General features: G+C 46.7%; 6 protein-coding genes, 2 long non-coding RNA genes and 1 pseudogene across 14 annotated transcripts; 6 read left to right on the top strand and 3 right to left on the bottom strand.

Annotated features, from left to right (window-relative positions):
- The first annotated feature begins 8898 nt into the window (after positions 1-8898).
- TAS2R40 (taste 2 receptor member 40) lies at positions 8899-9879 on the top strand. The gene is given in 3 exon segments (XM_058723997.1): positions 8899-8960; positions 8962-9586; positions 9589-9879. Coding segments are annotated over 3 exon segments (978 nt in total).
- Positions 9880-31798: 21919 nt separating this feature from the next.
- Positions 31799-36237, top strand: GSTK1 (glutathione S-transferase kappa 1). The gene is made up of 8 exons (XM_058724001.1): positions 31799-31958; positions 32444-32525; positions 32702-32830; positions 33136-33236; positions 33409-33444; positions 35102-35218; positions 35571-35664; positions 35925-36237. The coding sequence occupies exons 1-8, from the start codon at positions 31887-31889 to the stop codon at positions 35972-35974; spliced, it is 681 nt and encodes a 226-aa protein (XP_058579984.1). The 5' UTR covers positions 31799-31886; the 3' UTR covers positions 35975-36237.
- An 11345-nt stretch (positions 36238-47582) lies between these two features.
- On the top strand, positions 47583-50053 carry TMEM139 (transmembrane protein 139). Of its 2 annotated transcripts, none has more exons than XM_058724002.1 (3): positions 47583-47750; positions 48725-48974; positions 49195-50053. In XM_058724002.1, the coding sequence occupies exons 2-3, from the start codon at positions 48742-48744 to the stop codon at positions 49583-49585; spliced, it is 624 nt and encodes a 207-aa protein (XP_058579985.1). In that variant the 5' UTR covers positions 47583-47750; positions 48725-48741; the 3' UTR covers positions 49586-50053. The 2 variants fall into 2 exon arrangements, with proteins under 2 accessions (XP_058579985.1, XP_058579986.1); XM_058724003.1 differs by lacking the exon at positions 47583-47750 and adding an exon at positions 48348-48472.
- Positions 50054-51074: 1021 nt separating this feature from the next.
- Positions 51075-69393, top strand: CASP2 (caspase 2). Of its 3 annotated transcripts, XM_058723992.1 has the most exons (11): positions 51075-51242; positions 54588-54738; positions 55020-55187; positions 55338-55419; positions 55975-56069; positions 56352-56528; positions 63045-63173; positions 63327-63417; positions 66635-66781; positions 66958-67067; positions 67212-69393. In XM_058723992.1, exons 1-11 carry the CDS (start codon positions 51169-51171, stop codon positions 67341-67343), a joined length of 1356 nt encoding a protein of 451 aa, XP_058579975.1. In that variant the 5' UTR covers positions 51075-51168; the 3' UTR covers positions 67344-69393. The 3 variants fall into 3 exon arrangements, with proteins under 3 accessions (XP_058579975.1, XP_058579976.1, XP_058579977.1); XM_058723993.1 differs by lacking the exon at positions 56352-56528; XM_058723994.1 differs by lacking the exons at positions 66635-66781; positions 66958-67067; positions 67212-69393 and adding an exon at positions 63503-63582.
- A 2870-nt stretch (positions 69394-72263) lies between these two features.
- On the bottom strand, positions 72264-73383 carry LOC131508829 (uncharacterized). Its single transcript, XR_009260165.1, has 2 exons — positions 73310-73383; positions 72264-72533 (listed from the first exon to the last, which is right to left on the bottom strand). It is a non-coding gene; the product is annotated as an uncharacterized LOC131508829 (long non-coding RNA).
- A 26-nt stretch (positions 73384-73409) lies between these two features.
- Positions 73410-107498, top strand: CLCN1 (chloride voltage-gated channel 1). Of its 3 annotated transcripts, XM_058723988.1 has the most exons (23): positions 73686-74322; positions 76918-77038; positions 77398-77529; positions 78102-78230; positions 78482-78615; positions 79759-79836; positions 80904-80982; positions 86267-86392; positions 86680-86764; positions 86971-87072; positions 87806-87890; positions 88336-88485; positions 95245-95314; positions 95504-95614; positions 97281-97494; positions 97712-97845; positions 100241-100485; positions 100774-100885; positions 101209-101288; positions 101531-101569; positions 105237-105341; positions 105439-105525; positions 106012-107498. In XM_058723988.1, the coding sequence occupies exons 1-23, from the start codon at positions 74143-74145 to the stop codon at positions 106381-106383; spliced, it is 2970 nt and encodes a 989-aa protein (XP_058579971.1). In that variant the 5' UTR covers positions 73686-74142; the 3' UTR covers positions 106384-107498. The 3 variants fall into 3 exon arrangements, with proteins under 3 accessions (XP_058579970.1, XP_058579969.1, XP_058579971.1); XM_058723987.1 differs by lacking the exon at positions 73686-74322 and adding an exon at positions 73410-73657 and having other exon boundaries at positions 105237-105525; positions 106012-106266; XM_058723986.1 differs by lacking the exon at positions 80904-80982 and adding an exon at positions 80252-80330 and having other exon boundaries at positions 73685-74322; positions 105237-105525; positions 106012-106266.
- LOC131508825 (large ribosomal subunit protein eL33-like) lies at positions 91159-91568 on the bottom strand (annotated as a pseudogene).
- Positions 107499-107636: 138 nt separating the features above from the next.
- FAM131B (family with sequence similarity 131 member B) lies at positions 107637-118247 on the bottom strand. 2 transcript variants are annotated; one of them, XM_058723996.1, is made up of 7 exons: positions 117917-118247; positions 115105-115214; positions 114711-114746; positions 114361-114454; positions 113880-114077; positions 111364-111507; positions 107637-111165 (listed from the first exon to the last, which is right to left on the bottom strand). In XM_058723996.1, the coding sequence occupies exons 2-7, from the start codon at positions 115156-115158 to the stop codon at positions 110693-110695; spliced, it is 999 nt and encodes a 332-aa protein (XP_058579979.1). In that variant the 5' UTR covers positions 115159-115214; positions 117917-118247; the 3' UTR covers positions 107637-110692. The 2 variants fall into 2 exon arrangements, with proteins under 2 accessions (XP_058579979.1, XP_058579978.1); XM_058723995.1 differs by lacking the exon at positions 117917-118247 and adding an exon at positions 117579-117841.
- Positions 118248-118338: 91 nt separating this feature from the next.
- LOC131508826 (uncharacterized) lies at positions 118339-126279 on the top strand. Its single transcript, XR_009260162.1, has 3 exons — positions 118339-118563; positions 119147-123327; positions 124512-126279. It is a non-coding gene; the product is annotated as an uncharacterized LOC131508826 (long non-coding RNA).
- The last annotated feature ends 7327 nt before the right edge of the window (positions 126280-133606 follow it).

The following is a 133606-nucleotide window of genomic DNA, read 5'->3' as shown; positions in this document are numbered from 1 at the left end:
AGACAGGAAAGCTGCATGATCTCCTCTTATACAAATTCCCTTTGAAGGATCCTCTCTTATGTAAATTGAAGGCAGAAGATGAATTAAGGATTCTGTCTCTAGATTATGTGGTCACATATCACTGACTGTATCCCACCTAGACGGCTTAGCCAAAACTTTAAAACCCTCATTTAACGTCCTGTTACACACCTTCCATAAGATGTTCAAGGCATTGTTAGGACTTAGAGATTTCCCTGTTAATTCTTCAGGGGAGGAAGCACTGTAGGCAAGCATTTTCATCAAATAATGACTTTCATTTTCTTAATGTGTCTTTCACACAAATTTATGGCACAGGAGTGGAGACATGCTCTAATAATGTAAGTAACAGAGAAAGGACATATACAAACAAAAGAAGAGAGAACAGAGAGCACAGTGGGGTTTGTGGGCTTCATCCATTCATTCATTAATTCAAACGGTCTGCTGAAATGTTGCCTTCCTGTTGAAAGCCTCCCTCATCACAGTGTTTAAATAATCTACCACTGCCTTTTACCCACTTTCTCTGTCCGATCATTGTACTTTATTATGATGTAATCTTATGCCACAAAAATTCACTCTTTTAAGTATACGATTCAGTGGGTTTTAGCATATTTACAAGATGTATGCAACAATCACCACTATATGATTGTAGAACAGTTTCATCACCCCAAAAAGAAATGCTATTTATTTCAGTTACTCCCGATTTCTCCCCTCCCTAGTTCATATCAACCACAAATCTACTTATCTTCTATCTGTATCATTTGGCCTGTCCTGGACATTTCATATGAGTGAAATCATGTGATATGTGGCCTTTTATGTCTGGCTTCTGTCACTTAGCATTTCCCTAATGACTAATGGTGCTCAGTGTTTTTTCATGGGCTTATTAGTTATTTGTATATCTTATTTGGAAAAATGTCTATTCAAATCCTTTGCCCACTTTTTAAATTGGACTGTTTTTTTTATTGTTGAGTTGTAAAGGTTCTTTATATATTCTGGATACTAAATTCTTATCAGATATAGAATATGCAAATATTTTCTCCCAGTTATGTGAGTTGTCTTTTTGTTTTCTTAATAGTAACCATTGAGGGGCGCCTGGGTGGCGCAGTCGGTTAAGCGTCCGACTTCGGCCGGGTCACGATCTCGCAGTCCGTGAGTTCGAGCCCCGCGTCAGGCTCTGGGCTGATGGCTCGGAGCCTGGAGCCTGTTTCCGATTCTGTGTCTCCCTCTCTCTCTGCCCCTCCCCCGTTCATGCTCTGTCTCTCTCTGTCCCAAAAATAAAAATAAAAATAAAAATAAATGTTAAAAATAAAAAAAAAATAGTAACCATTGAAGCACAAAAGTTTTTTAATTTAGATAACATCTAATTTCTCTATTTTTTCATTGCTTATGCTTTAAGCGTCATATCTAGGGAGCCAGTGCATAATCCAAGGGCATAAAGATTTACACCTGTTTTTTTTTATTTTTTTTTTAACGTTTATTCATTTTTGAGAGACAGAGTGCAAGTGGGGAAGGGGCAGAGAGAGGGAGACACAGAATCCAAAGCAGGCTCCAGGCTCTGAGCTTTCAGCCCAAAGCCCGACATGGGGCTTGAACCCACGAACTATGAGATCATGACCTGAGCCAAAGTTGGATGCTTAACTGACTGAGCCACTCAGGTACCCCTACACCTGTTTTCTTCTAAGAATTTAATAATTTCAGTTCTTACATTTCAGTCTTTGATCCATTTTGAGTTAATTTTTGTATATGGTGTGAGGTAGAAGTCTAACTTCATTCTTTTGCACGGAGTTAGTCAATTGTAGGTATTAGTTTTTTAAAAGACTATTCTCCCCCCATTAAATAGTCTAGGCATCCTTGTTGAAAATCAATTCTTTACTTTTTTATGGAAGCTATCATCTAAAATTATATCATCTGTTAACTTGTTAATATCTACCCTTCCCAAATTCCCAAACTCTCTCACTCCCCTCTGTCTCCCCCACCCCCCAAACTAAACTGTAAGACGAAGACAGGAAGTTGTTTGTTTACTATTTATCTCTACTGCCTGGGACATAGTAGGCACTTATGTATTTGTTGACTGAATAAATGAGATTCCAGTTTCCTTTAGAAACAAAGGTCATTGTGTGTATCTATACCATTTAAGTGCAGGAACTCATTTAATTTAAGGCAAAATATAAAATTAAATTAAATTAAATTAAATTAAGTTAAGTTAAAAAGTTGTTGAGCCCTGTGTTGAAGTGAGCTTTCATGAACATTTCCTGGATTGGATACGAAGAGCCTAATAAGGCAAGTAACTACCCATTAGTAAAGAGAGAGCCTGCAGAGAAGTTAATAGAAATCCAAAGGCAAGTTTAAAGGGACCACCAAGACCATTACCTGATACTCCAGTAATGACCTCAACAGGTGAGTGGCCCCAAGCAATTCTCTTGCCTGCTTAAGGCCTCAGTTCTCATCCCCAACACCAGCTCTCAGGTCACCTGCAGTACTAGCATTCTGATAATCTGGAGTCTTTAGAAACAGGCTCTGTAGTCAACTCAAGCTAATCTTTTTAAGGGACATAGTTTTTATTTGCAAGTTGTCTTTAAAAATAATTATTATTAAAAAAATAAAAAATAAAAATAATTATTAACAAAAAAGATGCTTTATTAAGAGACAATATGAGTTTCCTCATGAAAGCTGTCTGACCATGACCATAACTCTAACCATGAATATAAAGATTCAGAGCTCTCCCTAAAAGTGGGTAGGTAAAACTCTTAGCCAAATGCCTAAAGGAGAAAAAGGTTTCCAGAAGCTCCTGTTGAGAAAGAAAGAGCATGCCCGCCCACTAGTGGACAAATTAAGTAATTGCCAGATTTTCCAAGAAGGATTCCCAGGCTCCACCTTACCGTGAGTGAACAAATACTGTCAGCTAAGCTCTAAACTATCACATAACTGCCCGCACAAAACACTCGTTGAAGAGGTCACTGAAAACTCCAGGGTTATAAAGGTCTATGGGTGAACACGGAAGAGGTAAGAAAAATTAACCAAGTGCCAGGAGCATAATCAAACTTTATTTTTCTGAACGAGGATTACAACCATACCACATAATGCATACACATGATATTGACAATGGTAACTTAAATTCAAAATTGGAAAAAAACACATAAAATAGAAATATTTTACTTTTAACATTTTCTTTCACAATTTGTTAACTCTTGTTTTGGAACCAGAAATCTGCGACTTTTTCTTTAGCAGATCATTGTTTAAATCTTGTACCAAGTTCCACGCGAGCACGGAATTCAGCCTTGACTGGTAGCCTTGACTTCAATAATTGAGAAGAACTGTTCACAAACGTAGGCATTTTCAAAGAGTTTTGACAATCTTTGCACAACTGTTCAGATATTTGCAGGAGGTTGGGGCTCTGGTGTCACTGTGCTAGATGTCCAGTCCTGTGTTGCACCGCAGATCACCTTTCACACTGCAAGTATGTATGAAGAGATAAAGGAGCACTGAGCAGGAGAAGGTTACCTTCACAGTGCTGAAGTCAACGACAAAGTCAGCTTTCAGCATCACAGAATTTCCATCACAGGGCTCTGACCATCAGCTACAGTTCTAGAGCTAATTCTAGCACAGAAAAGAGGACCAAATAACGCTCTGCCAGATCACTGTCTCCATAATGTTTCATAACTCTAATGGATGACTTTGCAGGGTGTTCAAAGTGTTTGCCAACCCAAAAGGCCAATTCTGTGATAACAATCTTTGCTGCTTAGCATAAACAAAGATTTCTTTTCCTCCGTGATGAGGAACGAGTTCATTTCAACAGTTCAACACATCTCCTTAGCTTCAGTGGTGACTGAGCCTCCCAACCTACGTGCAGTGAGCAGACCTCTGTGTTATGTGTCCAATTCATTCAACGGCGCCTGAGATGCTCTGTGGCCCAAACCCCAGGGGGAGACCCAGCTTACAGGTGGTGAGCTCTGGGTCTGTGATGCGTTCCATTTTTAACTTCCAGCAGAAAGCAATTCCTGCTGAGTAATGCAAATGAGTAGAGGTAAAGCCTGTGTCCTTGGATAACTTGCTACATGGAACTTAAGTGTTACCGCAAGTCCAATATTAGCACCATCCATCCCAGGATCATCATCTATATTAAATTGTTTGAAAGTTTCCTCTTGTTACAGAAATGAATTTCTTAATTACTTCCTAGTGTTGTGCCTGTCATGGGTACACTGTCTAAAATATTTTCAGTCGTATAAAAATTCTCAAACCCACGGTGAATAAATAGAGCTAATTATTACATCTAAGTATTACTAAATATGTCCCCTCATCAGCTGCAGAAGCAAATGTCACAATGTTTAAAACTTTTTTCACACAATTTTTCTTTTAGTTTCCTAGCCATATTTCTAGTACATTGAGCAACAGTGTTTCTGGTTACACTTCTATTTTCACACGTCTGTATCTTCTCAGGACATACAATTTCTACCCCATTCAATAGACACTCCTTTACAACTTGCTATCTGTGAAGAATTTGATGGCCCAGGCAGATTTTTCACTAAAATATATAACTGCTGATTGTATTAAAAATCAAAACAAACCTTGCTGGCTTTTCAGTTCTCTTTGCAGCTCTTAGGATTTGATCAGACATCTTTTCCACATCCTTGGTCTTTTTTCTTACAGTGGTTTGTTTCATCACGCCACCTAGGCTGTTGTCTTAAATTACATCCTTTGCCACATAAGCACACAGAAGTGGCCTTCAGTTTACAAAGTGGAACATAGGACTCTCTACGTCTATGTTCTACTTCCTCCTTTTCACAGAGACGTAAGAAATATTCGCTTTTCTAACACGATACAGAAGTGACCTTCACAAAGCACAACTCAGTTTTGCAAAATACATCTCTTCTCTGTAATTCAACCTCTGGATCTGATCTCCCTCCACCTGATGGAAGAACATGTCCTCAGTCTTGTCCAGGAAGGCATTCAGTCTCTTCCATAAGAATGCCCACACCATAAACCATGCCAGTAAGTACCCCTTGCCTGTAGTGGTTCTCAACCCTCTCTTGCTCCTACTGGAGCCACAACGGGGAGCTTTGGAAATGCCAATGCTTAGCTTTTCTCGAGCACGGTTACTCAGAATCTTTGAGGATGGGACATGGGTATGATGTCTTTTAAAGACCCACAGTGTTAATTCAGGCAATTCTGGCATATAGACAAGGTTGAGAAGGACAGATGTGGAGCAAGCAGACCTCACATGGGCTCCTCAGAAGACAGCCGGTACATGATGCCTGACCCCCAGAGGCACAGATGGCCAGATGATGTCAGGGCAGTAGCAGCAAGCATAAGGGGATGAATTTACCATAGCAGCCAATGAAATACAGCTACCACCCGTCCCCTCTCCCACAGCAGCACCCTGGAAGAAGAGAGAGAGACAGGTGTCCCAGACCCACCCGGTCCCCCTCCAATCCAAGCAGATGTGGTCTCAGCTCAAACTGTGCTGGGGGTGGGAGGAGGGGAGATGGTAAGGTTTAAACCAAGCATGAAACTAAACTGGATCGAATATTAATAACCAAAAAAGACTAGGAAAGATGAAATCTGCCCAACATGTCACCATGGGATGGGAAAGGGAGAGTCAGAAGCATGGAGTTGGGCACTACGATCGAAGGAAAGAATCTTGGTCACGTTTATCCTGCTTAATGACGTGACACCACTTTATCAATGAATCATACTTCAGTGTTTTCTCAGTCACACAGGTTTAAACACTATGATTATAAGATTTTCTCAGGATTTCTTCTTCCTGTCTTCTGGGAAGTGACACCCATGTTCTGTGGGCATCAAACAGACTTGGAGGGAGGTGGGGAGTGGGGAGCCTCTTCCATGGCCATTCCTTTGTCTTTGCATTGGCTTCATCTGAACCCAAGCTTGCAAAGCCTCCTTGATAAGACCACCGGACCCCTTTGGAATCCACTAACTCCCGCAGCAAATTTTTAAGCCTTTTGTGTGAACACAAGGTTTAGTGGCTCTCTCAAGTGTGCCTGGGGAGACTCTGGAGCAGTCCTGCAGCCCCACTTTGCCTTTGCCACCCCCTGCAGCCATGAGCGGTGGGCAGGATCCTAGGTCTCTTTCATGGAGATGCTTACCTCCTCTGACTCTTCCCTGCACTTCTCATTCCTCCCCAACTGGGAAAGCATCTTCTAGTCTGCATGGTGGTGTTTGAGAGAGAAGTGGAGGAAATGGTTCCCCCAAACACATAGTCTTCCAAATCTGATTTATCTGACACCTGCACCAAAGCTTTTGAACCCAATAGCCAGGAATATGAAACCTTTGGTCTTTGCTTCCCCCATGGACCTCCTCCATAGTCTCCTCCAAAGCAGACTCCATTCTAGCTTCCTGAATGAGAAAGGATCACAGAATAAAAACCGAATTGGCCCCACATCCTTATTGACATGGCACCAGTCATATCATCAGCCCCCACTGCTCTTCCTATTAAGATCAGAGAAAAAGGTGAATAAATGCCAACAGAAGATAGTACTAGAACAGTAGAAAACAACTGTGTGCAAAAAATTTAGGGGGATATTATTTATCACAAACTGATATAAGTTGGAACAAAATGCACAAAAAGATGAGTTTGGTGCATTGGAATTCACGAAAGCTGATGATAATTACTACTCTCTATTAGCAGAAGTAACAGAAGTTAATGACTCTCGACAGATATGCAGAACTTGTCAAGGAATCTTTTTTTTTTTTTTTTAGAGAGAGCACACAAGCAGCGGGGAGGGGCAGAGGGAGAAAGAGAGAATCTTAAGAAGGCTCCATTCTCAGCCTGGAGCCCAGTGAGGGGCTTGATCCCCTGACCCTGGGATCACGACCTGAGCCGAAATCAAGAGTCAGAGACTCAACCAACTGAGCCACCCAGGTGCCTGTCAAGAAATCTTGTTGTTTCCTGTTTCTGGCTATTATGAGTAAAGCTTCTATGAACACTCTTGTCCAAGTCTTTGTGTTGACATCAATTTCAATTTCTCTAAACAATGCTTTCCTAATTTTGCAATATGTTGCTTTTTCTGGTGCTATGTGTATGCAACCATGATTTAATAATAAGAGGCAATTTTATAATAAAAATAAATCTCTGAGTTTAATTTGAGATAAAATTAATTTGGAGATGGAGAAATCCATTTTCATCATCTCTCCATTTCTATTAGAAAAATTACAACAGGGCCATCACACTGGCATGAAGCCTCAGAATCAAGAAGATGCTAGGAGTTGGTGAATACTGTGACAAACTGAAAAGTACATACATAACCTTGTTTTAAATGTGCAGCCACATTGAGGAGGGCACTCATTGGGTTGAGCACTGGGTGTTGTATGTAAGCAATGAACCATGGGAATCTACCCCAAAAACCAAGAGCACACTTTACACACTGTATGTTAGCCAATTTGACAATAAATTATACTAATAAATAAATTATAAACATTTTTTAAAAGTTTAAAAAATAAAATAAAAAATAAATGTGCAGCTACTATTCTTCCTCAACCAATTCACCATGCGGTCCCAATGTTCCCCAATCTTCTAATTTTTCAAGGGCAGACAGACTTTTTGTGCATATATGCAACCTCCTAAATTTGAACGTTGACCAGCAGAAAGTAGCAAGCACTGGCAGTGGGCCTAATGCCGTCCAGTCTCAGGCTGTGCAGGATAAAACACAATGGCAGGCCAGATTTGGCCCCAAGACTCATTAATCTGTAGCTAAGATTTTGGTTCTCAGTCTGGCTTTGAGCAATATGAACTTTTAACTTTTTAAAAATACATGTCTATGGGACGCTTGGGTGGCTCAGTCGGCTGAGCATCTCACTTCGGCTCAGGTCATGATCTCACAGCTCGTGAGTTCAAGCCCTGCGTCAGGCTCTGTGCTGACAGCTCAGAGCCTGGAGCCTGCTTCAGATTCTGTGTCTCCCTCTCTCTCTGCCCCTAACCCACTCGCATTCTGTCTCTGTCTCTCTCAAAAATAAACATTAAAAAAAATTTTTTTTTAAATACAACATGTCTGGGCCCTAGCTCAGATTCTGACTTAACTAGATCAGGAATGAGGCCCGGGCATCTGCATATGACTTTAAATTTCAAGTTAACAGTGTCTGGTCACATTTCTCAACTTCAGCACTGTGTTCAGAACACCCCACCACTTGCCCAAGCTAATTCTAACCTGATTCTGAGTTGAAATACTGATGTGCATCGTGGTGTAAATTATAATCAGTGATAAACACACAAACAATGAAACTGTCACAAGGCAGTTTTTCTAGTCTCTAATTAACCCAAATGGCATCAAATTTTGGCTCTTCTGTGTCTGAGGACATTATAACAGCTGACCTTTCTGGAGGAAACTTGGGTCTAAGTAAAAATGTTTGCATACAAACTGATGGGAACTTCTTATTCATGAACATGCTAACCACAGGATAAAAATGTCTCTGCAAATAAGGGAGACAAAAAGAAGCAGGAGAAGGCAGATCAAAGGAGCTGTTGTGTTTTTACAATTTGGCAGGTAACAGGCCTTATGAAATGAGCACAAATGCGTGAGCACAAAGACTCCTAACGTGGGACTCTTGCCTGTCAGGTGTATATGGGCTTAAAGTAACTGAGGGAGAAAGATGCCATGATAGGAACCTATCTCAAATTTTTTCCAGTGAGCTTCTGCAAGCCCGAGGCAAACGGGTCTTTATGAAAAACAGAGACATCCAGTAACAAGATCCTCCCATCATTTGCCTTTCAAGCCTCTGACCTGTAGTCATGGGGCAAACAAATGAAGAAAAATTGGAAATAACCATTAACTGGGGAAAAAAATTGTAACAACATTGAGCGAGGATCAGAAGACTGCATAGCAGGTACCAGGCCTTGGCATGGAAACCTGGAGGTCAGGGCCAAAGAGAATGGCGACAGTGAACACAGATGCCATGGATAGAGACACGTCCAGGTTTAAAATCGTCCTCACCGGTGCTCTCTGGAGTAGAGTGCATGACTGGCATGATTGGGAATGGCTTCATCACTGCCATCCATGGGGCCGAGTGGGCCAGAGGCAAAAGGCTCCCTGTGAGTGACTGTATCCTGTTGAAGCTGAGCTTCTCCAGGCTTTTGCTGCAGATCTGGATGATGCTGGAGAATATTTACAGCCTATTCTTCCTGGTCACTTATAACCAAAACACAGTGTTTATAACCTTCAAAGTCATCACCATGTTTCTGAACTATTCCAACCTCTGGCTTGCTGCCTGGCTCAACATCGTCTCTTGCTTTCGAATTGCAAACTTTGCTCACTGTTTGTTCTCCATGATGAAAAGGAAAATCAGAGAGCTGATGCCTCAGCTTCTGGGGCTGTCACTGTTCATCTCCTTATGCTTCAGCTTTCGCTTCTTTAAAGATATCTTCAATGTGTACGTAAATAGTTCCGTTCCTATCCCCTCCTACAACACCACTGAGAAGAAGTACTTCTCTGAGACTAACATGGTCAACCTGGTTCTTCTCTATAACCTGGGGATCTTCATTCCTCTGATCATGTTCATCTTTGCAGCCACTCTGCTGATCATCTCTCTCAAGAGATACACCCTACACAAGAAGAAATACACCCTACACATGCCACTGGCTTCAGGGACCCCAGCATGGAGGCTCACATGGGGGCGATCAAAGCTATCAGCTACTTTCTCATTTTCTATATTTTCAATGCAGTTGCTCTATTCATTTCCATGTCCAACATCTTTGACATCAACAGTTCCTGGAATATTTTGTGCAAAATCGTCATGGCTGCTTACCCAGCTGGCCACTCAGTGCTACTGATCTTGGGCAACCCTGGGCTGAGAAGAGCCTGGAAGAGGTTTCAGCACTGTGTTCATCTTCATCTATAAGAGCAGACCCTGTGATAGAATCCAGAGTGCCACAGGACCGGTTCAACCAGCTCTGCCTTTCCCCCACCTAAACCTCTCTCCTCACCCCTCTTTTCTGCTTAATCTTATTTCTCAGGTAACTGAGTTGTTCCATGAATGGGACACTGAGTTTTTAACTTGAGATTCTAAGCTGAAGTAGCTAAGCAACTCTAAGATGGATTGTGGAAGCTCCTTGATCTATGTTCATTCATCTCCTGCCCGGAGCCTTAAGTAAGGAGAGGATGGCTGGACCTCTCCATTTGCCGGGGATGATCTCAGTGTGTGCCTGTGGTCACTGGGCACCCTTTAATTCTCAAAGATATCTTGGTCTGGATGAAAACTTACATGGTCACCCTACTGAAGGCACCCTACTAACCCACAGTTAAGAAAAAGGAGGGCTAGTGACAAGCATTGTATGCAGTCCAACAGGCAGAAGGGAGGCTAGCATACCTACAGGGAAAAGGGACTAAGGAGAGAAAGCCCAGCCAGAATTACCAGGTGCTGCAGAGGTTTCAAGGAAAATGGAGGCTGTGTATACTATTAGTGCAGTGACAGGTAGCATTCATATTACAGAAGTTTCCAGAGTAGGTGATGAAAACAGTGAGGGAGTTTGTAAAGACCAATAATTTCAGGAGGTTGTCTGGAGAAAAACATGAACTACAGGGCGGCAGATGGATAAGTGGATGGTCAATTGAATGCTTTATTTTTCCAAATGGCAGGGGGGTGTGGGGGGAAGAGTGGCATGTGCAGCCCCAGGAAGAAAACAGGAAGAGTCCAGAGCAAAGGAACATCTATTTTGCTGTGCTCCTGTGTTGGGGGCAATGCAAATGGCATCTGCCTCTGGCGATAGCAGTTCTAGGTTCCCTTGATGTGACCATGGTGCCAACGCAGGTTACCTGGCAGGGGCTGTTTGACAAGAAAGAAAATGTCACAGTTCACTGCCACTCTTCACAATGATGGCATCAGCACCGCCTCAAACAGCCTTGTACAAAATAAAACACCACTCCTAGACATCTTGGAACTAGAAAGTTAGGAACTTGGGGTTTTCTTGTATTTGGTGTTTTCAAAATCAGAATTACTGAGGAAAGTATGAAAAGAACGCCACTCACCACACCAAAGCTTCCAAATGAAAATATAAGGTTGGTAGCAAAGACTAAATGCTAAGCTTCTGGGCTCTCGAGCACATTTTTCAGAAAGAGCCCTTTATATCCGTGAACAGAAAAAAATCACACACACACACACACACACACACACACACACACACACACACAGAGGCATGTACACACTCTCACATACACCCCTTTACAGTTCCAACAGCATGGGATGTATTCAATTAGAAGGAAAACTATATTCATGGAAACACACATTTTTCATTGTTTTCCTAATTGATATGACTATGACTATTTGAGGTTGGTATAGTTGTTATGGTGGGGCAAATTAGATTTTGAAGTTTCATTCCAGTTCCTAAAGAATAGAGAAATATACATTTTCCCAATAATACGTGCACACCCATCCAATGAAAAACAGAAAATTGATTTAGAGCCAGCATGTGATTAATATGAACCACACCAAGATAACAAACTATGTAATCCCTCTCTGTGCTTATTATGAAGAAATAACATGTCATTGTTTGTAAAAGCCAAAAACAGCAGAGAGCTAACCAGAGCTTCAAGGATGATGACATTAATAGTGTGTGTTGCCTTACCTTCAACTAGGTAAAGTTCCCTCCAGTTCTCTCTCCCTCCCCTCCTTCTTTCCTTCCTTCCTTCCTTCCTTCCTTCCTTCCTTCCTTCCTTCCTTCCTTCCTTCTTTCCCTCCTTCCTTCTTTCTTTCCTTCCCTGCTTCCTCCTTCCTTCCCCCCTTCTTTCCTTCCTTCTTTTCTTTCTTTCTGTACAACCCACCTAGATTTCTATAATGGGCACCCTACCTTCCAATTGGTTGGCTTTAGACAGAAATCAGAAGTCCTAAAGGATCTGCTTTGCAAACTCTACATGACACCCCTGTACCCTGAGAGAGGTCTGAAAGTTGGTGTGAAGGGTTCTTTTACTCACAAAGTCACTCTGGACATTCACCCACCACGTGGAGCAGCTAGGGGGATTTGGGTTGCCACGGGGACTCCAATGTGGAAGGCCCAGTACAAGGCGGGATGTCTCAAACCCAGCTGAGTCCTAGTGAAGGAAGAGTAGAGTAGAAGCCAGGGTCAATCTAAGGGCTGGGATTTGTGGGCACCAGAGTGCCCCACAATCCAACACAATCTTCACCTTTTAGTCTGCTAAATGCCACCATGGTTCCTGCTTTTCTGGGAGTGGACTCTGCAGGAATTCTCCTTTACTATTCTCTCAGACATCCTTTCCTTTGGGCTGCTAGGACAGAAACATCTATTGAATAAAGGGAAAGGAACTGTAAATTCAACCAACCAATGAGTCTTGAGTTGGAGGGGGAGAACAGAAACCAAGGGCAGAAATCTGAAGCAATCATGGCAGGATGGACAGAAATGGACTCCTTAGAGGAGAGGTGAGAGGTATGGAAATTCCTTACATGCTCGGGAAGGTTGGTTTTCAGGAGAGAAAGGAGGAGTAAGCAAGCCGGGGCACCAGCCCTTAGTGTTAGAAGGCTGGGGGAGCTCCCTGGACCCCTTCGCTGCACTGGAGACAGGTTGCCTCAGAGAGCAGAGGTGACAGTCAGAAGGAAATGCTCATTTCCATGTCCTTTTGGGGAAGGTAACATGCTACATGGCTAGAAAGTTGTTGATGGAAGCAGGACAGAAGCCTCTTAGAGCCTGGCATGTGGCCCAGGAGGTGAGGCCAGAGCAGAGAAGAGCAGCAAGCACAAGAGGTGTGGGGTGGGAGGCCAGGGCAGAAGGATTGGGAAAGGGAAGGTGTGAAGGTGCTGAGTGCTTGGCCAGGCTCATCTGGGGAAGCAATCTGCTTACCGCTCCTGCCTGGCCTTTGGGGGCAACAAAAGATCTTCTAAGAGCTTTCCAGAGGAATATTTCTGGCTGGGACTCTATACTGCACAGGTGCCCTGTGTCTGCAAAGCTAGCCTATCAACCAGCCTCACTGGGGAGGAAATGGATTTGGGGGGTGGGGGTAAAGTTTCTTGTTTCTCTCATTTGGTTTCCCTTAGTTTTTTAGCAAAGTGTCTTAAAAATGTTCTGTCCTCCCTCAGTTGTGTCAGGATAAAATCAAAGAAAAGCCGCTCTGAAAACAGTTCAAAAAGAAAAGGAATCAACAATCCCCTGGGTTGGGTTGGGTTCGGATGTGGCAGCAGCGAAGGGAATCCGAGGAGAGAATTCCAAGGTAGAAGATTAACGGGAAAATGTCACGTCGGGTAGCTGCCTTACCCCTCGGGCCACGCAGTTCCTGGAGTCCAAACGACTTCAGTTTGGGTCCTGGCTCTGCTACTTACTGGTTTTTGACGCAGGCATGTTATTGGAACTCTCTGAACCTTAGTTTCTGTACCTGTAAAATGGGAATAATGATAATAATACCTCCCTCCTGGGATTACCTATCTCATCCTAAGAAATAAGTGAGATAAAACTTATTTTTGGTTATCTCAACTTATTATTGGTTGAGAGTAAGCTCTCAACCAATGTTAGCTGTTAATATTCTTAAGAGAGGGGATGTGAGGCTGAGGGGCCAGGAGTCTAGAATGAGGATATACAGGGGCGCCTGGGTGGCTCAGTTCCTTAGGCATCTGACTCTTGATTTTGGCTCAGGTCATGATCTCATGGTCATTAGTTCCAGCCCCGACTCAGGCTGGGCTCCTCGCTGAGCATGGAGCCTCTTAAGATTCTGTGATTCTCTTTCTCTCTCTCTCTCTCCCTCCCTCTCTCCCCCTCTGCCCCTCCCCCACTCTCTCTCCCAAAAAATTAAAAAAAAATTTTTTTTAATTGAAAAAAATTTAGAATGAGGATATTTAGAGCAGGCCAGATGTGAAAAGGCCGAGATTGGGCTGGACACACACAGAGGGGTGAGCCTGATCCACAGAACCAGGCTCGATCCATAACAGCTCATCATCTGAAGTGGTAGGTGGATGTGTGGGGCAGGGGTGCGGGGGTTGGGGAAGCATCCTGAAGTATTTGGCTCCCACACACCCTCTGACAACATCAGAAAGACATCTACTATTCCAGGGTTTAAACCCTTGGCAATTTTGAAGGAAGGGGGGCACTATGTCACGGGTCAGCAAACTCTGTCAGGGGCCACACACAATAAATATTTTAAGCTTTGTGGGCCACATGCAGCCCCTGTCACATGAGCCATCTGAAACAACATGTAAATGAATAGGAGTGGCTGTGCTAATAAAGTTTTCTTTACAGACACTGAAATGTCAATTTCATATAATTTTCACATGTCATAAAATATCTTTTGATTTTTTTTCAACCATTTAAGCATGCAAAAAGCATTCTTAGCTTGTGGGCTCTACAAGACCAGGAGGTGGGTCACATTTGACCCCCAAGCCACAGTTTCTCCAACTCAAGGAGGCACCAAAACCCACCACAAACCCCAGTTACCTTTACTGTAAACCAGAGACGCATATCATGATAATTTTGCCATGTCGTGAACACAGCAACTTTCTGAATATTTCTGCCACTTTCAGTTTGTCCAGCTTGGGTCTACCCCTTGGTGATCCCTAAATCACAACTCTTTAGTTCTTTGTGAAAAACAATGAGGACCCTAGTCCCTCTCCTACCACTGCCACGCTGTTAAGGACAGACACGGGGCCCCAAATAAGTTTGCATCTAAAATTTTTAAAGATACCACCTTCAGGGGTGCCTGGGTGGCTCAGTTGGTTTTGGTTTCAGCTTGGATCATGATCTCATGGTTCATGGGTTTGAGCCCCCAGTCGGGCTCTGTGCTGACAGTCAGGTGCCTGCCTGGGATACTCTGTCTCCCTTTCTCTCTGCCCCTCTACTCATGCTCACTCTCTCTCTCTCTGTCTCTCTCTCTCCCTCAATAAACATTTTTTTTAAAAAAAGACTCAAGACTTCACTAATATAGTAAGTGGATGGAATTTGAAGATAAAATATTATAAATAAATAAATAAATAAATAAATAAATAAATAAAACCACCCTGAATCTATTCAGTCAGTAACAAGGAGTAAAAATCATTAAACAGGTTCCTACAGGGTCCTCGGGAATGTTTTGAAAGCTATGTCTCTAGCTCTGAAATGATCATGCTCCTACAAACTCCCGCTGTGAGACTGGACTGGATGGTAGGCTGCAGTTCCCTGTGTGGTTCTGACCCATCAGGGCAATGTTTATATCTTTGTGTCTTTTTCAGCTGGTTTACTAAGACAATGATGGGAAACATCTAGAGTCAGTGTGGCACACGGGAAGAACCTAGACTTTGGTGTCAAAAAGTCTAGATTCGAGGGGCGCCTAGATGTGGGCATCCAACTCTTGAATTTGGCTCAGGTCATGATCCCAGGGTAGTGGGATCAAGCCCTGCATCAGGCTCTGTGCTGAGTGTGGAGCCTACTTGGGATTCTCTCTCTCTCCCTCTCTGCCCCTCCCCCTGGCTCACTCGTGCTCACATTCTCTCTCTCTCCAGAATAAAGGGAAAAAAAAATTTTTTTTAAGTTAGATTTGAGTGCCCATTCTAGGTGATCTTTAGAAAGTCACCAAACCTGTTTTGCCTTCAGTTTCCCCATCTGGAAAAACAGAGATGATCAGAATATCCATTTCACAGAGTTGTTTTGAGGTTCAAAGGAAATAATATATATGTGCATAATAAACTAGAAATCACCATAAAAAAGTGAGTGCATTTATTCATTCAACACACATGTACTGAGAGGACTGCTCATTAAATGAGACACAGAATTCAAAGGTTAACACAGCTAAACTTTCAGCCTCCAAGGGCTCAGAGGCTGGTAAAGAACAAGAGGTATAATTACAAGGTGGGAAACACTTCAGTGTAGGTCTTTGTACTATGGGGTCAGGGATGTACCTCACACCTCAAATGTTCACAATTAAAATTCCTCTCCAAAAAATAAAAAAATTAAATCCTGAAATTTCCTGCTTTATTTCCTTCTGTGACAGAGAAAGGAGAACTCAGGACAGCAGAGAAGCATGTTCCACTGACTATCCTTCGAAATCCTCATCACAGCCTGAAGATGCAAAAAAGAAAGGGGTCCCATCACACCCAGACTTCCCTACGGAAAGCTGCTGTTTGCATCTCCTGCCAAGAGCTCTTGGAGACTGAAAACAGATTTGTGATTTATTCAAACCAGATGCTGGTGGCCCTGAGTGCAGCTGGGACCAAGAATGACAGAAATGCTTAGCCAGGACAGGGTGGCAGTCTGACTCTCTGAAGACAGGAGACCTCAGAGGATCCTAATCTGGTTTCTTGTTCATCTTACTTCTCAGTGGAATAGGACCTAATATTCACATTCTATTCATGAATGCACAGAGCAAAATTTGCTTACCTTTGGACTCAAAGGCCAAGAAAAATACCTTGAACAAGTCAGTCTAGTCACTTGGAGGTTGTGGTTGTGTCTGTACAGGGCCTGCACCCACCCTCCATTTCCTCCTGGCCACGACCTGCTCTCCAAGGAACAATGGCAGATGTGCCTGGAGGACTCTATGGGGACAGAATGAGAGAAGCTAGGGTTTGTATCCTATGCTGAGGTTGGAAATAGGAGGAAACATGGCCTAACTCCTATCTCCACCCCCTCTCTCCCCACCAGCCACCCCCAATTGCCTACCCTTACACTGGACGGATACCAGATTCCCCACCCCACCTGAGCAGGTCCTGATAGGCAGTGGCATCAGGAGTTAGGACTGGGGTAAGCATACATTTTCTCTGCACTCATGGAGTGTGTTCAGATAACAAAGGGAGTAGATTAAGCCAGAGGTAAGCTCTGGACATAAAATGATTGAAGTATAAGGAAGGAAAGGTCATGACACAAGAACAGACACTCAGATCAATGGAACAGAATAGAGAACCCAGAAATGGACCCACAAACGTATGGTCAACTAATCTTTGACAAAGCAGGAAAGAATATCCAATGGAATAAAGACAGTCTCTTCAGCAAGTGGTGCTGGGAAAACTGGACAATGACATGCAGAAGAATGAACCTGGACCACTTTCTTATACCATACACAAAAATAAACTCAAAATGGATGAAAGACCTAAATATAAGACAGGAAATCAAAATCCTCGAGGAGAAACTAGGCAAAAACCTCTTTGATCTTGGCCACAGCAACTTCTTACTCAACACATCTCCAGAGGCAAGGGAAGCAAAAGCAAAAATGAACTACTTGGACCTCATCAAAATAAAAATCTTCTGCACAGCGAAGGAAACAATCAGCAAAATAAAAGGCAACCGACAGAATGGGAGAAGATATTTGCAAATGACATCAGATAAACGGTTACTATCCAAAATCTATAAAGAACTTATCAAACTCAACACCCAAAAAACAAATAATCCAGTGAAGAAATGGGCAAAAGACACTTCTCCAAAGAAGACATCCAGATGGGCAACCGACACATGAAAAATGCTCAACATCACTCATCATCAGGGAAATACAAACCAAAACCACAATGAGATACCACCTGACACCTGTCAGAATGGCTAACATTAACAACTCAGGCAACAACAGATGTTGGCCAGGATGCAGAGAAAGAGGATCTCTTTTGCATTGCTGGTGGGAATGCAAGCTGGTGCAGCCACTCGGGAAAACAGTATGGAGGTTCCTTAAAAAGTAAAAATAGAACTACCCTACAACCTAGCAATTGCACTACTAGGTATTTATCCAAGGGATACAGGTGTGCTGTTTCGAAGGGAGACATGCACCCCCATGTTTACAGCAGCACTATCAACGATAGCCAAAGTATGGAAAAAGCCCAAATGTCCATCAATGGATGAATGGATAAAGATGTGGTATATATATACAATGGAGTATTACTCGGCAATCAAAATAATGAAATCTTGCCATTTGCAACTATGTGGATGGAACTGGAGGGTGTTATACTAAGTGAAATTAGTCAGTCAGAGAAAGACAAAAATCATATGACTCACTCATCTGAGGACTTTAAGACACAGACCAGATGAACATAAAAGAAGGGAAGAAAAATAATATAAAAACAGGGAGGGGGACAAAACAGAAGAGACTCATAAATATGGAGAACAAGCTGAGAGTTACTGGAGGGGTTGTCGGAGGGGGGATGGGCTAAATGGGTAAGGGACACTAAGGAATCTACTCCTGAAATCATTGTTGCACCAGATGCTAACTAATTTGGATGTAAATTTTTAAAAATGAAAAATAAAATTAAAACAATAAATAAATATATCCAATATAAAAAATAAAAGAGAAGAAATAGAAAAAAAAAAAAAAAGGAAAGGTCATATGACTTTTCAGATCTCTAGCTGAGGTGTGTCTGAGAAGACATGTCAATTCTCCAGTGAATCAGTGCCTACACAACTTTGGTGAATAAACCCTAAAGTTCAAACTGCAAACCCCACAGACTATACAGCCTGGGGGATCTCTCTACACTGCCAGATACAGCCTCCTGACAAAAAAAAAAAAAAAAAAAAAAAAAACCGTCCACAATCATATTGAAAGACCCTAACTCATCTTTCTATTCCCCAAAACCCTTAGTGCCTGGGTGGCTTAGTCACTTAAGCATCCGACTCTTGGTTTTCACTCAGGTCATAATCTCACGGTTCATGAGATTGAGCCCCATGTCATGCTTTGCACTTACAGAGTAGAGCCTGTTTGGGATTCTCTCTCTTCTCTCTCTCTCTTCTCTCTCTCTCTCTCTCTCTCTCTCTCTCTCTATCTCTCTCTCTCCCTCCCTGCCCCTCCCCTGCTCATGCTCTCTCTTGCTCTCTCTCTGTGTCTATTCCCCAAAACCCTTGGCCAAGGACCTCATTCATAGTGCAGCATAGCCAATGTCAAGTGGACTCAATCAGTCAATTAACTAAGATTAGCAAGTAGGGTTAAAATTACTTGCTCTGGAGTATGTAAGTTTGCCACATGTTTATGTTTTATATTTATATTTTTAACAAATATTTGTTCAGCTTTCTGTGAAATTTATTTTAATATAGTAAAATATATATTACAAAAATTAAATACTGTGAGATTGCCATAATCTTTTTATGAAAGAATCAGAGTATTAAATGATAAAATGCGTCTGCCTTTGCAGTTTACCTTTTCATGAGTTACTTAGCTAATCAATTTCTGAATCTGTATTCTAACATCTAAAAGTACTAGTGAGACTACATCTTTGGCACTGATTAGTTGTATGTGCTGTGAAGTGAGGTTTTGGTTTTGGTTTTTGGTTTTCAAAGGCTGGGTAACTGAAGAATATGTCTGGCAAATCCTGATCTAAAGAGGTCATCCTAGAACATCCGATTCTGTGGTCTGAGTCTCCTTCCTCTCGGCTCCTCCATGGCCTGGTGCAAGGCTGACTACCCCCTTTTTATAAACCCTCCATTCCGGCTTCTGTTATCTGTTCAGCTGCCTGTCTTTATCCTATTTCCTTATCCATCAAGCACCCTTTAAACAAAGAAGTCACACTCTGCCACCACCTTTGGGGTTTAAAACCCCAAATCCCAAATCTCAGAAAAACCTCAGTCCTGGGCAAACCAAGACAGTTTGTCACCTGAGCACCACCCAAATGACTGAGACTATATTCAGATTTTATTCATTATTGTCGTTCAACTACAGCTATGATATTCGTTCCAGTCCCAATCCTTTATGAACAGACATACACAGACTTGAACTTCGAACACATACACACCCATGCCCAGGCACACATACCCCTGCTTAAAATCCTCCAGTGGCTTCCATTACCTTCAGATTTTCAGATGGGCTTGCAAAGCCCTCCGTTCTGCGTGCATCTCAGACCTACCTCTTCTGACAGATTTTGATCCTTTATTTTATTCACTGTACTGAATACAATCATTTGAAAAGTCTGATGGCTTGGGTTTGGGTTTTTCTTCTTTAATTATGGAAAATTTCAAACATACAGAAAAATAGAGAAATAGAACAGTGATCCCTTATGTATTTTGGCCTCAACAAATAACATTCTGCCAGGACTGTCTACGGAAGGCTTTTGAGTAGGGTTATTGTATGATTCAAATACTTCTAGGAGCTTCAGCCTAAAAGGTTTTGTTCTAAAGTGGGTTCTAAAGTGGGAAGTTATGGCAACTTTGTGTCATTTCTCCTAAATACCATGGCCATTCTGTCTGTGATTTGATTCCCTTCAAATCGGCATACATGTGTTTGTTCTCTGAACTTTCTAATTCTACTTTGCCCATTTGACAGTCCTTAAGTTAGTCTGACTGTATTTAGCTTAAGTTCCTCTAAAAATGGTTCTGCTGGTTCTTCCTGACTCATCTGTTTCTTTGGTCATTTTTTAAAGTAATTCCTATGACCAACATGGGGCTCAAACTCAGGACCCCCATATTAAGAGTCATGTGCTCTACCAACAGAGCCAGCCAGGTGCTCCTCTTTGGCCATTTTTAATGTGTGATTTGCAACAGAGACCCTGCCTTCCTCCCTCATAAAGTGGTTGAGCAACTCAACATTACTCTCCAATAGACCTTCACTTTAAAGAGTTCTATACTAGTCATAAACTACCTGTTTCTATTTTAATACCAAGAAAATCAAGAAGAAAGGTCTTAAAACCTCTTTCTCTTTTTTCCCCCCAAAATTGGGTTTTAATTACTCTTCAAATCTCTTGCCCAATTTCCCTAAAGAAAGCCTAGGGCTATGTCTCTGAATTTTCAGTCCTCCTCACCTAGGGTATGTTGGCAAACCAGTTCTCTGGGAAAAAGAGAGACAGAAAGAGAAGGAGGGAGACAGAGAGAGAAAGAGAGTAAAGCTTTGATATGTGGAGTATTCTCATTGTGAATTTTCATTGTGTAAATACTCCCACCATGATGTCACTAAATGGGAAGCTGGGAAGAAATGCACACCATCCATGCTTTCTATCTGGTGGCAGCCAACTCCAGCACACCACTCCCTCTTCCCCTTAAGCAAAAGAACAAAAAGACTGAGCATACCAATTCTGTAGCCACACAGTCTAGATTTCAACAGAGTACTAGCTCTGTGACCTTGGGCAAGTTGCTTAATTCCTCTGAGACTCAGTTTCCTCATCTTTACGACAGGGGCAATAAATACCTCTGTCTTGTGGGTTTTTCTGTGATGTGCAAAATTCTTACAACAGTGCCTAGCTTCCTGTAGGCATCATAATATTATTTCCTGCTATTACCCAGGACGTTAGATCAAATGGTGCTGTGTGGATTTATTGCCACTAGATGGCATCCTCCTCATTTCTGTAGCACAAACCCTTTCTACAAAGGTATTTGCAACTCCACATTCAACACTAACTGGATCAAATGAATTAACTGACACAACTTTTCCTCTCTCTCATATCCTGGCTTAAGCTTCATTTTTTCCTTTGAAAATCCATTAGGGATCCAGCTATTGACCCTTGTGTGCAGCCACCTCGAAAGCTTGACGCAGAAGTTATTTTCAACCAAGAGGGTCTAATCTTATTTAGTAATTATAGGAATCAAAACAAAAGCTATAACTGTCCCTGTTACAGAAGGGGTCAGTTCCCTAATCTTTGCTTTCCTCATCTCTCTTCTCTCACTCAAAGGAAGGCAATATGGTTTTAAATGTGCCCTCCATTATCACATCATCTGTTTACTGCCCAGTCACTTTGAAAGGGGACACAAATCAGCAGAAAAATAGATCAGTTCTATAAATATTTATTCAGCCACTGTATATGTAAGCTGCTGTGCCAGGTTGTAAGGATATAATGGTAAATAAGAATCACATAGAAGAACTCTGGAAAACAGTATGGAGGTTCCTCAAAAACCTAAAAATAGAACTACCCTACGACCCAGAAATTGCAATACTAGGCATTTATCCAAGGGATACAGGTGTGCTGTTTTGAAGGGACACATGCACCCCAATGTTTATAGCAGCACTATCAACAATAGCCAAAGTATGGAAAGAGCCCAAATGGCCATCAATGGATGAATGGATAAAGAAGATGTGATATATATATACAGTGGAGTATTACTCAGCAATCAAAAAGAATGAAATCTTGCCATTAGCAACTACGTGGATGGAACTGGAGGGTATTATGCTAAGTGAAATTAGTCAGAGAAAGACAAAAATCATATGACTTCACTCATATGAGGACTTTAAGAGACAAAACAGATGAACATAAGCGATGGGAAACAAAAATAATATAAAAACAGGGAGGGGGACAGAACAGAAGAGACTCATAAATATGGAGAACAAACAGAGGGTTACTGGAGGAGGTGTGGGAGGGGGGATGGGCTAAATGGGTAAGGGACACTAAGGAATCTACTCCTAAAATCATTGTTGCGCTATATGCTAACTAATTTGGCTGTAAATTTAAAAATATAAAATTAAAAATCATGCTCTAAAAAAAAAAAAGAATCCTATAGAAGGAATTTGCCTATCAGTAAATCTAGATCTTTCCAGAAATAAAATATTAATTTTTTTATCAACTCAAACAACTTATTTTAAAACTTATACAGATGAATAAAGGTCCTTGAATAACTAATCTCTTCCAGATATTAAGGCATGCTACTAAGTTATTGTTAAACTAATATAACAGGAAAATGAAGGGGCGCCTGGGTGGTTCAGTTAAGCATCTGACTTGGGCTCAGATCATGATCTCATGGTTCATCAGTTCAAGCCCCGCACCAGACTTTCTGCTATCAGCACAGAGCCTGCTTTCAGATCCTCTGTCTCCCTCTCTCTCTGCCACTCCCCGCCCCTCAAGAATAAATAAACATTAAGAAAATAGGAAAATGAACATAAAAATAGACTCATTTATACATAGGAACTTGAGATATGATAAAAAGCGAACCATATATGAGTGAACAAAGGATAGATTATTTATTAAAAAATACTGGGTGGGGGCGGGGGGGCACCTGGGTGGCTCAGTCAGTGGAGCATGAGACTCTTGATCTTAGGGTTGTGGGTTCAAGCCCCACATTGAGTGTAGAGATTACTTAACAAAATAAGATCTTTAAAAAAGTAAAAATAATAAAAAGTACTGGGAATGATGCTCACTATTTGGAGAAAAATAAAGTTGAATCCTTTCCTCTTACTTTACACAAAGGTAAATCTAAACGGATAAAAGACCCAAATGTGAAAGGTTGTATTATAAAGTTAATAGAAGAAAATTTACAATTTTGTGACTAAAGAATAGAAAATGGCTTATTAAACAAGATCCCAAAAGCTCAAAATTGATTGCATTTCCATTCAGTGAAAGGTAGTGATGACAGTCAGGGAGAAGGCATTTACAACATCCAAAAGCGACAGGAGACCACTTACAAGACCGTACAGGAAAACTAACACACACACACACACACACACATACACGCACACACACGCACACACATAAAATACAAATAGGTAGAGGAAACTCAAATGTCCAACAAAAGGTGCTCATTCTCACTTGTAACCAGGAATATGCAAATTAAAACAACAATAAGGGGGGTGCCTGGGTGGCTCAGTCGGTTGAGCGGCCGACTTCGGCTCAGGTCATGATCTCACACTCCGTGAGTTCGAGCCCCGCGTCGGGCTCTGTGCTGACAGCTCAGAGCCTGGAGCCTGTTTCAGATTCTGTGCCTCCTTCTCTCTCTGACCCTCCCCTGTTCATGCTCTGTCTGTCTCTGTCTCAAAAATAAATAAACATTAAAAAAATTTAAAAAAACATAAAAAAATAAAACAACAATAAGGTATTATTTCACATTAGTCAGAATAACCCAAAATTACCAAGTGTTGGCAAGGATGTGAAGAAAGGGAAACCTTGGTGCTGCTGGCAGGCATGTGAAATTGTACCGCCATTTCAGAGACCAATCTGTCAGCATTGGTGAAATAAAATACTCACATGCACTTTGACTTAGAGATCCACTCCTGGGTACATCCCCAAGAGAAACTCTAGCACAGGTTCTTTAGGGGACTAGACAGGGTGTTCCTTAAAGCATTGCTTGTGGAGGTAGTGAGCTGAAGGCACCCAAACAAGAATGGGTCATAAGGTGGGGTGGGTGCCCAGTGCAAACTAGCACACAGCAGTCAGAAGCTGTGCACTAGAAGTACAAACAGCACACTGGATATTTTCAAGAGGAAATACAAGAAGCAGAGAAAACAAAACAAAACAAAAGAAATCGAAGCAGAATAAGACCCATAGCTGAGCCCCACTTATGTATATGAAAAGCACACATCAAACAGCACTGCACATCTGAGGAGTGATATTCACGTTCAGGCACATCATCCATCACAGCAGCACATGTACCTGGGAGAGCACATCGCACAGTAGTTAAGAGCATGGCTTCTAGCACCAGACCACTTGGGTTCAAATCCTGGCTCTGCTGCTTACTGGCTCTGTCACCTTGGGCAAGTCTCTTAACCTCTGTGTTTAGTTTCTTCACTTGAAAAATGGTAGATAATAATAGCAAGGACTCTACAGTGTGGTGAGGATTAGCAGAGTTAATAAAAGTACTTAAACAGTGCCTGTCAGTAAATGCTCCCTAACTGTTGTTGTTTGCTATTATTACCCATAATAATATGAGAGGGGGATTAAGAGTAGAAGAGAAAAATAAAATGAAAAAAAACAAGGGTAGAAACTTGTGTGTATGATAATAGTGAGCTATGGATTGAAGGGAATATTTAATTCAACTCTCTCTGCACCTGAGATTAACACAAACACACACACACACACACACACACACACACACACACATTTCCTCCCTGTACAAGCTTACAGAACAGTAGGAGATACTGAAAATTTCAATCTACTATGATAGGGGCCATGGTAAGAGAATGCACAGGGCAGCACAAGAACCCAGAAGAGAGACGGGTTAGCCTCCATGTTCACAAAAGGATTCTGGAGGATAGGCATGTTGGGGGACAGGATGACTTAGAGTTTAAGATTTGGGATCTGAGTTAGGATCACAATTTGCCTTTCACTATTCTTTATGATTACTGGCAAGGTACATTCCCAGAGTAATCACAATTAGAAAACACTCAGGTTCTAAGAATATACTACTAGAATTCAAAGACCCCAGCAGGACCTGGCATAATCTTAGCTATGATTAAGACTCTCACAAGTAGTTCCTATCTCTTTAAGAACAATCTTGGAAAGTGCATATTGCCAATCATGTATAAATTAATCTAAAGGCCTAAAGATGGCATCTCCTCAGTGGTTGTAGAGCAACTGTTGCCTTTTTTGTAATTCTCAGCAAAGGAAGGGTGCTAAAGGGGGTGATCACATCGAATCTTGGAAGCAGAAGGCGGGTGCTGACTTGGCTGGCCTTTAAAATCAGGAGGTAATTACCAGTCAGAGCCAGAGGGTCTTTTGAGCAACTGACCCATGCATGGCTACCAGCCCACAAGCTATTATTGGCATGTGCACTGCAGGGCACTGCTGCTGTGTTTAAAGGAAATCAACCAGGCACACACACTGAATCAGTAGCTATAACAGTATTTTGTCCTAAGAAGGTGGTTCTTGGCCCAAGAAAGGGGATTTGCTCACTGGAGAGTTTATAAATCCCAATTGCAAAACACTCACTAGGTTTGTTCATTTTTCTCACAGAAGAAACACAAAAATAAAAATACTTGAGTGCTTGATATTTGCTTAGGGAATGACCTTGGAAGGAAAGAAGAAAAAGGACATCACAGACATGCCTTCAGGCAAAATTCCCATGGATAGAGCTGAAAACAACATGTTCTCCAGCAGTTCTTAAGCCAAAATCAGGTGAGGGGAAGCAGACAAACCTCATTCTTTGAAACGGAGAACAATTTCCAACCCAGAAAGTGGCCAACGAAGTTTAGTGCCAGGGTCACAGAGGCAACTCCAAACCACACAAGTTCAATTATCATTCCCACCACTTACAGGCTTTATTATTTTGTGCAAGTTTCTGAATCTCTCCATGCCTCAGTCTTCCCATCAGCAGAACGAGGACCAACGTGATAATAGTACCTACTGAACAGACACTTGGGAGTATAGTTTGTCAGTTTCTTAAAAAGTTAAACTTACCATTAGACGGAGAAATTCCACCCAAGAGAAATGAAAACATATGTCCACACCAAGACTTGTCTGCAAGTATTCACAGCAGAATTGTTCCTAATGGCCCACAACTAGAAATAACCCAAATGCCCATCAACTGGTGAATAGATAAACAAAATGTGGTACATCCATACACAAAATACTATCCAGCAATAGGAAGTAAAAAACCACGATCCAGCAAATACTATCCAGCAATACAAAATACTATCCAGCAATAGGAAGTAAAAAAGCCACCTGGGTGGCTCAGTTGGTTAAGCATCCAACTCTTGATTTTGGCTCAGGTCATGATCTTGAGATCCACGAGTTCAAGCCCCATGTCAGGCTCTGCGCTGACGGTGCAGAACCTGCTTGGGATTCTCTTCCCCTCTCTGCCCTCTCAAAAATAAACAAATAAACTTTAAAAAATGAAAAAAAAAGAAAAATTACTGATATATGGTACTACATGGATGAATGTCAAAAATATACAAAGTGAAAGAAGCCAGAAAAAACTATATATTATGTGATTCCATTTATATAAAATTTCCAGAAAAAGCAAATCTATGAAGACAGAAAGTAGGCCAGTGGATTCCTGAGATGAGGGCTGGGAGTGGCATTAATATTCCAAGACAGGATCATGGTGATGGTTGTGCAATTCTACACATTTAATAAAAATCACTGAATGGTATGCTTGTAACAGGTGAATTTTATATATGTAAACTATACCTCAACAAAGCTGCTAAAAAAAATAGCAACTACCTGGTAGGGTTGTCATGATGAGTTAATTTTCATAAAGCACTTTATAACGGCATCTAACATGCAGTAAGTAATGTGAGTTCGATGTGTACTTCCTAAATAATAAAAATAATTATTTGTGGCTATGTGATTCATCACCTGAGTAAATTCCTGACAGTTCTTATATGTTTCCCCATACCTCAAGAGGCACAACATCTGAGTACTTAAGCAATGGAATTCCCGCTCTTCTATAAAGTATGTTTTAAAAACTATACTAAGCTTGAGGTCATTCAAGTAGAGACTTTGAAACTTGTCACATGACCTGGCCTCTACCTGCCACCTTCCCAGGCCACACTGCCTTCTTTGCCCAAAAGAACTTTGCTCAGTTCCTCAAGACTCTGGACCACACTGCCTTTTTTTGTACCTGTTGCTGGCTCTGGGTGCAAATCTACCTGTGCTCCCTCTCAAGGGTCTAACTCCTACTTAACCCCTACCCACCTTTCAAGTCTTCATGCAAGGTCACTTTTTCTAGGCAGTTTTTTTGATTCTTCCTCGTTGCCCCCAATGCACCCCACCCTAACACACACACACACACACACACACACACACACACACTTTATTTTTTATATCATTTTTTGAAATATATTTATTTTTGAGAGAGAGAGACAGAAGCGGAGGGGCAAGGAGAGAAGGGGACAGAGGTTTTGAAGCAGGCTCTGTGCTGACAGCACAGAACCAGACACAGGGCTCAAACCCAGGAACTGCAAGATCATGACCTGAGCCAAAGTCGGATACTCAACCCACTGAGCCACCCAGGCACCCACACATACACTTTACGTTAGACCAATTTTATGCCTTTTGATTCCCACATCAACGGATGAATAATGCTTGTATCCATCCCCACAGTATGGATGGGCACTCCCAACAGTATGTGGGATGTAAGGGGCCTTCAATAAACACTAGTGGAATGATTCTCAGCTGGAGGGGATTCTGATCCCGCAGAAGACATCTAGAAATTCCATCACCTCAAATAGTCCTCTTGTACCAATTTTCAGTCACTCCTCCTCCCAGCCTCAGGAGAAACCACTGATCCACTTTCTGTTTTCTCTGAAAATTTCATACAAATGGAATCGTACAATGTGGAATTCTTGGCACCTTATTGATTTCATAGCTCTTTTTACACACGGATAATTAGCTTTTTGACTATGAAATGAACCCAGATATTTTTCCCAGTTATTTTTTGACATAATGGAGTTTGCCAAACGGATTTTTTTTTTTTTAATTTTTTTTTCAACGTTTTTTATTTATTTTTGGGACAGAGAGAGACATAGCATGAACGGGGGAGGGGCAGAGAGAGAGGGAGACACAGAACCGGAAACAGGCTCCAGGCTCCGAGCCATCAGCCCAGAGCCTGACGCGGGGCTGGAACTCACGGACCGCGAGATCGTGACCTGGCTGAAGTCGGACGCTTAACCGACTGCGCCACCCAGGCGCCCCTACCAAACGGATTTTTAAAGTTATGTATTGAATGTTAAAATCTTTTAAGGTTTCTGCATTTAGTATCACAGCTAGCAAAGCGGTCTCTACTCCCAGATTTTTTTTAAAGGTTTTTCCATAAATTCCTCAGGTACTTTAGTGGTTTCTTTCTTTAACCTAAAATATTCTAGGGGTTCCTGGGTGGCTCAGTCAGTTAAACCTTCGACTTCAGTTCAGGTCATGCTGTCGGGGTCCAGGGGTTCGAGCCCCGTGTGGGGCTCTGTGCTGACATCTCCAAGCATGGAGCCTGCTTTGGATTCTGGGTCTCCCTCTCTCTCTCTCTGCCCCTCCCTGGCTCACACTCTGTCTCTCAAAAGTGAATAAATGTTAAAAAAAAAAAAAAATTAAGAAATAGCCCTTAAAAAAAATAAAAACAACAAAAAAATACTCCATCAAGCTAGAGATGTTCCTTGTGTAAGGTGTGACGTATAGGTCAAACTACGTTTTGCTTAAACCTCCCAGTTGTCCCAATACCACTCATTAAACAATCCATCTTTTACTTACTTGGAAAGGCAATTTGTCTAAAACATCTGTGGTTTCAAATACTTAACTCCAAATTACATGATTAAAGCTCTCGTGATGTTTTGAATGCAGACAATATTACTGATGAGGATTTGGTTTACATATACCAGCCCTTCTTCACCCCTCCAAAGTTTGATAATTACATCATATTTAGTTCCTTTACTAGTTATTTTTGCTACTTTAAATAATTGGCTTACATCACAATTTCTTGTTCCAATAACTCTAGTCAGTGCCTAGACACTCCCCTCAACAATATGAAATAATGGTGTAAAGAAGTGTAAATATTTTTGTTGTTCCCACTCTGTATTATCCACAGGGCCCAATATAATAATAATATTAATAATAACAGTGTATGGAGGCAGGATATAGAGACTCAGATTATGTTTTACCATGCTATGATTTTTAAAATAAATATCCATCAGTCCATATGATATAAACGAATGATTGAATAAATACATACACAAATACATAAATGGAACAATTCTCTTTTCAGAATTTCAATTAATAATTGTAGAAGAAACAAGAGAAATAGAAAATCACCATTAGAACACCACAGTAATAACTGCTGCAGGCAGAATCTACTGATGAATGATAAAACTGGTAGGTGAAAGTTTAAGGAGGAATAGGACATTTCATACCTTCAAAGTATCTCTCCCAAAACATGTCTTAAATACTATGGTGGTTTTAACATACATCCACAAGTTCTTTGATGTCCTTCACAACCAACCCCACCTCCAGACTGGGCTGCACTTGGTGACTCCCTTCTAAAGAATAGAGTAGGGAAAGGAAGAAACAATGATTTTTACAGTAGAGAAACTTGACAAGTTTTCTCCACCTTACCCAAATGGTCAAGGTTAACATGGGTAATAATAAGTCATGTTGGTATCAGGAACCCCCTGACACAATTCAAGGAAAAGGGCACTTCACCTCTGTGGTATACTTCCAAAAAATGCAGAATTCCAGCCTAGTCATGAAAAATCATCAAACCGGAAATTGAGGGACATTGTACAAAATATGTGACTAATGGTCTCCAAAAGTGTCAAGGTCAAGAAACACAAGAAAAAAATCAAGAAACTTTCATAGATACGAGAGGAGACTAAAGACACATGACAACTAAATGCTAGGTGGTACCCTGGAACGGACCCTGGAACAGAAAAAGGACATTAGTGGAAAACATGGTGAAATCCAAATGAAGCCCATTATCTAGTTAATAGTACTGTACCAATGTTAATTTCTTAGCTTTGATCATTATACCAAGGTTATGTAAGTTGTCCACGTCAGGGAAAGCTGGGTGAGGGGTATGCAGAAACTCTCCATACTACTATCTTTACAATTCTTCTGTAAGCCTAAAATTATTCCTAAAAATTAAGGTTTTTTAAAATATGGGATATTATTTAAAATAAGATATTATCATGGAGCTAAATTTACTCTTGGATACTTTTAAATTAATATTAACTGAAGAAATGTGTAATTTTTCAGTTTCAGTGATTGCAAAGCAATTAGTTCAATTTTCAAGTAGGTGAAAATAACATTCTATCTCATTTCATTTCATACTTTCTACTCTAGGTAAATGTTTACACTGCCCTTGTATTCTGATGGCTTAGGGTTGCTTTTTCTCCTGAATATGCATGAGAAGTAGAATCTTTATTGTTATGTGTTTTCCCATTCATAAAATCAGAAACATTAAGAATAATTTTAATAAAATTAAATGGAACTTTAAAAATTTGTTTCTTTGGGGGGCCTGGGTGGCTCAATCTGTTGAGCATCCCACTTTGGCTCAGGTCATGATCTCACCGCTGGGCTGGTGAGTCTGAGCCTCAGCTGGGCTCTGTGCTGTGACAGCTCAGAGTCTGGAGCCTGCTTCTGATTCCCTGTCTCCCTCTCTCTCTGCTCTTTTCCCACTTGCACTCTGTCTCTCTCTCAAAACTAAACATTAGAAGGAAAAAAAAAAATATTTTAACTGTTTCTTTGCAGTCAATGTAATCCCAATATAAGACAATATGACATATTCAGGAATACAGATAGGACACACCATTCCCCATTATTCCTCTTATTATTGTTGCAGGGAGGCCTCCTTCTCTCCTGCACTCACTCTCAGAACATGCACTGATTGTCAAATATGTTCCAGGCTAAGCTCTGAGAAATGCAAAAGAAATGTATAATTTGGGCACTTCTTACTCGGCCCTGGTCCCAGGAACTTCCTGCACTTCCAGGTAACACAAATAACTAACACGTATCAGCCCTTTTCTTCTCACAAGGCTGTGTGAGGTAGGGGTTATCATTATGCATCCCCATTTTTTAAAAAAAATTTTCATTTTATTTATTTGAGAGAGGACATGCGCAAGCTGGGGAGGGGCACAGAGAGAGAGAGAGAGAGAGAGAGAGAGAGAGAGAGAGGGAGGGAGGGAGAGAGAGAGAGAGGAGGGAGAGAGAATCTCAAGCAGGCTCTGTGCGGTCAGCGTGGAGCCCAAAGCGGGGCTTTATCTCACAAATTGTGAGATCATTACCTGAGCCGAAATCAAGTCTTGACTGACGGAGCCACCCAGATGCCTCAAGCATCCCCATTTTGGGGAGGGATGAGGAGGGGGTCCTCTGTGTGGCTCCCACAGTTAGGCTGACGGGTAAACGTGGAACTCTTGATTTCCGCTGGCGTCATAATCTCAGGATGGTGTAATCCAGCCCTGGCTTCTGGCTCTGTGCTGAGCCTATAATTTACTTGAGATTTTCCCTTTCCCTCTGCCCCTCCCCCACGCTCGCAGGAGCTCTCTCTCAAAAAAAAAAAAAAAAGAAAGAAAGAAAAAAAAAGGGATGAAGAAGAAAGTGAGGTTCAGAGACGTCAAGTGGCCTGCCAAAGGAGCACAGCTAAACGAGAAACACAGTCCACATCTCAAACACCCGCCTGGGCCATAGACTCAGGACCAGGCCAGAGACAGCCCCGCCCTCACGCGCCAAGCGCTCCCCAGGGGGCGGTGCCCACCCACTCCCGCCAGACGGCCCCGCCCACACGACCTTCGGCCAGACTTGGCCCAGGGCTGTCTTCCTCGCGCGGCTGCGCGGCGGCGGGCGGAGGGCGGAGGGCGGAGGGCGGAGGGCGGGTCTTCCATACCACGCCTGGAATCCCTACGCGGGCTCGGAGTGCCAGAGAGGACCTCGGCTGCTGCAGCATGACGCCTGCGCCGCGCACTCTGGAGCTCTTCTACGATGTGCTGTCCCCCTACTCCTGGTTGGGCTTCGAGGTGACTCTGGGAGCCCCCTCGGCCGGGGCTTGGAGGGCAAGGGCGGAGGCAAGGGCGGGAGCGGGGCGCGGGGACCGAAGTCTCGTGAAAGGCCTGGCGCTGCCGGACGGGGTTTAGGACACGCGATAGAGAGGTGAAGCGCTGAAGGTCACTTTGTGTTTTTAAACGGGATACGGTCGCTGGGTCCAGGTCGAGCCTTTATATTCTAAGGCAGTGGTTTCCCACGGCGGTTTGGAAGAAGACGGGTAACTCCAAAGTATCAAAGAGAATTCCATGGCACTGCCACCACTTTTGGGGGGCTGAGAGTGAAAAGTATGGAAGCCGTCCACAGGAAGATCCTGCGATCGATTTCTTGGGACGGAGCAAAGTTCATGGGATCGATTTCTAGCAATGAAATTTAGGGTATCCACAGAACCCCTACTCTGCGCTTAGCCATCTTCACTCTCTCCATCTGACACAGTGGCTCCCCATCTCTGCCTCTGCAGGTCCTGTGCCGATATAAGAAGCTCTGGAACATCAACCTGCAGTTGCGCCCGAGCCTCATTGCAGCGATCATGAAAGACAGCGGTGTGAAGGCGGTCGCCTTTGGGACCGCGATTTGAGGGAGGGATGGCTTCAATTGGGTCTTTACATTGGCACCTGTAGCTCGTAATCTGCCCTCTGGTCAAAACCCAGGTAGCCGGCCCCCAAGCCTGGGACCCTCACGTGGTCTCTCACCAATGTCCCCAAATTGCCATTTGCAGGAAACCAGCCGCCAGCTCTGCTTCCCCGCAAAGCCCAATACCTGCAAAATGACATCAGGCTCCTGGGACAGCATATCCAGGTTCCCATCCAGTTCCCCAAGGATTTCTTCTCTGTGATCCTTGAAAAAGGTGAAGACAGTGGGATACAGAAGGGGTATCTAGTGAAAGGCAGCGCATTTGGAAACTAGTGGCAGGAAGTAAGGGCTGGCAACCACATGAAACTGAAACAAACCTGGGGGAAACGCAGGTCAGAGTAGAGTCAGCAGAAGCTTATGGGGACAGAAGGGGAGAAAGAACAGGTCAAATTGGCTATGAGAAATTTGGGTGGGAGGCTGAGGGCAACTGAGCTCTGGGGATGTCAGAAGCATGAAAGAGCTGGTCCTTCATCAGAAACAAGCCAGGAGAGCCCACCTCTGAGTACCTCTGTCCTGCAGGAAGTTTATCAGCCATGCGATTCCTCACCGCTGTGAACCTGGAGCACCCAAAGATGCTGGAGAAAGTGTCCAGAGAACTATGGATGCGCGTCTGGTCACGAGTGAGGACAGAACTCTGGGAACCTGCTTGGGAGACCCTGGATGGTGTTCTGACCCTCCCCCAGAACCATTTCCAGCATCCTGGTCCTGCCTTTCCCTCTTGTTCACTGGCCTACTTGTCCCCCATCTCCACCCTCTCCACCTCCTTCCTGCTGAGTGTTCTCTTCTTCTCAGGATGAAGACATCTCGGAGCCCAAGAGCATCCTGGCTGTGAGTATCCTGGCTTGTCCCCACTCCTCTCATAGCAAAGCTGAGAACAATTGGTGTTTAGGGGCAGAGAGGGCACAGATTTCATATTCAGTGCAAGAGGTCATAGTTATTAGGGGAGAAAGCAGGTCTGTGTTTGGGAAGCCAAATTACTGAAAGGTTGGAACTAGGAGGACACTCAGAAGATTATTATCTCATGGTTGAAAGGGGAAGTGCAAACTTCTGCATGGGTAGAATTTATCTCATGAAGGAGTCAGTGGGAGAGAGCTGTTAAATGGTGGCATCCCCAGATGGGGAGGGATGAAGCATTGGCAATCTTGGCCCCAGAGACTCCAACACAGACCACACCAACATAGCCAGAGTAGAAAGCAAGAGACTTTGCAGACAGACTTTAAAGAGACTAAAAGAGATAACCGGCTCAAGCCAGAATTATACAAAAGCCTGAGTGAAAACAAATAGAAATAGCTCAAAACATTGGAATGTGTGCCAGCCATCGATGAGGTATATAAAAACTTAAGTTTTTCATTGGAATTAAATCGGGAAATTCAAAATAATATTTTCCCTGCAGTTTACAAAATGATAGTCGAAGCATATTCAGATTTAATACATAAGATGGCAAATCACCAAAAGTACACATACAAAGAATGGCCAATATATTCCTCCACTGTTTTTATTCCTGCAGAGTATATGCCCAGGCTTGCCTTTCCACTTATGAACAATCCTTTCCCATCATAAACTGTATGAGTTTATGAGTTTCCATCATAAACTCTTTGAAAGTACCATTCTTAGTTTCTACATAGCATTGCATTTAGTGGGCAATTTTGTTTTTTTGTTTTTTAAGCATTTTGTTTACTTAACCATTCCCCTGTTGTTGAACATTTGGTCTGGGACACAATTCTCTCATGTAGACAAGTACGAGAAAGATAGTGTCACATTAGAATACACTGCATAACTTTGTGTTTCCTCCTCCAGGTTGAGGAGGTCAAGCAGCAGTGGTTCTCATCCTCAGCTGTATATTTAAGTCCCCTAGAGCACCTGGACACTGCCTACCAAAAGTTCTGATGTAATTGTTCCAGGGGGTGATTTGTGAATGGGATTTTTTAAAAGCTCCCTCGGGAGATTCTAACGTGCAGCCAAAGTTAAGAACCCCTAATCCCAAACGATACCAACAAACCCCATACTGAAGCCTTTGTTATTGTTAGCCATGCAGGAAGCTGTATCCCTGTGCTCTGGTCAGAAGTCCTCCAGAAATTCCATGAGAATTTGTAGCCTAGCCCTTGAGTCAGAAGAGCACAAGATATTCAAGAATTCTGAGAAATAAGAAGGCAAGAGCCCAGACTTACTGTCAGGGGACCTGGATTCTAGCATTGGCTCTGCCACTAACAAGCTCTTTAATGCCAACCAAGTCATGGACTACCTCTGGATAACAGTCCCTTCACTGGTTTCTAAGATGCCCCCTGGATTTAAATTTCTACAGCTATGACTCTGCCACCTGTTCTTTCCACCAGTCTCAAGATTTTGCCCCTCTTAGTAAAGCTAGACCTCCACTTGTGGGTGGACAAAGGCCTTACCATGAAGATGGGGGCAGAAAATAAAAAGACCAGAATTTTCTGGTCCCACTAATTCAGACACAGTTGTGTTCCCTACCACATGCCCTCAGGCTGCAGAGAAAGCTGGCATGTCTACAGAACAAGCCCAGGGACTTCTGGAAAAGATCTCAACACCAAAGGTGAAGAACGAGCTCAGGGATACCACCAACGCAGCCTGCAAATACGGGGTGAGCAACTCCTGATGTGGGTCCCCAGCCCCAGTGCTGGAGACAGGATGAGAATCTGCTGGGTCCCCATGCACCTGTCCCAGAAGTTGCTCCCAGCATGAGTCCTCCCAGCTCCCAGTCAACCCTCATCCTCTCCCTTCCCAACCCATAGTCCATGGAGAAAAAGGGAGGGAGCTGGATGGCAAGAAGAAAGACAACATCTGAGAGTTAAAACCAGAAAACTCCTTAGAGCCAAGGAACTTCTTAGCAATCACATCTTTGGCTACTTTGCTTCTATGACCTCAGACAAGTATTGACTCTTAGCCTTTGACCCCAGCCTAATAAACACCTGCTCCATCACTGCTTTCTCCAGGCCTTTGGGCTGCCTGTCACCGTGGCCCATCTGGATGGCCAAACTCACATGCTGTTTGGCTCTGACCGGATGGAGTTGCTGGCACACCTGCTGGGTAAGTTACAGGTTCGTGGTGAGCTGCCCTTGACCCCAGCCCCACCCCATTATATCAGTGGACCAGAATGACAGATGCAGAGCAAAACATATTCTATGCATTTCCAACAATGAAGCCTCATACACAGGGGTCCTCAAAGTTGAATGGGGAGAGGCCACCTTCACCCCCACAGAAAAGAAGGAAGCCAAGCAGAGGTCTCCTTAGAAAACCCCTGAGGCTTGTGGGGCCAGCCTCTAACATATGTGATTTTCTCCATCTAGGAGAGAAGTGGATGGGCCCTGTGCCTCCAGCCATAAATGCCAAAATTTAAGGATGGCCAAGGGAAGCAAAACTACTGGAGTAAAAAAGTAGATAATCTGCTTACGCTTCTTCTACTGTGTGACACTAGCATTCTGGTTTTCCTGTCTGACAGCGGTTCCTCTGTGGCCCTGGGGATGCCGGGGAGGGGGACTGCGTGTTACATCATCTACCTTAGTCTCATGACTGCTTTTACTTGCGTGCCTCACAAGTGCCTTTCAAGAGCCCCAAACTCTACTTTCTCTCAGAATAAACCTAACATCATCAGGCAGAATATTTCTGTGTCCTGTCTGGTGTTTGTGTGTTCTTCCTACTGTCATATTCTGTCCACTCTGAGTGTTTCTAAACAGCTTTTTCCATACTGCCAGCCCCGCTGCTGCCCTCAGGGCAGCTTGTGTGGAAGGAGCAGGAAACCATCCCTCTTCAGGGACCGAAAACTAACCAGTTTGGTACCTACTGCCTTCTAACCAGTCATGGTGCCTGAGAGGGAGCCAGAGCATGGCTGAGCTTCTACCCAGATATTTGAACAGCTCCAGCTACACTGACCAGCAGAACAAGGGCAAGGCAGCACAAGGAGACAGGCTGGAGTTGCCATGGCCTGGGCAAGGTGCTTATCCCACAGAGTTCCCTCACCCACAAAGCAGATTTCGAGAAAATCCCAGGGCCTCTCTCCCTGGAACCCCTGTTCCTTCCCATACAAACCTATAGTTTTCCCACTCCCTCAATTATTTATCCAAAGGCCCGGCTCTGTTTGTGCCAGCTATGCAGTAATCAGAATACCCTGTGTTTCAACAATCTTTGGACTTCTTTGAGAATACTCTTTATTCAAAGCTGAAACCACACTTAGGCATCTGTTGGAAACCAGGTGTGGAGTTTTTGATGGCTCAAAGGTTGAGAGGCTTTAAGAGGGGATGCCTTGTTCCCTCCCTCTGGCTCTTTCTAATCTCCAAGCTCATTTGCCCCTTTTATTCCCCATCATTTTCTGTTTTCCTCCTCTCCCCTTTTCCATTATTCCAGCATACTCTTGGATTTCAAGTTATCCTTACTAGGCTTAGCTGCTAACTAACCAGAAGTACATCTCCAAGTACACACTCCGTCTTTCAAAAGAGATATCATGACATGTACATCTAATGTTAATTTAAAATACGGGGAAATGTCCAATAGTAAGAAACCTAAGAGCAAATTAAAATGTTACGTCTCATGTATTTATGTTATATATTCAAGTATATAGAAGTTCTCATCTATGCTGAGAGGACAGTAGTGGAGACAAAGTTTTATGAATAAAAGTGCTGATCTCAGCATTGTTTGTGATATCAAGTACCTTAAATATCTAACAATAGGCAGATGCTTGAATAAGTTATGGGACATCCAGGATGTAATGTTTCATAACTATCAAAAATTACACTTGTAAAGAATTTTAATGCTGGAAATTCTTGGGATATATTATTAATTGGAAAAAAAGATTAAACTACATGCTATGATCTCAATTACATGTTGACTTATAAAAAAATATTACAGAGGAAATCAATTTATTAATCCTGGAATAAAATATGCCAAGATGTTTCCATTTCATTTGTAGACTTTTTGAAATGATCATCTTTTCTGGCAAACAAAAATGTATATATTTAATGAAAAAATACAAGAACTTCTGGATTCACATTTGGCTACAATTGTGCATCCTTCCCATTGTTTTTGAAACATTATCAGTTGCTTAACTTAATCCCAAATTTTATCCCAGGCTAATGTGAACTAATCTCTTACTGTAGATGGGCAGGCATTTCCCAGATCTGCCCAGTCTTCCTTCAAAGAGTCTAACATCCTATTTTCCTAATCCAATAGTAAATGTAATCTTCTCTGGAGGAATGAGACAATTTCTAGACTAAACCTTACAAACACGCTCTGGATTATAATGTCTGAACTTCTGCCAAATAGAATCCAAAACAAGTGTATTAGGGTTCTCCAAAGAAACAGAAACAGTACTACCCTTGAAATCACTGTTGCATTATATGCTAACTAACTTGGATGTAAATTTAAAAAAATAATAACATTTTTAAAAACATTAAAAAAAAAAAAAACCCACAGAAACAAGAGTGTATTTACCCATGTATGTAAAAGAGATCTATTATCAGGGGTTGGCTTACATGACTATGGAGGCTAAGAAGTTCCACGATCTGCCATCTGCAAGCTGGAGGCTGGGAAAGCGGGCTGGTGGTGCAGTTCCAATCCAGAATCCAAAGCCTGAGAACCAGCAGCACCTGTGTCTGAGGGCAACAGAACATGCATGTCTCAGTTCAAACAGAAAGAACAAGTTTGCCCTTTGCTTTTTTGTGCCATTCAGGCCCTCAATAAACTGGATGATGCCCACCCACACTGGTGAGGGCCACCTTTACTCTTACTCAGTCTACCGATTCAAATGCTAATCTCTTCTAGAAGCACCCTCACAGGCACACCCAGAAGTATTGTTTTATCAGCTCTCTGAGCATCCCTTAGCTCAGTCAAGTTGACACATGAAATTAACCATCACAGTGAGAAAGGGGAAAGCCCCCAAATGCAGCTGTATTTTTAAAATAAAGGAACACTCTTCTAATCCAAAAAGCTTCATACTTAGTTCCTTCCTCTCCTCCCCTTCTGATCAATAGTTGTAGTGTAATATAAAATTCATAGTTATGTCAATACTTAGAATACTGAACCACTATCTTGCACTGGAGTTCAAATTCCAGGCTTACCAAAATAACATTATACTTCTAAAACAAACTTAGGTAGAACTTCTAGAAAGGTATTTTTTGACAGACTCGAAACACAAGTGTTAACAAACAACAAAAAGTATCACATTCATGTGGTAAAACAAAACAAAAAACCAGCAAGCTATCAAGTGAAGAGTCTCCCCTTTTTCATTTCCATTTGTACTCTCTGGTTTTTTTGCATGTACCCAGAAATGTTTGTATTTTTTAACACATGAATGTCAGCCATAAGTCAGTGATTCAATATACCCTTCATCCAGTTTCCCCAATGGTAACATCTTGCACAGCTATAGTATAGTGACACAAACAGAACATTGACATTGACGCGATCCATCAACCCTATTCAGATTTCATCGGTTTTTCGTGCACTCATTTGTGTATATTTAGTTCTGTATTATTTTATTGTGTACGTGACCACCATCACAAGATATGAAATATTTTGAGCATAAGGGATCCTCATGCTTCCCCTTTTATAGCTAGGGCCACCTGCCCTCCCCACTTCTCTAAGCCCTACCAATGACCAATCTGTTCTTCGTATAGTTTTGTCACTTCAAGACTGCTATATAAATGGAATCAGATTGGCTTATTTTCACTCAGCATATTCCCTTCAGATCCACACAAGGTGTTGCATGTCTCTGGTTCTTTTTATTGCTGAGTAGTAGTTCGGGTATGGATGTGCCAATTTGTTTAACCTGTTGAAGGACACTTAGGTTGTTTCCAGTTTGGGGCTATTACAAATAGACCTGGTATGAATATTCTTGTACAGGTTTTTGTGTGCACACAAATTTTTGTTTTTCTGGGGTAAATGCCCAGGAGTACAGTTGCTGAGTCATATAATAAGTGCATGTTTAGTTTTATAAGAAACTGCTATACTTTTCCTAAGTGGTCATGCCACTAGAAATGCACGAGTGATCCAGTTTCTCCGCATCCTCACCAGCATTTAGTGTTACTGCTATTTTTTATTTTAGCCATTCTGATAGATGTGTAGTGATAGCTCACTGTAATTTTAATCTGCATTTCCCTAAGGGCTCATGAACATCTTTTTGTGTATGCTTTGCCATCTGTACATCCTCTCCAGTGAAATATCTGTTTGTGCCTTTTGCCCATTTTCTAACTGGATTGACTGTTTTTGAAATGTCAATATTGTTCTTAATAGTATATTTTAAAAGAATGTACATTTTAAGACAACTGAGGGAAAGTAACAGAGACTGGATATTAGGTGATACTAAGGAATTAAGTGTGATAATGGCAGGGTGGCAGGCACGAGTAAGTTCTCATCAATTGGAATTGCATTCTGAAACATTTAGGGTAGAGGTGACATGCTGCCTTTTAAAAAGTTGGGGAGGTGGGGCGCCTGGGTGGTTCAGCTGGTTGAGCATCCAGCTCTTGATTTCTGCTCAGGTCATGATCCCAGGGTTGTGGGATCAAGCCCCAGTGTTAGACTCAGTGCAAGTGTGGAGCCTGCTTAAGATTCTCCCTCTCTCCCTCCCTCCCTCCCTCCCTCCCTCTCTCTCTCTCTCTCTGTCCTTTTGCCCCTCCCCCCCAAATGAAAAAAGTGGGGGAGGTGGAAAAAATAGATGAGACGATTATTGGAGCTGAGTGATGGGTACATGAAGAGTTCATTATACTATTCTTTCCTCATTTATGTGTGTTGGGATTATTTCCATAATAATGTCTTGAAAGTGTACTGAGGGGCACCTGGCTGGCTCAGTCAGTGGAGCTTATGACTCTTGATCTCAGGGCCATCAGTTCAAGCCCCACATAGGGTGTAGAAATTACTTTAAAAAAGCGGGGGAGGTGCCTGGGTGGCTCAGTCAGTTAAGCATCCAATTCTTGGGTTTGGCTCAGGTCATGATCTCACGGTTCATGAGATTGAGCCCCACATCAGGCTCCATGCTGACAGCATAGGACAGCATGCTTGGGATTCTTCCTCTCTCCCTCTCTCTCTCTCTGCCCCTCCCCTGCTTGCAAGGTCTCTCTTTCTTTCTCTCTCTCTAAGTAAATAAATAAACTTAAAAAAATGTACTGAAATTTAAATTCTGTGATATTACACATTTTCACATATCCCCATAGTACTGTGCACACAAGGTCAGCCTCAAGGACTTGCATCCTGTGTACTCACACAGGGCCCCATGACTGGTTTGATGCTCTGCCAGCACTGTCTTGCAATCCTTCACAATTTGGAGCAAGCGGCCCTGCATTTTCAGTTTGCACCGGACCCAACAAACTATGTACTGTATGTAGCTGTTCCTGTGAGCACATGATACATGCTGAGTAAATTCTTACCAAACAAATGGACCAAAGAAAAGAGGAGAAAGTGAGAGAAGGGAAAAAGAGATGGGAGGTGGCAAAAGAAGGAGATAACAAGGTCACAGAGGAGATGGGGGAAGTCTCGAAGTAGAAAAGGTGAACAGGGATTCCAGAAAATGATGCTGCCGGGTAAGTGCACGGAGAAAGTAGGAGTCCAACTGGAAGACAGGGACTTGGGGCCCATTATTTATCATTCTCCTTCTCAGAGGAAGCCTAGTCCTTCATTTGACTACGATTCCCAGGTATAAGCAAAAGTGAAAGCAGAAAGAAGTAGCCACTTGTACCCCAGGGAATTGGCGGCAGGGAGGCCAACTGGATGCTGTTCCTCACTCATCCCGTGACCTTAGTCCCAGAGAGTTCCTTCAATGTGTTCACAAACGGGAAAACTGAAACCCCTGGCTTGGATCAGACTAATTCCCTCTTCTGCCAAGCCCATGTTCAAGGGTATGGCTGGCGCTAGCTGATGCCAGACCAAAAAAGACTGGAAAAGAGGGGGAGACAATTGAGGGAGGATCAAGGGATCCAAAGATCATGAATCACTAAATCAGTAAATATTTACTACCAACAAATGATACAAGCATTTATTGTCTACTCCATGCATAATGATGAGATGGACATAAAGAGAGTGTAGGGGCACCTGGGTGGCTCAGCGGTTAAGCATCAGACTCTTGATTTAGGCTCAGGTCATGATCTCACAGTTCTCAGGATCAATCCCAGAGTTGGGCTCTGCTCCGACAGTGTGGAGCCTCCTTGGGACTCTCTCCCTCTCTCTCTGCCCCTCCCCTGCTCACAAGTGCACACATGCGCGTGCACACACACTCTCTCTCTCTCTCTCAAGATAATAAACATTTTTTTAAAAAAGTGTAAACAAACCCCCTTTATATCCGTGATGTATTCCTGATCCCCACCCTTGTCAGCACCAAGTTTCTGCTCTCAGCAGCACTTTGTACCTTGTCTCTTTGTATCCTACCCTACGGGTTAGTCATGTACACACCTTTCCCCTTAGGGACAGTAAGCTCTTTGAGAGTGATATTCCTGTCAGATCTACTGAATATGCCTTGGAGTGTCCTGTGTAGCAAGTGAACAGTAAAAATTTATTGAACCCAAGTTTGATAACTCACTGTTGATCAGGGTGTGGGCCAATAGGTAACCCTGCAATGTGAGTAGGAGTATGAATATTTGCAACTCCTTTCGAGAGCACATGGTGGTATCTATTAGAAACTTCACTTTCAGGATTTTTTCTGAATCACACATATGAATAAAAACACGTATAGGAATATATGAGGGCAACTGGCTGGCTCAGTCTTGATAGAGCATGTGACTTGATCTCAGGTCTTGAGACACATTGCATGTGGAGCCTACTTAAAATAAAATTAAAAAAAAAAGAAATATATGAATTGCAAAATCCTGGAAACAAACCAGCTGGTTATCAGATAATTAAATGTTTATGGTTCAATAAATTGTTGTTCCATAAAACAGAAACCATTTTTAAGAATATAGTAGATGGGAAAAAAAAGCAAAACAGTGGTTGCCTATGGGGTTGACTGAAGGGGGCTTGCAGGGAACTTTGGATGATAGCAGTGTTTTGTATCTTGATTGGAATTTGGGTTACACAAGTATAAGTCTTTATCAAAACTTATGGAATTGCCCACTGAAAATTTGTGCATTTTACTGTAGACCAATCTTATTTAAAAAGAAAACAAGTTAACTAATATTTAACTCTAGTTACTTTTATGCATGAAAAAAGGTTAAATAGCTTATCAAAGGTCACACAGTTAGTAATTGGTAGAAATGAGATTTGAAACCTGGTCTGGCCATCTCCAAAAATATGTGCTTAACCGCAACCACGATACCTTCTTGTCTTCTCTTATTTAGGGACATATTCATGTGGGACATTTTTGCCACTATCTACAGACACCTTTTATAAACATAATGTATTATTTGTACCGGGCAACAATTACACTCAACTTCTCAAATTTGAGAATCACTTTTGTGGCTTAGTGCTGAACATCTGAGCTAGAGGGACAGCCTGAACCTCATATTCACTCAGCACATTGCCAGTGAGCTTTGTGTGGTATTACAACTAGTTGCTGAGTGATAACGTGTATTTATCCTTACATACTTGAGAATTTATGATTTATCGGAAGCATTTCCATTCAAGAAATATCAATGATGCTGATACAATTCACATTAAATCATTTATCCCCTTCCCTACACATTTGAAAGAGCGGTGGGTAAGGCAGCTAACAGAGAAAAACACTTTCAACTGAATTAGAAGGTCAAGATTCTGAGTTTGATTCTAACTAAATAAATCATGTACTTTCTCTGAGCTGGTTTCCTCCTCTGTAACATGAAAATGATAATCAGACTTACCTACATGACTGTTATTAAGGATCAAATGAGATCGGACCAAATTGTTTCTACACATACACATTCCCACCTACACCCTTTAAAAAAAAAGTCACCCGCACATTGGGCTTCTAGAGCTATTCAGGTAAGAGCCTTATCTTTTGTAATCACTCTTAATTAGCTCCTAAAAGATAAACATATACTGCTACAGAGCCTGAAATCTTAATTTCCATTCTTGCCTTATATGTTGATAACCTTACTTAATCTTCTCATCATCTCTTTTGCTGCCTTTGCTGTCAGAAGGTCAGCCTTTTCTTAAGATGCCAAACAATGAGGAAAATAGCATCTAACCACTCCTCCATGGAAACCCCAGAGTAATGATCTCAGAATGTCATAAGTATGGGGGCGCCTGGTGTCTCAGTCAGTTAAGTGTCCAACTCTTGGTTTCGGCTCATGTCATGATCTCACAGTTCATGGGATTGAGCCCCATGTCAGGCTCCATGTCAGCATGGAGCTTGCTTGGGATTTTCTCTCTCCCTCTCTCTCTGCCCCTCCCCTGCTCACTTGTACACTCTCTCTCTCTCAAAATAAATAAGTAAACTTAAAAAAAAAAAAGAATATCATAAGTGTTTTGTTAAATTATCATTATTAAGGTGGCCAAAAAACAGTGTTTATAGTCAGATGACATGGCGGTTAAGAGCCAGGTTTCTGCACTGGGACTATGGGTTTCAAATCTTGACCCCACCCTTGATTAGCTATATATTTTCCTCAAGTTTCTGACCTCACCTATAAAATGAATATAATAATTATAACTACCTCTTATTACACTATATTTTAAATTAATTTGTATAAAGCATCCAGCATAGTGAGTAGTACACAAAAAACACTCCACACATGTTGGCTATAAGTATAACACAGACCCACATTCAGAAACACCAAATCACAAGTATATGGAGACACAGAGAAGCACAGGGCGGGTAGACATCCATTATCATTCACAGGAAGTCTGTCAGTTATCTCTGCTTCTCCCTCCTTCCCTCACCTCCCACTTCTCTTCACCATCGTCCACCAAAATGGCACAGTGGGCCAGCCTAGAGCGGTAATCCAACTGCTCACAAGATGATTTGCAGAGGCAGGCAAGTGGAAAACCAAATGACTAATAGTATCCTTAGCACTCATACTAAGTTGGTGAAGGAAAAGAGGAAAAGTAAAACCTTTGGAAAGAAGTTTGGCCATATGTATTCAAGGCAACAAAAGCTTTCTTTCACGTTGTCTTGATGACATTTCTTAGATTGAACCGGAGTAAATAATCCAAAAAGAAGGTAAAACTATATGTAAGAAGATGTTCATTGTAGCATTTTTTTTTTTTTTTTAAATTCTGAGAGAGAGTACGCATGCACATGCAAGCAAGTAGGGGAGGGGCAGAAAGAGAGAATCCCAAGCAGGCTTCAAACTGTCAGCGCAGAGCCCAATGTGGGGCTCGAACTCACGAACGCTGAGATCATGACCTGAGCTGAAATCAAGAGTTAGACACTCAACTGACTAAACCAACCAGGAGCCCCATTGTAGCATCATTTTTAAAACAGATTTATGGAAGCATAATTCACCCTTTTGAAGTGTAAAATTCAGTGGGTCTTTTTTTAGTATATTCGCAGAGTTGTGCAAGCAACACTAATTTTAAAAGCTTTTCATTACCCTCAGAAGAAATCCATTAGGAGTTACTCCCCATTCCTCTCTCTCTCAGCTCCTGGCAATCATTAATCTCCTTTCTGTCTCTTAAAGCAGTTGATGATCAACAACAACAACCAAAAAAAATAAATAAAAAATAAGAAAATAAACTCATTGTTACCAAGTAACATAACATAAAGGTATGCTAAATTATGGTACATCCATTCAGTATTATGTGGCTGTTAAAAATTACCACAACAAAGACTGTACCAAAAGGTGAAGTATATACATGATATAATGTTTAGTATTTTTTAAAGATACAAAATTATGAATACACTCTAATTTCAACCAGTGTGTGGACAGACTAGAAGAAATGTGTAGAAATTTTAAATGGCCATGTTAGAATAATGAGATAGTGGGTGTTTTTTCTTTATAGTCTTTAAATATTTTTGCAAGATTTTATATTTAAGAAGTAGAATTTTTAGGAAATCTACTTAATGTAGATTAACGTAACAGAGAATACATTGAAGGGCCCAGCCAGCCAGCCAGCCAGCAATCCAGCCTTTCTGACGTGGACCCGGTTTTTAACTAGCAAGCCTCTCTAGTGTAGGCTCCTTCTGGTAACCAAGAGCCTCATGCACAAAGATCTCATTCTCCCAACTGCAAAGCCTGTAAAAGCCTGAACTGTAGACATTCAGTCTCCCCCTTTGACTCTCTTGCCTCTCAGCCTACGCTCCCTGCCATGTCCCTGTCCAGGGACTCACTCCTTAACAAAGCCCTCTTACTTATCACACATACCAATGACTCTTGGCCAATTTCCTTCTATTAATATATTAACTGCAGATGCAAATCCTTCTGATCACATACTTTCCTTTTATGGGACCAACAGTATGGAAATTGGTGTAAACAAAACAACAACCAGCTCCCCCCCACTCTCCATTCCCACTTCCTGTAGAGACACAGCTCATTTAGACTAGCACAGCCTTCCCATTACATCTTCTCCCTCCCTCTATCTGTGGGAGAGTCATCATTGATAGCCCACCATTGTACACACCTGCACTCCACTCCAGGCCCCTCGTCCTCATCTTCATCCTTCTTCCCTCCTCTCTCTCTCTCTCTCTCTCTTTCTCTCCCTCTCCCTCTCTCTCTCACTCTCACACACACATACACACACTCCATACACCCTCTGATGCAGCAGCCCTGGCTATGCCCCACAACTGTCCGTGGGATTAGATTTGTGCCCCACTATCTCCTACTTCTTTCAGTTTGTCCAAAGGCCCAGAACCCAGCCTCCTCTGTCCTGCTCTGTTTCTCAAGAAAAAAGTATGCCTCCATCCTCTCTACACCTCCCAACACCTGCCTCACCTTGACTTATTGTCAGGGTTCCCCTTAAAAGACCGGGTCCTTGGGGCTCCTGGGTGGCTCAGTCAGTTAAGTGTTCAACTTTGGCTCAGGTCATGATCTCACTCACGGCTTGTGAGTTTGAACCATGCATTGGACTCTGTGCTGACAGCTCAGAGCCTGGAGCCTGCTTCAGATTCTGTGTCCCCCCCCCCTCCCCTTTCCCTGCTCATGCTCTGTCTCTGTCTCTCTCAAAAATAAATAAGCATTAACAACAAATAAAAAAAAGAGTGGGTCCTGGATCTCCAATGGGTGGTGAGGCCAGGCAAAATGGTAGCCTTCTAATGAGAGCATTCGACTTTGTTTAGTGAGCACCTAACATGTGTCAGAAACCAATGTCAGTTGCAGGGATTCAGAAAGTATTGAAACTAATCACTCACTTTGAAAAGCTCACAGTGGGAGCACCTGGGTGGCTCAGTTGGTTAAGCATCAGACCCTTGGTTTTGCCTCAGGTGATGATCTTGAGGTTTCATGAGTTCAAGCCTAGCCTTGGGCTCTGCGCTGACAGCCTGCTTGGGATTCTCTCTCTCTCCCTCTCTCTCTTCTCCTCCCCTACTTGTGCTGTCTCTGTCTCTCTCAAAATAAATAAATAAACTTAAAAATTTTTAAAGAAAAGCTTACAGTGGAAGAAAGGTATGTAAACAGAAAATTACTAAATAAACAGCTAAAGGCTTAAACAGGGGTAGGAAGGAATGCTCTAGATACACTGTGGAGGCAGCCTCCACAGTAGGCATCACCCTGGATGTGGCTTTTGAAGAATCAAGAGTCAAGTGGGCCAAGAAGCATACACCAAAATGTCTTACAGGCCTGCAGAAAACAAGTTCACAGAAACGGTACTTTGGCAGCAGCTGAAGCAGGACACGCCATCCCATGCCCACAGCAAACCATGCAAAGCACTATGTGATCTAGAGAGATTAAATAAATTGTGGCCTCCGCTCCTAGGCATTAAATACATTACCTAAATATAAGACAAACTATTCAGAATACAGTGTGCTTTGAGCAGAGGTGGAAACTGAATATAACTCTGGTCCTAAGTACAAAGATCACTGAGGTGGGGGTGGGGGTGACAGGAGCACTCTCATTAAGGCACGGGTACGGGGTGGGTGGAGTAAAAACCAAAAAAGAAAAAAAAAAATCAAGGTGGGGCAATAGCAGGTCAAGTGGAAGCAGAAAGAGGAGGAAGCCTACGCCAGGAACTGAGGGATTGGAACAGAAAAGTGGGTGGAGCCAGTGGGCTCCACCCCCGCCTCCTCCGGCTTGGCTACAACCTACTTTCTGCGGAGTCGTTCCAGACAGGTGAGAGAGGAACTTCTAAGACCGGTGAGAAGGGTAGGGGGGGGGTTGGGTTCAAGAAGGGGGATTGGAGTTAGGGTTAAAGAAGGGGGTCTGGGCCCTACCTAGAGTCTTTGGCTTCTTGATAGCAGAGTTCAGGGAATTCCTGATGGGTTGGTTTTGGGGTGCTGCTAACCAGGTGTTGCTGCTTCTCCCCACCAGCCTCCCAGTCCTTGTGGTAACTTCAGACAGGAAGTTTGAAATCTGAGCTTACGGAGTTAAGGCCCATAGAGGATGGGGTACCCTGGCAGGTGCGGAGTATAGAGAGATCAGGAGTTATCTGGGCCTCCAGTTATCCGGGCTCCATCTGGGCCTCCAATAGATGGAGGCCTTTGTAAGAGGCCCTCTCATATAGTTGTGTCCCTGTGGCTTTGTCGGGTCCATGTACATTTTCTCCATCCAACCAGAGCACGGGCTGAGTAGAGGAAATGGGAAGATGGAGTCAGACAGGGTAATGGTGCTCCTTCCCAACTTCTCTCCCCAACAGGGTCTAAGTGGGGAGACGGGGAGGTAGGGTGGAGGTCCAGTGCAGAGCAATTATAGAGAAAAGGCAGGGTTTGCCTCATTACCTGGATTCCACAGATGCTGGTGAGCACCAAAGCCCCAGGCAGGGCCAGCCAGGACTGGGTCTTGGATGGTGTAGAAAGATAGAGCTGGAAGGGACACTGCAAGGAAGAAGGAAGAAGGAAGGAAGGCAGGGCCATTACACAGTAAGTTGCATGAAAGATCCTGGGTTTATTTCCTGGCTACTCCACACGGACTGATACCCTGGCACTCTGATTGATCCTAGAGAGAATTACAAAGCTGAAGGGAACCCTGAAGGTCATATATTTTGGCCATTTATTTGATTGGAGACTGAAGAACCTGAGACCCAAAGTTGTCTGATAGGGTTACTGCAGAATCTGACCTGGCCGGGACGCCAGTTGCTAGTTTAGACACAATACCTGTGTGTCTTTTTGCAGGAGCCTGGGGAGGGGCCATGGTGCCAAGACAGTTTTGGGGGAGACTGGAGAAGCCGCTTCTCTTCCTGTGCTGCGCCTCCTTCCTCCTGGGGCTGGCTTTGCTGGGCATACAGCCAGACATCGCCCCTGTTGCTTATTTCTTTCTCACCTTGGGTGGCTTCTTCTTGTTTGCCTGCCTCCTGGCCTGTATTCTGGAATGGGGGTTCCGATCAATGCAGACCGAGAATTCGGGGGCCTCAAGCAATGCACGGTGAGTTAAGGGGCGGGCAGAATTCTAGGAATACACGATGGCCCCTTTTTCCTGGTGTCCCTCTAGTCTCTCAGGCATATAGCTCTGCTTCCCTGTTACTAGTATCAATGAGGGGGTGGGGGGTGGGGTTAGTGGAAGGTTCTTTTGTCAGTAGAAGACAGTAAACCGGAAAAGGACTCCACACAGGAGGCCGCCAGTGATTTTATTTCTCCTCCCTCAGCGACAACGAAGCCTTTGAGGTGCCAACCTATGAAGAGGCTGTGGTGTTGGAATCACAGTGCCGCCCCCAAGAGCTGGGTCAACCACCCCCCTACAGCAGTGTTGTAATCCCCCCAGTACTTGAGGAAGGACAGCCTGGCCATCCAGAGGGGCCCGAAAGAGCTAGACTGGAAAGGCGAGTGGGCTCAGAGGGATCTGTGACCTCAGGAAACCCTGGAAGAGCTCCAATCAGCCTTCGGCTTCGGGGACCCCGAGCTGTATCCACTGCTCCTGATCTGCAGATCTTGGGGATGCCCCCCAAACTGGAGCCTCTTACCCCACCCCCCGACTATGATGTCAGCTTTGGTCAACCTGATGATGTTTTCTTTGAAAACAACCGGACACCCCCCTAAAAGACTATGCCAGGATATATCCTCTCTGCGCCAGACTCATTCATTCATTTGACCAACATTTCCCAGTGCCTGCCACGTATCAAGAACTCTGTTTCCACGTGGGGAACTTAACAACACAGAGGGGAGTCAGGCTATCCTAAGCCTCTCCCAGCTGAGATGTACATAGCACTGTTGGAGTCTTCGAGTAACATTCAGTGACCTACCCCATATCCGATATTTCCAGAGTTAGACGAGTATGAGAGGAGTGACCCAGAGAATCTGGAGAAGGAAGAAAAGAAACATCTGAGTGACAGCTATGTTGCTTCTGTTCTGGGTGCTTCATCTCTATTAGCACAAGGAGACTTTCCCAGCCTTGTGAGGTATTACTGCCCTCATTTGAAAAATAAGGATCCCAAGGGTCAGAGGAGTTTGATAATTTGCACAGGGGCACACTGCTAGTAAATAGCATAAAAATGTTTACTCTTCTGATCCCAAAGCCTACTGTATTTTCAATACAAGGTCATCCACAAATCTCTCAATCTCTATCTTGAGCAACTGCTGGAGACAGGTGGGAGCCTTCCTAGGGACAGAGCGGTGGACTAGTTGTGTCTGCGGGCAGTGTGGGCTGATTGTGACCAGGAGTGTGCCCTCTCTCCTAGATGAGCAAAGCTAATCAAAGCCGTGATAGCCCCTGCTCCAGGTAAGGGGCAATTTCTGCCCTGGGGCTAAAGAGCAGTCTCCAGGGCAGGGTCCCCACCCCACTGGGAAACTGGAGTAAACTGCCCCGGGGGAGGGACTTCCGATTTTAAGACGAGTGGACAAGGATCAGAAAGGATAAGACAGGGGCTTGCCAGGGGTGGCGGAGTACCTGAGGGTCACTCTTGAATCACCTGCTATGAAGCGCTGGAGCCACATGCACGGTGACTAACCGCTTAAGCCTCACCCCTGCACTCGGACCGCAGCATTTTACCCCCACCCCCACCCCCGGGTCCTGCTCGCTAAGATCCCAACAGAACACTGGATTTTCTGGAATCGTGCTTCGGCTGTAATGTAGGTTTTAGCCACTGGGAGCTGCTCGGCCATCGCTGACCCACCTTCCTCAGGGGTGCGCTCCCCACTTAGGCTTTCATCCACTGTGTGGCTGTGTAACGCCTAGTGCCCTCTATCTCCTCCTTATCCTGGTCCCAACAGTTCAACTTCAATAAAGCATAAAGTCCGGCCAAACCCGTCTCAGTAACGTTGCAAAAGGCGGGTGAGACAGGGTGGGAGGCGCCGGAGAGGCATCAGCGATTTCCGCGGGAACCGACGACCAATCGGATTCCCGCGTAGGACGGGGTGTTTCCTCGCCTTCCCCGGCCCCTTCCCTTTCCGCCAAGAGCGCTCTCTCACCCCATTGGACGGCGCTTCTAGCGCGAGGGCTCTGTGCCTGCGCGCGCACTGGCGACGGCAGAGGCGGGGCAGCTCTCGCGTGGGGGTGGAGCTAGAAGAAGCAGCGCGCAGGCGCAATGTGCGCCGGCGGACGGGGGGAGGGACGCTGAGGGCGTGAGGGTTTTCCGTTTGTTTGGATTGTGGGCGGTACGCGCACAGCCCGGGAAAAGCGGTAAATGGCGGCGCCGAGCGCGGCCTCCCGGCCCTGTCTGCACCGAAAGGAGGTAATGGCCGCTGACAGAGGGCGCAGGTGAGTGAGGGAGGGTCGCACAGGTCCTTAGTTGGGCCCAGGGAAAGGAATACGGATCATGGCCCTGGCGCCTCTGGAAGCAGCCGTGTCCACCCGTGCAGCCAAGGGTGGGAGGCCAGGCGAGTCCCCGAGGGGCGCGCGAGCGGCGGGCTTCCTCTCGGCCCTGTCCCTCTTCTGACTGCCCCAGCCTGCTTTGACCAACCCCAGGGGTCTCTGGACATGAGGAGCTCTCCGGTACTGCCGAATCTCGGCTTCTCTTAAAGATTCTCCATCCTTTCTTTCCCTCTACTCCTGTATGAGGAACTTTGCCCCCTTAAAAGCGGATGACATCTGCAGACCTCGCAGTTCTCCCTGATGTGTATTTGATTTGGATTGACTGTATCATGACACGTATTGCTTTGGGTACAGTGATCAGGTTTTCAAAGCAGTCGACACGGGCTTTAGGGGTTGAGTACTTTGAAAGGACGAGGTGGTTCCGAGACTCCCAGTGTGTCTCCTCCTCTGCCCCAGTTATATCATTTCATGGCAGGCATCACCCTGGATAACATTGTAATGCCTCGTGGTCCAGACCCAGGAGATTAACTTCGGGCTTGCGAGCCAGAACCTGCAGAAAAACATAGAATCCAGACTTAGGAATTCCTTTTGTGTCCTTTTCTCCTTTTCCTCCTCCCCTTCCATCTGTGGCCTGGAGTTCTAGATGATTATGATTACTTTGGGAAAGTCCACAATTGAGACTTTGGCCTAAAGTGGAATGCAGAAAGCAGCAGGTGTGTGGAGAATGGATAATGCTTCTGATTAAACCTAATGAGTTACTGATTGACAGTTTAAGTCTAGAACTTGAAAGAGTTAAGAATTGTGAGTCAGTGAATTGTGAGTATGGGTGAGATTGAATAGGGAGAGGCTCTTTGAGGGAGTTCCTAATGGAATGTCAACATTCAAGGGCAGGCTACAGATCTTGTGAAGGAACAGGAACAGTTGGCGGAGGGAGGGACTGGAGAGAAAGTATCAGGGAAACCAAGGGAGGAGAAAGTTTGAAATGCTGCTGGTAAACTAAGGGAAGAAACTTGAGGAAACCTGCTTCACCAATGATAGGTATCTTAAGGAAATACCCAGCATCTCCAGCTGTGATGTTGTCTTGCAGTTGGCCTGATAACATTTATTTTTACCAGAGTTTCATATACGCCATCATTGTTACTGGCTTGGTGTTTTCTAAGGTGATTCTTTTATATATATATTTTTTAGATGTCTATTTATTCACTCATTAATTAATTTATTATTTAAGAGAGAACAAGCACGAGCAGGGGAGAGGGGCAGAGGGAGAGAGAGCATCTCAAGCAGGCTCCACGCTCAGCACAAAGCCCCGTGCAGGGCTTGATCCCATGACCCTGGGATCATGACCCAACCCAAAATCAAGAGTCAAGACACTCAACTGAGTCATTCAGTCACCCTAAAGATTTTTTTATTTTAATTTTTTTAAAGTTTATTTATTTCAAGAGAGACAGCACAGGAAGGGCAGAGAGAGAATCCCACGCAGGCTCCACACTGCCGGCTGAGCCGGACACGGGGCTCAATTCCACAGCTGACTCTGAGATCATGACCTGGGCCAATATCAAGAGTCAGACACTTAACCAACTGAGCCATCCAGGTGCCCCACTTTTTTTTTTTTTTTACTAATCTCTGCACCCAACGTGGGGCTCAAACTCACAAACCCGGGATCAAGAGTTGCTCACTCTGCCGACTGAGCCAGCCAGGCGCCCCTAAGGTGATTTCTTAAATAAGGTTTTTGATTTCTCCAGATCTATTGTAGCAGGTTTCTACTGAAGGTTTGGGATCATGGGAGTATTTCTAATAAACAGAAACCCGAAGTTTAAATGGAGTTTCAAACATCACTGTCCCAAACCCTAAACTTAACCGAAGTTGGCTGCTTCCAATCTTGGGAATGTTTTGCTGACCACTTCCTCTGCCTTAAGGTCCACATGCCATCCTCCTCTTGGGTCTCTCAGCTCTTCCAGGACTCTGCTTTTCCTTCCTCTATGTATGTCTAACCTGGAGTTAAGCCAAGTGCATCCTATAAATGTATGGTATTTAACTGATTCTAAGATGCAAATTCCTCATCCCCCCTCCCCCACATTTTAATATCTTTGAATCAGTATGCATCTTTAAATAGGCTTTAAAGTTATAAACTGAAGCTGTTACCTCATCCCTTTCCCGCCGTCAGACCCTTACTGTTGTCATCTTCTTGGGAACTAAGCAGGCTGGTGAGCTCTGGGTTTATGTAAACTAGGCACAGAGATGATATATATTGGAAATGGGAATTTTAAAATTCATAAACAGAAGCTGGTCTCTTTCCAAACCAATAGCAAAACCAAGAATCCTTGAAATAGACATCTCTATTAAATTACCAAAAGAATTTAGCCTTTATGTTTTAACTCTTTAAAGTGATCTCAAGTTATGTTGATTCTGTTTGTCGTCTGTATTTACTGTGACTTTCTGTCATACTTTCTACTTACCCAGTTCTTATTTCTAGCATCATTTTGTCACAGGAACTTAAGTTTTAAAAACCATAGGTATAAGTGGGATAGAGAGTACGTGCGTGTGTGTACACCTATCTCATTTATTTCATGTTAAAGCCAGTGATTGGCTTGAACTTTTGCCGTTGTATTAAATTATTTTATTCCTCACCCGGGATCATTTTAAACATATCATTTATAGCAGCCTAGATAAATAATGCAAAAGGTTTTCTGGAATAATCTTTTAATTTTTTTTTTAAATTTTTTTAATGTCTTTATTTTTGAGAGAGAGGGACAGAGCACGAGTGGGGGAGGGGCAGAGAGAGAGACAGACAGACACACAGAGTGGGGAAGCAGGCTCCAGGCTCAAAGCTGTCAGCCCAGAACCCGATGCGGGGCTCCAACCCACAAACCGCGAGATCATGACCTGAGCCACCAAAGTCGGACACTTAACCAACTGAGCCACCCAGGCCCCCTGGAATAATCTCTTAATTGAAATTGGTGTGTCAGAGGAATATTTCTTCTCATAAATATATTTGTGCTTCTGTGTGTATCATTTTTTCAAGATAGGTATTTTCCTCCCCTAGACAGACTAATTCATCTCAGAGGATGGTCTCAGTTGAACATACTCCATAAAAAATTATACGTCATTTCTTTATGACCAGTGTGTTACTGCTGAATACTGCTTTGATTTTAACCAGATTCAATAAAATATGCTTAATATTGGTTATTGCAGTCCCATCCTTTGTGTTCTGTCTACCCACAACTGTTCCACTCTACTCTTCTGTGCCAAATCTTGTACCTGACAGCCTTTCCCTCTGCCTTAAATCTGTAGGATACTGGGAGTGTGTGGCATGCATCCTGACCATCAGGAAGCACTAAAAAAGAACCGAGTGGTACTGGCCAAACAACTTTTGCTGAGTGAACTGTTAGAACACCTCCTAGAGAAGGACATCATCACCTTGGAAATGAGGGAGCACATTCAGGTATTTGGAAGTGAAAGAGAAACGCCAAATAAATAAATTGGTCGTGGGAGTATGACAAAGGATGTAGAGCTTTACTAAGGAAATGAAAATGCCCTTCTACCCTAAAGCCTTAAACAGAAAAGACATATAATTTAAAAATAATAGGAAAGACTTCCCCCCATACATGTATTTTTCCTGTAAAAGGATTCTTGAGATTACTAGGAGGGTCATCTGGAGAGAGAAAATTATAGCTGGATAAGTAAATATGATTTCATGTTGTTGTTTTTTTTTTTTTATCTTAGGCCAAAGTGGGCAGTTTCAGCCAAAATGTGGAACTTCTCAACTTGCTGCCCAAGAGGGGTCCCCAGGCTTTTAACGCCTTCTGTGTGGCCCTGAGGGAGACCAAGCAGGGTCATCTGGAGGATCTGTTGCTCACTACCCTCTCTGATCTTCAGCATGCAATCCCACCGGTATGGAGCCCTAGACATGTGGTGTGTTGAGAAGGATTCGTTTGGTAGGAAAGGAATTTTTGAGATGGGGCTGGGGAGACTAGATGATGGTTTTATTCAGACAGGATCATCTCCTTAAGACCTGGTATGATGGGTCCTGGTTTCTTACAGTTGAGCTGTGACAATGACTGGAGTCTCCCCTTCCCGATGTGTGAGTCCTGTCCCCCTCACAAGCAACTCCGCCTGTCTCCAGGTGAGAATCGATGGCATAACACGTCCCACAGATTGACTTGTTTCTTGACTGGTATCTGACTTTGCCCTAGCACGATTCCTATTTATATTCATACTGGGAACAGTTTCCTCAGTGAATTTGTTAGGGACTAGCAGGAAAGTTTAGATGGGGTATTGGTTGGGCCTGCTTCCTTCCATCACAGATGATTTTTCCACAGTATTTAACCCTTAGCTCAGGTATAGGTAGGAAATTCCTACCCGAGTGGCCTGGCTCCTTAAAGCCGCTACTTTAGAATGAGCAAAGACTACATTTTGGGCCACTAGCCTGCTGACTGAGTAGCCTATTGATTAGAACAAGGCTTTTATCAGATACCCCATTCAGTACGGTATGTGGGAGGGTAATCCAGCAGTGAGCAAAAGCACATAGGGTCTCTGCCCTCCTGGATTTGACAGTTTTGGGGAGTGAGCAGAACCACTAATTATTAAAACCCCAGTTCAACAGGGTGCCTTAAGTTACAATGAAGTACTAGGATTGACACAGATTGTATACTAGTGTTTTTGGCTCTCTGTGCCACAGATGCTGTGGAACACTCCCTAGACAATGGAGATGGTCCTCCCTGCCTTCAGGTGAAGCCTTGCACTCCCGAATTTTATCAAACACACTACCAGCTGGTGAGTCATGCAGAATGCAAGAGGAAGAGTTGGGAAATGGGAGACCCTTCCTGGGCATCTGAACTTAGATTGCGTATATATCTCCTTCCTGCTTTATTAGTCAGAAAGGCATTACTGATTGGTTATCTTCTCGGGGCATTTCTCTGTATTGATCTGGTGGGGTTAACAAAAATAGGATGGCTTTGTTTTCTTGAAATGTGTCGGATTTTTTAGTTGGGGAGACATAGTTTGTGTCCATAAGCAGCTCTAATTGGCCTCCCCCACACCCCCATCCCGCCCCAGGCCTATAGGTTGCAGTCTCGGCCTCGTGGCTTGGCACTGGTGCTGAGCAATGTACACTTCACTGGAGAGAAAGACCTGGAATTTCGCTCTGGAGGGGATGTGGACCACAGCACTCTGGTCACCCTTTTCAAGCTCTTAGGCTACAAAGTCCATGTTCTACTTGACCAGACTGCACAGGTACATCTAATGTGTGCATTGGAGGGCTGGGCAACACTTTGGGGCCAGGAACATTCACTGCTCTTCTACCTGCTGGATAGATGTTACTCAGGTGTTACTCAAATTATGGTGGGTTTTTTGTTTTTTTTTTTTTTTTTTTTTTTTTAATGTTTATTTTTGAGAGAGAGGGAGACGCAGAATCCAAAGCAGGCTCCAGGCTCTGAGCTGTCAGCACAGAACCCAGTGCAGGTCTCAAACTCACGAGCCGTGAGATCGTGACCTGAGCCAAAGTCGGACACTTAACTGACTGAGCCACCCAGGTGCCCCTCAAGTTCTATTTTCCTTTGTACCTTTTTACTCATTCTGTTCTGTGTCTTGCCTTGCAAGCTAGTTAAAAAAAAAAAAAAAGAGAGAATTCAGGCCAGCCAGCAGCTCCAGTGTTAAGCTTAGGGTCACTGTGCTCTCCTGAGCAATACTAGTCCCAGTTTGGGTTCTTACTCTTCCATGTTCAGAAACTTGGTTCGCAGTCACTCAGGATGTAAGGAGACACTGAGATTCTCCCAGCCAATCAGGAAAGATACTTCTAAGCCATGATGACACAGGACATTTACTTCTTGGTTGATATTGTTGCTTACAAGTCCAGTTATTGTTGAAAAGATTACTTTGGCAGATAAAATTCTTGCAAGTGAAAGTTTGCTAGAACTGTCCTTGGCAGTTTCCATGAATTAACATGGAAAAATTCCTTACCTTTACCAGTTGTGTGACCACAAGACAGATCTTAGAGTGGATTACTTCCGGACTAGATTCCTACAAATCGCAAGCATTTTCATTGTGTGCTATTCCCTGTTTCCCTGTTAACCCCAATTACTGAGCCGTACTGCTGACTTAGTTACCTTTAGGTTTTTCTCTTCTGGAATTGATGATAGCCTATTGGTAAATAGATATTAATTTTCATTTTTTTTCCCATTTCCATCCTTTTGCTCTTTTTAAGTTTTTATTTTAATTCCAGTTAGTTAACATACAGTGTTATGTTAGTTGCATGTATACAATATAGTAATTCAATACTTCATACATCACCCTGTGCTCATCATGACAAGTGCACTCCTTAATCCCCATCACCTATTTAACCCATCTCTCCACCCCTAATTCTTCATTTTGATTCCAGAATAATAGTACTTTCTCAAATTTGCTTTTGGGAACATCAGTGGTAAAATCAAAGTTTCTAGGAAATTCACTTTGACTTGTTGAGATAGGAAATCTTTGTTTTGTCTTCAGCATTGTCTGTGGTCTTCATTTCTGTTTCTCAGCTATCTTCAATGAGAATGATTGTATACATGCTGTACTTTTGGTAAGGCCAATTTCAACAGTAGATACCTTAGTGTTGTTATTTACCTGCTCTTTTCACCACCTTTGCAATAATAGCCCATACAGAGAAGTAAACCCATCCATGCTTCAAAGCCATGGCTGGAACAGCTTCTGTAGTAATCAAGTAATATTCAAGTAGGTTATATGCTCGGGGCACCTAGCTGGCTCAGTCAGTAGAGGCTGTGACTCTTGATCAAGTAGGTTATATGCTTTCCTAAGAGGTCTACTGAGCGTGAGGGGAATGAGGGTAGGACATCAGCCGTAATTCCTACCAAGAGACCACTTAGAAGGCCACTTAACAAAATGAATGTTTATTTATGTTTCTCTAGAGCTTTTGGTCTAGCCTTTTTTTTTTCTTTTTTAAATATTCTGAGAGAGAGCACATGCACATGTAGGGGAGGAGCAGAGGGGAGAGAAAGAATCCCAAGCAGGCTCCATGCTGTTCAGCACAGAGCCCAAGGAGGGGTTCGAACTCATGAACCATGAGATCATGACCTGAGCCAAAATCAAGGGTCAGATGCTTAACCGACTGAGCCATCCAGGTGCCCCTCTAGCCATTCCTTTTACTAGGAAGTTATTATGTCATAGTTTTCCAAATTGTATGCAGTTGATAAGGGATTTTATATGCTTGATAATTAAAAATACAGTGCTGGGGTGCCTGGGTGACTCAGTTAAGCATCTGACTTTGGCTCAGGCCATGATCTCATGGTTTGTGAGTTTGAGCCCCACGTCAGGCTCTGCTGTCAGCACTGAGCCTACTTCTGATCCTCTGTCTCCCCCTGTCTCTACCCCTCCCCAGCTTGTTCTTTGTCTCTCAAAATAAAATAAAATAAAATAAATAAATACATACATACATACATACATACATACATACATACATACATACAGTCCTGAGTCACCAAGTCAGCTATATACTACTGTTTTTCAGAGGCATTCAGCAGATTTGGTGTACCCATGAACCCACTTCACAAATACCATTCCCATTTATGCTAAAACTGATGTAGATTCAAGTACCTATTAGATTCTAATTCTCTGGTTACATTGTCCTAGGGGCTCCTGGCTGGCTCAGTTGGGAAAGCATATGATTCTTGATCTTGGTGTTGTAAGTTCAAGCCCCATGTTGGGCATAGAACTTACTTTAAAAATTAATCAGAGGCACGTGGGTGGCTCAGTTGGTTAAGCATCCTACTCTTGATCTCAGTTCGTGTCTTGATCACAGGGTTGTGAGTTCAAGCCCCACGGTGGGCTCCACACTGGCCATGGAGCCGACTTTTAAAAAAATAAAAATAAATAAATATTAATTTTGAACACTTTACAATGGCTGAGGCGGAACTATGTTTGCTTCTATAAATTTACTAGAAATTTTTTTTAATGTGATTCTTGAGTTCACAGGACCTCAGATGAGGTAGTCTTGACATCAGCAAAAAAAGAAGTACTTCCCTTATATTCTTAAGGACCAAGCAAGAGTAGACAAGTCTTCTACAGTAGTTAAGATAAAGAAACCATCCCCTCAGTAGATGTGGTCAGAAAGATAAATGGATTGTGTGAGACTTGAGCTGGCCTTGAAAGATAGAAGCCCCTGAAGCACAGAGGAGTGGGGGAGGGGTCCTAGGCAGGGAGAATAGCCTATAGATAGAAATGTGTCTGTGATGTTAGGGAAATAATGGGTAAAGCAAATGTGCCATGGCAAAAAAGTGCCAAAAATAAGATTGGAGATAAAGGGACTAGAATCCCAGGCCCTTGAACTTCCTTGTTTTACAAAACCGTTAGTAATTTTTTTAACAGAAAGGTGATACATTCACAGTGATGATTCAGGCTACCATTGGGAAGAGTGAAGTAGAGACCAGTGGCAGGGAATCCAGTTTGGAGTTAATATACTGGGAGTACAAGATGTTGGGATCCTGGACAGAATAGTAGACCAAGAGGGAAAGAATGTGTGTGGAAAATAGCCTAATGGCATGACTGTACTGTTAGTGCTCGGTGGTTAAATGACTGCATATAGAAAAAGATAGAAAAATTAAGTAAGGATTTGAGGGTCTCAGAGAAATCAGGACCAAACATTTGGGCATTACTTGTGCGGGAGAAATACTTTAAGTGATAAGAATATGAAATCTTTGAGAAGGAGGTTAGAGTCAGAAGACCAAAAGGCATAGAACTAAACCTTGGGGGATAGCCCTCCTTGTAGCCTGGTCCTTAGCTCTGGAGACTCAGAAACAGGAGGACATTGCACAGTCAGTTTCCAACAGTGACCAGTCAATCAAACTCTCAGTACAGTTAAAACCAGGTAGTTACAGTGGTTGTGATAATTTGGTTCTTTGGGCATCTGCAGAGAATATTTTATTCCTGGTAGGACTTCTCAAGAGACTCAACTCTTTTCTCATGTAATTATTTGGCAAGCAAAGAGAACCAAAAAAAATTAAGATCTTTTTTTCTCCCTATTATACCTTTTTGACTTTAGAAATAATTGCATTTAAAAATTTGAAATAGTATAGTCTTAGAGAATCCTCTCCACTACATGGTGCTGGACAGTACACTGGTATTCTCACTGCTCGTGGAGATTTTCAGTTTTCCTCCTGGTCATCAAAGTCTTCTGTCACTGCACCTCCCATGAGGCTACTAGTTCTAGAATTAGTTATCGTATATTAGGAAATGAGATACGTTTTATTTTTATTTATTTTTTTAATTTTTTTTTAATGTTTATTTATTTCTGAGACAGAGAGAGACAGAGCATGAATGGGGGAAGGGCAGAAAGAGAGGGAGACACAGAATCAGAAGCAGGTTCCAGACTCTGAACTGTCAGCACAGAGTCTGACGCGGGGCTCGAACTCACAAACTGTGAGATCATGACCTGAGCCAAAGTCGGTCGCTCAACCAACTGAGCCACCCAGGCACCCCAAGGAAATGAGATACATTTTAAAGTGGCAGATTTCCTTTTCCCATGTGGTATTTATTTTTTAAAAATTTTTTGTAACGTTTTATTTATTTTTAAGACAGAGACAGAGCATGAGTGGGTATGGGGCAGAGAGAGAGGGAGACAGAATCTGAAGCAGACTCCAGGCTCTGAGCTGTCAGCACAGAGCCCGACACGGGGCTCGAACTCACGAGTTGTGAGATCATGACCTGAGCCAAAGTCAGACGCTCAACCGACCGAGTCACCCAGGCACCCCACCCCCCGCTATGTGGTATTGATTTTTAACTTACATTTGGGTCACAGACTGCTTTGAAAATGTAAGGACATGCTATGGCTCATTCCTGGAAAATGCAGCTAGCCGTAAAGTTTTGCGTATCATTTCAGAGGGTTTATAGGTTATTCTCTTGTGTCCCCCAACCTCTGGTTAAGAACTCTGCTATTTTTAGAAGTACTGTAATTTTATCAGGAATAAATCTAGAGATCCTATTTTAAGCTTTGCTGCTTTCAGAAAATTTTACCCAAATGATATAACCCCCATTTATCCATTTAGTACTATTAAATTCAATTACTAAGTGTGTGTTTTTACTTTGGGCTCTGTTGTCCACTATTTACTGACCTAATAGTCTCACTTAAGTTCAAAATGCTCTTGAGTAGGTGCCAAACATACATTTTTACAGCCTTCTTCCAGCAAAATGAACTTCAGCTACTCTATGTTACAATTCTATTATGGTCGACTCAAGAAGAACATTCATACTCATGTATCCTCTTAAGATTATATATTCTAGAAATAAAGGAATTTTGGATATCTTTTTATTACCGTAAGATTTCCAATATTATGATTGGCTTCTCTTTGCCCAGAAAATGAACATACTTTTCAATAAAGCCAAGTTCTTCATATCCAGTTTAAGTTGCAGCCTTTCAAGGCTTTTGTATAATTGTGTCCATTATCTGCAAACGGAAGTATTCTGAACAAATAGATTAGTAGTTCTCAAACTTTAGCATGTCAGAATCACCTGGAGTTTGCTAGGACCCAAGACTTTGCCTTTCTTACAACTTTCCAGAACTTGTAAGAAATATATTATACAAGTGTGCTTTTTATTGGGGGCTGTACATGGTAACTAATGTGCCTAGATAGCATATTCATTTTCATTATATTAAAATTCATAGTCAAAATGAACTTGCTTTCTCCCTGCTCATCTCAAATAGGAGGGACCATTCAGACTTCTCTAGTTGTAGAGGGAGACCTAGATTTAATAGTTTAAATTGGATTATTAAACTATTTTGTATAGCTTGCCATTGGATGGGCCAAGTGTTTAAGGTAGAGTGATACTCACATGTGGCAACCTGGTGCATGACAAATAAGGTTCTTAAGTTGGACTACAAGGTTGACCAGTAGTAGGTTTCTTTGAGAAAATGACATCGCTACTCTTTGTAAGATATGCACATTATAATAATGGCAGATCTTTGCAGTAGGTGCCAGTTGTAATTCTAAATCCTTTCTATGCAGTATCTCATTTAATCTTTATACAAACTTGGAAAAAATTTACTCTTAATTACCCTCTTACAAAATGAGTATTAGAGCTTTGAGGGGCGAAATAATTGATTCTAATTTATGAACTCAGGGATCAAAGCTAGGTCTGTCTGATCCTGTAGCCCATGTATGTAGCCATGGCCCTGTGCTTAATTATCTTTACAGCACACTCTTCCCTGAAGTGAGCATTTTGTACAGATATCGTCATTGTTCTGGGAACTTAAAATCTCAGACAGAAAATAGCATAAAAGTGCTAGTATTCTCTATTGTCATGATCCCGTTAGCCCTTAGTGAGAACAGCTTATTTCCTTATGGCTGGGTAAATATTTGATTCACTCATAACTCACCTGGTGGTCCTCCTTGTGTCATTTTTATACAAGGGCATTTGCTAGAAGATTTGGTTGATGACTGGGGAGTGGATAAAGTTAACTATTTCATGATTAGCTTCATTAGTAACTTGCTTTAGTCCAGGAGTTCTTAACGTATCTCAGTGAGTCTGAATTTTGTGAAATTATATTCAGAATTCTGTGTCTGAAGTCATGCATTTTTGTGATGAGTCCATAGCTTTTTTTTAGCCTCTCATAGGGTCTCTGACATCTGTTATCGTTGGCCACATAATATATAGAACGCATCAGGTCTTCTAATAGCTCAGGGGTTCAGACACCAAAGAAAGATGACATTGGCGCAGACTACAGTGAACGACACTAACCAAAAGGTATTTTTCCTGCAGGAAATGCAAGAGAAACTTCAGAATTTTGCCCAGTTACCTGCCCACCGTGTCACTGACTCCTGCATAGTAGCGCTCCTCTCTCATGGCGTGGAGGGAGGCATCTACGGTGTGGATGGCAAACTGCTTCAGGTGTGTGTCATCTCGTGTCCGACAGCTGTCCGAGCTTGGTGACTTCCCCTCCTGCCTACCCATCTCTCCTGTAATGGCTGCTGTGGCCAATACAGGACTCAGGAGGCCCTGCAGGCTACTTAACCTCCCTTCTCTTTCTTTCCTTTCTGGCAGCTTCAAGAGGTTTTTCGGCTCTTTGACAACGCTAGTTGCCCAAACCTACAGAACAAGCCGAAAATGTTCTTCATCCAGGCCTGCCGTGGAGGTGAGTGCTCTGGCAGACCAGCACCCGGGTGGTGGCTCCTGGGCAGCCTCCCACCAGCTCTCACTTTCCTGTTTGCTCCTCTCAGGTGCTATCGGATCCCTTGGGCACCTCCTTCTGTTCACTGCTGCCACCGCCTCTCTTGCTCTGTAAGTGTCTCCCGATGCATGGGGTGTGCTGGGACTTGGGCAGCCCATGGCTCTCAGGTTGGTCAGCTCTCTGTGCACCACCATACCCTCTTCTCAAGACTCTTTCTCAGTGCCTTGCCTTCCTTCGTGAGAACTCTGTCACCTCTGCACTATTAACTCTGCTGCGCTTTCTTTTGTTACTCACTGCAGTTGAGGCACTTCTGTCTGTCTCTTCTGTCTCTCTTCCACTTCCTCTTTTCCTTCCTGCATCCCTCTTCCCCTCTCGTCTTTTCACCTGCGCTCCATCGTTGCCTCTTCGTCATCCTTGTACCGGGCAGGGTTGCAGTGCAGAAGCCCCAGGTCGGGCTTTGTCTCTTACTTGTCCCTGAGACACTTCTGTCCCTCTTCTTTCTCGCCTGCAGCCAGGACTCCAGGACTAGGCTCCGAAGACATGCGGGCATACTCTTCATCCTGGAGGGCAACTCTAACTTTGGAGTCACATTTTGACTTTACCACTGACCAGTTCTGTCAAGTTAGAGAGGTTACTTGATGTCTCTCCACCTTAGTTTCCTGCATACAAAATGTAGATAATGATCAGACCTACTTCATAAGGTTGTTGTGATCATTGAACAGAATCATACACTTGAAGGGCTTACTTAGCACAGGACCTGGCTCATAGTAAATCCACAGAAAATGCCAGCCATGACCATTATTACATGGTTAGTGCCCTCAAGGGGCTTATAGTTTGGCTTAAAGGTCACTTTGTCCTAACATACAAATAATTTTTTTTATCTGTTGTGTATTCAACAGATGTAAATGGTTAATACTGTTAATAATGTCATAATATCACCAAAGGAGATAATTTTATTAAGGTTCTACAACGTGACTACACTAGGCACTGTCACAAAGGCAAAAGAAAATGTGTGGGCTCTCTAACTGCTCCTCTTTAAAAAAAAAGAAGAAAAAATGTGGTGTCTCTCTAGCCTACCGATGACTAGAAAGAGAAAGCAAATGTACGTGAAGTAGCTTGAGAATAATTCAGAGGCCTCAAGCAAGGGTGAAATTAGTGAGATGCAAACCATATGTGTGAAGGAGTAAGCAGTAGAGAATAGATCGTTTTAAGTTGGCTTAGTTTGAACACATTTGGTAGAGACTTAATTTAGTAAGGCTTAATTTGGACCCAAAATGATAAAATCTGCATAGGTGTGGAGTAGTAAATAGGGGCTTCCAGACGAAACAGGAATACAAGACCACAAGCACACCAGGACTAAAAGGACAGCCCCCACTCTTCCCCAGATGTTGTGCTGGGCTGGAAGTCTGCCTGGATCTGATTTAGAGACTGGGTATCTATGTGGGTGTGTAGTAAGATAAGGTAGGCCGCTGATGATGAATCTTTAGTCAAACAGATTTTGGACTTCAGCAGATCATTGTGTGGAGCTGTTGGTAGCTTAAATAATGTGATGAATTCTTTTCCAGGACGATTACCGTGCTAGGGAACTGCACTGAGGAAAGAGTACGTGAGGACAGGAACTTAGTGTCTGTTCAGCTGGATGCCCAGCCCCAGAGCACTGCCTGATATATGGTAGTACTTAATAAATATTGAATGAAGGGATGAAAATTAATCTCCTTAAAAAAATAGCAATAATACAGAAAACAGATGGGATATTGTGTTATTGGAAGAAGCAATAACACTTATTGATTAATAGATCTGAGACACCAAGGGAGGAAAGAAGCTTCTTTTTTCTTGAGGGAACACATTTAGCTTGGCCTATTTCCTTTAGGAGGTATTACTGGCAAACTGAAATGAAGACACTCGTGATCATTTTCTCCTCCTATATTCAGAGATCTGTGTACAGGATCAGAGCTGGATAGGGAGAAATTGCTCTTTCTTAGGGTAATCCAAACCTTCTCTCTCAGAGTAAATCCTTCAAGAGATGACCTTTGAAGATTTGAGCTCACCTGTCTTCTCCTGTACTTAGTTCGTGTAATTGATGTCTGTGAAATTACTCTCCCTTCCCCGGTTGACCGGCTCCCAAAGTGGAATGTGAGCTCCGTAAGGGCAGGAGACTCTCCTTCACTACATCCCTAGGGCTTAATGCAAAGCAGTACCTGGCACATGGCAGTTGTTCGATAACTGTTTGTTGGATCAGTGAATTTTGGTCATTTCACCATAGTTCTTCAAGCTTCACTTGCCTTTTAGCCTCTTGAGTGTTGCATGGAACAGAAAGTACTGGAAAGGAGCATACTCTCTTAGCTTAAGTGTGTTGAGCTGGGTGTCCTCGCTCTCTGTCTCTACTACTGACCTCACCCCACCCTCCTCCAAAATAAAAGTGCAACATCCAAATAAGACTATGTCTGGGCACAGATGAGGCCTGCATCAGGAGGTTGGATATACTCAGGGTATGTTGAGGAACTGCTAAAATTGAATAATGGTGTTCTTTTTCAATTATCTAGAAGAAAATAGTCAAATTACTGCAATTTTAAGTTTTTCCTCCTATAAATTTCTCTCAGATCTTCGATGCCTGCTACAATTTGGCTTATGAAATTAAAAATACCAAAATACCTTGGAAACTGAGCATGTTCAGTTTCATAACATAGATTTGAGGTGGTTTTTACATAGCCTACATGTAATCATATTGATTTATTAACTTGTTTTTTTGATACAAAGCTGCATTATCAATATTTGTGTTTTGCAATAAAAAGCACTGTGACTGGCAGGTACATTGCTAATTGAACAAGTAAATCATGGGCATATGATTTTTAGTTCTGTTTACAAGGAGTATTTGATCAGCGCTCTGTGACTTACACAGCACGGATGGAGCTCAGACCCTGGACCTTGCACATGTGCAGGTGCTTGAGCGTGGTGCCGGGCCTCTGGGTGCTCCCCCGAGGAATGGACGCGTGCTGGGGCAGGGATGGGAGTAATGGTTTTGTGGTTTTGTTTTTTAATTTCAGCAGCCAGAAGTCGGAGGCAACAGCTGGAAATGGCTCTTCCCAGTCAAGGCCATAGGGAACTCTGGCTTGCCTGTGGCAGGCCCCAGAGCAATGGGAGGAAATAACATGTTTGTCCATCCTGTCTGCCGTTGCTACAGATGAAACAGATCGTGGGGTTGACCAGCAAGACGGAAAGAACAGCGCGGGGTCCTCTGAGTGCGAGGAGAGCGATGACAGCAAGGAGTTGCTGAAGACCCGACTGCCCACGCGCTCGGACATGATCTGCGGCTATGCCTGCCTCAGAGGTATCCTGAGCCCCCAGCCACAGTCCAAGGCTGCACCCTCTTAGACGTGCTCTTTCGCGTGCTGGGCTCTCTGACTGGGGAGGGTGCAGGGTACCACGGGAGTCTACTTTGGGACACCCAGCTGCGTGAGGTATCCCGCGACCTCCACAGTGTGGTTAATACCATCCCGGTTGCAGGCACCGCTGCCATGCGGAACACCAAGCGGGGCTCCTGGTACATTGAGGCCCTCACTCAAGTGTTCTCTGAGAGGGCTTGTGACACGCACGTGGCCGACATGCTTGTTACGGTGAGTAGCCTCTTTGCGGTGTTCCGCCTTCCTCCTCGTCCTCCCTTGCATCATCCTTCATAGCCTCCCTACCCTTCTTCTTGTGCCGGGACCGTGCAAACCCCAGATTCTCAGACTCTTGACTACTGGTTCCTGTCTTTCCAGGTGAACGCACTTATCAAGGAGCGTGAAGGCTATGCCCCCGGCACAGAGTTCCACCGGTGCAAGGAGATGTCTGAGTACTGTAGCACCCTGTGCCGGCACCTCTACCTGTTCCCGGGACACCCTCCCACGTGAGGCCATCCTTGTCAGCCCGGAGGCACGGAGGCCACCAGGCCTTTTCTCCTCGGACGCATGGTTTCTTTTCCCCCTCAGGGATTGGGAATCTCCCAGGCTTGTGGCACACCACGCCCCTCATCGGCTCCTCCCTGTCTTCTAGCGCCAGGGACCATAGGCCAGCGGTCTTGCTGAAGCTCCCTTCCTGTAGAGCGGGCTCTGGCTGGCCTGGCTGCCCGGAGTGTCTGGCTACTGTAGAGGCGCCTGGCGGATGATGTTGTGAACACAGGGTCTTGATGGGGAGAGGGCACGTGGGTTGCCTCGCTGCTGGTGTTTGGTTCCCGCCCTCAGGGCTTTTACAGACAGCACTTTGGTAATTGCTTTTATTAGTTGTTTTTATTAGTTAAGATGTTTCAGAGGCCATCTCCTGTCTTGTCTTTCTTTCATATCCCAACCCCGTTTCTCTCCGCCTGAGAGTTTGGAAGGTGTCCTGATTCAACAGAGGCATTTTTCATTTAGCCTCAAGAGGGCAGGCGGGACTAAACGCACACTGTGCCACTGCGTGTGTGATTGTGACCTGTGCGCCCCTTGCGGCACCACGGGGCCACCCAGTGGAAGGCCCGTGTTCTCCACTGTTGGCTCCTTGAGGCTCAAGGAACCCAGCCTCTTGGCAGAGGCTACAGCTTGGATGCCGTGTACCTAGAACTCGTTGAACTTTGCCCAGGGAGATTCCAAAGATCTTTTAATCGGTTATTCTCTCTCTCTCAGCTTTTTTACTGAAATGAGCCTCGGGGAGAGTGTTAGCAGAGGCAGATAAGAGTGGTATGCTTCCTCATACTCCATAACCTGTCCCCTTATCAACTTTTTCTTCCTCTGAAATGTCCCTTTTAAAAAGCGTCCTAGTTGTTATCTCCCTACTTCCTGTTTCTCCCCTTTTCTCCTCTCTTCCTTTCATGGCTGCCACCAAATCTGTCTAAAATACTACTTAATTGGACCATTTGGCTGCTCAAAGATGTCATGTAGTTTGTTCCTGCTTTCTGTTTCAGTATCAAATCCCCTTTTGATTTTATATGGCCTGTTTCCCCTTGCCATATGTCTCCATTTTAGAGAGACTGTTGTTACATGCGTTGTTTATCACGTGTGCCATATGAAGCTTCCCTGTTCTTCAAGGCCTCTTCTTGTACTTCCATTCTTGCCCCCTCCAATCTAATCTCTATATGGCAGATTTTGGTTTGGGGTCTTTATAAATCTGATCAGGTCACTCTCCTGCTCGAATTTCTGTTACACCTCAAGTAATGTCCAAACTCCTAACCTTGGCCTGCAGGGCTCCTACTCCCCCACCCCCCCCCCCACCCCCCGCTTGGACCTCACAAAATGCTGATTTCCCTCTAAGTGACAGCCCAGCCCCTTCCTCAGTTTCTCAAACATTCTGAGCTCTTTCCCTGCCCTGGACCATCGCAGACACTCTTCTGGGGTCTCCTGAGCTCCACTCCTCTCAAGTCGTGGCCTAAATGCCACCTTCCCAAGACCTTTCTATCTCTAAATAATCTTCCATGTTTCCTTATTACTGTATCCTGTTTAATCCCCTCGTTGCACTTAGCACAATTTATAATTACGTGTTTGCTTGCTTCACTTCATTTCTGTCTCCCCAACTAGGTCATAAGCTCCCTGAGGGTGGAAACCTTGTCTCTTTTGTTTTCCAGTATGTACCCAGTGCCTGGCACAGGATAGGTCTTCAATAAATGTTTTGGGACAAAATTTCCCTTTAAAATATACACAAGTTTAGTATTTATACTCTAGATTTTTCCATGTGTTTTGTTCACTGATACTGTTGGCTCTTGAAGACAGATGCCCTCTATCTCCTGTGGTACCTGGCACAGTGCCCAGCCTGTAGTAGTTCAGGTGCTCAATAAATACCTGTTCGGTGAGCCAGGTGGTTTGGAGACTTGTTGCAGAGTTCTACCCTTGGGTCGAAATATGGAAGTATTCGGGTGATAGAACCTTTCCACTTCCCACTGCCGGGATTTTATATGCCTTCAGGTGCCAAATAAACGCTCATATTTATTACTGATTTATGCCCGACATCTCTGTTTCCACAGATAATCTTCTAAAGCCCACGTATTCTCATTTCCTTAGCCCCTTACAGCATTCCTCACCACCTTACGAGCTGGACACAGAGCCGAGCACCTTTGTTACTCTGCTGCATGATCTTTATTACATACGCAGATGTGGGCCCATCTGAGTTGTCTTGGCCACAGGCAACTGCCCAAAATGTAGTGGCACTGGGATTTCTTATTGTCAGATGAGACCAAAGAGTCATTAGCAAGCATTGTTGCTTCTGGATTATGTAGATTATGGGATGAAAGCTGGAGAAAGAGATTGGACTAGAATAGGAGGATGGTCACGATTATAGAATTTACATGGTCCCAAGTTGGATTTAAGGCTTTGTAGCACGGACACGGATTTTAAGAGAATTCAGGGCAGCATGAAGGAGATCTAAGCACTGGGCTCTGTAGGTTAGAAAATTCTTGGGGCGCAGTGTATCTAAAGTGTGTGCCTGGAGAGGCAACTGTGCGAGTGCATATGGGCCCAGTGAGAGATGAGAGATTCTGCAGGAGCCTCGTGGTGGGAGGCATCAGTGGGACCTGGGGGGAAGTGGTGAGGGATATGGAGGGGAAAGAGCAAAAAGAGTTGAGCTGAAGCACCTCACCAGGGGGAGGGCGGGAGTTGGCTGAACAACAGGGAAGGGCAGGAAAAGCCTGCTGACCCTGGTTGGCTGCACCCCAAGGGAAAAGGGGTCGTCCTCAAGAGAGGAAGGGATACAAAGTTTCGGAGAGGCTAGGAAATTACTGGAACAGTGGGAGTAAGCAAAGTACCCATTTTCAGCAGGAGAGAGCTTCTTTGTGGGGGTGCTACATTTGGGAATTACAGCGCAGTAGCGAGGTTTCTGACCTGGATTGCATGTCCTTCCCGCCCCGCCCTTGAATGAGTATCAGGTTGAATTTCACAGCTCCCCTCCCTTCCCCCCTGCTTACCTCTGCCAGGGATTCTCTGCTAAAATTATCCCCTCCCTGAGCTGGGGGCTGCCCTTCTCTGCAGCTCTCCTCCATCCAGCTTCCTCTTAAGGGGGAAGAGGAAATTGGGCCATGAGAGCAGAGTCGTGATATTAGGGGAGGGCAGGGCAGGCGCCTGGACCGAAGAGGGATACAGGAGCACGTGCACTTTCACAGGCCACCCTCCCCGCGGGCGCATGAGCTGGTCATTTTCCACTTGTTTTCTCAGATGGGGAAAATAAGGCTCAGACTTCAAATAACACAAAAAAGGGAAGAAACGTAGCTTGAAGGCCATGAAGTCTACAATTAAATAGATTTTGAATGCTGGCTCAGCCTTTTGAGGTATTGGAGACCTTGGCTAAGGTACCTAGCCTCCTGGAACCTCGGTTTCCCTTAGCTGAAAATGAAAAGTGTTCTCCCTTAAAAGGTCTCCATGAGGATTAAGTATGATGTGTGGTGACACAGTATTAATGCATTACAAATGCTTGAGAATTGTGAACTCTGGCAGAATGAGCTTCAGTTCAATAATATGCATTCATATTCAGTGCTTGCTATGAGGGCAAACACTAGAAGTTTTTTGCACGCATTCTCTTATTACCATAACCCTCTAAGTTACTGCCTTTCTAAAGAAACAGGTCAGGATGTGAAACAAAATGTTAGCTTTAATGTATGCTCTTAACTAACAGTATGACTTCTGTGACTTCCTAGCATGAGATTTTTTTTTTTTCCTCTTCACTTTTTTGGGTTATAGATTTTTCCCACTGGGCTGGGAAAATAAGCCTGAGACCAGAGACTATCCCATCTTTGCACTATTTAGGTAGAGAATAGAGAACAAGTGTATCATGTTTGAGAAACCAGAAGGGAAAGAGACCTCTCCAGTGCTATCAGGAAGGCCTCATGCAGGCCTTGGAAGGGACCAAGTATTTGTAAAGATCTGGGGGGGCGGGATCCAGTGGGGAGTAGAGAAGCTACTACTACCAGCGAGTACAATTAGAAGGTGTGTGCGGCTTGGGGGGTGGACGCAGAGTTAACAGTTGCCTAGGTGAAACAAAAGCATGTGGTCATGGGTTTGATGCTAGACTAGATGTGCAGAGGGAAAGTGATGTCTGGAGGCCATTAAAGACAATGTAATGGTGCATTGTCCAGTGGGCTGGGGGGCTGGATTTGAAGAGGTCTGAAAACAAGGGTGTAACCCAGAGAGAAAGTTCATGCTTCAGTTGATGGGAAGCCGTTGGGTGAGGGGGCAGGCAGTGGCTCGTTCACACCCACCTGTACTCCAACACACACTTTCCCCTGCACATGTGTCCCATATGGTCATTTTTGGCAACCTCCCTTCAAATAGCAATTCCATAAGCCTATAGGTTTTACTTTTTAGTATCGTAGACCCCAAGAAAATCTTTTCAAGGGGCACCTGGGTGGCTCAGTTGGTTAAGCGTCCGACTTCAGCTCGGGTCATGATATCCCGGTTCGTGGGTTTGAGCCCTGCATCAGGCTCTACACTGATGGTGCAGAGCCTGTGTGGGATTCTCTCTGTCCGTCTCTCTGCCCCTCCTCCACTCACTGTCTCTTTCTCAAAAAACAAAAAAATAAGCTTAAAAAAATATATTCAAAACCCCAGAATAATTCATTCCTTACACAGTATACATACCTTCTAGAATGTGTGCATGCTTATAAATTTGTTTCTAGATTGTGGAGCTTTTCACAGAACTCCCCAGAAACCCATCTTCCAAATAAGAACCCAAGCATTGTACCAATGGGTACAGGGTGGTCATAGTTTACATGTTCTTTTCTCCATTTTAAAGACTTCAGTTAAGTACTCTCTACAGTCAGCATGGGGCTTGAACTTACAACCCCAAATCAAGAGGTGCACACTCCCCCAACCAAGCCATCCAGGCACCCTGACATTTTATTTTCTTGTTCTCTTAAAGATGGTAACCCATGAGATGTTAACAATTTCCGATGTCAGACTCAAGTTACTCACAAATCCCTGCCCTCAGCGTTAGCAGCAGTAGGTTGCCTTGACTCTCCCAGTTTCAGAATCTGGTTTTTCTACTTCACAAGCTGGTGTTTCTACTTGGCTTAGTGGAGTGTGGATTTTCCCAGTCCCACTGATCTCTCTGCCTTCAAATCCTGGAATCTATAACCAGGTCCTGATTTTCTAAGGAAGCATGAAGAAACAGTAATTGTGTTAGATACTTGTTTCTCAGGATTATTGAGTGTCTATAGAAACTGGCTACATTCAGGAGAGCCCTTCTCAAACGTGACAACGTTTTCTGTTTCTAAAGCTCCCCCCTCCCCCAAAGAACCTACTTTGACTTTGGCACTCTATTCTTTCATCCTACACCAAATCATTAGATCTCTTTCCTTACGTTCTGCCTGCAGAGAAGGCATCTGTCAGCCTTCAGGCTCTCACCAGCACACATTTGTAATCATAGGCGGTGGATTATAAGCCTTCGAGCTCATAGGGTTGGTGTTAGAAAACGTGCTTTTAATGGCATCCACCTCCCCTGCTTTGGACAGTGCCATTTAGCCGAGGTCAAGGTTTAATTGCAGAGCAAGTGATTGGTGTCAGTACCCTGCAGTCCCTGAACTTGGAATACCCTGGGGCGGACCCCACTTGGTGACAAATTCTAAACTATGCGTTGGCTCATGTTTGTAACTTTTCTTCTATAGTGAGGAGTTCACAGGGGAAGGAATGTCCTAGGAAACTTGGCTTAAAAAAAAAAAAAAAAAAAAAGACACCAGATAGGGTAGTTGGGCCTTGGCCAAAACTTATTTATTGACCCGAAAAAGGAGGAGTAGCAGAGAACTTCCCCGTCATCCTTTTTGTTTGTTGGGCTCATGATGAGAGACACTCCCTTCCCCCCCCCCACCCACCCCATGCCCCTGACCCACTTCTCCTTCTCCCGTATTATCTAACCTGCCCTGACAGACCTAGGCAGGTGCTCCATAGTCTACATGGAGGCTCCGTCCCTCCCCGAGAGTCCAGGCTTCTGGTGTGACTGACATATCTGTCTGGGAAGTGGGAGAAAGGCCAGAACCCAAGGCTGTTACCCCTGCTTCCCACACCCAGTGGGTAATAAGAGTGGCGTCACAGGGATGACACCAAAGCATTATTAGTGGCCTCTGGCAGATAGAAATAGCAAAGCTGGAGGGGCAACCTGAAAACTGGCCGGGATGGGAGAGTTGGCCCCACAGATGAAGACTCAATCTTGGGAAGATACTGAGCTGGGAGCAACTGGACAAGGAAAGATGGCAGAGAGGCACCAGTTACTCTCTCAGGTGAGTTATCCTCCGGATCCCTCCATCCAGCACCCACCCCTCACCTTTCCTTGGGGAAGCGAGGGCAGGACACCCTAAGGGTGCAGGTCCGGTGCCCCCGGGAACACACAGGTCTGAGTGTGCAGAGCCCCTCTCCATGCTGGTCTGGGCGATGTTTATAGGGGGCCCAGTGGCTTGGGGCTGGAAGCCTCCTTGTGACTATGGAGGGGATAGGGCTGCTGGCCCCCGCCGAGGGAATTCCCTGCGGGCTGTCCCTCAGGTTCTTGTCCCAACCCCTCCCCCGCACCCCTCTCACACCTGCTTCGACCCCAAGCAGATCAGATGTGGCAATGGGGGGGGTCATGTGACGGAGAGATGGCTATAAATAGCTGGGGGTGGGCATGCTGCCCCAGACGCCTTGGGGACAGGCAAGAGGACGGGCTTAAGGAGCTGTACTGGGGGAGGCCCCGGGGCGAGCAGGCCAAGGCCTGGCCCAGGGAAGGAACATGGAGCGGTCGGAGTCCCAGCGGCGTGGGGGGGAGCAAAGCTGGTGGGGTAGTGCCCCCCAGTACCAGTATATGCCTTTTGAGCACTGCACCAGCTACGGACTACCCTCCGAAAATGGGGCCCTTCAGCACAGGCTCCGGAGGGACGCAGGCCCCCGTCCCAACACCCGCCCCACACAGGTAAAGTCCAAGGGGGAGGGGGTGGTGGAATCCGGGGGACAGTTGTGTGACGGCTGGGGGTGGGGGAATGAGGAATCAGGTGAAAGCGGGAGAAGTGTTGTGTTAACTTTAAAAAGTACATGGTGATGTGTTCAAAATACGAAAATCCTTCAAAGGGCTGAGCTCGGCTAAGCGTGCATTTATAGAGATCCCATCCCCTTTTTTTATATAACCCTGACAGGACACCCGAATCCTAGGGGGGAAAGGCATAGCCACACAGGCTTGACTAGCCCGTGCTTACATAACCTGCCCAGAGTGGTTGGCGTGGGAGCCCACACCTCTGTGTGAAGCTGCCTCTTACTCCCTCACCCCCACGCAGACACCACCAGCTCTCTCCCTGCTGACCCTCTGCAGTGCGCGCACAAATAAACGCTTCTGCACAAGGCAGAAGAAAGGTGCTGGGGTAAGTGGAGAAAACGAACTGGATTGCAGATCAGTGATCAAAGGTACACCAGGGTCAAAATGAGCAGAAGAACCGCAGCCTAACTTTCGGGTGGGAAGGTGGATCAGATAGGAGTCCATCAGGTTGCAGGTGCCCCGCCCCAGGGAGGTAGAGGTGTGTGTGCCTAGTGAGCTCACTGCGGGCGTCTGGATGGGTGGGCTGTGGACATCTAGCACGGAAAAGGGGACTGACGGCACAACTATGAAGGAAATCTTGCGAGGTTGCCGCAGATAAACAGGCAGGTGATCCGTGAGGAAGTGTGTGCACGTGTTTTAGCTAAAGATGGCGGGGAGGGGTGGGTGATGAGGGGATGCAGACAGGGCAGGGAACCAAGGGGTGGCTGTGCAGGTGATGTCAGCACTGGGGGACGAGAGGATCCACGCAGCAGTCGGCATCATCCCGGAGATGGAGATGGTTACTAAGGGCACCCCTGGGGAATCAGTGGGGGTGGGGACACAAAGTCAGGAGAGATGGGAATGGTGAGTGCGGGGAGAGGGGCTTCCCAGAGAAGGTGGGGCCTGGCCTGGCCTTGCAACACCAGACGGGATTGGACAGAAAGGCCCCTCCTCAGGGCCCTGCTCCTCTCACTGGTCACCACATGCCACCACATGCCTCGGTGGGGCGAGTGAAATGCCGTCAAGGTGCGGCGACAAAGTAGCAGGAAGCTTCCTGATGGAGAAGAATGGTAAATTAATTTCAGAAGTAGAGCTGGCCTGAAAGTAAAGAAGAGAGGTTTGGACTTAAGTTTTTCTTTGTTTCATTTTTATTATGGAAAATTCCAAACTTAAAAAATAGACCTGTGTAATGAACCCCCAAATGCCCCTTACCCAGCTTTCACCAATCACCGATATTGTGTCTACACTGCTTCACCTCTCCTTCCCATTCCCAGCCTCACCCCTACACACCCGTGAATCCCAGCATCCCCCTCACACTTGAGCTGTCCCTCCCTTCCCCCAGCTCTGCTCTGATGCGGTGCCTCGCCCTGAACCACCCGGCACAGATTTGGCTCTCTCAGGTGTTTCCCAGCCAGGGTTTGGTCTGGAGCACCCCCTTCCTCACCTCCACACCCCCTTCCTTGCCTCCACCAGCCTGGGGCCCCAGACAGCTGAAACAGCAGGTGGAGGGACATGCACTGAGCCACAGGGGGAGTGTCTGCTCTCTGGGGCCAGGTAGCGCAGGGAGGGACACACTGTCTCGCTCAGTCACCCACCTCATCCCAGAAGACAGAACAGCCATGAGCTGGGCAGAGTGTGCTCCTGTCCAGAACTGGGGCGTAAACTCTGCTGCTCATATTGTGAAATCAGATCTCTCCCACCCAGGCTCTCCCAGAACTGGCAACACGACCTGGCCTGACCCTGGCCCCAGAGGACGGAGCTAGTGAAGGGGGGAGGACAGACCAAAAGCAGTGAGAGCCCTTGCTCCCCTTGCCCCAAACACCCGTGTTCTCCATGGGGATGAGAGCAGAGGGCTCCCAGATCTGAGGGGCGCCGCTCTGTCCTCTCCCCGTAGTGTGAGCGTCTAGTAATCCTGCCATGGGAAGTCCCTTACCAGGACTGCTTCCTGTTTGTGCACATGAGCACAGGGAGGTGAGGTGGGTGGGCTTCCTCTGAACTTGAGAGAGCATCTGAGGGGCCTCAAGAGAGGCCAGACACACCAAGGCAAAGAGAAACCAAGAGTCCCCTGCTAGTCTGTCCTTGCTGGTCCACGTCAGGATTCCTAGGAGGGAGGCCAGGCAGAGAAGGGGGGTCTGGGATAGTAGGGAGAGGCTGACACACAGTAAGCTGGGTCACACATAAAACACCTGATTGACACGGATGCCCCGTCTTAGCAGAGTTCCTGTGTCTCCACTTTAGAGTAGAAGCTGGCCTCCTTGCCATCCATCAAGATGAGGACAGAGATGGGGTGAGGATGGGTACAGGGGCAAAGGCGTCCAGAGTGGGAGCGTGTAGATGGAGCACTGAGGGCAGGGACCACCACAAAGTGACCCTACGTGAGGCTCTCAACGCCCAGGAATTTAAAAAGCTGTTTGTTTCCCCTGTGGGTCTGGGTGCTTCCCTCCGTCTATTCCTTCGGACTCCAACAAAACAGACGTTTCCCATTCCCCCCGTGTCCAGATTTATGGCCATCACAAACAGCAGCCCCCGCACAAGGAGCAGGGCATGGGGATGCCCCCGAAGACGGGCTCCAGTGACAGCCTGGACAGCAAGGATGAGGATCACTCTTCTAAATGTCAAGGTGACGGGGACTGAGGAATAAAGGGATCTGGAATGGAAGGGATTAGGAGAACTGGGACATCCCCACCGCCTGTAGCTCACTCTCCGCCCTCCCCTCACCCACACCCAAGTCCCCCTCCAAGCAGTAGGGAAAGGCATCTCTCTCTGCCTCCTCTCACCCTGCCTGGCTCCCTCCTCTCCCTCCCAGCCACCCCCAGGAAAGGAGAGTTAGAAAGAACTCAGGCATCCCATGGGCAAACCCAGTGAATGAGGTGCAGAGATAGACAAGACCCCAGGGGCTCAGCTCCTCCGCTCCTGTCCTCAATCACAGCCCAGAGCAGTGACCGGTTAGCCGCTCTTTTTGTCTTTCCCTCTTCCCAGACTGTATGCGCCGCCTGGGACACATGGTAAGAAGGAAATTAGGAGAAGACTGGATCTTTCTGGTGCTCCTGGGACTGCTTATGGCTCTGGTTAGCTGGAGCATGGATTATGTCAGTGCCAAAAGCCTTCAGGGTAGGTTTAACCTGGTCCTTTACCCTCAGCCTCTCTTCGCACAGCGGTTCCTAGAGTTTCTAGAGTTCCTGCCTAGGATAAGCTGGGCGTGTTTGGCGGGGGGGGGGGGCGCTGCACAGAGGAGGTCTGGCCCAGGAGAAGACCAGACCCGGACCCACATCCACTTCTGCCCCTTCAGCTGCTGCCATACAACCTGTGGGTGCCCCTCTAATAGGGTGACCAGCTCATCCCCATTTCCCCAGGGCTTTTCTGGTTGGGGCACTGACCACCCTGAGTCCCAGGCACCCTCCCCCCACCCCAGGTTCTGGGCGAACTGGGGCAGCCTGCAGTCCCAGCACTCAGAAGTGGGGTTCGCAGATTCTACCTCCTACAAGTGGTGGGAACTTGGACAGGTCATGGCACCTCCCACCACTCGGGCTCCCTTGTGTCCAGTGAGAACAATACCTTGTGGTGAGGTCAGACAGGATGGCCAGGCCGTGAGGACGCTCCTTGCACACTATGATGTGCTGCACCGTGGGGGTGCGGTGACATCCCGCCACTCTGGGACTGAGCTCAGGCACGTGTCTCTGCAGCCTACAAGTGGACCTATTACCAGATGCAGCCCAGCCTGCCTCTGCAGTACCTGGTCTGGGTCACCTTCCCGCTAACTCTCATCCTCTTCAGCGCCCTCTTTTGCCACCTCATCTCTCCCCAGGCCGTTGGTGAGAACCTCCCCCCCCATTCCGCTCACCACCCTACCCCTGTCGTGTCATCAGTGTTATCTCTTTAGCCTGTAGACCCTTCCAGTGCCCTTCCTCCCTCGCTCAGCCCCTCAACCCGACTGACGGCCCTTTCCCCTGTCTTGCCATCGTCTCCCCACCCACGCCCATCACCACGTCCACCTGTCTGGATGTTTGTCTCCCTTTTAACCTCTAGCTGGAAGCGGCACATAATCACTCTTTGAACCTTTTAGGCTCCGGGATCCCTGAGATGAAGACAATACTCCGTGGGGTCATCCTGAAGGAATATCTCACCGTCAAGGCCTTTGTGGCCAAGGTTGTGGCCCTGACTGCAGGGCTGGGCAGTGGCATTCCTGTGGGGAAGGAGGTAAGTCCACTGGTGCTCCGGCAGAGGGCAGCACTGAGCCCGGAGGGAGCTCTGGGAGCCTGAGACCAGGGGCGCTGGGAGAGCCCGCGCCAGGGTACGTTAGGGACGGGAAATACTAGGGAAGGTCCTAGTCCTGGAGTAGAATAACAGAAGTCTGAGCCGGTAGGGCCTTAGAGCAGTCTCCCAGACTGGGCCCTGTTGACATTTTGGGTCGGGTAATTCTTGGTTCTGGGGGGCTGCCCTGTGCATTGTGGAAGGTTTAGCAGATCCCTGGCCTCTACCTCCTAGATGTTGGTAGCGCCCCCTAGTTTCGAGAATCAGAATGCCTCCAGATATTGGCAAATTTCCCTGGGGGGTGGGGAGAGGGATCTCGCCCGGTGGAGGACCACTGCCTTGGAGGCACTTCGGACCAGTTTCCTTGTTTTAATATTACGGAAGCTGAACCCCAGAGAGAGGCTGTGTTTTTTCAAGGTTATACTCACGTGCATTCTTGCCCGGCCACAATCGGGAATCCACACGGCAGCCAGAGTCTTTTCAAAATGGAATCAGTACTGGCAGAACCTCTGCTTAAGAACTTCTAATGGCTTTCCAGTCTTCTAAAAATCAAGTACAAACGTCTCTCTGGGGCCTAGGAGACCTGTGCTGATCTGGTTTCTTTCTGTCTGGTCTTCTGCTCTCCCAAGCTTCCCTTGTTCACTGCGTTTGGGTGACAGGGTCTTCCTGTCCCTCAATCCCACAAGCTGTTCCCGTCCCAGGACCCAGCGTGGAGCGTTCTTCCTCCTGACACCCACGTGGCTCACTGCCTCATTTCAGTGGAGACACTACTCAATTGTGGCCGTCCCCGAGTGCCTTCTCTAAACCCACATCACACCCTAGTCTGTCTGCCTCTCTCTATCCCCTCACCCTTTCTCATTTTCCCCACCTGTAGTCTGATTGAAATGCTGGTCCATCTCCCCACCCCTCACCCCCCCACCCCCTTCCCCTCTGGAATGAAGTTCAGGAGGGCAGATCCTCTGTCGTGCTCACTGCCGCATTTGTGGCACCCAGCTCAGTGCCTGGAGCCATAAAGCTTGTCCAGTGAAGGACGCACAGCCTCCTGTCTGGACCCCTGCTGCTGACCCCTCACCTCCCTCTCTCTCCCAGGGCCCATTTGTGCACATAGCCAGCATCTGTGCTGCTGTCCTCAGCAAGTTCATGTCAATGTTCTGCGGGGTATATGAGGTAAGGTTGAGAAAGAAAATGAGGGATGGGCTGTGTGTGCTTAGGGCGTCGGGAGGGCTGCCTTTGCTCTGGGCTGGCCATGATGCTGAAAGGGGGCGTCGCGCTAACCCACGCTCCTTTATTCTACACACACACCGCGCCCCGCCCCCCGCCCCGCCACGTACCCCAGCCTTTTCCCGGCCGCCCTTCTCGATCTGCTCCCCGGCTCCTCCAGGCCTGCAGGCCCACCAGCTCCCATGCTGCCCCTCGTCAGTGCCCCCCCCACGCCCCCACCCCCTTGCCCCAAGCTCTGCCCTTGCCTCCTGTACCCACCCTGTCCCTCTGTTTTCCTGGTCCTCCCCACCCCATCTCTCACAAGCACTGCTGCTGGCCCTAGCCCTCCACCCTCCTCGTCCTGCGTGCTTCTCTGTTGCAGACCGTGTCTGGGCGGCTTGATCTCCTGGTGCCGGCCTGTGCGGTGGGCGTGGGATGCTGCTTTGCAGCCCCTATCGGAGGCAAGTCCCACTTCCTCCCTACCCCGGAGCACGACCTGGAAGGGGGTTTGAGTGGCTGCCTAAGCTTTGGGGTGGAGAGGGTGCTCGCTGAAGGGACTGGTGGGTGGGCATTCAAGGAGTGACTCCGGATCGCAGCCCCTGGGTTCCAGGCACCCACGCTTTTCTACCAAAGGGCTATGTGTTCTTTCGCGGCTGGCGGCTGTTTTATGCAGGCTTTTATTGGTACGGTCTGTCTGAAGTCCTCTCTGTTTCTCTTCCTATTGACACTTCTTACCCGGGTTGTCCCCATCTCCAGCCCCTCTCTGATGATCATTTATTGGCTTACCTGCCTTGCATATATTTACCTTTTATTTCTAAGTTTGGCTTGCCCTATGAGGTCACTTCCTATTTGCCAAACTAACTGAGTATCTCTTGACCTGGGAATCACTGGGGGAGGTGGGACCACTGTGAGTCTCTGTGACTTAAGCCTCTCTTTCTGCCTTATTCCCCACCCTTGCCTGTTCTCCGTTCCTCTCTGCTCCCCTTCCCTGCCCCACCCCCCATCTCTCTGTCTGTCTCTCTCTCCCCTAGTAGCAGCCATACTATTACACTGACATGCTGACTGTGGGCTGTGCTGTGGGAGTTGGCTGTTGTTTTGGGACACCACTCGGAGGCAAGTGATTTACCCCCTCCTACATCAGTCCACTACCTGGCCCTGCTCCCCAAGTGCGATACTGCCAGTTAAAACCAAAGTATGACAAGAACAGCAAACTTTAGTGAGCATTTACCATGTGCAGGTGATGTTCTAAGCACCTTACTCCTGCTAAAAACTGTATGAGACCGACAGCACAGAGGAGAGGGAGGAGAAAACTGATCACAGAGAGGGTAAGTGACTTGAGCAAGGCCAGCCCATTAGCAAGAGGTAGAGCGGGGAATGAAAACCAAGGCAGTCCCCCCAGTCCCCCTACTTGTAACCAATAAAGCCTGTCGAAATTGTTGGACACCTTTGCCCTCCACTTATTACGTCCTCTAACGGGGGACCTTATGTAGTGTGTTCTCCACGGGAGAGCTTCCATTGTGCGTGTTATCAAGGACACGGGGGTCTAGGTGTGGTTATTCAGGCTAATGGTCAGCTTTAACGAGGGCTGCGGACAGGAATTAAAAGCACCTTTGCTCCCTGACAGCAACATAAACCTGAGATTAGTTCTCCCCGCACATGAAAGGCAAAGGGCAGCTTTTCAGACTGTTTTCTTTGTCCTGGGTCACTAACAAGTGGGCACGGACAGAGAAAGCAGCCATGTTTACTTAGTGGTGAGTCCGTTGTAACAAGATTAACACAGGAGGGACTACTTGGATCATTCATTCATTGGATTCATTGGTGATAAAAAGGGCACCGAGTTGACACTGGGGAAACAAAATTGCCGGAAAAGCATATGCTCCTTAAACGTTAGAGGTAGCTTTTCAATTATGAAAATGTAATCAGTCCCTTCATAGAGGAGTGCGCAGGTAACTCCCACGTCTCAGCTCAGGAGTGACTTACGAGTAAGCGTTCAGAGGGAGCAGAAAGTGTGTCATACCCGTTTGTCCTGATGCTGTGCCCAGCGTAAGATCAGCTAGCATCCTGTCTGTACTTCTGGTGTCAGCTCTTGTCATTAAAGTCACCAGTCTCCACGAGTGAGGGGTGTATTTGAGTTTCTGTACACACTTCAGTGCGTTTGAATTTCTGTACACGTTAGACATTCACACTTAACATTTGTACCCACTTTCACCTTTACTTTCTCTTTTTGCCTTACAAATCCAGAAGGTCTGAAAAGCATTTTCAGACAGGTGGGCTTTTTAATTTTTTTTTTTTAAATCAGCCAGATTATTTTAAAATGAAGAGAATGTGTATTTTTTGCATAAAACTGGAATGTCTAGGATGAACGAGGAAGGTTTCTCTTGGTCCAGTGTAGAATATAGGGAAGGTGGTAAGGGAGCGACAGGTAAAACATGGCTCTTGACCCGAGAAAAGGTTCAGTACTGAAAAATTAAGATGCAATTTTCAGGGGGCGCCTGGGTGGCTCAGTCAGTTGAGCATCCGGCTCTTGATTTCAGCTCAGGTCATGATCCCAGGGTCTTGGAATCAAGCCCAGCATTGGGTTCTGTGCTGAGCATGGAACCTGATTGAGATCCTCTCTCCCTTTCTCTGCCCCTCCCCCACTTGCGCACGTATGCACACACTCTTTCTCAAATTTTTTAAAAATTAAAAAAATAAATACCCTGGAAGGTAGGCTTATTTGATTATTTTTCTTTTTTTAAGAACATAGAGTAATTCTGAAAGAAAACATTAGTAAAACGATAATTTATTCATTATATAGCCAACTCTTAATTCCTTACACTGATGAAAGAAATCTGCTTCAACAACCTGCTAAAACGACAAACATCTTTTTGCTTCTACTGTGTGCCCTCTGTGCTGTGTGCCCTCTGGGTGTGCTGGATCCCATACTCCCAGGGGCTCACAGCTGACGGGGTGGATGGGCAGATAAACCCATCATCATAGCCCACCCAAAGAAGTGTCTTGATGACAGTTTGGGCAAAGTGCAAGGAAGACAATGAGGACAGGGTACTTTGGACAGAAGAGACAGCATTGCAAAGTCAAGATCTGGGGGCTGTAATCACAGTAGATGAGAGCATTGTTAAGAGAAACAGGAACAGGAAGTGAGTCTGCACAGGGAAACCATGAAGGAAGGAAATCATGAATCGTGAAGGTCCAAATGTGTTTTACAGAACATGGTTCTCCATGGCATTAATAGAGGTAACATGTGAAAAGTGTTCCAAGGTCAAGTAAGTTGGAAAAACACTGTGTTAAACAGCTAGTTCTTTAAACTGGAAGAGTTATCGGAATGTTGGATATGCTGGCATGCTTTGTGAATATGCAAAATGTGGCTCCAGTACAGCATTTCCCACAGAATCCCTTCTGCAAGGAACTTCTCATAAGACTCAAAGGACCTCACAGATCGGGCTTTTGGAAATGCTGTCACGGGGGAAGGGGAGCCATGGAAGAATTCTGTACAAGGGAGGGAGTGACACACGACAAGCCCGGCACATCCATCCAGTCCCTCCAGCAGATGCGTGCAGAGTTGGACCAGCCTGTGGATTAACAGGATTAAGTCTAAGATTAAGAAGAAGGCTATTGTCAAAGCCCTGATGCCAGATGATGAGAGACTGAACTGGACAGAGGAAGAAGAGAGAAGAGGATGATACATACGGATGATAGAAAGTAAAATTGATGTGACCTGGAGGTTGATTTTATGTGAGGCTATAAAGGATGAGACAGAAAGAGGAATCTGGGCCAACTCCCAAAGTTTATTCCAAGGAAAATTGGGTGGACAGCGGTGCTGGTCAGCAAGACAAGGAATATGGGACGTGAAACGGGTCTGGAGGAGTTGATCCATTTTACTTTACATCTATTGAGTTTGAAGATCCAGTGGCATAGCCGAGTGATACCGACCAGACAGCTGGACTGTTGAGTCTGAAGTCCAGGAACTGAGCTGAACACATGGCTTTGCTAACAAGTAGCCTGTCGGTGGCAGTTGAAGCCATGAAATCGAGAAAGTGTGTCTGTGAGTAGCAAGAGCAGGAGACCAAGGTCAAGGCCCTGGCTTGGGCAGGGGCAAAGGAGCCAGAGGGGGAGAACAGGGAACATCCAGGGGGGCAGAAGAGAGCTGTACCACGGAACAAAAACCAGAGAGTTTCCAGAAGCTGTTTGTGTTTTTAATGCTTTGTTTGCTCTTAGCGGCACATTTTTCTGCTTGGCTCAGACTAATAGTAAAATCAGTTCTCATTCCTGAGTATAGAGTGACAGACTGCTGGGGAAAGCATCCCAGAACCACATCATAGGAAAGAAAATCTAGCCCAGGGTTTCAAAATATGGTCGTAAAATATTCATAAGTTGGATAGCTTACACCCCAACAAATCAAAGCTGACTTTGTTTTATTACTGGTAAAGAAAAGGAGAGAGACTTCCTCCACCTGCTCCCCACACTGTGTCAAATCCTCCTTTCAGCCCGAGGAGACAGCAGCCTTACCGGCTGTGATTTGAGGAGCAGGGGCAGAAAGGGTGGCTGGCAGCTCCAGCTGCCCCAAATTCCCCCTTCCCTCGCTCCGCTCTCTGAAATTTCACCCGTTCTGTTCTCTCTTGTTCTCTCTCCTCCCCTTCCTCTCCCATTCACCCATAGAACAGACAGAAAGCCCCGACGATGTGTCAGGCATTGTATTAGGTGGTGGTTTCCAAGGAACTTTTGATCCTAGGGGGAGCTCAGAGATGGAAACACATAACAAGTGCTCAAACAGTCCAAAATTCTGAGACAGTCAGCTGTTTCCACCTGACGAGGGGCACCTGGAATGGCTTCCCAGAGAAGGTGACTTTTGAGCTGACCCCTAGGGACCCTCGCCCAAAATGCTGCAGCTACTCTGTGAGGGAGTAACCGGCAGGCCACTATCCTCTTGGCGCAAGTAACTTACTCAACTATTGACTGTCACCTGTGAAACAGAGCGGGACAGTCCCGGAGGAGTCAAGAGTTGTGACTTTGCATGTAGAACAGGGAGAAAAACATTGACTCGGACGGAAGCTGCTACCTGAGGGGTCTCAGGCCAGCAACCATTCACCGTGGGGGGAAAGGAGGAGACACACCTTATCTGGTTCCTGGTTGCTCTTGGGCCCAGGCCCCTCCTCCACTCATCTAGTTACATGCTGCATTTTTCTGGTTTCTCTTCCTCATTTTCCATAAAGATGAGGCTTAGCTAGCTACTTCTTGCCATCAATTTTTATCCTGCATCTAATCAAAGTCCACTCCCGTATTCTTAATACGTTCAAAGGTTATTTTCCTTGCTGTCTCTTGAATCTCGCTTTTAGGCCCTCATTAGCGTTCCTCACTTTGTCCCTCCCTCTGCTTGCTATTGGTCTGTGTATCGACCTCCTCATTTTCCACTCCAGCATCTGCTTAGAAACAGTGCTATATAGGCCTTTTAATTAGCTTTCCTTCTGCCCCACTCACCTTTCTGAAACAAAATTGTATTTGACTCCTAGCCTCTTGGTTTTTCCCCTTGTTTTTGTTATTTTATGTCAAGTTTTTAATGTTAACTTTTTTTTTAATTTGAGAGAGAGCACGCACAGGGGAGAGGGGGAGAGGGAGAGAGAGAGAGAGAGAGAGAGAGAGAGAGAGAGAGAGAGAATATTAAGCTGGCTCTGCACTCAACGTGCATGCACAGGGCTCAATCTCATGACCCGGGATCATGGCCTGAGCCAAAATCAAGAGTCAGACACTCAGCCGACTGAGCTGCCCAGGCGCCCCTAATATTAATTTTTAAACACTTTGATGAATCCTCTTCTTTTCTTGGAATATTGATTATTGTCAGCTCTCATGAAGGCTTCTCATGTTCATTTTTCTTATTTGTTCCTTATAAAGTTGCCTCAAGGTATGTGGTACCTGGGAGGAGGGAGTAGAGATTGGAGGGAATGTGAAGGAGAGTTCCCATGGGTCCTGAGCTCTGCCTCACAGCTCTGCTGAGCACCTGCTCTGGAAATGTTTTCTCCCATAACTTCCCTGCAGAAACTTTGCAACAACCCTTAAGTCCCTGTGGCTGACAATCGTGAATCCCACCCAACCCTACTTTCTAAGGAAGAGAGAGGGTGGGACCACCTGACCCCCTCGGTCTGTGGGTTGAGGACCACACTCCCCATCCCCCAGATACAGAACTCCTCTCTGTATCTTACTGGACCACATCCCCAGCCTGCAAACAACCGCCAGCATGGGCAGGTGTATGTTTTAGAGCGTGAGGTTCCAGGAGACCATTACTTCCCACTGCTGCTTCCCCTCGTGATTCAGGTTTCAGCAAAAGCACCTCGGGGCCACAGGGTGGGGGCTGGGGGAGAGCCTCTTACTCTGTCTGGCCCTGACCACCCCCACGCCCCTGCAGGAGTGCTGTTCAGCATCGAGGTCACCTCTACCTACTTTGCCGTGCGGAACTACTGGCGAGGATTCTTTGCAGCCACGTTCAGTGCCTTTGTTTTCCGCGTGCTGGCCGTGTGGAACAAGGATGCCGGTAACAGGGAAAGAGGGAGGCTGGAAATGGGGCGTGTAGGGAAGCTCCTTAGGGCGGTTTAGAAAAGGAATGGATGGCATTATTTCGGAAGTGGGCCCAAGGATATAGAGCAAAGATATAGGTCCTGGATCACGGAGTAGAAGGGCAGTGTTTGGCCATAAAAACTGGAAATTCAGTGGAAGAGGTGACATTGGCCTCGGAGGAAGGAAGGAATTGACCCTCGGTGATGACCCTGGCTTCCCCTCGGGGTCTCTGTGGCGCTCCCACCATGCCTTTCCATCCCGTAGTCACCATCACCGCCCTCTTCAGAACCAATTTCCGAATGGATTTCCCCTTTGACCTGCAGGAACTCCCAGCCTTTGCCATCATCGGGTCAGTGGAGTGCCCTGGGAGTGGTTAGCTGGGGGTGGGGGCAGGGCAGGGTGCGGCTTTGGGCTGGGAGGGCCTCAAGCTGAAAGCCTGGGGGCAGGCGTGGGTGAGTGTGAGTTGCTGGGGGAGGGTGGGCGCCTGGTATTTGTTTCCCTGCCACAGCCAGGTCTGGGATGAGGGTTCCATTGCTGTACGACTTGCGCCCTCAGGATTTGCTGTGGGTTCCTGGGAGCCGTATTTGTGTATCTGCACCGCCAAGTCATGCTTGGTGTCCGAAGGCACAAGGCCCTCAGCCGGTTTCTGGCGAAGCAGTGAGTCACTGCCCTTCTGTGTCCTACCCATTTACTTTCTGCTTTCTCCACGAGCCCCTCCCTTTTAATCTTTCTCAAAGGCTGTAAATGCCAATACATGACTTGCGATAAAATATAGGAGCCCTGATATTCCACATAGAGAGAGAACACGGTGTGGTTTGCCCGTTAAAGATTGCTTTTTGGTGGCAAGAACATTCTGTGTTTAAAGAGCTGAGGATGGGATGCCTGGGTGGCTCAGTGGACTGAGCATCTGACTCTTGGTTTCAGCTCAGGTCATGATCTCACAGTTCGTGGGCTCTCTCTCCTCTCTCTCTCTCTCCCTCCCCCCACCCCACCCCTCTCCCTCACTCACTTTCTCTCTCTCCTAAAAAAATAAAATAAAAACAGGGGCGCCTGGGTGGCGCAGTCGGTTAAGCGTCCGACTTCAGCCAGGTCACGATCTCACGGTCCGTGAGTTCGAGCCCCGCATCAGGCTCTGGGCTGATGGCTCGGAGCCTGGAGCCTGTTTCCGATTCTGTGTCTCCCTCTCTCTCTGCCCCTCCCCCGTTCATGCTCTGTCTCTCTCTGTCCCAAAAATAAATAAAAAATGTTGAAAAAAAAATTTAAAAAAAAAAATAAATAAAATAAAAACAAAGAGCTAAGTCTGCAGTGGGCTACTAGGACCCAGCTAGCCAGCTCAATGTGACATCCACTGTGGCTAACTTGGGGGGGCTTAAATCTGTGTCTTTTTCAGTCGCCTGCTGTATCCCGGAATCGTCACCTTTGTCATCGCTTCATTCACTTTTCCACCAGGAATGGGTCAATTCATGGCTGGAGAGGTCAGCTCCAAAGAGTCTGGGGAGGGAGGTGGGCATCAGGTCACTGAGCTGGGACTAAGCCAGGGCAGGGCCACAGCACAGACATCCCTCCAGCTTCTGAGCACAAGTACTTTTACCCAAGTGTAGAATCTCTCCCCAAGAACAGACAAGAGAGACCCTTGAAAAATGAGACGAGAGAATCCACTTGTATATTTGTTTGTTTTTTGGGAGAGAGAGAGGGAGGGGCAGAGAGAAGGAGAGATAGAATCCCAAGCAGGCTCCACGCTGACAGCAGAAAGCCTGATGCAGGGCTCGAACTCATGAACCATGAGATCATAACCTGAGCTGAAGTCGGATGCTTAACCGACTGAGCTACCCGGGAAACCCCAGGAGAATCAGTTCTGTACAAAGTGCTAGCACCAAACATCCTTGGAGACCTGCCCCCTTTTGCTTCTTCCTCTCACAGCTGATGCCTCGTGAAGCCATCAGTACCCTCTTTGACAACAACACGTGGGTAAAGCATGTGGGTGACCCTGCAAGCCTGGGCCAGTCGGCTGTGTGGATCCATCCACAAGTCAACGTCGTCATCATCATCCTCCTCTTCTTTATCATGAAGGTACCCCTTCCTGCACTTCTGACCCCCTAAGCTTCTGTCTGTTTTCAACCTGGAACCCATGGTTTGCATAGGGTAGAAAAGAGTAAACTTCATGTGGACCTAAAAACAAGTAGCTGGAAACCATAGCACAGGTAAGCTGCCCATCTATAGGAGTGAGCCAGTGTCTTTTCATGTCAACTTAGTGATGTTGCCATCATTACCATAAGCCTGCTAAAAGTTCCACTTGCTAAGTGCTTAAGATGTCATAGCAGCCTGGTAAACAAGGACAAGACGGGGTTGAGCAGTATAGATGACTGTGGGAACACCTAAGATAAGCTAACCAAATCCCACCACATATTAGATAATTGTATACTTCATTCTCCATGCGTCTGATTATCCATTTTTGGATGATTTGCATATCCATTTTCCCCCTGTCTAGTGGGTAATCTCTTTTCTAGAATTGCAAAAGAGATAAAATATTTAAATCAATTTTATTAGTGACTGTATGTAATTTTTATACATGGTATTGTTCCCTAGTTAGGTAGCAAGGCCATGAGGATTTTACCACTCTCAAGCCTTTTTCTCCTACTTTCAGTTAGGAAACCACAACTGGTCTCTTACATCCATTCTCTTCCATGTCTGCCCATCTAGGACCATGTATTCCTAAGCTTCTCAGTCACCGCCTTATACAAAGATATTTTTATTTCCACCCCTAGTTGTGACATCTCTTCTGGCTGCTGCTTGCCTTTCTTTTTTCTCTTTTGATGATTGCCTTATTACTGACGGTGCGTGTTGCCTGTATGTTCCAAGATTTCCTCTGTATATTAGGGTTCTCAAGTAAAAGTCTGTCCACACTGAACCTTCATGCTTTTGAATACCTTGCTATTAACTTATTCATGATAATTTTTGTGAATCTATATTTTCACAGGATATGAGTCACTAAGTTATATATGCTTATGGTTGAAAAAAATGTCTTTGTTTTTTGCTGCTCCTTTAATGTACTTGCCAAGGATCCCATGATTAAAGATACCAGGTGCTTGACGCACCAGGTTCCAAGTCTGTGACTTACATTCTCAGGATTTGCTCTGCGTTTCTGGAAGCTGTATCTGTGCATGTTCTTTCCCATTCCACTCCAAGTGGGTTCAGTGGGTCAACAGCTTCCATATTTTGCACACCTACTTTATTAATTAGGTCTGTTGTTGTTCCTTCAAAAGATTTGATATTTTTATTGTAAAAGTAGTCTCGCTGTCTTGTTAGGGATTTGACTTTTGGACTTCCAGTACAGCATTCATCTTCTCTCACTTATAAATCCCAGCTTCCTGTAAGTAACCGAGGCCAAGTTTTGATAGCATCTCAGAATTTATTGTTCAAGGAAAATAATATAGACTGAGCTGTATGGTAACTTTGGGATCATATATACTTTTTTTTTAAATTTTATTCAAATCCAAGTTAGTTAAAGTAGTGTAATAATGGTTCCAGGAGTAGAATTTAGTATAACACCCAGTACTCATCCCAACAAGGGCCCTCCTTAATACCCATCACCCATTTAGTGCTTCCCCCCACCCAAGCCCCGCCTCCCATCAACCCTCAATTCGTTTTTTGTACTTAGGAGTTTCTTATGGTTTGCCTCCCTCTCTGTTGTTGGTTTTTTTTATTTTTTTATTTTATTTTTTTTAATGTTTATTCATTTTTGACAGAGAGAGGGAGACAGAACGTGAGCGGGGGAGTGGCAGAGAGAGAGAGAGGGAGATCCAGAATCCGAAGCAGGCTCCAGGCCCCAAGCTATCAGCACAGAACCCGACACGGGGCTCAAACCCATGAACTGTGAGATCATGACCTGAGCCGAATTCAGACGCTTAACCGACTGAGCCACCCAGGCACCCCTCTCTGTTTTCATCTTATTTTTCCTTCCCTTTCCTCTATGTTCATCTGTTCTGTTTCTTAAATTGCATATATGAGTGAAATCATATGATATTTATCTTTCTCTGACTTATTTCGCTTAGCATAATTCATTCTAATTCCATCAATGTTGCTGCAAATTGCAAGATTTGATTCTTTTTGATAGCCAAGTACTATTCCATTGTGTATATATACCACATCTTTTTTATCCATTCTTCAGTCGATGGACATTTAGGCTGTTTCTATAATTTGGCTGTTGTTGATAGGATCATATATACTTTTAAAATGTCAAGGTTTTGGGGCGCCTGGGTGGCGCAGTCGGTTAAGCGTCCGACTTCAGCCAGGTCACGATCTCGCGGTCCGTGAGTTCGAGCCCCGCGTCAGGCTCTGGGCTGATGGCTCAGAGCCTGGAGCCTGTTTCTGATTCTGTGTCTCCCTCTCTCTCTGCCCCTCCCCCGTTCATGCTCTGTCTCTCTCTGTCCCAAAAATAAATAAAAAACGTTGAAAAAAAAAAATTAAAAAAAAAAAAATGTCAAGGTTTTGGGGCGCCTGGGTGACTCAGTCAGTTGAGCATTTGACTCTTGATTTCAGCTCAGGTCATGAGTTCATGGTCATGGGATTGAGCCCCACGTCAGGCTCTGTGCTAGCTGTGGAGCCTGTCTAGGATTCTCTCTCTCCCTCTGCCCCTCTCCCTTGCTTGCATGCACCCTCTCTCTCTCTAAAATTAAAAACAAAAACAAAAACAAAAAAAACCAACTTTTTTTTTTTAACAGGAGAACAAATCTACATCTTTATTTATTTACTTTTCAGTTAGTTTAAATCCTTGAGGGGTACAACGTCACACAGATTCTGTGGCTAATGGCTTTAGTAGGAAGGTTGCTTTGGAATTTGGCATGAACCATGCCACTGTTTCCTGGAGCATGAGTTACTTTTCCTGAGTATTCTGGTTTTGTTCGGTTTGCCACCAGGAGTCACTGTGTTGTTCTTTGCCTTGTATACAGAAGCACATCTCTTGCCTAGATAGAATTCATTTTCATCTCGAGCATAAACACCTTCAATTTTAAGAAGAGCTGTGTGTTCCCTCTGGTTCTGGAGACCCCGCTTATAGCCAGCAAAAATGGCTTTGGACCACAGCCTTCCAGACATACTTGTCATTTTCAGGAGTCCTGTTCCCAGCAGGCCTCCACAGGTTCCAAGATAGTAGAAGGAGAAAAAAATAATAATAATAATAAAAAAATAAAAAAATACTTAAAAGAAAATGTCAAGCTTTTGAAAAGTTTTGAAGAAACAAAATACTGTATATTTTCAACATTTCCCCTACACCTCACTTCACCTCATCTCAGATTCCCAAGTATATATCTGGATTCAACTTCACAGATTAAAGTTTATTCTAAGAAGCCTAATTGGATTATATAGCAGGACTCAACTGTATGTCACTATTATTAATTTCTCACTGAATTACATCCTTGATAATGTGTATATCATAAGCGTGTCAGGGGGAGAAACTCATATACTTCCTGGGCTATGTTTCAAGCCCCACAGTATGTAGCAGGCCTGTGCTATTCTATAATATTTATACACATAAAACCACTCACTGCTATAAATCTGATATTGTCTGATTGATTATCATTGCTTCCAGCATTTTCACTGTTCTGCTATTGGACACATACACATCCCTTTATTCTGAAGTGTAGGTAATGGTCTCTCTGTCTTAAAAATAAATTTAAAAAAATTTTTTTAAAAAGGGTGCCTGAGTGGCTCAGTTGGTTGAGTGTCCAACTTCAGCTCAGGTCATGATCTCACAGTTCGTGAGGTCGAGCCTCACGTAGGGTGTGCTGACAGCTCAGAGCCTGGAGCCTGCTTCAGATTCTGTGTCTCACTCTCTCTCTCTGCCCCATCCCCACTCATGCTCTGTCTCTCTCTGTCTTAAAAAAAAAAAATTTGGGGGGCGCCTGGGTGGCGCAGTCGGTTAAGCGTCCGACTTCAGCCAGGTCACGATCTCGCGGTCCGTGAGTTCGAGCCCCGCGTCAGGCTCTGGGCTGATGGCTCAGAGCCTGGAGCCTGTTTCCGATTCTGTGTCTCCCTCTCTCTCTGCCCCTCCCCCGTTCATGCTCTGTCTCTCTCTGTCCCAAAAATAAATAAAAAAAACGTTGAAAAAAAAAAAAATTGGGGGCGCCTGGGTGGCTCAGTCGGTTGGGCGTCCAACTTCGGCTCAGGTCATGATCTTGTGGTCCGTAAGTTCGAGCCCCGCGTCAGGCTCTGGGCTGATGGCTCAGAGCCTGGAGCCTGCTTCAGATTCTGTGTCTCCCTCTCTCTATGCCCCTCCCCCGTTCATGCTCTGTCTCTCTCTGTCTCAAAAATAAATAAACATTAAAAATTAAAAAAAAAAAAATTTAAAGTGTAGGTAGTAGGTTACCTATACACACACACAAATATATATACACATACATACATACATACATACATACATACACAGGCAGTATCCATACAGGTAGATAAGGTTCTCAGCTAATGATGAAAGGAACTTCTGTATTCCTCAGTCTTAAGACATAGAAAGTATCACCATGCTGTAAGTCACCAGCTCCCACAATGGGTATGAATATTACAACTTCTCAGTTTCCCTTTTTAAGAGTCCAACATCATTACCTGGTATCACTGTTCAGCATAGCCCAGGGTTCAGTAGAATTCTTCATAGCACTCCTTCTTGTGGAGGGTCTAAATAAAGTGACATCTGTCATAACGGGTGTCTAGTTTCCCAGTTCTCTAGAACTGGGTGTTTAAATTCTTGGGAGTTATTTGTGTTCCATATTACTTACATTGCTTCTGGATCCTTCCTTTCATGTGCTAATAGCTCAGAAAGTTTGCTAACCTCATATGTCATTCTTTGTGCTACAGGGCTTGATCACTTCCATGTCCTCTGATCCTCATCTGTTCTTATACATATCTTGGGGGATAATCCAAACTTTGTCCTCTGAATTCAGCCCTATTATCCACGTATTATCTGTATTACTGGAGCGTTCAGGTAAACCCAAGCCAACAAAATTCTATATGGCTTTCATGTGCTTATTCCAAAAAGATGGCACAGAATAGTTCAAAGGGTCTCCAATTGGCATATGTCAGAATCACTTATGAAGGTTAAACTAGAAGGGTCTAGAACTCCATGTCCAGACAGACTGACATGGTGTCTGGTCATCTGCAGTTTCAACCAGTTTACCAGCGAGCATTTCTGTTGGGTGTTGCAGCAAATATTAGCTCTGAGAAGCCTTTTCTGTTTTGTATGGACACTATTTGCACGGACACTTGCATGGACCAAGCAAACTCTCTTCTTTCTTTCCTTCCTCCCTCCTTCCCTCCCTCCCTAGTGACCTACCTACATCTGACTTGCATTTATGAGCACCATGCCAGTGCTGACAGCAGGCAGAGAAGAGGCATGCGGTTGCTTTCTACTCAAGGAGTTCTTAGTTTATATCTCTTCACTTGACTTTGCAGTTCTCAACTGTTTTACCCACTCATATTCTGACCTGAAGAAGTATGTATGCATTTTGCATCAACTCAGAGCTTCTGGAAAGAAACCTTCCCAGAGTTTTTGTCATGGCTCTTGACACCAGCTCTGTCTCAATGGAATCTTTTTTTTTTTTTAATTTTTATTTATTTTCAGAGAGAGAGAGACAGAGAATGAACGAGGGATGGGCAGAGAGAGAGGGAGATAGAGAATCCCAAGCAGGCTCTGTGCTGTCAGACACAGGGCTCGAACTCACAGGCCGTGAGATCACGACCTAAACTTAACCGACCGAGTCACCCAGGCACTCCTCAAGGGAATCTTTCTAAGGTTCAGAATATTAAGAAATTTATTTCTTACCAGCTTACAGTAAATTTGCATAGGTTTTTAATTGTAAATGTTTCATCCTGTCAATTTGTTTGGACTTAGCTGCTACCATCTTTCACCAAATTAGTTTGAGATCCTTTTGTAAGATTAGCTGACTTATTTTGGAAGTGATACGTAAACCTAATTCACATGCTATGTCTCACATTTTTATTTCTTTCACAGATATTTCAAAAGCTCAACCAATACTCTTTTCTCCACTCTTATTTCTCAATTCTTCTGCATTCCTTGCCACAGAATGTACCTATTGCTTTTGCTAAAATTGTTCCAATTTCTGTTGGAATACTTCCCGACAGAGTTGGCCTTGGAGATTGGCTAGGTTTCTCAGTGTGCCCTTCCAGGATGGCCAGGACAGATCTGATGTGTTTTGAATCTCTGCTTAAGGTGATTTGATGTTAGGAAATGGCTCCGGCAAGACAGGCTTCGCTCCAGACTCCCTTGTGAGGTTTACCATATAAACAGCTTTGTAAATGACCACCTCAAAGCTACATTAGTGATGTAGTAAGTCACTAAGACTTCAAGGTGTCTGCCACTTAGAAATGGGCTCTTTTTCAGAAACATAATCTGACTGGGAAAAGATATCTTCCAGCTTCAAGACTTTTAGGCTGTTCAGCTGAGGTGACCTTTTCAGGCTAAGAGGGTACAGTATAGGCCAGGAGCCTTCTGGAGCAGGGACAGGAGTCTTCAGGGGCTCCACTCTTCCTTCTAGATTGCCTAAAGGCAAACACAGTCACTCCAAGTCAGAACAATTTGAGTTAACGATCAGGAGGAACTTTCTTATAATGTTGTCTTTGGTTGTCTCTTAGACTGAGCACTCCACGTTTTTTTTGGTTCTGGAGGAAGGGTGCAGACAAAATGGCTTCCAAAAGGATTTGCTATCCCAGGGTTTCTGTGACTCTCGAAGCAAGAAGGAGGGTTGGAAGTGGGGAGAGGGTGGAGTGTATGCATGTGTATTGGGCAGGGTTGAGAGGGTGTCCTGATGCCTCTTTTTACCCCAGTTTTGGATGTCCATCGTGGCCACCACTATGCCCATACCCTGTGGAGGCTTCATGCCTGTGTTTGTGCTAGGTAAGTTCTGGTGGGAAGCCTGGGATCTTACTGAGAGCTGCAATCTAGGGTACTGGGAAATCAAGGAAAGGTCTGGATGCTTGGGGCTTATGTTTGGTCTTAGTGCCCAAGCAGGGATTGGCTCTGAAAATATAGAGGATCTGGAACTTGGATCTTTCAATACCTTCGTTCCTTTTGTCTTTCCTCTAGGAGCTGCATTTGGAAGACTGGTGGGAGAGATCATGGCCATGCTATTCCCTGACGGTATCCTATTTGATGACATCATCTACAAGATCCTACCCGGCGGCTATGCAGTAATTGGTGAGACACATTCTACCCTCCGGAACCCCTAATAGCCACACTCAAACTCTCCCATGACATCTTTATTCCAGGCTCCACAATGAGGCTTTAATTTTATGCTATTTGATTCAACTTTTGTTCAAATAATCAGCCCTTGGCTCTGACTCTCATTAGCTCTTATTGAACGTCTTTGAGCCTTAGTTTCTTTATGTAGAAAAGGGATTATTATGGGGATTAAGCAAGATAAGAAGGAAAGCACCTAGGATTGTGTCTGAATGTTTGGTGAGGGTTTTTCTTTGCTTCCAAAGAATCAGAGAAACAGCAGTGCAGGTGACTTGCTTGGATACTCCCAACCTGCAGATGTACCAATATTGACGGGACTTAAGAGTACATGACTAAGACCTAAGAAACATGGGCTCTGTGCTCATCCCTGCCACTTGTCACCTGCATGACTACAGAGCAAGTTAGCTACCTTTCTGCACCCCACTTTCTTTGCCCTCATGTGACTTCTGAGATATCTCACGGTCCTAACATTCTGATAATCTGTGATAATCCAACTGAAACCATCCAACTGAAACCATGTCTAACACAGAAGCCAGTGTAATCCTCAAAATTAGTATGCCTCCTCCCTCCTATGTTCTTCACCAAAATCCCATAACATGTAAGGCCATGCCTCCCTTAAATATAGAAGCCTTAACCGGCTTTACATTGCATATGGCGACCTTACTCCCTGATCACAGTCCTTTACAAAAGCCTCTTTCATCAGTAAGAGTCATCTGCTCTTATTCCCCATCAAGTAAGCTGTACACCCAACATGGGGCTTGAACTCACCACCCCGAGATCAAGAATTGCACGCTCTACTGACTGTGCCCCTCTCTTTTGTAAATTTTTCTTGTTCTCTTTCCATGTATACCTTCTAGCAACTATTTCTGTTGATGGGAAAACATAACTAAAAACAAATAAGACAGATTCTGTTTTCAAAGAGTTCACAGAATCATAACATTGTAGGTCTGCAAGGGCCTTACAACTTATTCAATACCTCATTTACCTCAGAAATAAGAATATGGGATTCCAGCAGCATCAAGTTCTGTTCTCACAGTTGAGAAACTGTAGAACCAGGATCTGACACAGGTGTCATGTTCCAAGTCCACAGCCTGAGTCCTGGGTTTGACCCTCTTCATTCATAAATTGTTGACATCAAAACCTGAGGCCCAAAGTAAAATGCTATCACTGGGTTTTAAAATGTTCAGTTAAGAACAGTCCAAACTTCTGGGGCGCCTGGGTGGCTCAGTCGGTAGAGCATGTGACTCTTGATCTCAGGGTTGTGAGTTCAAGCTCCACACTGGGTGTAGAGACTACTTCAAAACAAAACAAAACAAAACAAAACAGAATGATCCAAACTTTCTAAAGCAAGGAATAGATAGGACATCACTGTCTTCATTTTATAAGTGAAAATCCGGGCACACACAATGATTTTGCAAATTGCCAAAGGACATCGAGTAAGATTAAAATGGTTTTCTAATACTTGAGCATTCTCACCACTACTCTTGACAGATGATTATGTCAAGAGTGTTGGTACTGACTGGGGTCATGTCTCCCCATTCTACATCACTCCCATGGCATCCTCACGTGCCCTCCATGCCAGGAATGGCAACCCTAACCCACCGCTTCCTGTGTGTCATTCTAGGGGCAGCAGCGCTGACTGGCGCAGTGTCCCATACGGTCTCCACAGCTGTGATTTGCTTCGAGTTAACGGGTCAGATTGCCCACATCCTCCCCATGATGGTGGCTGTCATCTTGGCCAACATGGTGGCTCAGAGCCTGCAGCCCTCCCTCTATGACAGCATCATCCAGGTCAAGAAGCTACCCTACTTGCCTGACCTTGGTTGGAACCAGCTCAGGTCAGGGGCACCAGCTGGAATTAGTTCAGACTTGATGGGGTGGGGGTGGGAGGTTCTGAGGTTGAGACCAAGGTTAGGGTCAACATTTGGAAACACTGCTTTTTACTTACTTTTATGTTCCCATGTACTTGATGAATATTATGAGTGATGGAATGCCTGGGATGGCAAAGGAACAAGTGTATGGTGGGGCTAACCCCCATGCTTTCTTCCTCCGTAGCAAATTTACAATCTTTGTTGAGGACATCATGGTGCGTGATGTGAAGTTTGTTTCAGCTGTCTGCACGTATGGGGAATTGCAAACCCTGCTCCAGACCACCACAGTCAAGACTTTACCACTGGTTGATTCGAAAGGTCAGTGGGAAGGAAGGAAACAGACTTCTGAGCTAGCGACCTGAACAAGCGTTCCACAGAGGTGGAAGAGACACTGTAGTGTGGGCTTGTCATTAGGGACCATGCATTTGTGCCACAGCATACCCAGCCTGTGTTCCTTAAGGAACACGATCATCTTTGAGAAGGAAAAATACAGTCCTAACACAAGCGCAAGAAGATAGTTAAAAATCCAATTAGAGAACTATAGCTGATTCTCATTAGTCATTGTAGTTATGTTCTCTAAAGTTGCCATGAACACTGAATTAGGGATATGATACTGAACCATTGCCCTGGAGGAAATACAGGGTTAGGTTCCTCTGGTCACATTTTCTTCGACTAATCAATGCATAAACTTGTTTTATGTGTGTTTCTCTTTAAAGACAGCTTATTTCATGTATATAGTGTTGATTCACTAACTAGAATTCATGGCCGACAGGGCTATAACTCAGGCCTGAACGAAGCTTGCCTAGCACACGGATGTTCTCCATAAGGCCCATCACAGCCTTCTTGCTTGGGGAGGGGGAGGGGTGGGATGGGGTTTAAGCAGCAAAACCACCAACACAGAACCAACAAAAATGTGAAAATGTGGCATTAAACAGACCATGGAAAGAATGCTCATTTACAATATGGGAGCTGAAACAAGAAGCAGAGCATCGCTTTTGCAGCTTAGCTGGGAGGCCCCCGGTCATTCGCCGCTCTGTACAGGTCTGTGAATGACGGCGGGGGCACCTTGAGCACTGATCTGGGGGTTACAAATACGCCCCCGTATTTGAGACAGGAGACAAATTTGCAAACAAGGAATCCACGAACACTGAGGCTTAGCCCCTTACGTGGTTCTCTTTGCTACTTCACTAAACAGTAGCTGTTCTTTAGTGCCCGACGTGAGGGGCAGAGGAAACCATTCTGTATGAAGGAGTGAATGGTTTATCCTTTTTAATGTTTGTTTATTTATTTTGGGGGTGGGGGCAAAGAGAGACAGGGAGAGAGAATCCCAAGTACTCTCTGCACAGTCAGTGCAGAGCCCCGCTCAGGGTTTGATTTCACGAACCGTGAGATCATGACCTGACCCAAAATCAAGAGTCCACACTTGGGGCATCTGGGTGGCTCAGTCGGTTAAACGTCCAACTTTGTCTCAGGTCATGATCTCACAGTTAATGAGTTCAAGCCCCATGTCGGGCTCTTTGCTGACAGCTCAGACCCTGGAGGCTGCTTCGGATTCTGTGTCTCCCTCTCTCTCTCCCTCTGCCCCTCCTCTGCTTGTGCTCTCCCTCTCTCTCCCTCTCTCTCTCCCTCTCTCAAATAAATGAACATTAAAAAAAAAGTCGACACTTAACCTACTGAGCCACCCAGGCGCTCCGAGGAGTGAATGGTTTAAAGCAGTGATTTCACACACTACTTTATTTCATCATCCTTTGGCATTTAATCCTGCTGTGTATTATTTCTTGTGTAGTTTATATATCTATGTCTCACTAGATTGGGAATTCTTTGAGGGCAGGCACTGTAACTTCTATCCCCTTCAGGCTGTCTCCCTGTAGGTATTTACTAGATATTAAATCAATACTCGCCTAGTGCTTGAATTAGTGTAATTAAGAAGAATCATGTATGGCCATTTGGAGCCATTAAATTTGTTAGTTCCTGATTTCAGATAATCAGAGTATCCAAATTTTTCAGGTTAGACTCATTTTAATATTTTCCCCAAATCCCAAATACTTTTTAAGTCGCCTCTAAAGCAGTGGCTTTTCATTGGAGTCTGGGTACAGCCAATGAGATACAAGGTTTTCATAATAATGACAAAGACTTAATGGTAAGATTTATCTTAATAACACTGCTGCAATTTTATGGGCTTACAACTTAATGAAAAGGTTCATTATGGTAGCAGAAATTTCCGTATATGAAACACCTTCCCAGGAAAAGTAGGCGTTTTGTTTATATCCTAGAAGGACCCAGAGTCTTTAAGTGATTAAGCATCAGATATCCTTGTACACTTCTTTCAAAGTATATTCACATCTCAGCCTATATAAGTGGATTTTAAAGAGTTTTGGTGTTTTTTTTTTTTTTTTTTGAGACAGGGTTGATTAGCTATTTTGATGCCAAGTTCACCTATTTACAAACAGCCTGTATAAGGAAGGGCTGCATTCAAATAAGTACAAATTAGCACTAAGTAGGATAGTATCAATTGGGTCTCTAAGTGCTGAATGAGTGAAATAAAAGGGATTGGGTGAGGTCAGTCCTGGCAGATGTTTGAAATGAGTTTTCAGAAAGAGAGGGTAAAAGCTGGGAAATGAAGCAGGGGTGCTGGGCTTCTGTCCCGGACTGGATCCTGCGGAGCGGGGAGTGGAAGGAGCGGGCCCTCAGGCTGTGCTCCACTCTCCCCCAGATTCAATGATCCTGCTGGGCTCCGTGGAGCGGTCAGAGCTGCAATCCCTCCTGCAGCGCCACCTGTGCCCTGAGCGGAGGCTGCGGGCAGCCCAGGACATGGCCAGGAAGCTGTCTGAGCTGCCTTATGATGGAAAGGCGCGGCCTGCTGGCAGGGGGCACCAAGGCATCCCATCTGAGGGCCGGAGGGAGTCCTTTGCCTTTGTGGATGAGGATGAAGAGGAGGACCTCTCTGGGAAGCCCGAGGTGACCAGGCAGGGGTGGGGCTGGGGGAGCTGGATAGATTGGGGCAGAGGACAGAGAGGACATGCTGATCACCGAGAAGGTCAAAGAGACCAGTGTCCCTGGGGGCCAGGGGCTGAAGGAGATAAGGTTGCAGGTGATGGTACCAATGAGAACCCAAAGAGACACAGGAATTCTGAAAGGGGAGAAAGAATAGAGGTCGAGAGATTTCCCAGGACACCAGCTGATAAGGGGAGGAAAGTGCTAGGCAGCCTCTTCCCCAGGACTGAGAATTTTTACTGTTCCTTACAGCTGCCTCCTCTCCCCGCTCCTCGCTCCTTTCCTGCCGCTCCATTGTCCCCAGAAGAGCCCAATGGGCCCCTGCCCAGCCACAAACAGCAGCCAGAAGCCCCGGAACCCGCAGGTGAAGATTCTCCCAGCATGCACCCGCATTCATGCCTTTGGCTTCTCTCTGGGCTCTCCTCAACCTAACAGCTGCTACTATAAGGAGGGGGGCGGGGGGAAGGGATTCCTATTCATTGAGTCTCCATATTACCATCCCAGGGAAGGGCAAGAGCTGATTTAGGAGGGTAGGAGAGAGGGTGTCCATGGAGGTGACGCATCCGGGAAGTACACACCTTGTTTGGCAAAGTGTCAGGGGTCCCTCAGAGCCTCCCCAGCTGGCCGTTTCCTCCTAGGACAGATACCGCTCTGTTTCCGTTTCCATCCACCTGCCACTCCCCTCAGGTCAAAGACCCTCTGTCTTCCGGTCCCTGCTGCGCTGCTTACTGGGCAGACCTCGCCCCACGAAGAAGAAAACAACCCAGGTGAGAGCAGATGTGTCGCGGAGGGTGGACAGGGAAAGGGGCATGCCTCTGCGAACTGAGACATCCATGGTCCGCAAGGCAGAAGTGAGAAGGCCCCACCATGGAGAAGGTTCATATGGAAGGAACCATGACTAGGAAGGCAAGCATCTGTGGCCCTGGCCTGTGAGAGATGGCTAATGGCCAAAGGAACCATAACTGCCATGAAAAGGGAAAGAACTTGGACCTATGTCTTTCTTCTCTAGGAGTCAACGGATTTGGTGGACACCATGTCACCTGAAGAGGTAAGAGAAACAGGAACAACCTGGGGTGGACTGTTCTGCCAAATGGAGACACTGTTCCCTTTCTTCATTATGTTGTTGTAAGAATAAGATGCGAGTCTAGGCCAGAAAGCATTGTGCGAGGTTGGGAATGAGATACGACTATGGAGGGAGGGCTGGGCACATCGCTCAGAGGTAGCTGTTCTCAGAGGGATCAGAAGAGGGAAATTTTGAGCCTCCAGGCATGGATGGGACCGTAGTGCTCAGATGAGTCTTAGATCATATAACATTTAGACATTCGGGATATTGTGGACCAGGCAGAGACTGTGTAGGAAGCATGAGCTTCACCTGAAGTAAAATGGCAGGCAGCCAGCAGTTACACATTCCAATGCAGAACAGCATGGAAGCTAAAATGGTCCATGCCTGCTGGAGGTTACGATGCTGGATTGGTCAGGGTCCTGAGACAATGGACTACAAGAAAATGCCAGTAAACTAGATTGGAAAGAACCAAAAACCTAGGGCAGATATTGACAGCAGTGCCCCACTGGGACAAACACCTATTTCCTAAAAAAGGTAGTTATTGAGTCCATGGGAGAGAAAATCCGGCCCTGAATAAGCCTAGCTGTGTGGAGTGGACAGACGGGGAGCAAAGATCTGGAGGAGAAAGCTGAGCAGTACCAGTCCAAACAGACCCTGGGGTTGCAGAGACACAACAGGGTCCATTAGCAGCCATTCCATTTAGCAAAAGAATGCAGGCCCACCATGGAACTGAAAAGGTAGAGTTTTTTAAAAGTAGGTAGATGACAACCATAATGGATATTATTTTAAAATAAGAGTCTTTTTTTTTATAAAGTTTATTTATTTTGAGGTGGGGGAGGGGCAAAGAGAGAATCCCAAGCGGGCTCTGAGCTGTTAGTGCAGAGCCTGACACAGAGTTCAATCTCACGAACCATAAGATCATGACCTGAGCCGAAATCAAGAGCTGGAACGCTTTAATCGACGAGCCACTCGGGCATCCCTAAAATAAACATCTTCTTGGTTGTCCAGACTATATGGGGGAGGGCATGGGACATCACAAGAGAGGAGGGAAGTCTGTCCCTTCTCTCCTTGTCACCCCTCAAAACACACACCCTTCTGATCAATGCCTTATGGACAAATGGAATAGATGAGCACAGAGGAGAGAACAGCTACAGCTTTTGCCCCCAGGCAGGAGTCAGATGGGTCATGACAGTGGTTGAGGAGGGTTTCGCTGGAGTTCAAAACCAATAATAATACTCTTTTAAAAATTACCCCAGAGGGAAAGCTAGCTAGTTGATCAGTGGGGCTATTTAATGACCACTGGAAATAAAGTGCCACCAGGAAGCATGTATTTTTAGCTTATGTCTTTCCCAAAAAAGACTTTAGGGATGTAAACTCCCACATGACCCACTGGGCCATTCTAGGAGGATAAGATCTATAGGAGTAAAAATTCAGGATATTCTGAACATGGTTTTCGGATAAGATCAAGAAGGCACTCTTGGCAATATCAAGGTGACACCTTCGGAAAGAGCGGAAGAATTCACTAACAGGTCACCAGAGGTCATGTTTATCTGCTCCTCTGTTAGGAGTACACACAGTTAGGGGCGCCTGGGTGGCTCAGTTGGTTAAGCGTCCGACTTCAGCTCAGGTCACGATCTCACGGTCCGTGAGTTCGAGCCCCGCGTCGGGCTCTGGGCTGACTGCTCAGAGCCTGGAGCCTGTTTCAGATTCTGTGTCTCCCTCTCTCTCTGACCCTCCCCCGTTCATGCTTTGTCTCTCTCTGTCTCAAAAATAAACGTTAAAAAAAAAGAAAAAAATTAAAAAAAAAAAAAAAGAAAAAAGAAGGAGTACACACAGTTAGAGCCCCAGTTTGTTACCTTTACAAGTAGTGGGACCCCAAAGCAGAGATCCCCTGCCCCTTAGACACAAGCTGGGGGTTCCTGGAACTTGATCAGCAGTCAAGGTTGGAAGCACTGCTATACCTCTGTGTCGTCTTGGGCAGGCAACTTATGCACCCTTTTCCTCTATCTCCTCATCTGTAAAATGGAGGTAATGATAGGTCGTTGGAGAGGATTCAGTGAGTGAAGACACATAAAGCCACCCGAATGATGCTTGGCACAGAGGGAGTGCTTGGTGCATGTATGCTGGAAATGGTTCTGTTACTGTTGTTGTTCCTTAAGGGAAGACAAGAATGGAACCAGTGAAGGCAGGAAATGGTCGTAGAAAGATCCAGGAGGACAGGATCAACCAAACCAGGGTTGGCAAGGGCCCTACAAATAAATCATGTCTCCAGCACACCTGCTAAGTGGTCATCCATCCTGTGCTGTGAGGACCAGCCAAACCCTGTGTGAACCTCCCGTCAGGAAAGGGGGGGCCTGGAGGAGGTGTGGTTGCGGTCCAGAACAACCAGGAAGGGACAGATGGAGAGCACACCAGCCTGGACCATACACCCACCACGAGAACCGGGACGTGGCCTTCAGAGACCTTCTCCGGAGCTTGAGACATGGGGACTTGGACAAACAGAAAAATAAAGGAGCACAGCGATCGGAAGGTGCTGACTGAGAAGAGATTTCAGGAAATTTTAGATTCCATTATAAAAGTCAGAGCTCTCCTGGATCATTTGGAATCTTGGGGATTTGGGTGCGCGTATCTAAATCAAGAGGAGATTAAGACCTTCGTGCCTTAATGCTTCTGTGATAGACACAACAAAACAAAAATGGTTTGACTCCAGCCAGTCACATCGGGTGCCATGTGAGTTGGTATAGCTCTTCTTCACGCCCAAAAAACAGTCCCCGCAATCTGGAAGAGACGAATGTGCTGGTTTCTGCACAACACGCGGTGGGCAAACGCACGTAACACTCCTAGGAGTTTACGTCCAGGGCGCCTGGGGGGGCTCAGTTAGCTGAGCAGCCAATTTCAGCTCAGGTCATGATACCGTGGTTCCTGGGTTCTAACCCCACACGGGGCTCGCTGCTGTCAGCGCAGAGCGTGCTTCACTTCAGACTCTCTGTTCCGCCTCTCTTTCTGCCTCTCCCTGCTTGCACTCTGTCTCTCAAAAATAAATAAACATTAAAAAAAAAAAAAAGAGTTCTTCATCCCTGTCCTGTAGGCAGAGGTAAGACAAACGCCAGTAAAAGACTGAGCACGATCCATGTCATCTCTGTAAAGGAGGGCTCAGTAATGTGCTATAGGAAACGAAAAACCTGCTCCTGGGAGGTCAGGAGAGCCTGTGCAGGCAGGGTGGGGGCAGTAAGGGGAATCCAAGGGGCGAGAACAGCAAACGCAGGTTTGGGAAGGCACGTCTGGTTTCCCTGAGCAATGGGTATCACAGGAGTGGTGGAAAATAAGACTGGGCAGTTGGGTTGGAAATTACAAATGTATGGGGCACAGGGAGTGGGGAGGGGAGGGGGTAGAGGACAAGAAGACAGAGAGGTGCTCTTCGTGCCTGAGAGACAAGGTGATGTGGGGCCTGATGAGGGAGGAAAGGAGAGGGTGCTGGCCCCTGGTGGGAAGGGAGAAGGGCTAGTATTGGGGGGGGGGGTTGTGGTCAGTGACACTCCATTGCGTATTTCAGGGTCTGGGCTGGCTAGGAGGGCTGTTTGGGGCCCGGCTGTAGATCTGAGGCTGAAGGGGGCCCCGTGATACTGAGCGACGGCCCTACTCTGCCCAACAGATTGAGGCCTGGGAGAAGGAGCAGCTGAGCCAGCCGGTGTGTTTTGACTACTGCTGCATTGACCAGTCTCCCTTCCAGCTGGTGGAGCAGACGTCTCTGCACAAGGCGAGTCCTCGCCCACCAGCCCACCACCGCTCGGGGCTGCTGCGGGCAGGGGAGGTGTGGGGCGGCCGCGCACTGACCTGCAGCTCTCTTCCTGCAGACGCACACGCTCTTCTCGCTCCTCGGCCTCCACCTTGCTTACGTGACCAGCATGGGGAAGCTCAGGGGCGTGCTGGCGTTGGAGGAGGTAATGACATGTCCCACTGGAGCAGCAGGAGGAAGAAGGGGCACAGGATAAGAGGGTGGGGAGGGGGTTGCTTGACATCTGGCGGGGTCCCCCAGACTTCCCACTCTGTTTCTCATGCGGAGACTGGAGGGGGTGGGTGGCGCAGGGGCAGGTGGAGAGGACCGCCCCCAGGGTCTTCGTGGACTGCTTGGGTTTGGGGTGAGGGTTCAGGGCGTGAGTCACAGTTCCATGTGTGTGATCTGTGGGAAAATGGGATGGGGTGGGATGTGGCTGAAGGAGGCCTGAGGGTCACCAGGAAGGGGCCCAGCCAGAGGAGCTGGAGACTCGAGGCCCCGCGGGTGCGCCTCTTCCCAGGCCCCGTCTCCTGCCTCTCCATGCGTCCTGTTCCTCCTCCTCGTGCGGGTCTGTTCTCTCGCGCCCGTGTCTCTCACCTGCCCCATCTTCGTCCTCTTCCCAACCGTGTACCCTCTTTCCCTCTCCCCGCAGCTGCAGAAGGCCATCGAAGGGCACACCAAGTCCGGGGTGCAGCTCCGCCCGCCCCTTGCCAGCTTCCGGAACACGACGACAGCTCGGAAGAACCCTGGGGGCCCGCCCCCTCCCACGGACACGTGGAGCCTGCCTGAGGACGGAACCAGGGCGGCCGGGGCGGGGGACGGGGCTCCCGCCTCCCCAGAGACCCCCGTGCCCTCCCCCTCCCCGGAGCCCCCTCTCTCGGTGGCTCCACCCAAGGTGGAGGGCGAGCTGGAGGAGCTGGAGCTGGTAGAGAGTCCCGGGCCGGAAGAGGAGCTGGCTGATATCCTGCAGGGCCCCAGTCTGCGGTCCACCGATGAGGAGGACGAGGACGAACTGATCCTGTGACGCCTCCAGGACCTCCTCCTCAAGACTGTCCAGAGGCCCCGGCCCCAGGCTGGCTTTGTGTGGGAGAGGGTACGTCCTGAGATTGGAGGGATCAAACCGATGTCCTGCCCCCTCCTGGGAATTGTGAAATGGGATAGTGACAGACTTAGAAGAGGGTTCCTTGCCGCAGAGAGTAGCCTTGATCAGTTATTTAGGCCACGTCCCCCCATCCAGACAGGCAGGGGCTTCTAACCCCAGCGGAGGGCCTGATAGTCCGTGGGGTTTCCCAAGTCTCTCTGGTGTGTGGGGTGGGACATACCCTGCGACTTTCAGGCCTCCCCTTCTTCTCCGGGAGCCCCCTGATGTTCTTGTCCCAACACCTTCCTGGCTCTGCCTGTGTGTCTGCCAGTCTCCATGGCGGGGACCCACATGACTGTGGCCTGTGGAGGAGATGGGAGGCCCTCATGACCTCGTGGACAGATGGCCCCAGAATATACCCCAGAACAGTCCGCACCCCTCTCTCAGAGCCCCCCACCCCGTTCTCCCACTGGCTCACACCGGCTCCCTGAAAGTTGCCCCCCACTACCTGTCACGAGGCAAGGGTCATCACTAGGGCACTGAAAGGCCAGTCCCATCACCTCCTCCTTTGCCTCAGACTTAAGCAGTGCAATGTGGATAAAGGAGGGGCAGCCTGACAGAGAAAAGTTCTCTGTGGAGGAAGCAGGGTCACTCCTACCTCCTTCAGGCAGAAATCAATCCCATACCAGTTTCCTCACCCTCCAGTTTCCAGGTCACTCCCTGGAAACATACATCCCCCTCCCCAGTGTCATCACTGATCTGTCCTGCCCAAGGGTCAGCTGTGCCCTCCCGCTGCTGTGGCTGTGGCTTCTTCTACCCGGCACCAAGGCTCAGGGCAAGGTCACTGGGTCACTCAGACACCAGCCTTTAGACTGGTTCTTTGTGTTCCTCTCCTAGAGGTGGAGAGAGGAGGGTTCAAAGTCAAGATGGCAGATGTCTTTGATGCTTCCCACACTGGGGAAGTCAGATCCGTACCCCCCCCCCCCCCCCAATCGGCAACAGGGTGTCTGCTGTTAGCCTGTCTTTCTTATAAGTGGTCTCGGGTGCTCTGAGCCTCCACACCCAAGGCTTTCCTCCCTCCCTCCTTTTATGCCTTGTCTGGTTCTGCAGTTTTACCCCTTTCCGACATTCTCCTCCTTCTCCTCCCCTGTGCCCAGTCTCCGTCACCCCCCAAATAAGACACTCATAGTCAGATGTGCCACCACATTCTGTTTAGTGCCATTGAACACAGCCTGTAGCCCTCTCCAACATCACGTCCCTTCCACCTCCCCAGGCCAAGAGAGAGAGAGAGAGAGAGAGAGAGAGAGGGCACAGCCTGGGGAGGGGGTTGGCAGTGGGCATGTGAGCCCGTGCCCATGTGTAAATAATCTATAATATTTATATATATATATTTATATATAATTCTCTCTGTAATATATGTCATAGAATCTCTCTTGGGCCTGGGGTGGGAATGTCACATTAAGAAAACATGCTAAGACTGGCCATAAAAATGAATTATTTCCCAGACCTGGAAGACACAGAATGGGATGTAGAAGTGGGGGCAAAGAGAAGGGCATACACTCATTCACCAAGAGCCCCTCCTCAGCTGAGGGGCAAGAAGGAAGGCGTGGGGGGCAGGGGGGCAGTGGAAGGGGAGGAATGGGAGATTTGGATTTTTCTTTAATAAAGTGATTTGAAAATGAAAGTGCACCCCCCCTCCCCCCCAAAGGAAAATCATTGAGCAAGAGCAGTTTCATTCACAAGAATATAAAAACAGCCCTGTTCCAGGACTGTCGTAAAACGTGCTGCACAGCCTTTAACCCCAAAGGAAAAGCAACCCCCCCGCCCCCCCACAGCCTCTTCCTGCACATGCCCCTCCCCTCCCCCTAGAATAGGCTATAAGCAAACCCCATGCACCTGCCCCCAGCACCGGAGAGCAGTTCCTCCCTCCACCAGAGTCCTAAGAGGGTCCCAGGGCAGGTCCTTGGTTCTTCTCCCTCTTCAGAGTGGGAAATGCAGGCCCCCACCTGACCTCTGGTCTGCAAACCCCCTCCTCGTGCAAAGTCTGCTAGACTCCCTCCCAGTTCCAGCTACTGTTTCAGGGACCATCTGGCTTCCTGGGGGAAGGGAGGGAGGAAGGGAGAACGGGGAGAACGCCGCTTCAGTCCACCTTTCACGACTCCACAGGCCCTGAGCAAAAAGGAACTGTAATGAACGAACCCGCTGGACTGGATGGCTGCCGCGGTCCGGGCACGGGGGCAGAACATAGGCACGAAGGGGGTGAGGCTAAGAGGGAAAGGTGGTGCGCTGAGATGGCAGGTGGCACAGGCGAGGACACAGGGACTCGCCAGCATGCAAAACCCCGAGGACCCGCGGCAGGAGTCTGGCGTGAGGGCCATGCGAGGCCACTTCCAGAGCTCCCAGCTACTGGTCCTGCCGCCACCTGAGGCAGGTCACATTTTCAAACACGCGAGGGGTCTTCTGTTGAGACAGTTGTAGAAAAGGTGACTTCGCTTACGTGTGCTCACCGTGCCCACTCCTGGGTCCTCCAAAGACCGACCCCAGGAAAACCATTCTCCCCTCCCCTGGAGGACACGGGCCCTTGTTTTTGGCTGCATTTTAGGAGCACAGATGAAAGGGTGAACTCCGTGGGGGTGGGGTCATGGATGGACAGAAACACCCCGACTCGCAGCCTCCTCATTTGAAAGAAATAGAAGTCTGGGGCATGGGGGGGGGGGGGGTGCAGTTCTGCCCAGGGTCTGGGACGGTGCTCCCTTCCTGGCAGAGGAGAAAGTGGTAGGACCCCTGACAAACTTTGGGTGGGACACAAGGCCTTGGACCCGCAGCCTTCGTCGGGCATGAGGAGAGGCAACAAGGAAGCTCTCAGCTTCTCTCTCCTACCCACAGTGTCCCTGTGTCACTGCAGCAGGGAGGGCAGTGTGCCGTCCAGCTCCACAGCTGCAGCGGCCTTCGCTCTACCCCCGGCCCCTGCTGTCAGGATCTCTCACAGAAGTGCCACAGAGACGTCCCCACCACAGTGGGAACTGGGTGGGGGAGGGCACGCTGTTCCAGGGGCGTATGCCTCACTGTCACCTGTCCTGGAAGGAGGAATACTCTGATTCTCCTCTCTTCCTCCACAGGAGGCCTGGGGAGGGAGGGAGAACACCTGTGAGGCCCTCTTTGGAGTCCTGGGAGCAGCTGAAGAAGGGGCAAAGGAGCCATGTGCCCACACTGCTCCTTCACAAACAGCCCACCCTGGCTGGGGCCTGACAGCACCGGCCTCCTCCCTCCACCCCACTCAACCCTGAGTCCCCAAGAAGTTATAAAAATGTAGAAAAGGCAAAGAGAAAAGTGTAAACAGCTCCAGAGAATTAGAGGGTGGATGGAGGGAGACACAGCCCTCATGCTACCCCGTTTGGCCAGGACACCTGCATTCTGTGTCACCCCCTCAGAGCCAGGGTTCCCAGAGCAGGAGCCAGAAGAAGGCAGAAAAGGAAGCAAGAGCTGGAGCAGCCAGCCCCGGCCCCAGATCCTTGGATCCTCCTTCCAGCCATGGGATAGTCAAGGTCCCAGAACAGGCGGCCATGTTTGTTCTTGGTCTCATCAGTGACTTTCTGGGCTGTGGGCAGGCCTTGATGTAAAGAATCGTGTTCGAGTCCCTGTGCATCCCAGCTGCCACACGCACCTCCCCCATGACTCCCGATCTCAGAACCCAATTTTTCGCCGAGGGCAGATTCTCCACCCTCTAAGGACCTGTGCCTTTCGGTGGCTTCCCCTGTGCCTGTCAAGCCAAACCAATAGCCCCTGAGGTCTGTTCCTCACGGTGGGGATGAGCTGGGGCCACAGCCAGAGTCGGGAAAAGCAAGAGTGACATGGAGAAAGGAGGCATTCCCACAGCCACAGTCAGGGCTCCTGGAAGACGAATCAGAAAGTGAAGAAGTGAGATCCCCATCGATGGCTACAAGCCGCTCTGTGCTCCCGACCTCGGGAGACGCCCTGGAGCTTCATCATCACAGACCCGGAAGCCCGCAGCCCAGCAAAGTTCACGGCCATCTGGTTGCCTGGGCCTCAGTTCCCCGACCTGTGGTTCTACAGCATATGCCTGGATTAAATCCCACCCTGGCTCTCCATTTTCCTGGCGAGGACAGGCAACTCCTGGGTTCCTCGTGGTCTTCTGCCCGGGTCTCAGCTGTACTGCTGGGGGAAGGGAGGGTGTTGTTGCAGCCAGGCCCCTCAGCTGGGAGTGGAAGGCTGGGCGTGGAGTGGGTGGAAGCTAGTTGTTAGCCTCGCCCTCCTCCTCATCAAAGGACTGCACACCTGAGGACGTGACATCAGACACCTTCCGGCTGAGGGCAGTGGCCATCTCAGGGTCTTCTCGTGGGGAAAGTGACTCCAGGTCCCGGCATCCTGCATCCTCTTCCTCCTCGGGGGCCAACGGCCTCTTCTCCTCCTCAGTAGGGCCCCTAGCCAGGTCCACCCCACCGCCCCCCGGAGCCCAGTCAGCGTCCGCCCCCAGCAAAGGTGGAGGCTCCTGAGCAGAGTACCCGGAAGCAGGTTGGGAAGGCCCCATTTCATGCAAGCTAGGCTGTGAGTCATCGAATGCAGGGCCAAGATAGGATCCTGTGGCCGGGGAGGCGATGAGGGACTGGTCACTGGCTTCCCAGGCATCTGACGACCCCAGACAGTACATGCCCTGGGACACATAGGAGTGAGGCCATCCATCCATGGGGGCTTGAGCAAGGGCATCTGTGAAGAGAATCACGGAGGTCGGCAGGGTTACAGAACGTCAAAGGCAGTAACAACAGCACAGAGGATGAGAGGGAGACCGCGGGGAGGAGAGTCGGAAAGCTGAGATGAACAGAAAGTCTCAGAAGAACAGAGAGGAACAGAGGCAGCCTAGATAGCAGAGGAGGCCTCCTCGGCCTGAGAGGAACCATCCCTCACCTTGACTCTCCATCAGCTCCTGGTAGTTGTCACTGTAGTTGCAGCCCAATGGCTCCTGGGCGGAGTTGACGCTCATGTCCTCACCATCCATGGAAGACCAGGCCATGAGTGTGGCCTCAGAGATGGCAAACTGCTCCATGACACCTAGAAGAACAGTGGTTGGCACGAGATACCTCTGGGAACCCTTAGACACATGCAGGGGGTAGAGGGAGAGCGAGGCAGCGCCATTCAACAGAAATATAATGCAAGCCACTTTGGTAATTTAAAATGTTCTAGTAGCCATAGTAAAGACACTTTAAAAGAAACAGATGAGGGGCGCCTGGGTGGCGCAGTCGGTTAAGCGTCCGACTTCAGCCAGGTCACGATCTCGCGGTCCGTGAGTTCGAGCCCCGCGTCAGGCTCTGGGCTGACGGCTCGGAGCCTGGAGCCTGTTTCCGATTCTGTGTCTCCCTCTCTCTCTGCCCCTCCCCCGTTCATGCTCTGTCTCTCTCTGTCCCAAAAATAAATAAAAAACGTTGAAAAAAAAAATTTTTTTAAAAGAAACAGATGAAATTAATTGTTATAATATATCTTACTTAACCCAATATATATTAGATTATCTTTCAACACTTAATCCACATAAAAATGATTAATGAGATCGTTTACATTATTTTATTTATACGAGTCTCTGAAATCCAGTGGGTATTTTATACTGACGGTGCATCTCCATTCAGACTGGCCACATTTCAAGTTCTCAGTAGCCACCATGTGGCCAGTGGCTACTGTACTGGACAACACAGACTTTGCATATGACCCAAAATAGGGCAAAACCGCATGAGATTTCCCAGAAAGTCAGATTAAGAATTCCTAGAGTTGGGGCACCTGGATGGCTCAGTTCGTTAAGCAACTGACTCTTGATTTTGGCTCAGGTCATGACTTCACAGTTGTGAGATCAAGCCCCACGTCAGGTTCTGCACTGAGCATGGAACCTGCTTAGGATATTCTGTTTCTCGCCCTCTCTGCTCCACCCCCATTCCTCCTCCTCCCCCCCCCCCCCCCCGCCAAATAAATAAACTTAAAAAAAAAAAAAGAATTCCTAGAGTTAAGGGGTCTTCTGGTAAGATATCCAAAGGGATTGAAATGAGGAATTCCCAGAAGTTTATCTTTGGAAGATTTTAAGAATGTTAGCTAGTAGTCAAAGACAGAGGAATCTAAATGAGAGGGTTCAGGTTCAACAGAGAATCCCCGAAGGAGTACCATGGGCTTGTAGGTCCATAGTAGTATTAAGTGGAAAGGTCAAGAGGGGTACCTGGGTGGCTCAGACGGTTGCATGTCCGACTCTTGATTTAGTCTCAAGTCATTTGTGGGATCGAGCCCCACATCGGGGGCTGCACTGACAGCATGGATTCCTCTTGGGATTCTCTCTTTCCCCCTCCCCCACTCACACATATGTGTGCACTCTCTCTCAAAAATAAAAATAAAATAAACATTTAAAAAAAAAGTGGAAAGTTCAAGAAATTGGAAGGAGAAGGGAGGGAGAATAGACTAGGGAGGATGAGTAGACTTGGGAGTCCCCATCCCAGTTAAAGTCCTAAGTTGAAGTTTACATTGCCAGCTGCCTTAAACTACTCCCTACCCACTACATGTTTGGCTCCCCTCCTCATGGAGAGTTCTTCCACCATCCACACCACCAACACCGAGAGCCCTCTCTTCTCTTCTGTATCTCATTCTTCCTACATATCTATGGAGACGTGTTAGAGAGGCTTGGTCACTGTTGTAGGTATGCTATATGCCTGTCTTGTAGCAATACCACTTTCCCGGAAAGAAACCTCTTCTGTATACGACCCTCTCCTCACCCAGGCCCCCTGACCTAGCAGCTGTCACAAGTAATGAGCCAAGTAAGGAAATCCACTACTGCAAGGTGCTGAGGAGCAAAGGCTAGAAGGGATCCTCACAGCCTTCTGTTCTTTTTCCTCAAGAATCATGGGTAGAGGGGGGCCTAAATGGTTCAGTCAGTTGAGCGTCGGACTCTTGACTTCGGCTCAGGTCATGATCCCAGGGCTGTGGGATGGAGTCCTGCATCAGACTCCACAGTGAGCATGGGGCTGCTTGGGATTCTCTCTCTCTCTCCCTCTGCCCCTCTACCCTGCTCTCATCTGCTCCCCACCCCCCTCCTTCTCTCTCAAAAAGAAACAAAAACAAAGAACATGGGTAGAAGGAGAGCCTTTCAGAGTCAGAGGCCCCTGCCTTTCCTTCAGGTACTGACAGTCCTCCCATGTAGAAGAGAAGGCATCCGGAACAGGTGGACCCACAATCCCAGGTAATTCTTCTTAACTTCTGAGATGATAATGAAAATAAGTTTGAAGACCCTTATCCGAATCAATTAAGTCCAAGAGCCTGAAATCAGAGCTGATTGGGAAATTAAGTCTTATGGTCACGATATGGATAGAGCAAGTCCTGCCAGAGGGGATCAGGTTGGAAGGTCAGTCTCTGGCCATCCTGAACACGTGTCTCTTGAGGGTCCCAAGAACAAGTACCTGCTAGGAAGCGTGCCTCCTTCTCGCCATCGCTGAGGTCGGAGTAGGCATCGGTATCCCTGCGCACCGCCTCGTGGCTGTGTTGCGGCTGAATGGCTGGTGCCTTCCCCCAGCCCTGCCACTCAATCATGTGGGCCACCCGGCCTTGCCCCATGGCTGTGGGCTTCGTCACATGGTCCTTCATGCTGCGAGAAATCCCTGAGGGGCCAGACATTCCCCACATCCTCCAGAATATCACAGGATGCCCATACAAGACCCACCCGGTATCCCCACCCGAGTCCCATGGGACTGCCCGATGAGGGAAGGGATCCCTTAGGCCTCCATATGAGGGGCAGCCTGGACAGGAGGGCATGAAGGAAAGGGCAAATAGGTCAGGGGTGGGGGTGGGGGTCTTCTTTAGATCCGAAGGAGCAAGGAGATCGAGACCAGGAGTCTGTAGGGATTCTCCTCTCTGGACACATCCCCAGGTCGGGAGTCTCACCTGAGAATGATGATTTGGCCAGGGCCCCAATGCCGTAGGCATTAGAATTTCGCTTAAGCTTCGGCAGAATGGAAGTGGTGTCCTCCATGGAGAGCTGGGATAGAGAATGTGGGAGGAGGGGCAGAGGAGAGTTTACGGTTTCCAGGAGGAAGGAAGGGCCTAAGCCAGGGCAGGTGATAAGGGAACCATTCATTACACCCAGGAGTCCCAAGGAAGCTCATCTCCTAACTGCCCTTGAAAAGCATGGCAGGTCGGTAGGGAATCTAGAACAGCTGTGTTCTGTAGCCAATCTAAGGGAGAATATAAGGGAGAGGAGCTAGAGAAAACCGGGGGGGGGGGGGTGAACTCACATTGATGCCATCCCAGGAGAAATCAGTTCGGGTTTGCTGTGAGGAGAGAGAAAAGGGAGCGGGGATCACAGGCACTTCCAGAAATGCAAGCAGCCCCCCACCCCCACCCCCAGGGACTTCCAGAAGTGTGTGAAGTAGAGAGGTTTTTTTTCTACCCTCCCCCTCCCCCAGCTTAACATAGGGAATTAGGATCTCAGAGTAGAACATTTGGCCTGTGTTTTGAGGAAAGGAAATGTTCTGTAAAAGTGTCAGTCTGAAGGAGTGTCTGGGATGTTCTCTTGGAATTTAGGAAGATAATTCAAGGATCGGGCAACCGGGCGGCTTTGTTCAGGATGGTCTCTGGGGTCTTCTAAAAGTCCTTTGGTTAGGGGGGCAGCAGGGCACGGGGCCTCACCTCGGTGGACGGCCGGTGGAGGCTGCTCCCGTGCAGCGAGCTGGTGCTGTCCATGTTGATTTGGTCGACATCCTTCAGGCCCTTCCAATCCACCGCAATCACCTCATTCCCTGCAGCGGCCACAGGGTTACTTGCTTGACCTTCAGCCTCCCTAGGTCCCAGCCCACAAGCCCCTCTTGGGTCTCACAATGCTGAGGCCACACAGGGGCAGCCCCTCCAGACCCCTCCCTTCCCTCCAGCCACTGCTCTGCACGGGCCCTTTTACATCCCTCCTCTCCCCCAAATTTTTGGTAGGGACAAACTGTAAGGTTGAGCCAAAATATTCCCTCCCAGGAAAGTGTTATATGGCCTTATTTGTTGTTGTCAAAACGGAGGGGGTCCGTGGTTGGGTTTTAGCAGGAAAACAGTTCTTTATTCTGTCCTGAGGAATCCTGGAGTGTTTCTAGATGGGACAGCATGAGAGCTATGATGTTCCTACAATTAAGGGCAGAACTTCTTTAGGGGTGAGCTTCCCTCCAAGTGGGCTTTACGGCTTGTATCTTGGAGTTGGCGAATTTGTCTGACAGGGAGGGGATGTGGTGGGGATAGAGGCAGGAACTGTGTGTGTTCACCAGGAAACGGTGACGGGAGAGGAGGCCAAGAGTGAGGTATGATCGTTTTCCCTCGCGGTTGGGAGGCAAGTGATGGGATAGGAGAGGAGCAAAGGGGGTTGGAGGAGGAGACAAGGGAACTTTTTAAAACTGGACCTAAAAGGATAGGCATTCAAGTCAAAGAGAAGGCAAAGAAATGGGAGGGGTGGACAGGGTCTGAGGGCTGACTGGGAAACTGATGGTAATTGTTCAGGTGAGAGCATGTGGCCAAGGCAGACGCTGGCAAGAGGGCAGGGTGGTGCCTCTCTGGGGAGGCAGGCGGGGGAGGAACCATCTGAGCAGTTGGAAAGGGGCTCAGGGATCAGATGGCTGTGGAATCTGACCTTATAGATCTTTCCTGCACGCGGAGTTTTGTGATTCTGAATTTGGGGTTAGGGGCCCAGTCTTGGGAAGGAGTGAAGGGAACGGAGTCTGGAGCAGGAGGAGGCATCCAGCATGCATCCCACCGCTAGTGCAGAGGGATTGTGGTTAATGGGTGGGAAGGAGGCAGGACCCCTCCTAGGTGAAGCCCTCTCCCTCAGGGCTACAGGGGAGTGAGGAGATGGGTCAGATCAGGGGCTGTGGCCGGCAGGGAAGAGGAAATGAGCCCCTGGGCGTAGAGAGCAGGAACGGGGCGGACAGAGAGGAGAGCAGGGATTAAGAGGGCAGAGCAAGAGACAGGGGAGGGAGAGCTGAGTCAGAGCCCTGGGGGGCAGGGAGGGGGAGAGAGAGAACCCTGGGAAGAGGTGAAAGCAGAGGAGGGGGGTATCCATGGAAATAAACCGGGTCTCAGAGAAATCAGGCTTCCGGAGAGTGAGTTTGTTTGTAATAATAATACGAATTATTCTCTCAGCCTGAGGTCACTGGGTCGTGTAGGCGGGAGAAGTGGGGGAAAATTGGGGGTTTGGGGAGAGGGCTGGACTCATTCGTTGAGCCGTGAGCGTGGAGTGGGTGCGTGGGCCGGGGGACAGGGGGGTAGAAGCGAGGCAGAGGCTGAGGGGAGAGAAGACTTAGGAAGCGCCCGTGCCCGCCCCCAGTCCAAGGTAAATAAAGAGACGGCCCCGCCCCGCCAGCCCCCACCGACAGGTGCAGGTCCGGGCTCCTCGGGCCGGCCCCACCCTCCGGGGAGCCGGCTCCCGACCCCGGTCCGTCCCCCTAAACCCCCGCCTCCTCCCCGCGCCCCCCAGCCCTTCCCTCCAGCCCGGCCCGGCGCGGCCCCATTTTCTCCGGGCGTGGACCCCGTTCCCCTCCCCGAGGCACCGGGCGCATCCCGCCCCCGCCCCGGAGGGAAAATGCACGTGAACAATGCGAATCGGGGGAGGCAGGAACGACAGAAAAAGGCAACAGAGAAGCAAAGAGGTGGGAGCAAAACACCCAAGCCAGACGGAGGCGGTGGGGAGGGGCGGGGGGCGTGAGAAGGACTCCTGCTGGGGCGGAGGCCGGGGGTCCTCGGGAGGGGCCGCCCCAGAAATGGAGGGGGAGAAGCGCCGGGGAGGGCAGAGTCGAGGCGGAGGGCCTGGAGGTGGAGGGCGAGGGGACGCGGGAGTAGGGAGAGCGGCCGCGGAGGGAGAGGAGGCCGGTGGAGAGATGATGGAGAGGGACCGCGCCTGGGGGAGGGAGGCGCAGGGAGGCCGGAGGGCGACGAGGGAGCGGAGGAGCGGAGAGGGCGGCCGGCCCCGGAGACGCGAGGGGCGAGCTGGCGCGGAGGAGAGCCGAGCGCAGGGAAAGTGCGGGAGCCAGGCCGGGCGGGGCGGGGGGGGCGCCGGGAGCGGTGGGGGAGGGGGGTCGGGGACCGGCGCGGGCCGAGCCCGCCTCCGCCCGCCCCCGCCCCGCCGCGGTACCCACCCACGGTCCGGGAGCCGATGCAGCCCATGGCTCCGGCGCCTCCGTGGCCGGGCGCTCACCGCCGCGGGGCGGGCGCCGGGGGCAGCACCGGGAGCCGCGCCGCCGCCCCAGCCGCTCTGCAGCGCCGCGGCTGTCTCCGCTCGGCTCCGCTCCCCCCTCCCCTCTCCATCCCTCCCCGCGGCAGCCTCCGTCGCCGCCGCCGCCGCCGCCGCCGCCGCCGCCTGGCTCCCCCGCCCCGGCTCGGCTGGCGGCGGCGGGGAGGGGGCGGCCCGGGGATTGGCTGCGCGTGGCGCCTCCCCGCCCCTGCCCCCGACCCCGCCGCCGCGCGCCCTGCGCACCTCGCGGCGCTCCCCTCCGCCGGCCCTGCCCCCGGCGCGCGCGTGGGGGCTTCTCGCCGACTCCCGGCCGGGCTCGCGCCCCTGGGGGTGCCGGAGACCCGGGGGACGCCCGCCTCGGGTCTCCAGGAGCCGGGGAGAGAACCCCGCTCCTGGAGGATGGATTTCGAGGGCCGCGGTTGGGGATGCCCGGGGAGAAAGGCGGGGCGGTGCAATAAAGCCCGGGTGGAGGGCCGCGGCCGCCAAATTCCGCAAACACTTGTTTTCTTCCCGGGGCGGCAGCTGGCACGCGAGCGCGATAGGATACGGCCACGGTTGCTCTGCGCTTCCTGTGCGCTGTTTAGTGCACCCAAACAGATCGCGAAGTGTTTGCGGGTGTGCTGGGCGCTCGCTGGAAACTCGCGGATGGCTGTGGGGGTGGGTGCAGATCATCTCCGGGCCCGAATGGGGCTGGGGGAGTGGAACGGGGCGATTCGGTCCCAGCTAGAGGGAAGTGAAAATCGGGACTCGAGACCGACCAGAAGGCATAGTTTTAAATCCCGTTTAACTTTCTGAGCCTTGGTCTTCGCTGACAAACGAGAGCATGGATGTCAGGAAGGAAGCAGTCAAGAGAGGAGAGGATTGCCCCCTGGCTAGCCAGAAGGGGTCAGGTAGGTACCCAGGGCCTCGTGGGTAAGAGATGGAGAGAGATGGGGCGCCTGGGTTGTGGCCCAGGTCATCTTACGGGTCGTGAGTTCGAGCCCCGCGTCAGGCTCTTTGCTGACAGCTCAGAGCCTGGAGCCTGCTTAGGATTCTGTGTCTCCCTCTCTCTGTGCCCTCCCATGCTCACGCCCTGTCTCTCTCTCTCTCTCAAAAATAAGTAAACGTTAAAAAATTAAAAAAAAAAAAAAAAAGACTGAGAGAAAGCGTGATGTACGTGGCAGGGGTCAAGTGGGCACCACAGTTAAAGCAGGCAAGAAGTGAAGTCTAGGAAAGTCACACAAGAAAGGGCAAGGAGACTCTTTTTGTTTGTGGGTCTAAGCAGCACCCACAAACCTGAAGTGTGAGACAGCAGACAAGGTCAGCACCAATGACAGAGCAAATGCTAATCCAGGGGCTGTTTGCTCCTCACCAGCTTTCATGCCCCTCCTGAGGTTGGGCAGGAGCAGGGCACCTGGGGGGGGGGGGGTCCGCTGTGTGGGTGTCCCCAGGGCAAGAGACCAACTCTAATAGATGCATCTTTTTAACCTTTAGAGTCTGAATGGAGACTAAACTCTGGGGTGATAATCACTACATTCTGTGGAATCCCAGATGAGAGATGGGAGAGAAGAGGCTAATAATCTAATTGCAGATCTGGGAGATGGGATTATGGAGACAGAACTGATCTTTGGTCTCTGTGCATGAAGAAATAAACCAAATCTGCATCTACAAAACCATGAGAGAGAAGAGAGAGCGGTCAGTAAGTCTGCTGAGATTTCAATCATCCGGTGTGACTGTGGCAAGACCTGATACCTTATTTTGACAGAAGAATTCCCGAGTATTTTCCCCCATATCTACTCTTGTTGGTTTTACAAAAGAAGCATCACATGGCTTCTGCCCTCCTGGAATATACTGTCTAGCTGCGAAGGAAAGAAAATGGAAAGAATGCGGGGGGTAGGGGGAGAAGAAGGAGAGGAAGAAGGAGGAAGAGAAGGAGGAAGAGAAACAGCCTTCTTTACTACAGCAGGTGCCAGTCAACCCCTATTTTCCGGTGGAGAAGCAGTGCTGATGGGAATGTCCAGGTCAGGAAGTAACAAAGTGGCCAGCTCTGCTCATGCCTTCCCCCTCGAACCTGCTCTGCCTCTGTCTGGGGTGCTCTCTGATTCCAGTATTCTCACTATTAGTCTGGTCCAAACATGGATACAGACCACTCCCCTTGTTCCACGAGGCTGGGTTTATCCAAACGATCTGCATCAAGTCAACACAAGGGACCCCAGGCCTTGAAGACTCAGTCCTGGTCCACATTCTGCCTAAAGGGCATTTCTAGCACCAGAGAAAAGCAGAACATCATAGGCACGACACTGGCCTGCTTTCTTCCAGCTTCTGCTACAGGATCCTCTGCTCACTATTTAGAGGCATTCTCCCGGTCTCTTTGCCATCTTCTGAGCCAAGGTCAAAGATTCCAGTTCTGATACAAACAGGAACAACCTTTCTGGAGGACGATTTGACAGCACTGATCAAAAAATCTTTAAAATATGCATTGCTGTTGTTGCGACATTACTAAATTGTGACACAGCTATTCCATTTATAGAAATATTCCAAGGAAATAAAAATAGACCGTGGACAAAGATTTAATCTACAGCACCCATCAGGGCGCTATTTACATAATAATGAAAGAACTCACATGCTCAAACCTGGGGGTTAATTAAATAAATTATGGTATATGCTTAGAACACTATGTAGCCATTGATCATATTTTATAATTGTATTTGTTGACCTACTGTGACGATATATTGTGACATTATATAGAGAAGCAGGCTGTAATATAAGAATTAGAGTATTTCAAGTTTTGTTTACAAATCGCATATACACATTCTCCTGCCTTTTGTCAGACTTTCATCCCAAGTAATTTATGGGATTCCCTGTGGGAAGCCTGTGTCTTACAGGAGTCCAAGCCCGCTCATCAGTTAAGTTTGGCCCTCAATGATATCACAATATTAACCAGTCCATTACCAAAGTCTAAAACTAAAGCAGTTTGGCCAAATGTCCCAGAATGGCATTGGTACGACATGGTGAAGTGATGTTTCCACCCTCTCTGTGGTTGCTACTTTATGCTCCTAATCTCCTATGGATAGCTCTTGGACAAAAGGAACAAAACCACGTTCAGAAACAGTACAACCTAAAACAGGGACTCCTGGGGCACCTGGGTGGCTCAGCTGATTAAGCACCCAACTTCTGCTCAGGTCATGATCTCATGGGTTTGTTAGTTCAAGCCCCACTTTGGGCTCTGCACTAACAGGGCAGAGCCTGCTTGGGATTCTGTCTCCCTCTCTTGCTGCCCCTCCCTTGCTCTCTCTCTTTCTCTCAGAGATAAAACACACACACACACACCTTTAAAACAAAACAAGATAAGACAGGAGCTCTTGTCCCAGAATCCTTGGGCATAATCCAGAGTCTATAACCTTGGTTGGGAAGACTTAAGTCTTAAATTTAAAAAAAAATGTTTTTTAATGTTTATTTATTTTTGAGAGAGACAGACTGTGAGCGGGGGATGGGAAGAGAGAGGGAGATACAGAATCCGAAGCAGGCTCCATGTTCTGAGCTGACAGCACAGAGCCCGATGTGGAGCTCGAACGCATAAACCGTGGGATCGTGACCTGAGTGAAGTTGGATGCTTAACCAACTGAGCCACCCAGGCACCCCAAGACCTAAATCTTTATGTTCACTGACTTGTACCTAAAATTCCCCATGTCCTTCAGTTATGCATATAGGCAGCAAAGCACAGTGGTGTTACAGCTGTTGTACTGTGTCTTCACTGCCCATAAAAATCGCAGATGTTTCCATTATACAATAGCTGCTGCAGATTTCTTACACCAGCCTTCATGTTCATCACTACTTTGAAACTATGGTGGTATTTACCTGTGTGCACGTTTTCCCATTTAATGCTTTTATAAAGAACCAGACATATTACCATATCACAATTTTATAATAACTTTTTTTTTACATTAGTGGTTCCCTTTGTGTTTTATTTGATGCATTTAGTATTATTCTGACAGGGAAGCCGTGGATTTCCCAGATTGCCAAGGGATCCAGGGCAGAAAAATGTTTAAGAATCCCTGGCCTCCGGGGCACCTGGCTGGTTCATTTGGTAGAGCATGTGACCCTTGATCTCCGGATTATAAATTCGAGCCCCATGTTGGGTCTAGAGATTACTTAAAAATAATTTTAAAAATCTTAAATAAAAAAAGAACCCTTGACCTCTAAATATATTTTTGGTAGTGGTGGTGGAGTGGAGAACTCTCTAATTCTGCAGGAGCTTAATAATCCTGTTAATAGTATCAACTTAAATGACCAAGCAAAGCAGATGACATCCCATTTTGAAGCCTGGGTCCCCCAAAACAAAGATATGTCCCTTTTATCCGCAGGACGAGAAGAGCCACATCCTAAGCTTCATGCCTGTCCCGAACAAATGGAGAGGCAACTCTAAAAACACAACGGCTTCAGGCGCCTGGGTGGCTCAGTTGGTTAAGTGTCCGACTGTAGCTCAGGTCATGATCTCCTGGTTCATGGGTTTGAGCCCCACTGTGCTGACAGCTCAGAGCCTGGAGCCTGTTTCGGATCCTGTGTCTCCCTCTCTCTCTCTGCCCCTCCCCTGTTCACGCTCTGTCTCTCTCTAAAATAAATAAACTTAAAAAAATTTTTTTTTAATTTAAAATCACAACAGCTTAATAAAGAATTTATTTTGTTGTAATGGGAGACACTAGATCACCGTTAAGGGCAGTTGAAAAGATCCAACTGAGAGGGGGAGGTTCAAAGTACAGGAGAGGAAGACTCATCCATGCTGAACGTGATTTCCTAAGGCAGCCACGAGGGATGCTTGCAAGGCTGAGGGAGGGGGACTGGGCTCAGATGGAGGAGCCCAGCGATTCTAGCAGATGGAACGATGGAGCAGATGCCAGTAGGTTGCACGTTTGGTGTCGGCAAGATGAGGGATTCCAGTCTGATGGTGTCTGTTTTCTCCGAGAAGTGGGAAGTGAGATCATCTACTAAGAGGGGTAGATACAATAAAATAACAATAAGTAATAGGCAACTATCACTTAGCAGTTGACAAAGCGTTTTCAGCGTCTTCTTACAACAGTCCAGGAAGGAAATCATTATATTTGTGTTGCAGTTGAGAAATCTGGGCTTAGATGGGGCGCCTGCGTGGCTCGGTTGGTTAAGCGTCTGACTTCGGCTCAGGTCATGATCTCATCGCTTGTGAGTTCGAGCCCCGTGTCGGGCTCTGTACTTCAGAACCTCTCTCTATGCCCCTTCCCTGTTCACTCTCTCTCTGTTAGAAGTAAATAAACATTAAAGAGAGAGAGAGAGAAATCTGGGCTTAGAGGCCTATTAGCTTTCTTTTCCCCAAAATTACCCAGCTGGAAAGAGAAGAAGCTAGAGCATAAACTCAGCCCCTCAAATAGAAAATTCATCCTGGATGCGGTGGGAGAGAGCTTTATTTATGTGTTCGCTCCTCTGTTTTTTAAAATGACTAGAGTTACCTGGTTCAGGGTTTTATCTGATACACATTCCTTCAGTCTTGTCTTTCTTTTTTGAAGGTGGGGCCGTAAGCTGAAGAGAGGGCCAAATCTGTCTACATTCCTACGTTTTGAAATGAAAAGGCCAGGATCTTTCTTCAGGGACACTTGCAGCCACTACTATGGGTCTTTGATGCTGTCCTGAGGCACTGATGACTGGTGAGTCTCAGTTCCTATGTATCAATGCCGGTGTTTTGTATCAAAGTCTCTATCTCAGGGTGACAGCAGGTGATTCAGGCCGCCCCCACGTGTAGTCAGCTTCGTGGCAGCCCTTAGTGGCTCACAGGAGGCCGTGTTCGCTGAAGGCGCCAGAAGTAGGCCTGCAGATCCTGGAGAACTTGGGGAACGTGCTGCGGTAGGTCATTTGGTGACGGTGTACTTGGGAACAGCACGGGCATCTGGGTGGGAATCAGAAGAGGCTGAGGCAGGGCAGTGATGGAGGTGGGTATTCTTTTTTATGGGAGTAATTGACTTAATCCTCAGGGAACAAAGACAAAGAATGGAACTTGGGGGTTAGGTTCCTGACACACAGGTGCAGACCCAGAGCTAAGTCACAGATGGGCAGGGGTGTTGGCAGTGTGCAGATTGTATTTCCATGGAGTAGGAGGCGGCCGCCTCCTCCGCGCGTTTGCCCTCAGAAGAGAGGCGGCTTCTGTCAGGGCCGCAACTTATACAGGCTGACGCGTTTCACAGCAGAACTTCTCTGGCTTCCTTGTTGGTGGTGGAGGCCAAAAGGCCCCATTTGACCAATCTCTGATCTCCTGGACATTGAGAAAGATAAACCCTTTTAGACCAGCATGGGTCATTGCTGGTTTGACTCTCAGATGACGTTTGAAACTTCGAAGAACTTTACAACTCTACGTAAGGTGAGCTCACTCCAATGTAGTGAGACAAGGAAGCTTGTAGCTGGGGAGTGTTAGCGCCCTCCCCACCCCCCACCCCCCACCCATGGTGCAGCCTCCCAGTATGGGGCAAAGTCTCCTGCATGGGCAGGTCAGCATCACTGAATCCACATTTTAAGGATCCTGTGGATCCATTCGGCAGAAGAGAGTACCCAAACCACATTAAGATATCAAGGCCATGCATTTGCCCTGTCTTCTCTTTGAGAAGCAGCTCTGTGGGAAAGGCTGAAAGAGAATCCATTCAGAGTTGGGGGTTCCCGCCAAACATTCCGATGAGAAAGGCCAGGCCAGAGGTTCTAGGCCAGTGGGATCCTACCTCCCTCATAGAAGGGAAGGTTTCGTCCAGAGGGCCCAGAACGATGTCAGGGCTTTACTACAGCTTCCAAGTCAGGCCCCAAGTATATTTAAGGGCCTCGGGGGTATCATTCTCATCATGTCCAGGTCACAGCCAGTAGCGGACCAGGCAGGATGCCAGAATCAAGGAAGCAGGCCTGGAGTTTGGGCAAGCACGTGTCAGGGGCCGGGTAAGCAATAAAAAAATGGAGTTTATCAATCGTAAGAGAGCCAGACCAGATGGGACCTTCAGACATCAAGCAAGTGCTCAGCACTCACACATCCCAGAGCCACTGACAGAAAGGGAAGAATCAGGTAGGTAACTCCAGACAGTCACTTCCTCCAGCCTAGTGCCAATGTGGTGCCCCCCTCCCTCCGGGAGAATCAGTGAGAATTCGGAACTGGAAGGTTCTGCTCCGAGCATCACATCGTTGATAGTTGTCTGGCCAGTATGCACTAACTCAGGGGAGAGGAGCAGCCCTGTCACATCATGCCTGTGGAGCCCTCTCACCTGCCCCCTGCTGGCACCCCCTTAATGCCCAGCTCCCCCAGGCGAGATGCTTTCCTGTGCTTACTCCCCTGGTCTTGCCTCTGAATTACAAGCCTTGTGGCTGACGCTCCATTACTACCTGCCAGCTGACAGTTGACAGCCCCCCTTTCGGATTCCTGAATATACCCCCATTCTGGGTTCCCAACCCCCTTGCCTTCCCTCGCTCTTGGGATGTCCTGCAATCTTAGCATGAATTCCCCTTGCAGATGCTTTCTTGGTTTTGCTGCAATGTCTAACTGCCTGGAATCTTGTCTTCTTTCCTGCAACTGGTCCTGGATCTTAAGTGGTGTGTGTTTAATACATAACCGGTCAGTGTAGCTCCAGGACTCCACCCTTCCCAGTCTGCTGTCTTCTTCTATAAGCAAGCCAGCCAGGTCCAGAGAAGACAGCAGAGGTGTCTTCCTGACAGTGGGAGAGCAGTGGATATACAAGGCATTAAATACAGGGCTGTGAGTGTTGGAACTGGACAAGACCGTAGACATCAAGTCTGTTGCTATAGTTTCACAGACAAGGAGGATTCATTGCTCAGATCTTCACAGTCCTATGGCTAAAAAGTAACAAGTGAAACCAAAACTCACGTTCTCCATCTCTCTTCTAGCATTCTTTGTCCTATCCCATGATGCTACCCTAAACTTACATTGGATTATTTTTCTGATTTTATTGTGTAAAATGTGTGTAACACCGAACACTGCTGAAATATGCTCAGATCCCATACTCCTTTGGCTCACGTAGACTGATCAGCTCCTTCTGGGTAAAATGAACATTGTTCTGAAAGTGTAGATTTCATGCTAAGTGTCCTTAACACAATAATAATAATTTCAAAAAAAGAACATTGTTCTAGCTTAGGAGTTCCAGAGCTTTCCTCTGGGTGTGTAATTGGTGTGTTATCTTTGTGTCTATGTGCAGGTCATCGTTTGGTTAGGGGTTTTTTGTGGTGATAAGCTGATGGGGACAAGGCTTCACTCTCCTGGGTGGTGGGGAAGGTGAGGGCTGTTTACTGACCGAATCAATCATGATTGTCCTGCCAATGGGCAGTGGACCCACCTGGACGGGAAAGTCCAAAAGAGATGGGAGGTTTTGAATTCTGGGTGGTGCAGACATGTTTTTCTCAAGCAATATGTACTCGTTTTGGAAAAAAGTTATTATTGTAAGTAGGCTCCACACCCAACGTGGGGTTTGAACTCAGAGCCCTGAGATTAAGGGTTGCACGCTCTACAGACTGAGCCAGCCAGGAGCACCTAGAAAAAAAATTGTTAAATACACACAAACAGAAAGAAGAAACCAAAGCCATCACCTGTTATTTACACTATGCATGTTTTGCAACATTTCCTTTCAAACTGACTTGTGCATACATATATATGTACATATATATGTATATATATATATATATACATATATATATGCACCAGTGTGTGTGCATAATAAATATATATACAAATATATATACACGTATAAATATATATACACATATACATATATATACATGCGCCATGGCAGCGGGTGGTAACAGAGGTTGGACTTTATTACTGACAGTGGAGAATCGAGTTGAGGGAGGAGATGGGAGCAAGTTCTGCATTCTAAAGTGGGAGCTGGAATTTGCCTCTTGGTCTTTCACTCCCCATATCTCCAGTTTCCTTCACAGCCAGAGGGCTCGGAAGAGCTGCTAATACTCACCCTCATTTCCCTGCTTCCACCCACTCCTCACCCCACTCCAGGGTGGCGTCTTCACGGAAACAGCTCACTCGGTGGGCTCCTATATCCTCCAGCAGATCGTGTGCATTTCTAATACTAACCTGACATATCGGGAGCATTCCACAGTTGACCACTCCCTTGTCCCTGAACATTCTTTCCTGGTTTTCCTCCTGCCTTTCTGGCTGCTCCTTCTCTGCCTTCTTTCTTTGCCAATTCATTTCATTTCATTCATTCATTCATTCATTCATTCCATATTACAAGTATTTATTGAGCATCTATATGTCAGTACTATTCTAGGTGCTAGGGGCCAAAACTCATACCTTCATGGGGCTCGCTGTCTAGTGAGAAGTAGTGAGGAGGAGTTAGCAATAGAGAAGTGAAATGAGTAATATACATTTTTTTTGGTGTTGAAGCCCAGGACCTACCTATATAATATATTTAAGGTCATTAAGTGCTTTAAAGAAAAATGGAAGAAAGGAGGATAATGAATAAAGGGCATTGGTGTATGTAGTTTGTTTTTTTTTTTAAGTCTGTTTATTTATTTTGAGCGACAGAGAGAGAGAGAGAGGTGAGGGGCAGAGAGAGAATCCCAAGCAAGCTCCCAAGGACAGAGAGGAGCCTGACATGGGGCTTGAACTCATGAACTGTGAGATCATGACCTGAGCCGAAACCAAGGGTGGGACGCTTAACTGACTGAGCCCCCCAGGTACCCTGGTGATGCAGTTTTAAATCGGGTGATCAGGGATGGCCTCACTGAGAAGGTGGTATTTGAGGAAGAGTATGGAGAAAATAGAGTGATCTATGCAGATGTCTGGGGAAGAGCCTTCCAAGCAGGGGGACAGCAGGTGCAAGGCTCTGAGGTGGGAATGTGACTTGCATTTTGGAGGGATAGCAAGGAGGCCAGTGTGGTTGGAGCAGAATGAGTCATAGGACATGAGCTCAGAGAGTACGTGGGACTCATTTGGGCAGAGCCTTGTACTCTGGCTTTCATTCCGAGTGAAAGGAGAAAGGAGAGTTTTGATTAGAGTAACATGATGTGAAATCAGATGAAGGGATAACAGTGGCAGTTACATTTAGAGTAGGGTGTAGGGAGGCAGGATATTGCAGTAAATCGGGGAGATGATGGGGGCTGTGAACAAGAGGGTAGTGGTAGAGATGGCAAGAAGTGGGCAGATTCTGGAAATGTTTTGAAGCCAGAGTGCGCAGGATTCGATGGATTTTGAGTGCCAAAGAAAGAGAGATGTCAGAGATATCTCCAAAATTTTTGGCCTGAACCAAAGAATGGAGTTTTTATCAGCTGAATGAGGAAGATTATGGGTAGCACAAGTTTGGGGGGGAAAGAGTAGGAACTAAGCTTTGGACGTATTTAGTTTGAAATGTCCACTAGATCATCAAGTGGGAATTAAGAGTAAGAGGCTGGATGTGTGTGTTGTTGGGCCATAGAAAAGATCCGAGATACAGGTACAAATTTGAGGATCATTAGCATAGGGATGGCATTTAAAGGCTTCAGACTGGGTATGGTCAGCCAGAAGAGTGGTAGGTGGAGGATAAGAGATGCAAGGACTCCTTCCCAGCACTTAGAGGCTGAGCAGATAAGGTGGAGAATGAGAAGAATGGACCAGTGGGGTTGGGGGAAAAGAGATTGTGGTGTGCAGAGAAGCAGATGTTTCATGCAGAAGAGAGTAAACAGCTGAATCAAATATAGCTGATGTGTCAAAAGTAATTGACTTTGGCAATAGGGAGGTCATTGCTGATCTTGACAAACGTACTGTCAGTTAAGTGGTGGGTGTCAAAGATGGTTGGAGCAAGTTAAGAGAAAATGGGAGAAGAGGAATTAGGTCTATCAAGTATAGAGAAGACATTTTGCTGCAAAAATGAGCAGAGAAATGGAGTGGTAGCTGGACGGGGAAATGGGGTTAATTTTTAAGTTGGGGCCTAGCTGTATACTGATGATAATCATCTAGTAGAGAGGAAAAAACTGAAATTCAAGGGAGTGCATTAATTGCGAGAGCAACAATCCTAGGGCAGGTGAGAATGAATAGAATCTAGGGCAAGAGTGGTGATGGCAGCTGAAAAATGACTGTTGGGGGGGTGTGTGCCTGGGGGCCTCAGTGGGTTAAGTGTCAGATTCCATTCAGGTCATGATCCAGTGAGTTCAAGCCCATGTTGGGCTCTCAGCTGTCAGCATGGAGCCCACTTCAGATCCTCTGTCTCCCTCTCTTTCTGCACCTCCCCTGCACTCTCTCTCTCTCTCTCTTTCTCTCTCTCAAAAATAAATAAACGTTTACTTTTTAAAAATTTTTTAATGTTTATTTATCTTGAGAGAGAGAAAGAGAGCGAAAGAGAGACAGTGTGAGCAGGGGAGGGGCAGAGAGAGAGGGAGACATAGAATCGGAAGCAGACCCCAAACTCTGAGCTGTCAGCACAGGACCTGATGTGGGGCTCGAACTCGTGAACTGTGAGATCATGACCTGAGCCAAAGTTGGATGCTCAACTGACTGAGCCACCCAGGCGCCCCGAAATAAACATTTAAAAATGACTATGGGTGGGGCGCCTGGGTGGCTCAGTCGGTTGAGCAGTTGAGCATCTGACTCTTGATTTCAGGGAAGATCATGATCCCAGGGACACTGGATTGGGCTCCACACCAAGTACCGAGCCTGCTTAATTCTCTCTTTCTGTCTCTCTCTCTCTCTGCCCCTCCCCTTCCCAGCTCTCATGCACATGCATATGCACTCTCTAAAATAAATTTTCTTTAATGTTAAAAAATAAAATAAAAATGACTGTGGGGAGTCCACTTTAGTAAGGGGGAGGAAGGTAGAGTGCAGCAAAGCAGACTCAGGTGGGAGGGTGGATGTCAGGGGAGCCTGGGCAAGATCTTTTCAATTTCTTCAGTTTTCTCAGTACAACAGGAAGCAAGGAAGCAAGGTCATCAGCTATGGGTGTGGTTGGGGAAGAAGTTGAAGAGAGGGAAGATCTAGAAGTCTTTCAAAAGAGTGGGAAGTGAACGGGCAAGAGAAATTGCTATGCTTACCGGGAAGTAGAATTACTGAGTGGCACCTAAAGGCTTGTCATGAACTTCAAAATGAGACTGGTCAGAAGGGCTGTGTGCTTCCCTCCAGCCCCCCTGAGCTGCCCGGCTGCAGGGGTGCCTTTGGTAGAGCTGGGTGGAAGCCAGGTTTGGGTTTTGCCCAGTGAGTACCACAAAGTGAGAGGGAGGGACAAGGGAGTTGAGGGCAGGTGCAAGGGACTAGCTCTCATGATTGCCCAAGGCCTGCCTTTCTTTCTTTCTTTCTTTCTTTCTTTCTTTCTTTCTTTCTTTCTTTCTTTCTTTCTTTCTTTCTTTCTTTCTTTCTTTCTTTTAATGTTTATTTTTGAGAGACAGAGAGAGATAGAGCATGAGCAGGAGGGGCAGAGAGACAGAGAGAGAGAGGGCCCGAAGAATCCGAAGCAGGCCCCAGGCTCTGAGCTGTGAGCACAGAGCCCGATGTGGGGCTCGAACTCACAAGCCATGAGATCATGACCTGAGTGAAGTCAGATGCTTAACTGACTGAGCCACCCAGGTGCCTCCCAAGGCTTTTAAACTGGGTAGGGAGGCAAGGGATACAGGAGTACTGATGCATAGAGGCACTTGTACCCCATTGTTTATAGCAGCACTCTCAACAATAGCCAAATTATGGAAGGAGCCTAAATGTCCATCAACTGACGAATGGATAAAGAAATTGTGGTTTATATACACAATGGAGTACTACGTGGCGATGAGAAAGAATGAAATATGGCTTTTTGTAGCAACATGGATGGAAGTGGAGAGTGTGATGTTAAGTGAAATAAGTCATACAGAGAAGGACAGATTCCATATGTTTTCACTCCTATGTGGATCCTGAGAAACATAACAGAAGACCATGGGGGAGGGGAAGGAAAAAAAAATGGTTAGAGAGAGAGGGAGCCAAAACATAGGAGACTCCTAAAAACTGAGAACAAACTGAGGGTTTATGGGGGGTGGGAGGGAGGGGTGGGTGGGTGATGGGTATTGAGGGTACCCGTTGGGATGAGCACTGGGTGTTGCATGGAAACCAACTTGACAATTAATTTCATATTAAAAAAAAAATCAACTGGGTAGGGAGGGCACGATGCAGGGGGAGGTAAAGAGAAAAGCTGACATAAACTGTAGTTCCCGGTGGGTCCAAGGATTGTTAAGGTAAAAGAAGGGAGTAAACTGGAAAGATAGAAGGAGCTGGTGGGAGAGAGGGTTGCTTTAAGCGGTTATTGCAAAGGACTGCCACATGGTCTTCTAGAGCTGGGTTGTCCCCTGCATAGTCAGGAGTCATTAGTGACCTGTGGCCACTGAGCACTGAAATGGGCCTCATCCGAGTCCAGATGTGCTGTAAGGGTAAAATGCATGCCAAATCCCCAAGACTTAGTAACAAAACAATAAAAAAGAGTGTAAAATATTTTATTAATAATTTTTAAAATATTGATTACATGTTGAAATGATAATCTTTGGATATGCTACATTAAATCTATTATTGAAATTACTGTCACCTGTTCCTTCTTTTCTTTCCCCTTCCTTCCTTCCTTCCTTCCTTCCTTCCTTCCTTCCTTCCTTCCTTCCTTCCTTCCTTCCTTCCTTCCTTCCTTCTTTTTTAATACTGCTGCCCAGGCTCTACCCTCAGAGATTCTGCTTGAATGTGTCTGGGGTGAGACCTGAGCATCATACTTTTTGTTTTTTTAACATTTATTTTTGAGAGACAGAGACAGAGTGCAACCAGGGGAGGGGCAGAGAGAGAGGGAGGCACAGAATCGGAAGCAGCCTCCACGCTGTGAGCTGTCAGCACAGAGCCTGACAAGGGGCTCAAACTCACAAACCGTGAGATCATCGCCTGAGTTGAAATCAGATGCTCAACCTACTGAGCCACCCAGGCGCCCCAGTTTCTTTTTAAATTTTTAAAAAATATTTACTTATTTTTGAGAGAGAGTGAACGAGCAAGAGCACAAGCAGGGGAGAGGGAGACAGAGGATTCAAAGCAGGCTCTGCGCTGACAGAGCCCAATGGGGGGTTTGAACTCAGAAACCTTGAGGTCATGACCAGAGCTGACGTCGTCGGATGCTTAACTGACTAAGCCACACAGGCACTCCTTTCTTTTCTTTTCTTTTCTTTTCTTTTTTTTTAATGTTTTTATTTATTTTTGAGACAGATAGAGACAGAGCATGATCAGGGAAGGGGCAGAGAGAGAGGGAGGCACAGAATCTGAGGCAGGCTCCAGGCTCTGAGCTGTCAGCACAGAGCCCGACGCGGGGCTCAAACTCACAGACTGTGAGATCATGACCTGAGCCGAAGTCGGATGCTCAACCGACTGAGCCACCCAGGTGCCCCTAGTTTCTTTTTAAATTAAATATATGGCTCACATCACATTTCTGTTGGTCAGTATTGGTTTAGGGTATTACCATGGGGATAGTGGTTAAGGCAGAGCAAAGAGAGAAGTTCATCTTTGTGATGTTGAAATGACCAAGACTTACTGGCAAAGTTGTTTTGGAGAAAGTGCCAGTGAGCTAGGACAGAACAGTGTTTGAGAAATGAGGATGAATGGCCCAGGGCAATAGCCGGCTGTGCCTCTCAGAGGGCAGTAGGTGGTGTAGTTTGATGACAGGATATTCAAAGCTGGGACTTTAGGGAGGAGGGAAGGAGAATAGTGTGGAAGTAGTAATGGGGATCAAAAGGGATATCCGTGCCACATCCAGGGCTCCTGGTAAGAAGTCCAGGGGGACACATTTTGCTGCCACCTGACAGGGCTGCAAAGGGAGATGTGTCCTCAGAGGGGATCCAGGTTACAGCAGGTGGGGAGAGTTGCGGGAAGAACAGGCACATTTGCTGGCAGTGTCTGTGAGTTCTGGTTTCGGGAGGTGGGCAGAGGAGCAAAACGTGGGGGGAGCTGGGCATCTGGGGCTTCCTGCAGTGACTGACATATGGGGTGAAGGGGCTTAAGCAATCAGAGCAAATGGAGGCCAGGTGCTGAGTGTAGGAAGCGCAGGGGAGGAGGGGGTCTTTCTTCACTCCTATTGGAGGGGCGGAGGGGGCCGGGGGTGGGGCTTCCTTCCAGGGAAAGCACGCCTCCCTGTCCCCCTGCCCCACAAGTGCTGTAATGCATCAAAACCCAGCCTAGGCCCTCTCAACCACTCGCTAGGTGATTTTTTTTCAGCCAGTAACAGCTTCAGATTACTACTTGGAGGCAGACGACTTGTAAATGTGGGTACTCAGAGTTCTCTGCCCTCTGCTCCGGGTCGGGATGGCCCACTGCCCACCGTACCCCCTCTCATTCTTGGCAAGTCCAAAGCAAAGCACACAGCCTCACTCCCAGACCTGCACCTCACAGCCCTGAGCACCACACTCTGGGTAGGTACCGGCCAGAAGCTGGGCTGGGTCCATGACTCTTTCTCCTCAGCACCCGCCCTGCCCCCGCCCTCCTCCCCCCCATGAAATGCAAACCATCCCTAGGTTCTGCCGATGATTTCATGCCTGAACAGCCCTCAGTCTGTCCACTTTCGTCCGTCTCCACAAGCCTCTTCCTCGTGCATGAGTCTGTCCACATCTGTGCTCTTGTGTTCTTCTCCACATTGCCCCTACGGTGAGATTTTCAACATTCCCACCTTTTCATGCATTCTTTTCAACCTGAAACCCTGCAGTGGCTCCCCACTGCTCTCAGGACAAAATATGGTCTGCATTTCTGCACCCCCCCACCCTCCCCCCCCCATCCAGCTCTCCCAGGTCACGCTTCTGCCTCACCCTCAGTGGTCCCCCACGCCGGGCCTCCCTCTGCTCACGTGGCCAATAGCCATCAAGGGCTTTGCACTTGCTACTACCTCTGCACAGAATGCCTTCTCCCTCCGCTTCACCTCATTAACTCCTACTTCTCTTTCAGATCTCAGCTTGGCCATCCCTTTCTTAGCCTCCCCCACCAGATCACAT

This window comes from Neofelis nebulosa, chromosome 4, assembly GCF_028018385.1.
Source record: "Neofelis nebulosa isolate mNeoNeb1 chromosome 4, mNeoNeb1.pri, whole genome shotgun sequence".
Taxonomy (NCBI): domain Eukaryota; kingdom Metazoa; phylum Chordata; class Mammalia; order Carnivora; family Felidae; genus Neofelis; species Neofelis nebulosa.
Note: the sequence above shows the minus strand (reverse complement) of the source record. Positions and strands in the feature narration are given on the sequence as shown.

Bases quoted from the DNA above. Each gene is read 5' to 3' on its own strand.
- TMEM139 (XM_058724002.1), top strand. From the start codon at position 48,742: ATGGTGCCAAGACAGTTTTGGGGGAGACTGGAGAAGCCGCTTCTCTTC. The intron at 48,975-49,194 runs GTGAGTTAAGGG...CTCCTCCCTCAG, and splicing joins GGGGCCTCAAGCAATGCACG to CGACAACGAAGCCTTTGAGG.
- CLCN1 (XM_058723988.1), top strand. From the start codon at position 74,143: ATGGAGCGGTCGGAGTCCCAGCGGCGTGGGGGGGAGCAAAGCTGGTGG. The intron at 77,039-77,397 runs GTGACGGGGACT...CCCTCTTCCCAG, and splicing joins TCACTCTTCTAAATGTCAAG to ACTGTATGCGCCGCCTGGGA. The intron at 95,315-95,503 runs GTAAGTTCTGGT...TCTTTCCTCTAG, and splicing joins CATGCCTGTGTTTGTGCTAG to GAGCTGCATTTGGAAGACTG.
- FAM131B (XM_058723995.1), bottom strand. From the start codon at position 117,606: ATGGGCTGCATCGGCTCCCGGACCGTGG. The intron at 114,747-115,104 runs GTGAGGCCCCGT...CTCTCCTCACAG, and splicing joins TCCACCGGCCGTCCACCGAG to CAAACCCGAACTGATTTCTC. The intron at 111,508-113,879 runs GTACTTGTTCTT...CTGTTCTTCTAG, and splicing joins GGAGGCACGCTTCCTAGCAG to GTGTCATGGAGCAGTTTGCC.
- GSTK1 (XM_058724001.1), top strand. From the start codon at position 31,887: ATGACGCCTGCGCCGCGCACTCTGGAGCTCTTCTACGATGTGCTGTCC. The intron at 32,831-33,135 runs GTGAAGACAGTG...TCTGTCCTGCAG, and splicing joins CTCTGTGATCCTTGAAAAAG to GAAGTTTATCAGCCATGCGA. The intron at 35,219-35,570 runs GTGAGCAACTCC...TGCTTTCTCCAG, and splicing joins ACGCAGCCTGCAAATACGGG to GCCTTTGGGCTGCCTGTCAC.
- CASP2 (XM_058723992.1), top strand. From the start codon at position 51,169: ATGGCGGCGCCGAGCGCGGCCTCCCGGCCCTGTCTGCACCGAAAGGAG. The intron at 55,420-55,974 runs GTGAGAATCGAT...TCTGTGCCACAG, and splicing joins GCAACTCCGCCTGTCTCCAG to ATGCTGTGGAACACTCCCTA. The intron at 56,070-56,351 runs GTGAGTCATGCA...ATCCCGCCCCAG, and splicing joins ATCAAACACACTACCAGCTG to GCCTATAGGTTGCAGTCTCG.